This window comes from Salvelinus fontinalis, chromosome 9 (genome assembly GCF_029448725.1).
Source record: "Salvelinus fontinalis isolate EN_2023a chromosome 9, ASM2944872v1, whole genome shotgun sequence".
Classification (NCBI taxonomy): Eukaryota; Metazoa; Chordata; class Actinopteri; order Salmoniformes; family Salmonidae; genus Salvelinus; species Salvelinus fontinalis.
The window spans coordinates 58,038,026-58,159,921 of NC_074673.1; the positions used below are offsets into that span (position 1 = coordinate 58,038,026).

At 43.1% G+C, this 121,896-nt stretch overlaps 1 protein-coding gene across 1 annotated transcript; it reads left to right on the forward strand.

Moving 5' to 3' along the window:
* Window positions 1-25,864: 25,864 nt before the first annotated feature.
* On the forward strand, window positions 25,865-116,910 carry si:ch211-236l14.4 (SITS-binding protein). Its single transcript, XM_055934951.1, has 10 exons — window positions 25,865-26,912; window positions 39,063-39,234; window positions 86,133-86,340; window positions 86,692-86,842; window positions 96,543-96,749; window positions 97,227-97,471; window positions 97,556-97,692; window positions 98,949-99,070; window positions 108,192-108,371; window positions 109,310-116,910. The coding sequence occupies exons 1-10, from the start codon at window positions 26,442-26,444 to the stop codon at window positions 109,484-109,486; spliced, it is 2,070 nt and encodes a 689-aa protein (XP_055790926.1). The 5' UTR covers window positions 25,865-26,441; the 3' UTR covers window positions 109,487-116,910.
* Window positions 116,911-121,896: the final 4,986 nt, after the last annotated feature.

Here is a 121,896-nt window from a genome sequence, read left to right on the forward strand (position 1 = left end):
TTGAGATGTTGCTTCAATATCTCCATATAATTTTACTTCTAATGATGCCATCTATTTTGTGAAGTGCACCGGTCCCTCATGCAGCAAAGCACCCCCAAAACATGATGCTGCCACCCCCGTGCTTCACGGTTGGGATGGTGTTCTTCGGCTTTCAAGCATCCCCCTTTTTCCTCCAAACATAACGATGGTCATTATGGCCAAACAGTTCTATTTTTGTTTCATCAGACCAGAGAATATTTCTCCCAAAAGTACGATCTTTATCCCCGAATGCAGTTGAAAATTGTAGTCTGGCTTTTTTTATGGCAGTTTTGGAGCAGTGGCTTCTTCCTTGCTGAGAGGCGTTTCAGGTTATGTTGATATAGGACTCGTTTTACTGTGGATATAGATACTTTAGTACCTGTTTCCTCCAGCATCTTCACAAGGTCCTTTGCTGTTGTTCTTGGATTGATTTGCACCAAAGTATATTCATCTCCAAGAGACAGAACGCGTCTCCGTCCTGAGCGGTATGACGGTCGTGTGGTCCCATGGTGTTTATACTTGCGTACCATTGTTTGTACAGATGAATGTGGTACCTTCAGGCATTTGGAAATTGCTCCCAAGGATGAACCAGACTTGTGGAGGTCTACAATTGTTTTCTGAGGTCTTGGCTGATTTCGATTGATTTTCCCATGATGTCAAGCAAAGAGGCACTGAGTTTGAAGGTAGGACTTGAAATACATCCACAGGTACACCTCCAATTGACTCAAATGATGTCAATTAGCCTATCAGAAGCTTCTAAAGCCATGACATCATTTTCTGGAATTTTTCAAGCTGTTTAAAGGCACAGTCAACTTAGTATATGTAAACTTCTGACCCACTGAAATTGTGATACAGTGAGGTATAAGTAAAATAATCTGTCTGTAAACAATTGTTAGAAAAAGGACTTGTGTCATGCACAAAGTAGATGCCCTAACCGACTTGCCAAAACTATAGTTTGTTAACAAGAAATTTGTGGAGTGATTGAAAAACTAGTTTTAATGACTCCAACCAAAGTGTATGTAAACTTCCGACTTCAACTGTATCGACTCAGGTGTGTGAATACTTATGTAAATGTGATATTTCTTTATTTCAGTTTCAATAAATTAGCAAACATTTATAATAACATGTTTTCACTTATCATTATGGGGTATTGTGTGTAGATGGGTGAAAGATTTTTTTAAAAAAATGATATATTTAATCAATTTTGAATTCAGGCGGTAAACCAACAAAATGTTGGAATAAGTCAAGGGGTATGAATACTTTCTGAAAGCAGTGTACGTGCACCAAGTCATTGCTCTCTCTCTGTCTCTTTCTCTCTCTCTGCTGTGTCCACTGAGCCGTTGGGCCTGCCCTGCAACCTCATTGGATAACGCTGGGCAAGCCTCTTGCTAGCTATCAGCTCATTGGCTAGAACTCAAATTGCTAGAAGGCTAGCCCACGTGGGGGTAAATGTAGAAGAAATGGCATTGCAGCTTCAAGAAAATAGTCATTTTCAAACTAGGGATTTCGGGCTTAACTGAGATGACAGTCATTCTGATCATAGATTATGCATGTATGAACTACACATTGACACAGGGGGGAAACTTTGGTACAAGAAGTGGAAGGGAAATATATATATATATATACACTACCATTCAAAAGCTTGGGGTCACTTGGAAATGTGCTTGTTTTTGAAAGAAAGGCACATTTTTGTCCATTAAAATAACATAAAATTGATCAGAAATACAGTGTAGACATTGTTAATGTTGTAAATTACTATTGTAGCTGGAAATGGCTGATTTGTTTATGGAATATCTACATAGGCGTACAGAGGCCCATTATCAGCAACCATCACTCCTGTGTTCCAATGGCACGTTGTGTTAGCTAATCCAAGTTGATAATTTTAAAAGGCTAATTGATCATTAGAAAACCCTTTTGCAATTATGTTAGCACAGCTGAAAACTGTTGTCCTGATTAAAGAAGGAATTAAACTGTCCACCTTTGGACTAGTTGAGTATCTGGAGCATCAGCATTTGTGGGTTCGATTACAGGCTCAAAATGGTCAGAAACAAAGTACTTTCTTCTGAAACTCGTCAGTCTATTCTTGTTCTGAGAAACGAAGGCTATTCCATGCGAGAAATTGCCAAGAAACTGAAGATCTGGTACAACGCTGTGTACTACTCCCTTCACAGAACAGCGCAAACTGGCTCTAACCAGAATAGAAAGAGGAGTGGGAGGCCCCGGTGCACAACTGAGCAAGAGGACAAGTACATTAGAGTGTCTAGTTTGATAAACAGACGCCTCACAAGTCCTCAACTGGCAGCTTCATTAAATAAATTCATTAGGTAAAATTCCAATGAACTGCCCCAGAATTCCAGGGTCCAATTCCCACTTCCGCCTGTCCCACTTTCACTCCATAGGCCCTTATCGTGAATCAATATTTAGGCTTCACACCATTTGCATTTGTTAATCAGTTGATTCTATGACAAAAATTTATATTTTGCATCTTTAGATGCTGCCTTTTTCATCCACTGAAAACTCCCCAAAGTGTTTCACAACACTGTCTTAAAAACACCAATATTCAGTTTGAAGAACCACTTTGAATAACCTCTTTTGAGTGTTTCAGAGTGTCTATTCTGTTGGGAACATTACATTTACATTCAAACACCCTCCCGACACCAGATTTCAGGTTAGATGTACTACTTATCATGGTTTCATTACACAATCATAGTGTTTTGAGTCTTTCTATTTTTACGGTGTAGGATTTGGGGTAGGGACAGCCAGAGGCAGTAGGCTGTGGGGTTAGGACAAAGTCAAAGACAGTAGGACGTGGGGTTGGGAGAGTCATACACAGTAGTGGGTGGGATTAGGACAGAGAGAATTAGGGTGTGAGGTTGGGACAGAGTCAGAGACGATAGGAAGTGAGACAGAGTCAGAGACAGTAGGGTGTGGTCTTGGAGCGGCAACAATACGGTGTGTACTCCAATCCCAGAGGAAGGGCTATTTGAGCTATGAGTCACAGCCAGGGTTGAGGCTGGCGTGGGGGGACGCAGACAATGCGTGCATCGCCTTTCTAATGATTTGGTGGACGCTGCTTGGATGCTATTTTAGACGGTGTGTTGATGGTGGGTGTGGGGCAGTTTGAAAACAGTGGCTTGAGAATAAGATATTATATTAAACCAATCTCACCAGAATACATTAAATTAGATATATTAAATAAATCTGATTATATTATCTAATTGCAACTACATTTTTGATCTGGAAGTGCTCTAGCACCTTTATACTTTATATATGGGCTAGAAAATAGAGGAATCTGACCTGAACCAGCCACAGCCACCAGCTAGGCACTGCACTAAGGGTTTTACTGGGGCCAATGGTTTGTGAGTTTGTGACAATGAGCTTTAGCTTCATTGTAAGCTTATTAATACATTAGTAACACATTAATAACTATAACTGACAGGTAAATATGTGGTGTTGTCAAGTATCCTATAATAATTATTGTCTTGTGATGTTGTGCCTGACAATGTGAGCTGTGTGAGCTGTCTGACAGTGAGAGCTGTGTGAGCTGTCTGACAGTGAGAGCTGTGTGAGCTGTCTGACAGTGAGAGCTGTGTGAGCTGTCTGACAGTGAGAGCTGTGTGAGCTGTCTGACAGTGTGAGCTGTCTGACAGTGAGAGCTGTGTGAGCTGTCTGACAGTGAGAGCTGTGTGAGCTGTCTGACAGTGAAAGCTGTGTGACCTGTCTGACAGTGAGAGCTGTGTGAGCTGTCTGACAGTGTGAGCTGTTTGACAGTGAAAGCTGTGTGACCTGTCTGACAGTGAGAGCTGTGTGAGCTGTCTGACAGTGAGAGTTTGTAACTAGTACAGGCATGATGTATCAAATGTTGTTTTCTAAATTCATTGTCACGATAAATTGTTACGTCTGGCATATTCTTCTTATAGCCCCTATATAAAGTGTAAAGGTGCTAGAGCTGTGTGGCATGCCACAACACTCCGAGAGGGAGCGAGTGTATGCATGCCACACGGCAGCTTCCCGCCTATATTTAGTCTGGGACGATTTGGGGGGGGGGGTTCCGTTGATGTCATCACATTGACCTTTAACCCGGGAGCTGGGCAGCCACACGGCTGATGTGGAACCCCAGCCCGTTCTCTCGTCCATGCACAAAATATCAGCGATATGTACAGTGAACGGATGATGACTTACAAGATAAAAGATTGGTTTGTTCGTTCTTAGTTGCTCATGAACGTATATGTAGGCCATCTATGAGTTAGAGTAAGTACATTTCATACTAGCCCATGCACAGTGTGCACGAAACAACAAACCTCAGGCAGAACGAGAAGAGTCAGAGAGAATGAGTCAGAGCGGGGAGAAGGGGAGTCAATCAATCAATCAATCAATCAATCAATCAATCAATTTTATTTTATATAGCCCTTCGTACATCAGCTAATATCTCGAAGTGCTGTACAGAAACCCAGCCTAAAACCCCAAACAGCTAGTAATGCAGGTGTAGAAGCACGATGGCTAGGAAAAACTCCCTAGAAAGGCCAAAACCTAGGAAGAAACCTAGAGAGGAACCAGGCTATGAGGGGTGGCCAGTCCTCTTCTGGCTGTGCCGGGTGGAGATTATAACAGAACTATGCCAAGATGTTCAAAAATGTTCATAAGTGACAAGCATGGTCAAATAATAATCATGAATAATTTTCAGTTGGCTTTTCATAGCTGATCATTAAGAGTCAAGTACAATGAAAGTGTGAACAGTTACATAATCAATGAGATGCCATCGTTTGTAGTGGGGGTGCCTCCGAGACGCTTTGAGTACATTTTCTCTGGCGGAAGAAAGTGTTCGTGATGGTAAGGTCGTTCTCGGCACATTTGGTGAGAAGAACTCCATCGGAGTTGATGTTGCCAATGCCTTCCTTTCTTTTTTTGTAGTCTTAATGCATCTTGTCTTACCAATTTTATTGTCCACAATAATTCTTTAGTCATGTCAACCATGTGAGTATCGAAGACACCGTGAAAGACAGACTTGGGATTGATACATACACTACATATACAAAAGTTTGTGGACACCGCTTCAAATTACTGGATTCAGCTATTTCAGGCACACCCGTTGCTGACAGGTGTATAAAATCGAGCACACAGTCATGCAATCTCCATAGACAAACATAGGCAGCACGTAAACATTTCTGTTTTTTATTTTAATACATTTGCAAAAAATGTATTTAATCCATTTTGGAATAAGGCTGTAACGTAACAAAATGCACTGTAAATAACCCCTTAGTTTTCTTATTTGCATCTGGTGCTGTTGGCCCATATACATTTATCCCTATTGATTTTGTTCCTCTGAAGAAGCAGTATAATATTGAATGATCGATGTCTGCAAAGTCTGTTATTCTAAGCTCGTTTAGATGCGTACCTTCTACCGGAGACTTTGTTTCTCACCGTTCTTTTTAACTTGGCTTTGGAGTGGTGGTGGGAACTAACTCTGGCAGGGAAGGGAGCAGAGGGGAGGGGGGCATCGGGGGAAGGGTATCATTGTCATCTCTCTCTCTCTTTCGCGGGGTTGGGGAATTAGTGCTGAAGTCTGATTTGCTCATGTCCTCAAAGGACACTTCTTGCTCACTCTCACTGCGGCTGGACCTGGAGGATTAGATACCCTCGTCGACATCTTCGTCTGAGAGCTGGTCACCCTCACAATTGGATTCAGCTCCCTCTCTCATTCGCTTGGCACCTGACTTTCAGCTGCACTCGGACCTGTCGTGGTGACCACCAGCTCGGCTGTGGCACGGGGGATGGAACTCACTCCCGGAGTCAGTGGCTCTGCCACTCTCTCGCTCTCTCGCACGTTTCAGCTCTTCCTCTGGGCTAGATGGGGGACCAGCCCTCGCTTTGTAAGCATACGACTGGGGACACTTGACGAAGTCGTGGTCCTCTTTTGCACACGGGGGTCCACTTGCTTGGAGTATCACAGTACCTGGATTTGTGCCCAAGGTCTCCGCATCTCCGCATCTCACACTTCATATGTGGGCAATCCTTGACCTGACCGCGGCCCCTGGCAGATGTAACACCGAGGGATCTGTCCAGGGTAGGGACTTCCCGTTATACAGGCCCAGGGAGATTTAGTTAGGGATTGTTATTGACTGCCAAACTGGTGGTTTTGCGCAAGAGCCACCTCCATACCATATCTACCATATCCCAAACGTATCCACAGGTTTCACTGCAGGTTGTAAAATGGTTTAGTACCTGTTTAGAAACACTTAATCGCTGTGATCTGGAACTCTTTCCGTCCAGAACTTTACAAGGCCATCTTAACGTCCAGCTCAATGGAAGACTCCATTGTCCAGTCCTTCCACTTTGCAGCTGTCTCTTGGGGCTGACTGGACTTCTAAGAAGAGGCATACCGGAGGTTCTTCCTTGAAAAGAAGTATGACATCTCTCCAGTTAGGCAGTGCAATGAATGAGTCAACATCAGCTGCACTAATCCAATTGAATAAGAGTGTCTCTCCAACATAGTCACGGATTGGTGGCTCTAGATTTCCGGTGGATTTCAATCTTGCCCGGTATTGACCAAAACGTGCGGCATATGCCACCCAAGGATGTGTCCAGAGATACTACGTTATTGGACTAGTATTATGGGAAATTGTTTATCTACACTTTGGTTTGTAATGGAGAACCGCAAGGTCGGCCAAACATCATGTTTACTAGTTGAGTTCAAGGGAATGCCTTCCTTTCCTATTGTTCCGGTCCAAAGGTTGTGATCCCGGCCGACCCTGGCTTTGAAGTCCCCAAGAAAAATGATCTTATCCTAATTTGGGATGCTTGACAGTGTTGCGTCTAAGCTGTCATATAAAGTCTCCTTTACTTCCTGCTGTGAGTCCAGAGTTGGAGCATAGGCACTCAAAGCTGTTGCCATCTCATTGTTAGAAAGAACAAGATGGATGTTCATGGACTTGGACACTGATCCCAACGGGAAATTTAGAGAGGTGGCTGATGAGCTGGTTCTTGATAGCGAATCCAACGCCATGGATCCTGGACTCATCAGCGGCTTTCCCTTTCCAGAAGAAGGTGTACACACCCTTCTCCTCCTTTAGTTGCCCTCCACCTGCCAGACGGGTTTCAGAGAGGGCAGCTAGGTCAATCTGGCAACCTCTAAGTTTTCTGGCTATTATCGCAGTTCTCCTCTCGGGTAGATCACTGGTTGCACTATCCATTAGGGTGCACACATTCCAGGTTCCAAAATATATATTTCCTTTGTTTCTGACCGCATGTAGGTGATCCCTCTGAACGTGGTGACCCAGTCAGGATTTTTTGAGGCAGGCTATTTTTAGGGCACCTTTTCTAGCCCCTTCCCCTACTGGGGTGAGCAGTGGATCCTAAAGAGGGCTGCTCAGTCATGGGCGCAGCTGCCGAAGGGTTCTGCTACAGTCCAAGAGCCCAGCAGTTGAATCTAACACCCACCGCTTGATGTGCCAGCTTGTGACTAGGAGCTTCCAGATCAGTGTTAATTTCATCAACAAAAATAGTGATTAAAATATTCATTAAAAAAAGATTTTTCAGTGGCAATTGACGAGACTATAACTGACTAAATAGAAAAAAACTATAACTAAACTTTCTGTTGACTAAAATGAGACAAAATTATCTCTGACTAAAATCTGACTACTAAGTGTACTAGACAAGAGTTTATGGCGATATTGAGAGCTTTTCGGTGATAAGCACAATTAATATTAGCAGCTCAGATATGCAACGCAGTCCTGTTCAGCAGTGGGAAGGACGCACCACACCCGGCACACTCAGCCTACATCAGCTGGTGAGCAGCGGGGGAGCAAGTGAGGACTGTAGCCAGACATGCAGACCGGCTCCGCTCCGGCTCCACCTCCGATTAAACACATTGTGCAGGCAACTCTCTTGGTTCCCTGTAGCTAACCAGTCACCACCAGATTTCTAGTTAGCTACCCTTTGCCTGGTTAAGAAACACAAGCTGCTTTACAACCCAAAAAATGTGTATGAATGAACATAGCTTGAGTGTCACGCCCTGGCCTTAGTTATCTTTATTTTCTGTACTATTTTGGTTAGGTCAGGGTGTGACAGGGGGGATGTTTGTGTTTTTGTCTTGTCTTGGGTGGTTGTAGTGTCTAGGGGGTTTTGTTAGAGTGTATGGGTTAGTGCTGAGTGTAGGTTTCTAGGTATGTCTATGGTTGCCTGAATGGTTCTCAATCAGAGACAGCTGTCATTCATTTGTCTCTGATTGGGAGCCATATTTAAGGCAGCCATAGGCATTGGGCTGTTGTGGGTAATTGTCTATGTCATTGTGTAGTGTTTAGTGTCAGCACGATTTGTTTAAATAGCTTCACGATCGCCAGTTTGTTGTTTTTTGTTTCGTCGTTATAATTAAAAAGAATGTATTTTTCACACGCTGCGTTTTGGTTCTCTCTTCCACTTCAAGACGATCATGACATTGAGAGATTACCGTAAAAAAAATGGGACCCATGTTACCGGCACTACGTTTTTTTTCTTTCTATCATACATTGGCGGGCTGCATTTTACATTCATAAAGCATGTCGCGGACCGTTCTAAAACCGGGCTACTTGCGGACCGGACCATTAACCATTTGTTCAGTCATGTTAACTCATTAGTTAGCTATAGGACACAATATTTTGGAACGTTCAGATAGAAATATGCTATGTAGAACAAACATGCCTCTCTGACGTGTTGAATGAGGAATAACGTTGGCTTTATTCGTGGTATTTCTATCTGCAACATTCGAGAACGTTTTGCAACTGAACATGGCCCTGGTAACATTAGCAGTGGCCTATATGCAAATATTTGGTGGCACAGAATGAAAGGAAAAGGGATAGCAAACAATTTAATGACTAAATTCCTCTTTCTACTACACTATATCTGACTGGGTAAATCATTTTATTTTGAGTTAATGTCGACTCAGCGACTCAATCTTGAGCACTTGGACCAGGACTCAATCACTGGGACTCGAACTTCAGCCATAGGGACTCGTGACTCGATCATTGGTGACTTGGACTTGGACTCGAGCACACGGGGACTTGGGACTTAAGTTTTAGTGACTGGGCGAAACAGTCATTAACCCCCATTCTACTTTTGGACATCAATGTTGATGCGGCGTATGTTGAACGTTGATAACAATGGCAATCCTACTTTGCCAATACTTTGCAGAACCATCTGGTGATTGTGCTACTCTCTCTCTCGCTCTCCATCTGTCTCTCTCTGTCCCTCTCTCTCTGCGCTTGTGTGTGTCTGTTTGTTTTGTATGTAATGTGCAATATCTATGTAGACTGAATTAGGAATTTACATGGCCAGATAATTGTTATATATTCTTATATTATGTTTGTCATATTTCTGCTATTGGTAAGAGAATAGGATGTTATCCCCCCAAAATATGTTGGTAGGACAAGGCTATGTATGTTTGTGCACATGGAAGTTAGTGATTTATGTTTACTGTAGGTTAACGAGGCAATACAAATGTGATATGACTAAAATGTAACAAAAATTCAAGGGCATTTAGTTGACTAAAATGGCCCACTAGACTAAATCATTATTCAAATGACAAAAATTGGACTTAATGATATTATCAAAATGACTAAGACTAGACTAAATCTAAAACAAAGAGTACCAAAATGAACACTGTTGAGATCTCACAATCCTGCCCTCTTCTCCACTTGCTGAACGACATAGGACTTTGGTCCTGGATGTTTAGGGGAGATTCCCTTTCAGAGGACGCCTGTGCGTGACATTGTTTAAGGTGGAGAGACTGATGAACGGGCAGCCACCACACGGTCCTTGATAGATGGGGGTCGAGTTCAGGGCCATGGACTCCAAAACGACTGGGGACCCTTCTCTGCTGTAGCATTCCTCCGCCTTTACAGCCGTTGTCACTTGCCATAATCTTCTACCTGCTTCACCGTTGAGGTCTTGTTTGGATAGCGCTTTGTGTGGAACCTCCCCCTTGACCTTACCACCATGGGTGAACCTACCAGGAACTAGCTTAGCTCCAGACGGCATCGCTCTCGGGATCATTGGAACTGTGTAAGCTTCTCCACCAAGGCAAGGTGGCGATACTCTGAGAAGATGATATCGTTGTTCGAGCTAGGGACTGCCGTGACATAGACACCATACGGGCCATGATCAGCGCAGGCGACTACTGGACAGATCATTGTCTTATCTGCTCCATAATGTCCATCAGACTAGTGCGGTTTACAAGACGCAGACTCGGCAACACCTCCAGGCCTCGCTTGCTGAAAAACTCCTACAGGAGTATCCAGAGGATATCGGATAAGACACTGGGGTCTGTTCAAATCAAACAAACAACAGGACTGGTTTGATGAGAATGACACAGAAATAGAGCAGCTCATGACAAAAAAGGGAAAGCCTTTTGTGCCTGGCAGAACGACATCAATTGCAAGGCCAAAAGAGAGGCACACTCCAGAGCTAAGGCTGATGTCCAGCGCAGGCTGAGGGATCTCAAAAACATGTGGTGAAATGAAAAAGCCCTGGAAATCCAATGGCTGGCAGACACCGGTGATGCCAGAGGCTTCTTCAATGCCACCAAGTCAGTGTATGGTCCAAGCTACCGCGACATAAACCCCCTGCGCTCTAAGGATGGACAAACATTGCTGAAGGACAATGAGGTAATCAACACCTGATAAAGAGAGCACTTTCGAGAACTCCTCAACCACAACAGCACCGCTGATCTGAAGGTTATCAACCAAATCCCCCAGAGATGGTGACATGGGGGATCCTCCCGGTGTGACCGAGGTGCAAGATGCCATCAGGACCCTGAGAAACAACAAGGCCGCCAGACCAGACAGGGTTCCAGCAGAAATCCTAAAGGAAGGCAGACCAGAGCTCCTGCACCACATACATGCCCTGCTCCTGAAGATCTGGGACAAGAAAGAACTACCTTCAGAGCTCAGGCATGCTCTGATAGTGTCCATCTTCAAAATGGGAGACAAGGCAGAGTGTGGGAACTACAGAGGCATCTCCCTCCTGTCAACCACAGGCAAAGTATTTGCACATGTTCTTGCCAACTGAATGCTATCCCTGCCTGAGGAAGTACTCTCAGAATCGCAGTGTAGCTTCCGCCCATCCAAAGGTACTGCATATATGATTTTCACAGCATGCCAACTACTAGAGAAATGCCAGGAACAAAAGCAACCATTATACATGGCCTTCATAGACCTTACAAAAGCCTTCAACACAGTTGACCGCCACGCTCTCTGGCGGATACTCTCAAAATACGGCTTCCGTGACAAGCCTTTCAGAATACTGATGACATGTCTGCCACAGTGTTCAGCAACAGTGGCTCAGTCGGAGCCCTTCACGGTAGAGACAGAGGTCAAACAGGGCTGCATCATTATGCTGTTTGCAATCTTCATTGCTGCCATTTCCTCCACCTTGTTGGCCAATACCTGCCACTGGTAATTCAAATCTTGTACCGGAAAGATGGCAGGCTATTCAACCTCATGGAGCTTCATTATGCCGACAACAATGTCATCGCAGCAGACTCCGAAGAAGACCTTCAGTGTTTCCTGGATGCCATTGCCAAGTCATACAGGCTCCTGGGTCTAGCCTTGAATTTAAAGAATACTAAAATCTTCACCAACCACCACCCAACAAGCCCTCTACTCCACCCACAATACAGGTTGACGATAGCACCCTTGAAAATGTGGATCACTTCCCATACGTCGACAGCCTTATCTTCTCCAAAGCCGACATTGACTCGGCGATAAACCACCCCGAGTTGTGCCTATGAAGCTTATGCAAGAACAAAGAACATTTGTGTTTGAAGACCATGACCTATACAACTTGCTCTCACGTCAGAATGATGTTCATTTATGTTTCTCAAACGTCAAATTTCGAAGTTCTTCCGAACATCAAATGTCAAAGTGTTTAAGGTTAGTTTTAGTCATTAAATGAGAATTTTTAAGGTTAGGGTTAAGTTAAGGCATTACATCCAAACTGTTAAGGTAAGGGTTAAGGTTTGGGATAGGCTTAAAACAAACATTTTTAAATCAACTTTCTATTGCGGGATTTGAACACACAACCTTTGGCATCAGAGGCAGATTCTTACACCCATCTGGCATTCCTGTCCACAAAGATCTAGCAAAACCGAAACCTACTTGAAGGTAACAGTGCTCACTGTTGCCCCTAGTGGCTGGTTTCTACGACATCTCCCAACGTCCTCAGACATGGATGGACGTTGAATACTGACTTGTATCACAGGTGACCTGGCTGGACCTACAGGTCCAAACGAAACTCCTGGTCTACAGGACACTGCACTAAACAGACACAACTGAAGAAAAAACACTCAAGAGGGAATTGCACCACACAAAAAAAGATATCCACCATGCCGTGGAGGACAAGTGGCAGCTACACAAGTAGAGGCCCAACCAGGAAGGCCCAACCACCACCCCTGCCCACACTGCACCAAAATATGTGGCTCTCGGATTGGCCTCTACAGCCATCTGAAGACCCACAACTAGAAGACACAAATGGAGGACAATCATACTTGACTTAAGTGATCGCCGATGATGGTGTGTAAGTAGACTACCATGGTAATGTGAATACCGGTATGTGTGCTAATAGCTCTATGTGTGTGCTTCAACAGGACATGCGTGTGGTAATGTGCATGTCCCCAGACCACAGTATTACTGTGACAAGCGGAGTGACAGGACTTCAGCTATACGGCACTGTGATTCCAGATACAATAGCTGCAAATGTCACCGTCTGCAAGCCACATATATCCCCACATGACCCTTCAAAACGGTCATAAAGAACATTCCGGACCCCAAACGCTTCTAAGTCATACCCCAACACAATGCTTCTAAATCATACCCCAACACCTTTAATTGACTGGTCCCCTCTGTTGACACAGGGCTGGTTAAGGAAGAGCTACACTTCTCATAGTTACCAAGAAAAAGTGTTCATTATTTTAGTCTTTTAACACATATATACGCTTTTTGGCCCACTTGCCCACTTTGTGCATCAAGGGTTCATTTGACACGGAGGATAATCTAACACGTGTTTGTCACCGAAACAACGTTTATTGGGTCCTACTATTACAATGCATGAAATACAATGCCAACCATTCGCTCGAACACGGACACATTGGGTTCCAAGCCAAATTGCGTGATTATTAAAATATTGTTATTACCTTGGATATGAACTCTGAATGTGATTAGGCCTGAATGTGTTTAAAATGTCTCTTGCTTTCCGTAATCAGATGCATATATCTCTAATTGTCATTATAAAAAGAAGGGATAACTTCTTGGAAATTTTTATTTGATCAAACAATGTTTTTTCCATTGGTTATTACAAGTGGCAACGAGGTAAAAAGTCAATGAAAAGAACGTCTGGTGCATGAAAAATTCAAGTTTCACGTTCCAGGGACTTCACGAGCTGGAAGGCTAAAGCTAGCTACTAACAGAGAAAGGGTTGCCGCGGTAGGATCGTTATTTACCTTTGATCATCAGACGCAAGCGTGGGAGGAATAGTGTGAAGTGCTTGGTCATTTTTTAGAGTTGAACAAAATAGAAGATAATGGAAAGAAAATAGCGATTCTGTTGAGTTTAGTGGGAAGCCAAACCTACAATCTACGAGAAATCTGCTTGGTCTGGTAAGCCTGGAGATTTGATGAGCAAGTGGACTTGCTAAAAGCACATTTCAACCCGAAGCCAAGTGAGATTGTGGAAAGGTTTAAGTTTAGTTAAAGGAACAGAAATGCAGATAAGAGTGTTGTGGACTATGTAGCTGTGTTGCTTAAACTTGCACAAAATTGTAATTATAGGAACAATCTGAAGGAATTGCTGAGAGATAGGCTGGTCTGTGGCATAACCAATGACCAAATTCAACTGAAGTTATTGTCCAAGACTTGTCTTATGTTTGATAGAGCATTGGACCTTGTTCAAGCAATGGAGATTGCCAACCAGGATGTAAAAGAAATCCAGGGGAAATGTGTGGACAGTGCTGTGACTTGGAAGCAAGGGACAGGCCAGGGAAGTGTGCACAAGCTAAGCATACGTCAAAGAGAGGAACCGGCACAAGGTGAGCTCATGCAAACATGTCACAGATGTAAAGGTGATCACATGGCAAGTGAGTGCCGTTTTCAGGGTGAAAAGTTACATAGTTGTGGTAAACAAGGACATATCAACGAGCATGTAGGGCAAAATCACCTTCAGAGAGTTCCAACCCAAAAGGGGGAGGGAAGCAAAGCAAAAGAAAGGAAAATGAGTGAAAAAGCATGGGATACATCACATCCGCAGGGAAGATGAACAAACAAAGAGCATGAATAGGAGGATACATTTACAGTGTACACAGAACTTATTTTCCAAAAGTGGCTCATATACCATTGAAATTGAACGTCAGATGTGGAGTTCGAAGTTGATACAAGGTGCAGTGAAACCATAATGAACAGGTCAGAGTACTCAAAGTCGTGGAACAGTGCAAAAATTCCAGACTTAAAGACTTGTCCTCTGCATCTGTACATGTAAGGTGAGAGAGTAGACACAGTGGGTGCTGCTAATGTAACTGTGCAGCACAGAGATGCAGTGCCTTAGACCGCTGCGCCACTCAGGAGCACAAGTCTTTCTGTATCTGGCACAGAACAAAACCAGGTGTGCAAAGCTCTTAGAGACTTACCCAGAAATGCTCACAGCTGTAATCGCCGCCAAAGGTGCTTCTACAAAGTATTGACTCAGGGGTGTGAATACTTATGTAAATTAGATATTTCTGTATTTCATCTTCATTATGGGGTATTGTGTGTATTTGGGTCAGAAGAAAAATCAAATGAATACATTTTGAATTCAGGCTCACACACAACAAAATGTGGAATGAATCAAGGGGTATGAATACTTTCTGAAGACTCTGTAGCTGTCTGATGTAGAGAGAGAGACAAGTGCCTTAGCAGAATGCAATCTAAAGCGTGTGTGGTCTAGAGACGAGAACTCTACCATGTATGGCAAAAGCCTGAGTTCCTGAAGGGGAATCAGCCCATGCTTGGTGAATAGCACTTGGTTGATCTCTGGGAGCAGGACACAGCAACGCTGAATAGATCATGTGAGACAAAAGTGAGAGACAAGAATGAATCAAATAAATCATCACAGCAAAGGAATGTATTTAGTTTGTGGGCTAGAAAATGAACATACTGACTGTCCCAGGCAGGGTGCTCTGCAATCATCCTACTCCAACTACTGACAGAGATAATGTAGGATCTCTTATTTATCAGTATAGTGGGTCCTGCCTTGATGATTGTGTTTGCTTTACACTACTTGTTTTACATAGAAGCATGCTTCTTCTAGCTAGAAACTGATCTACTTGTTGGACCTAGCTAGATAACTAGCAAGCTTTATTACAATACCATGCTATTGTTTGAGGATAGTGCACAACAACAAAACACTTTTATCACAGCAACTGGTTTGATACATTCACCTCTGAAGGTAAATAATGTTCTTACATTCAGTAATCTTGCTCTGATTTGTCATCCTGAGGGCCCCAGAGAAAATATTTAGTGTAGTTTTGTTTGAAAAAAAAGAAATGTTTATATTCAAATGTAGGAACTGGGTTTTACAGTTTGACCCCACTGCTGTCTCTGGCACCCCCCCAGAGGGGGGGGGGGGGGGGGGGGTGGGCATTCATGGGAGTGTGTAAACTAAAAAAAAAATGATTACCATAGCATTTTTGTATGTTCTCTATAGTTATGTACTTGAAAATGTATATTCACCAATTCGGCACATTTGGGCAAATTCCTGGAAGACTTGATACAAAATGTTGTGTAGTGATGTAATTCTTCACTGGGTCAGTCTGAAACTTTGCACACACACTTCTGCCATCATTTGGACAACATCTAAATTACGCCTAAAGTTCTATCTGAATGTATGGCCTTTCTCTTGCATTTCAAAGATGATAGGGGATTTTTATTTATTTAAACGCATGTAATTTTGTTTGTATTATCTTTCACCAGATCTCATGTGTTATATTCTCCTACATTCATTTCACATTTACACAAACTTCAAAGTGTTTCCTTTCAAATGGCATCAAGAATATGCATATCCATGCTTCAGGTCCTGAGCTACAGGCAGTTAGATTTGGGTATGTCATTTTGGGCAAAAATTGAAAAAAAGGGTCATTTTACAGTTTGCATTGATGGTATCAGGTACAAATAACTAAATAGTCAAGTTAACAATACAGTAAATAAAAAAGACTACCTGATAGCAGTCTGTCACGGACAGGAAGAGGTGAAGTGAGAGGTTTCACTATCGCCAAAATCTGTCCAAAATAAGCCCAATGCATTTCTATGTGCTTATTTTGGACCTAAGCTTGTCACCTCCTTCCGGCCTTTGGGACAACGACTCCCACTGTTAGTGTGGAAACATGAGCATCCCATAATTATATACAGAACTCTGGCTGTCACCAGCTGTCTACTACCTTAGGAATGGATAAAGTGATTAGCAGACGTGATCAGCAGAGATCGCACCATGGATAGAACACACGTTTTGATTGGTTTACAGTTTAGTACTCGGCAGCGTTTGCCTGTCCAGCTAGCAAACATAAAAGTAAGAATTTGACAAAAATGTGCAAGAACTGACATTGCCAACACATGGAAATGTGTTCAGATGAAACAAATAGAGTGCCTTCGGAAAGTTTTCAGACCCCTTGACTTTCTCCACCGTTTGAGTTACGTTACAGCCTTATTCTAAAATGTATTAAATCGTTTTTTCCCTCATCAGTCTACACACAATATCCCATAATGACAAAGCAAAAACAGATTTTTAGAATCTTTGCAAATTTACAAAAAATAAAAAATATTACATTTACATACAGTTGAAGTAGGAAGTTTACATGCACTTAGGTTGGAGTCATTACAACTCGTTTTTCAATCACTCCACAATTTTGGTGACAAAGATTGTACTTTTTTGAGAAATATCCTCTGGTCTCATGAAACAAACTTAGAACTGTTTGGCCATAATGACCATCCTTATGTTTGGAGGAAAAAAGGGGAGGCTTGCAAGCCGAAGAACACCATACCAACCGTGAAGCACGGGGGTGACAGCATCATGTTGTGGGGGTGCTTTGCTGCAGGAGGGACCGGTGCACTTCACAAAATAGATGGCATCATGAGGAAAGAAAATTATGTGGATACACTGAGGCAACATCTCAAGACATCAGTCAGGAAGTTAAAGCTTGGTCGCAAATGGGTCTTCCAAATGGACAATGACCACAAGCATAAGTTGTGTCAAAATGGCTTAAGGACAACAAAGTCAAGGTATTGGAGTGGCCATCACAAAGCCTTGACCTCAATCCTATAGAAAATATGTGGGCAGAACTGAAAAAGCATGGGAGAGCAAGGAGGCCTGCAAACCTGACTCAGTTACACCAGCTCTGTCAGGAGGAATGGGCTAAAATTCACCCAACTTATTGTGGGAAGCTTGTGGAAGTCTACCCGAAATGTTTGACCAAAGTTAAACAATTTAAAGGCAATGCTACCAAATACTAATTGAGTGTATGTAAACTTCTGACCCACTGGGAATGAAATGAAAGAAATAAAAGCTGAAATAAATCATTCTCTCTACCATTATTCTGACATTTCACATTCATAAAATAAAGTCGGGATTCTAACTGACCTAAGACAGGGAATTTTTACTCGGATTAAAAGTCAGGAATTGTGAAAAACTGAGTTTAAATGTATTTGACTAAGGTGTATGTAAACTTCTGACTTAAACTGAAATTATTCAGACCCTTTACTCAGTACTTTGTTGAAACACTTTAGGCAGCGATAACAGCATCATTGGGTATGACACTACAAGCTTGGCACACCTCTATTTGGGGAGTTTCTCACATTCTTCTCTGCATATCCTCTCAAGCTCTGTCAGGTTAGATGGGGAGTGTTGCTGCCCAGCTATTTTCAGGTCTCTCCAGAGATGTTCGACCGGGTTCAAGTCCAAGCTCTGGCTAGGCCACTCAAGGACATTCTAAGACTTGTTGTCTAAGCCACTCCTGCATTGTCTTGGCTGTGTGCTTAGGGTTGTTGTCCTGTTGGAAGGGGAACCTTCGCCCCAGTCTGAGGTCTGGAGCACTCTGGAGCAGGTTTTCATCAACAATCTCTCTGTACTTTGCTCAATTCGTCCCTGCCTTGATCCTGACTAGTCTCCCAGTCCTTGCCGCTGAAAAACATTCCCACAGCATGATGCGGCCACCACCATGCTTCACCTTAGGGATGGTGCCAGGTTTCCTCCAGATGTGGTGCTTGGCATTCAGGCCAAAGAGTTCAATCTTGGTTTCATCAGACCAGAGAATCTTGTTTCTCATCGTCTGAGAGTCTTTAAGTGCCTTTTGGTAAACTCCAAGCAGGCTGTCATGTGTCTTTTACTGAGGAGTGGCTTCCGCCTGGCCATTCTACCATAAATGCCTGATTGGTGGAGTGCTGCAGAGATGGTTGTCATTCTGGAAGTTTCTCCCATCTCCACAGAAGAACTCTAGAGCTCTGTCAGAGTGACCACCGTATTATTGGTCACCTCCCTGACCAAGGCCCTTCTCCCCCGATTGCTCAGTTTGGCCGGCTGGCCAGCTCTAGAATGAGTCTTGGTGGTTCTAAACTTTTTTAATTTAAGAATTACGGCGGCCACTGTGTTTTTGGGGACATTCAATGCTAAATAAATTTTTTGGTACCCTTCCCAAGATCTGTGTGTCACGCCCTGGCCTTAGTATTCTTTGTTTTCTTTATTATTTTAGTTAGGTCAGGGTGTGACATGGGGAATGTTTGTGTTTTGTTGGTATTGGGTGATTCTATGGTAAAGGGGTTGTTGGTGTAGTATATGGGTTTGGTGTTGAGTGTATGTGTCTAGCTGTGTCTATGTTGGGTGTAGTTCTAGGAAAGTCTATGGTGGCCGGAATGGGTTCTCAATTAGAGACAGCTGATTTCGTTGTCTCTAATTGGGAGCTATATTTAAGGCTGCCATGGGCTTTAGCTGTTTGTGGGTCACTGTTTGTGTATATGTATAGTTCAACGTAAGTAGTTTGTGTGTGCACTTACGTTTGAAGTTTTCACGATCGTTTGTTGTTTTTTCGTTATTGTTGTAATAGTGTGTCGTGTTCATCTTCGTCGTTATTAAAAAGAAGATGTATCCAAATCATGTTGCGCCTTGGTCCTCTCGTTCATGTCAACACGATCGTGACAGAATGACCCACCTATATACGACCAAGCAACATGACCAGCGGCAACAGGAGCAATACAAGGATTCATGGACATGGGAGGAAATTTTAGACCGGGAGGTACCAGGAGAATATAACCGCCCCAAAGCTGAGCTGGAGGCAGCGAAAGCAGAGAGGCGGCGATATGAGGAGCTAGCTCGGAGGCAGGAAAAGGAACCTACAAAGGATCTGGGCTACACTACGTGGGAGGAGATCGACAGGTGGGCGATCAACCCAGGGAGAGTGCCGGAGCCCGCCTGGGATTCTCTGGCGCAGTGCGAGGAGGGATACCGGCGAATGGAGGCAGCACGACGAAGCGGTAGGAAGCCTGTGGGAAAACCCCAAAAATTTCTTTGGGGGGGCTTAAAGGGAGAGTGGCGAAGTCAGGTAGGAAACCTGCGCCTACTCCCTGTAATTACCGTGGAGAGCGAAAGTACGGGCAGACACCGTGTTACGCAGTAGAGCGCACGGTGTCTCCTGTACGTGTGCATAGCCCGGTGCGGGTTATTCCACCTCCCCGCACTGGCAGGGCTAGATTGAGTATTGAGCCGGATGTCATGAAGCCGGCCCTACATATCTGGCCACCAGTGCGTCTCCTCGGGCCGGTTTACATGGCACCAGCCTTACGCATGGTGTCCCCGGTTCGCCTACATAGCCCGGTGCGGGTTATTCCACCTCCCCGCACTGGTCGGGCAACGGGGAGCATTCAACCAGGTAAGGTTGGTCAGGCTCAATGCTCAAGGGAGCCAATACGCCTGCACGGTCCGGTATTTCCGGCGCCACCTCCCCGCCCCAGTTCAGTGCCACCAGTACATACACCACGTAACAGGCTTCCAGTGTGTCTCCAGAGCCCTGTTCCTCCTCCACGCACTCGTCCTATGGTGCGTGTCTCCAGCCCGGTACCACCAATTCCGGCACCACGCACTAAGCCTCTTGTGCGTTTCCAGAGTCCTGTGCATCCTGTTGCTGCTCCCCGCATTAGCCCTGAGATGCGTGTCCCCAGTCCGGTACCACCAGTTCCGTCCCCACGCACTAGGCCTAATGTGCGTCCCCAGGGTCCAGTATGCCCTGTTCCTTCTCCCCGCACTAGCCCTGAGATGCGTGTCCCCAGCCCGGTGCCACCAGTCCCGGCACCACGCACCAGGCCTACAGTGCGCCTCAGCCGGCAGGAGTCTGCCGTCTGCACAGCAATGACTGAACTGCCCGTCTGCCAAGCGCCATCTGAGCCATCCGTCTCCCCAGCGCCATCTGAGCCATCCGTCTCCCCAGCGCCATCTGAGCCATCCGTCTCCCCAGCGCCATCTGAGCCATCCGTCTCCCCAGCGCCATCTGAGCCATCCGTCTGCAATGAGCCTGCAAAGCCGCCCGTCTGCCATGAGCCTGCAAAGCCGCCCGTCTGCCATGAGCCTACTGAGCCGTCCGCCAGACAGGAGCCGCTAGAGCCGCCAGCCAGACAGGAGCCGCTAGAGCCGTCCGTCAGACAGGATCTGCCAGAGCCGCCAACCAGACAGGATCTGCCAGAGCCGCCAACCAGACAGGATCTGCCAGAGCCGCCAACCAGACAGGATCTGCCAGAGCCGCCAACCAGACAGGATCTGCCAGAGCCGCCAACCAGACAGGATCTGCCAGAGCCGCCAATCAGACAGGAGCAGCCAGATCCGTCAGCTAGCCATGAGCAGCCAGATCCGTCAGCTAGCCATGAGCAGCCAGATCCGTCAGCTAGCCATGAGCAGCCAGATCCGTCAGCTAGCCATGAGCAGCCAGATCCGTCAGCCAGCCATGAGCAGCCAGATCCGTCAGCCAGCCATGAGCAGCCAGATCCGTCAGCCAGCCATGAGCGGCCAGATCAGTCAGCCAGCCATGGGCCGTCCCTCAGTCCGGAGCTGCAGTCCCTCAGTCCGGAGCTGCAGTCCCTCAGTCCAGAGCTGCAGTCCCTCAGTCCGGTGCTGCAGTCCCTCAGCCTGGTGCTGCCCCTTACCCTGGTACTGTCCCTTACCCTGGTACTGTCCCTTACCCTGGTACTGCCCCTTACCTTGGTACTGCCCCTTAGTCCGGAACTGCCCCTTAATGCAGTGTGGTTAATGTGGAGGGGGGTCATTTGGAGGAAGTTAAGGAGGCGGTTAGGGACTGTGGTGACGTGGGGACTACGACCAGAGCCGGAGCCGCCACCATGGATGGAAGCCCACCCAGACCCTCCCCTAGACTGTGTAATGGTGCGCCCGGAGTTCGCACCTTAAGGGGGGGGTTATGTCACGCCCTGGCCTTAGTATTCTTTGTTTTCTTTATTATTTTAGTTAGGTCAGGGTGTGACATGGGGAATGTTTGTGTTTTGTTGGTATTGGGTGATTCTATGGTAAAGGGGTTGTTGGTGTAGTATATGGGTTTGGTGTTGAGTGTATGTGTCTAGCTGTGTCTATGTTGGGTGTAGTTCTAGGAAAGTCTATGGTGGCCGGAATGGGTTCTCAATTAGAGACAGCTGATTTCGTTGTCTCTAATTGGGAGCTATATTTAAGGCTGCCATGGGCTTTAGCTGTTTGTGGGTCATTGTTTGTGTATATGTATAGTTCAACGTAAGTAGTTTGTGTGTGCACTTACGTTTGAAGTTTTCACGATCGTTTGTTGTTTTTTCGTTATTGTTGTAATAGTGTGTCGTGTTCATCTTCGTCGTTATTAAAAAGAAGATGTATCCAAATCATGTTGCGCCTTGGTCCTCTCGTTCATGTCAACACGATCGTGACACTGTGCTTCGACATAATCCTGTCTTGGAGCTCTACGGACAATTCATTTGACCTCATGGCTTGGTTTTTGCTCTGACATGCACTGTCAACTGTGGGACCTTGTATAGAAAGGTGTGTGCCTTTCCAAATCATGTCCAATCAATTGAATTTACCACAGATGGACTCTAATCAAGTTGTAGAAACATCTCAAGGATGATCAATGGAAACAGGATGCATCTGAGCTAAATTTCGAGCCTCATAGCAAAGGGTCTGAATACTAATAGATTTTAATAGATTTGCAAACATTTCTAAAAACCTGTTTTCGCATTGTCAATATGGGGTATTGTGTGTAGATTGCTGAGAATTTAAAAACAAATACATTTTAGAAGGAGGCTGTAACTTAACAAAATGTGGAAAAAGTTAAGGGGTCTGAATACTTTCCCGAAGGCACTGTAAACACAATATGTGACCAACTGGCTCGATTCGGTCTTATGTAGCAAAATTTGAAATTGTGTTTTTTACATTGAATAAATGTAGAGACTAAGTGCTATAAAATTGTATATCATACACAACAGTTGAGGAACAATGGGAAAGTAATTATGCTTTGAAAGTAAACTTGTAACCCCACTTTTAAGAAAATGTCCCTCGAATAATTTTCGTACACCTACTGGAGAACTCTTCTTTGTCTACACACATTCAGCATCAATCACACCCTCTTAAGCCTTACCCCCACCCATGTCTTTTTTAAATTTATTTTTAATTTTAAATGGTGGATCAGCTTAATATTGCGGAAAGAATGTTGCTTCCATCAATGTAATTGTCTGCATCATTTCCAATCCCCCATATCATTTTTTTGTAAATATATATATCCATATACCTACATGCATGCATACATATACACATATATACAGTACATACCCATATAGACATACATACTTTTTTTTAGAATATACCTTTATTATTCCCCGCAAACCCTACCACCCTTCCCCCAATTAGAGTAAACCAATAAACACTTAGGCTTCTACCTTCAGTTTATATATCTTTTACACATTTTACAGACACAATCTATTTTACAATAGTTATATTTTGTTTGTTTTTAGTCCTTCCTCTATTTCTGATGTCCATCCAGTTTGATTTCTATTTGTAACTGTGCTATTTCACAAAAGTTCTGAACCTATATACATACCCCCACTCATCTCTTTAAGGATTCACATGTGAGGCCATGTGCTAAACAGGGGTTACATTTGTGTACTAAACAACCAAAGGTTTCAAGACTAAAGGCTGGTTTATACTACGTCTATTGACATGTCTGTATACAGTTCAATATTATTACAGGAAAATAAACTCACAACAAGATCATTATTTACAAGTTACAGAATATTAAAGAAAATAGCTTACGGTTATGAGTGTGAAGAAATAAAAGCAGGACATTCTACTGGAATAATTTTAGAACATGGACTCTGTCTCGTTGGCCTAACGTTATGTGCTAACTTGACTTCGGTGCGGGTCATGTTCTTCACATTACTGTCTCTGGTAAACACACACTATATCAAATAAAATCAAAGTGTATTTCTCACATGCACAGGATACAGAAGGTGTAAACAGTACAGTGAAATGGTTACTTGCATAGCGGTGTCTTTTGTTTAGACATGTAGCTAGATACAATCAATGAACTATAATCTCAACTCATAACAATACTGTCCTGCATGAATCTACCGGTAGCTGAACGCTAACAAACTAGGTTCAATGTTAGCTAGCTAGCTAACATTAGGCTATAACTAGAAATGCAAATGGCTCTGAGACACTAATAATAGTACTGCATAGATCATACATGTAATGTTAGCTAGCGAGCAAGCCAGTTAACGTTAGCTAGCCAGCTAACAGTACGCTTTAACTTGCAATGAAAAACAACTCTAACAAAATTAGAAAATTAGAATATCTGAAAATGTAGCTAGCTAGACTCTTTCACCTGTAAACATGAATGAAGGCTTCTCCTTCTCTGTCATGGATGCCATGGTTGCCTTTAGTTTGAGGATGTAATCCAGAGACAGGTGTTTTATACAACAGCCTTCTGAGTTCTCTTTTCGACTCCCTCCACATTTGCATTCAAAAGCCTGAATTTTCTCCATCTCCTTAGCTATCATACTCTGCTTCCACCGGGCATTCCACTGGTTTCAAAATTTGGTCCTCCAAAAAGTGGAGAGCTATCTTTAAAAAACAAATCCAGTTAGAAAGGATTACCTACACCTACTGAGCAGCTCATTATAGACAGAAGCGTGCTAGATGACAAACCAATCCGAACTCATCTCTCGGCATGTCCGACCCATCCATTATCTCATCCAATCATGGCTAGCGGGAAGGTTCCTGGCTTTTTCCGGTGGCTAAATCAACTAGGCTCGTAATTTAGCAATTGTATTCGTATTTACAGATGGCATACAAGTTTGCTACTAAGGCACTTGAAAGTTCACATGTTCCAGAAGGTATTTCTGTAAAAAAAAAAAAAAGCATTTTGAAAACCAGTCACATATGTAAAAACCAGCTTCTCCCTCAACAGAGATCAATCATCTCCCAAACTAAAGCATATAGCTTGCCATGGCTCACCACCTAATTGTGACACACCCATGACACACGTTGTTAGTGAAGCAGCAACTTCCTGTCTGTTACGCCATGCTCCGGTTCAGTAATAAAGCACACAGTTCATAAAGAGCCACTTCTTCCAAGGCAAAAGGAGTTCCATGTGTTATTACACGTTCATGTATCATTTGTTGCCTGTTTGCAACCATGTTTTACCAAGCTAGCTAGCTAACCAGGCTCGTGATGAGCTAAGCTAGATATCTAGCTAGCGCAGTTCACGTTGGACAATTTCAGTTGAAACTGGAACGAGAAAGATCTGGGTTCACCTTTAAAATGACATTTATTGACAGCTAGACCACGTACATAAACCTTGACTAAACGAGGGGTCTAGAATTTTTTTTATACATTTCCCATTTGGCATATCTCTTTTGTTGTGGTTTGAAGCAGCGGTTACAGCTGTGTTGACATGACAAATAGGTTCCCGAACAGAATGGTATAGCGCCGACGAGCTTGTGGTCCTAAAAAACGGAAATGAGTTACCTCTGGTTCGTTCAGCCATTCATACTGTATGGGGGGAAATGAATGGGAAAAGAATGGGGTTTCATGATAAACGCCAAAAATAAGGTCTGAGGTGAACACAGACTTAGTAAATCTTACACATTTTGTTCTATGATATAATATCAGTCAGTTAACATGACCTATATGAATTATGAAGCCTTTATGTGCTTGTTTAGATTTACATCAATGCTTCAAAATTCACAAAAAGTTATGTTAGCTGAAGAAGATTGTCATAGAACAAAATGTATAAGATCTCCCCTACACCTGTTTTTATCACATACCATATTTTCAGCATTTATCCAAAAACCCTACAGAAAAACACATTCATTTCCCAATAGGCTTTGACCAACGAGCCATGGCATGGTTAGTGCCTACAAAAAGTGACCATTAGGCTAATTGCTCTATGATTGATTTATATTTCTTGTGATGCAATTCAATTCAATTGCAGGCAATTTTTGGGGGGTTGAGACACTGACCAACCCAGATGCAACTTTGTTGCAAGCAACATCAATTGCATCCAGATAGCTTCCTGTGAATATCCGCTTTTATGGTAAATTTTAATCGCAACTCAATGTAGCCTACTTGTTGATGTTTCGCCCACTATAGGCCTAGGCCTACTCCATAGAAAATCAAGTCAATTGCAACCTAAAAACACTCAGTTACAAAATTTGCAATCAAACGCGAAGCTACACAATTTTACCACTCTCCAAATTAATATTTATTCGGGTGATATTCATTTAAGCGCAGTGTTGTCCAAACGTGCAACGGCGAGCCTGCCAGTTGGAGCGCATGCAAGGGGAGCGAGCACCGGTCACTCCCCACCGCCAATGGCCTGCTCGCCCCAACCGGCTGCTCTGGGACTGCCTGTCAAGCCAAGCTCCTCGCGTCTACCGGCTCCCTTATCACTCACTATATCTTCTCTACTCTACCTTTCTGCAGAAACAGCCTGGCGTTACGTCAGACCCGGGCAAAAACCGCAGGGCAAGCAAGTCGGCGTCTAAGGAGCTAGGCATTGCTGCCAAACCCGGGTTAAGGCTGCTCACTCACAGCTCAGCGTTCAATGTCATTAAAAAGGAACACTTTTAAACCGCGGCAGCATGTGGTAAGTCAATTTTTCTCTGATACATTTTTCCAGCCGTTGGGATTTTGACCGTTTTCACTCACATGACACTTTGACCGGTTGTCTCTGGCTGGCATAATTGCGCAAAAAACTGCGGTAACACCGTGTGTTGGAGATTGTTCAGACGTAGACTAACAAACGTTCAGCCACTTTGAAACCAACATGACATGATGATGAGGCACCCAAGCTTTTCAACAACCACTTGCAGAGATTTTTTCTTCATTTTTTCAATTTGACTCTTGATCATTTCAAATACAAACATGCCTCATGCTCGAAATAGGAACCCTAGCCCCATCCCTGAGGTAACATGGGATACGGGATTGAAGGAGATGAACGAAACTTGGAAGGGAGCTATTGCCTGTCTCGGGGTGGCAGTCTTTTTCGTCATGACCATTGGGATCATATACTGGCAAGTGGTGGATCAGCCCAACAAGAACTGGATCCTAAAGGGGAGTTATAGCGGGCTAATCTGGGAGAGACGGACTCACTCTCTGGTCATACAGACACTGACAGAAGACAAGACCTACGTGGAGATTGACGTGGGCAACGTGGGGAACCCCGATGTTGAAGTGCCGTTTGTCAGGAACCTGTGCTGGCTCAATAAGACGGAGTTCTGCTATACATGGGATTCGGTGGCGGATGTTAAAATCTCTTTGGAGGTGAATGAGGCGACGGAGACGGAGTGTTATAGCATGACATGGGCGCCGGTGCACTGTCATGTGGAGCTGAAGGTACGGGAACGGTTTCTCTCTCTCTCTCTGTGTGTGTGTGTGTGTGTGTGTGTGTGGCATACACACAGCCGATTCAGCCTGTCAGACAGATATCAGACTATTCATAGACGTTTTATTCACATAAACCCATCAGGATATATTTTCCAAAATTGTCGTTTCCAAATCAATTTACATACATAAGTGGCTTTTCTTATTGGGAGACCAGTGATGGTTGTCACACTTTTTTAAAATTCTTGTGTGTATTTGTCAGCACCAGTATATCTTACAAGAGTCTTTTCAATATTATGAGAAAGACCAAGGTCTTTGGTTGAAACGGGGTCCCGTTTTACCCTGCATATCTTATTCTAACATGGAGTTAGTTATAAGCCACCAAACCCTCTGTCCACTTGTGACAACCAGCGCCATTGTGAGGTTGGTTGTCACACAGTATGGGGGTTGGTTGTCACAAGGTTTGCTAGTAGCTTATTCCTGTTGTAACAGGAAATTAAGCAATATAGCATGTGGTTTACAGCATATGATTGAACAATATTCCTAACAACATTCAGCATTTTATCCCTTGATAATAACATGACATATTGAGTAAATTTGTGCGTGTGAATGTAAATTTAAGAGTGCTGTCCTATTTTTGTTCTAAACAGTGTGTGTGTGAGAGGGAGGCAAGGAAGTGAGCTCTCTATAGTACAAGCAAAAAAGAGTTTAGGATTTATTGTAGTGTCCCTGGGCAATATAACCAGCAAACCAAAATTGGTTCTGTGAAAGTTCGCAGAACATTCGTTCGGTTGTGGCAGATATTCTCATAACACAAAAACTGTCCAGTTGGACTGATGATTACACAATGTTTGTGTAAAACATTTTCCTGATGTTGCAAGAATGTTCCCAGCAGTATGTCGATAATACTAATCCGGTCCAAAAAACGTCACTGGTACATTGTGCTATTACATTACCTAGAAACCTAATGAGAACGTTTGGGTTCGGGGAATGTTCTTTTGTGGTTGTTACAGAGGTTGTGCACAACATTTTAGTGAATGTTAGGACAACATTCCAAGGATATTTCATTTTAATATTACTTAATTTTTTAATCCAAAAACATTATTTGAATGTTATCATCCTAATGATTTCTGGTCAAACAACATATGAAAGAGGGGTCTTAGAAAACAGTAGAGTATAGTTCAGTACAATACAGTAGAGTTTAGTACAGTACAGCACATTTGAGCATACTAGCGTAGAGTACAGTATAATTTACTGTATTGTACTGTATTGTACTGTACTCTACTGTACTGTACTCTTTTGTACTGTACTATACTGTGCTGTACTGTTCTCTACTGTGCTGTTCTGTGATGTCCAAACCTGTGAAACATAGATGTCTATGATTGATACAGATTTGGTCCGGTCCTATTTAATTGCTGCTGTTTAATAATTTGCTACTTTGTTTTTCTATTTTCTATGTTTTACTTAACACTTATTTAAATGTTTTTCTTAACTTAAAGCATGGTTGGTTAAGGGCTTGTAAGTAAGCATTTCACTGTAAGTTCTACACCTGTTGTATTCGGCGCATGTGACAAATACAATTGGATTTGATTTGATACCCCCATTTTCTTTTACTTTCACCTACGCTACCGTTCAAAAGTTTGGGTCAAATTTTGTTGTTTTTATCCTTTAAAATATAATCAAATTGATCAGAAATACAATGTAGACATTGATAATGTTGTAAATGACCATTGTAGCTGGAAACGGCTGATTTTTAATGGAATATCTACATAGGCGTACAGAGGCCCATTATCAGCAACCATCACTCCTGTGTTCCAGTAGCACGTTGTGTTAGCTAATCCAAGTTTATCATTTTAAAAGGCTAATTGATCATTAGAAAACCCTTTTGCAATTATGTTAGCAGAGCTGAAAACTGTTGTGCTAGTTAAAGAAGCAATACAACTGGCCTTCTTTAGACTAGTTGAGTATCTGGAGCATCAGCATTTGTGGGTTCGATTACAGGCTCAAAATGGCCCGAAACAAAGGACTTTCTTCTGAAACTCGTCAGCCTATTCTTGTTCTGAGAAATTAAGGCTATTCCATGCGAGAAATTGCCAAGCAACTGAAGATCTCGTACAACACTCTGTACTACTCCCTTCACAGAACAGCTCAAACGGTCTCTAACCAGAATAGAAAGATGAGTGTGACGCCCGGTGCACAACTGAGCAAGAGGACGAGTACATTAGAGTGTCTAGTTTGAGAAAAAGACGCCTCACAAGTCCTCAACTGGCAGCTTCATTAATAAATAGTACCAGCAAAACACCAGTCTCAACCTCAACAGTGAAGAGGTGACTCCGGGATGCTGGACTTCTATGCAGAGTTGCACAGATAAAGCCATATCTCAGACTAGCCAATAAATATAAATGATTAAGACGGGAAAAATAACACAGTCACTGGACCAAGGAAGATTGGAAAAAAGTGTTATGGACAGACAAATCTAAGTTTGAGGTGTTCGGATCACAAGAAGTGTCACGGTCGTTGAAATGAGTGGACCAAGGCGCAACGTGCGTAGAGTTCCACATTACATTTAATAGTGAAACTTACAACCAAAACAACAAAGAAATTACAAACGTGCAGTATTGCACTGCTCAAGGCAACTATACAAAAACTATCCCACAAACAACAGGTGGGAAAAGACTGCCTAAATATGATCCCCAATCAGAGACAACGATAGACAGCTGCCTCTGATTGGGAACCATACCAGGCCAACATAGAAAACGAAAAACTAGAATGCCCACCCTAATCACACCCTGACCTGACCAAATAGAGAAATAAAAGGATCTCTAAGGTCAGGGCGTGACAAGAAGAAAGAACAACATTCGTGAGATGCAGAAAAAATGAAAAAATGCTGGAGGGGTGCTTGACGCAATCTGTCAAGCATGGTGGAGGCAATGTGATTGTCTGGGGGTACTTTGGTGGTGGTAAAGTTGGAGATTTGTACAGGGTAAAAGGGATCTTGAAGAAGGAAGGCGATCACTCCATTTTGCAACGCCATGCCATACCCTGTGGATGGTGCTTAATTAGAGCCAATTTCCTCCTACAACAGAACAATTACCCAAAGCACAGCTCCAAACTATGCAAGAACTATTTAGGGAAGAAGCAGTCAGCTGGTATTCTGTCTATAATGGAGTGGCCAGCACAGTCACTGGATCTCAACCCTATTGAGGTGTTGTAGGAGCAGCTTGACCGTATGGTACGTAAGAAGTGCCCATCAAGCCAATCCAACTTGTGGGAGGTTCTTCAGGAAGCATGGGGTGAAATCTCTTCAGATTCCCTCAACAAATTGACAACTAGAATGCCAAAGATCTGCAAGGCTGTAATTGCTGCAAATGGAAGAATCTTTGACGAAAGCAAAGGACACAATTATTATTTCAATTAAAAATCATTATTTATAACCGTGTCAACGTCTTGACTGTATTTCCTATTCATTTTGCAACTAATTTCATGACTGTTTTCATGGAAAACAAGGACATTTCTAAGTGACCCCAAACTTTTGAACGGTAGTGTATGAAAAACACTTATATCATGCTGACATAAATTGACCAGGTGGATGAGTTCTTTCAAAGAGTTCACATATTCCAACATGAAAAAATAACACACAGTGCCATTTTGATTGGGAGTAATTAGCACTGTGACAACCAACTCCTGAGACAAACAACCCCAGTCTCCTCTATACTTTAATATTGTGCCTTTTTTCCCAGAAATAACAGGGAAGCTTTTTGGATTGTGCCACTAGGCCTACTGTTTGTAGCCTATTGTTTGTAGAATTGTTGGGGGACTGACAAATTAGTTAATTGATTGTTAAAATATACCCTGGAAACAGTTTTATTTGTGACTCGTTTCAGCAAACTAGGCGTATGTCGCGGGTCACTACTTCACAGGAGAGCCATTTGAACGTAAACAATTTTTTTGCTGTTGCCAGAAATGCCTTCTGGAACATGTGAACTTTTATGTACCTTAATAACAAACTTGTATGCAATTTGTAAATACGAATAAATTGTTAAATTACGAGCCTAGTTGGTTAAGCCACAGAAAAAGTAGTAACCTTCCCACTAGCCATGATTGGCTGAGATAATGAGTGGGCTGGACATGCCGAGAGAGGAGTTCAGATTGGTCTGCCATGTAGAGGCTTCTGTCTGTTTGAGCTGGTCAGTCTGTGTTGGTAATTCTGTCGAACGCAGATTTTTTTATGTATCGTGTAGTGGAGCTGCATAAGGATTGATCTCCACTTTCTGGAGGATCGAGTTTTGAAATCAGTGGAATTAGAGTATGATAGCTAAAGAAATGGAGAAAATACTTGTCTCCGGGTGACATCTTCAAACTAAGGGCAACCCTGGCATGGCATCCGTGACAGTCCATCATGCATGATGATGTATACAGGTAAGATAGTCTCGCTAGCTACATTTTCAGATATTACACATTTCTAATTTTGACAGAAAGTGGTTTAATTTCAAGCTAAAGTGTACTGTTAGCTAGCTAGCTGACGTTAGCTGGCTGGCTCGCTAGCTAACGTTACGTGTATGATGTTATTATTCGTGTCTCAGAGCTGTTTGCTTTGCTAGTTAGAGACTAATGTTAGCTAGCTAACATTGAACCTGGTTGATTAGCTACCACTACCAGCAGATTCATGCAAGGCGTAGTAACGTCATGAGTTGACACTATGTTCATTGTTATTTAACTAACTAACTAACGTTAGCTGGCTGGCTCGCTAGCTAACGTTATGTGACGTGTATGAGCTCACATGTTGTTTACCTAGCTAGGTTAATTGTGTTTACCAAGCTAGCTACATGTCTTAAGCTAAATTGTACTGTTAGCTAGCTAGCTAACGTTAGCTGGCTGGCTCCCTAGCTAACGTTACGTGTATGATATTATTATTCGTATACCAGAGCCGTTTGCTTGGCTATTTAGAGCCTAATGTTAGCTAGCTGCCTGGCTGGCTCGCTAGCTAACATTACGTATATGATGTTATTATTTGTATCTCAGAGCCATTTGCTTTACTTGTTAGAGCCTAATGTTAGCTCGCTAACATTGAATCTGGTTGGTTAGCTCCCATCCGATTCATGCAGGGTAGTAACGACATTATTTGGCTCTATGTTCATTGTTGTTTAACTAGCTAACGTTAGCTGGCTGGCTCGCTAGCTAACGTTACGTGATGTGTATGATCTTACACGTTGTTTACCTAGCTAGGTTCATTGTTTACCTAGCTAGCTAGCTACATGTCTTAACAAAAGACTCCACTATGCAAGTAACCATTTCAGGTACGTTTGTAAATTCAGTCTGAGTATGCCAGAGCGCAGAATAACTGATGCATTTATGAATGCATAACACCCGTTGAATATGGCCAGTGTCAGTAAACGTCGGCAAAAAAAAGCGTAATGAAATTGTTGCCAGCAGAGCTGGTTAGGCTGTTTTCATGTTATCCAGAGGTAAACAAATCATCGGCCAGATTGTCAAGTGTGTGCTCTGAGAGCAAAACGAGATGGGTGGGGCTAAAGCTTAAGCGGGTGTGAACGATGTTGAATGGGTGTAGACAAAGAAGAGCTCTTCACTAGGTACCAAAACTTTCAATGGCCATTCTCTCAAAGTGAGTTTACAAGTTTATCAACTTTCAAAGCAGAGTTACTTTCCCATTGTTCCTCAAAAATGCACTGTATGATATACCATTTTGTAGCTCTGAGTCTGTTTTTTTATCCAATGTAAAAAACACAATTAAAAATGTTGCTACATAAGACCAATTTGAGCCAGTTGGTCACACTTATCCTAGACATTTGTATTATTTGGTTGAACTTGAATACATTTGAATCAGATGTCCAGTGCGCGCCCGATGCACAGACATGGCTGTGGAAGGGAAGCAGGATCTTGAACGTCCAGTCTGCTTCGTCATGGCACTGGGTTCTGAGACCACGGAATTACTGTCCTTCAGTCCCTCCTGTTGCCTAATGATTAAACGCTTAACAATTCGGATGTTTTGAAAGTGGAATCCTTGTATTGGTACATTCCCTGGCATAAGTCTGTTGTCCCGTGTCATTAGGGGATTCCAGTGGCTTTATATCCTGAAAGATTGTCATTTCATAAGTCCCAAATCCTATCACGTGTGTGAGAGAAATTACAAGATTATGTTATAATGCTGTAATTGCATCAAATGGTTGTTTTATGCAACAGAATAAGGGGTTGTTAGAGCACTCATCTAGAGCACTCAATCGATTCACTTTATATGTGTGTGTTGTCTTGATCTGCTCCCGTATTAATAAGTGAATGAAGATTTAGTTTAAGTATAACTCTGCCTTGTGTGATAAGTTTGTCTCTCCTCATTTGATAGTAAAGAAATTAACTATCACACGTGTCTCAGGTGACCGCCTGGCACTTGTATAAATTCCTGGCACGGAGCGGAAAATACTTGGAGGAAAAGCAGAATGAACATCATAGAGGCTAGGGTTAAAGACTACAAATGTGGCGTGATGGGGTTTACGTGGACATATTTTCTTCTTTAGGCTACAGTAAAGCAGTGAAGTGGAGATGAATTCAAATGTGGCACTTGAATCCATGTGGAATCATATTACCGGCCACCAGACCATGTTCTCTGCACATTTGAAGAAAATGTAATGTAATATTGTAGGCCTGTCATTTTTCATTTGACTCAATGTCACATGCCATTATTATTCCACATAATTCACCAGCTTTACTATAAGTGGAATATTGATCAGGGAAATATATTTTTTTTTTATGTAACCTAATTTTGATGCCCAAAAATTACAAAACACAGTCGCTTACAGTACTACAGTACTTATCACAATTTGATTAGAGTATATAAGGAGTATGTGGAGTGCAATATTTTGCCAGTTACGCTGTAAAGAGGATGCCATGAATTTCACAGTAACTTACAGGAAGAAAAGTGGCAAGTAAGTTACTGTATTTTATATTGCAGTAAATCTACTGTAATCTAAATACATTATCAAAGCAAGTACTGTGTAATTACACACAGTACAGTACCATACAATTGCATGTATTATACTGTAAAAAAGTAAATGCTACTGTAATCATAATGAATGAATGGATAAATGGATAAATTAATGAATGAAATTCATTGAGGGGAGGGGTTTGTATTTCACAGTATTTTACTGTAATTACATAGGATTGGTGTAAGCAGGTTGGCTGCTAGGTAATGTGTTTATGAATATTTGGTGTTTTATATCACTTGCACTATTAGAGGCCTTCAGGCTTCCAAACTGGCAGTGACTACAGGGCAAAACAGACCTAAAAGAAATGGCAAAATGTTCAACCATTTAAGGCTTAAAGGCCCAATGCAGCCATTTTTATATACATTTTAAGTCATTTCTGGGTAACAATTAAGTAGATTACTGTAATAGTTTTCCATTCAAAAGGTACAAAAATAATCATAAATAGCTTTTTAGCAACAACTTTTTCTCTCTTTGTTATTGGTTTATTAACTAATTTACCGCCTGGTGATGTCACCTGGCAAGCCGAAACCCCACCCATTCAAAACATGCTGATTATATACACTGAGTGTACTAAACATTAGGAACACCTGCTCTTTCCATGACATAGACTGACCAGGTGATTGCAGGCGAAAGCTATGATCCCTTATTGATGTCACCTGTTAAATCCACTTCAATCAGTGTAGATGAAGGGGAGGAGACACGTTAAAGAAGAACTTTTAAGCCTCGAGACAATTGAGACATGGATTGTGTATGTGTGCCATTCAGAGGGTGAATTGACAAGAGACCATATTTAAATGCCTTTGAACGGGGTATGGTAGTAGGTCTATCATCCAAAGGACATAACACTGATCACATTTGTTCACACTTTTACAGTGTTAGTTTCATCAGCTGTTGTACAAGATGATACGAAACACATGAAAAACGGAATTGTTGACTGCACTAGGCCTTTAAGATGTGTTACCGCTCCAACCTATCCCCTATACATTTTAAATTGATGGGGCAATACAACCACATAGGGGTTAAATTGGTAGACCAGTCTCACTAACGGGTGTAACAAATATAGCTTTTTACAAAGTATGCCTCAAAATAGGTTAATGAGCCAGAAACAACAATACAATGCACCCACTTGTGGTCAAAAGTATTTTTGTGCTCCAAAAATACGGTACGATGCTGTATTCTGTGGGGTATGATTGCAGTACCCTTGAAATACAGCAAATCTTTCCCCACCCTGTCACGATCGTGTGGGAGTGAGACAGACCAAAACGCAGCATGTGGAAAATAAGCCATCTTCTTTTATTTATGAAGAAGTCAAAACGAAACAAAAACACTTACAAACTAACAAAACAACAAACGACCGTGAAGCTATAAACGTAGTGCACACACACAGGCTACAAACGTTCACCATAGACAATTCCCCACAACAAACTAAAGCCTGTGGCTACCTTAAATATGGCTCCCAATCAGAGACAACAGAAACCAGCTGTCTCTAATTGGGAACCCATTCAGGCAACCATAGACTTTCCTAGACAACTACACACAACATAGACACAGCTAGACAACTATACTAAACATAAAACCAACTACTCTAAATAAACCCCCTAAACCTTACAATCACCCTGGACACTACAAAACCCACATAAATTACCCATGTCACACCCTGACCTAACTAAAATAATAAAGAAAACAAAGAATACTAAGGCCAGGGCGTGACATAGCCCCCCCCCCTTAAGGTGCGAACTCCAGGCGCACCAGCACAAAGTCTAGGGGAGGGTCTGAGTGGGCATCTGACCACGGTGGTGGCTCAGGCTCAGGGCGAGGTCCCCACCCCACCATAGTCAATCCCAGCTTATATCTCCCCCTACAAATGCCCACCCTCATATTACCCCCACTTAATCTTTTGGGTAACATCGACACAAGGGGCAGCACCGGGATAGAGGAATAGCTCAGGACAGAGGGATAGCTCAGGACAGAGGGATAGCTCAGGATAGAGAGGTAGCTCAGGATAGAGAGGTAGCTCAGGATAGAGGGGCAACTCCGGACTGAAAGGCAGCTCCGGACAGAGAGACAGCTCTGGACTGAGGGGCAGTTCTGGATAAATAGCCGCTCTGGGCTGAGGGACAGCTCATGACTGGCTGACGGCTCTGGACGCTCATGGCTGGCTGACGGCTCTGGACGCTCATGGCTGGCTGACGGCTCTGGACGCTCATGGCTGGCTGACGGCTCTGGACGCTCATGGCTCACTGACGGCTCTGGCAGATCCTGTCTGGTTGGCGGCTCTGGCAGATCCTGTCTGGTTGGCGGCTCTAGCAGATCCTGTCTGGTTGGCGGCTCTGGCAGATCCTGACTGACGAATGGCTCTAGCGGCTCCTGACTGACTAACGGCTCTGACGGCTCTGTACAGACGGGCGGCTCTACTGGCTCGGGACAGACGGATGGCTCAGACGGCGCTGGGGAGACGGATGGCTCAGACGGCGCTGGGGAGACGGATGGCTCAGATGGCGCTGAGGAGACGGATGGCTCAGACTGATCCTGTCTGGCGGAAGGCTTTAGCGGCTCCTGTCTGGCGGAAGGCTCTAGCGGCTCCTGTCTGGCGGAAGGCTCTGTAGGCTCATGGCAGACGGGCGGCTTTGCAGGCTCATGGCAGACGGGCGGCTTTGAAGGCTCAATACAGACGGGCAGTTCAGTCACCGTTGGGCAGACGGCAGACTCTGGCCGGCTGAGACGCACTGTAGGCCTGGTGCGTGGTGCCGGAACTGGAGGTACCGGGCTAAGGACACGCACCTTCAGGCTAGTGCGGGGAACAACAACAGGGCACACTGAGTTCTCAAGGCGCACTATAGGACTGGTGCATGGTACCAGAACTGGTGGTACCGGGCTGAGGGCACGCGCCTCAGGACGAGTGCGGGGAGAAATAACAGTGTGGACAGGACTCAGGAGACGCACAGGTGGCTTAGTGCGTGGTGCCGGAACTGGAGGCACTGGGCTGGAGACACGCACCATAGGGAGAGTGCGTGGAGGAGGTACAGGGCTCTGAAAACGCACTGGAAGCCTGGTGCGTGGTGTAGGCACTGGTGGTACTAGACTGGGGCGGGGAGGTGGCGCCGGAAATACCGGACCGTGCAGGCGTACTGGCTCCCTTGAGCACCGAGCCTGCCCAACCTTACCTGGTTGAATGCTCCCCGTCGCCCGACCAGTGCGGGGAGGTGGAATAACCCGCACCGGGCTATGTAGGCGAACCGGGGACACCATGCGTAAGGCTGGTGCCATGTAAGCCGGCCCAAGGAGACGTACTGGTGGCCAGATATGTAGGGCCGGCTTCATGACATTTGGCTCAATGCCCAATCTAGCCCTACCAGTGCGGGGAGGTGGAATAACCCGCACTGGGCTATGCACCCGTACAGGAGACACCATGCGCTCTACTGCGTAACACGGTGTCTGCCCGTACTCCCACCTCTCCACGGTTAGCCTGGGAAGTGGGCGGAGGTCTCCTACCTGCCATTGGCCCACTACCTCTTAGCCCCCCCCCAAGAAATGTTTGGGTAGTACTCACGGGCTTTTCAGGCTTCCAGCCACGTCTCCTTGCTGCCTCCTCATATCTCCGCCTCTCTGCCTTCGCTGCCTCCAGCTCAGCTTTGGGGCGGTTATATTCTCCTGGTACTTCACGGTCCAGAATTTCCTCCCAATTCCAATAGTCCTGTGTAGGTGGGTCCTGTTGTTGTTGCACACGCTGCTTGATCCGATGTTGGTGGGGAATTCTGTCACGATCGTGTGGGAGTGAGACAGACCAAAACGCAGCATGTGGAAAATAAGCCATCTTCTTTTATTTATGAAGAAGGCAAAACGAAACAAAAACACTTACAAACTAACAAAACAACAAACGACCGTGAAGCTATAAACGTAGTGCACACACACAGGCTACAAACGTTCACCATAGACAATTCCCCACAACAAACTAAAGCCTATGGCTACCTTAAATATGGCTCCCAATCAGAGACAACAGAAACCAGCTGTCTCTAACTGGGAACCCATTCAGGCAACCATAGACTTTCCTAGACAACTACACACAACATAGACACAGCTAGACAACTATACTAAACATAAAACCAACTACTCTAAATAAACCCGCTAAACCTTACAATCACCCTGGACACTACAAAACCCACATAAATTACCCATGTCACACCCTGACCTAACTAAAATAATAAAGAAAACAAAGAATACTAAGGCCAGGGCGTGACACACCCACAATGCAACATAGTTTACAGTATGCTGCAGTAAAATGTTTCACAGTATTTTACTGTTGATGATACCCCAAATGACTCTATAAATGACAGTTTTACGTCACTGCGTACAGTTAAGTCAAGTGGATATAGTGATCACTATAATTAAGATTTCATTGGATACATTTGTTGTAAAATTGTTCTGACAGGCTACACCTAAGTGTTTTCCAGATATGGCAGATTTGTCTGGATAATTTGTTGAGAATTTATGCAGCATCTACGCCTCTCTTGGCCGTATGAAATCAAAAAGAGCTACTTCTGATTTATTAATATATTGATTTAAATCACAGCTCTTGGTAGAAAAGTCTGTTGCCCTCAGTCACAACTAGCTCATTATTTCTGTAGACAGCACTTTTTAAGTTAGATCTTCAACGCTCGTCCGCTCTTCCATTGCTCCTCCTTTTTCTTCTTCCTTATCCTCCTCTTCCCCCTTCTCCTTCTCCCCCCCTCCTTTATTTTTTTATGAAGATATGTATTAGTGTTTGAGATTGATTCTAGATGACACTAAAGACCTCAGATCAACCCCTTTAGATTTTCCTACTCTGGCTCAATCTCTGTTTTCTCCCACTGTGTATTCGTCATCGTTCAACTACCTTTCATCTATCTCTCATCATTGTCCTCCCTCCTTCTTTACCTTGTTCAATGTACCTTTCTCTCCCCGTTCTGTTTCTTTAGAGGAATATTCTCTCTTCCTACCCTTTCCATCGTCACAAGCCCAGTCTCTTTTTTCTCTCTGTCCATCTCTCACTCCCTCTTCCTGTCATCTCCTCTCTCCTCTGTCTTCTCCAACCATCTACTTCTCTGTCTCCTCCTCCTATTTCACTCACTCTTTAACCGCGTCTTCTCTAACTGTGTGTGTGTGTGTGTATCTCCCCCCTCCCCAGGACTGCTTCTCCATGGCTAACATGTCGTGGTACGGTGGCGCCAGCGTCCAGAACCAGAGTTGGCCAATCAACGAGCAGAATGTCACCATGCAGCCGTTCACTGTCAGCAACCTCAGGGACAACCCCTCTGGCTTTGGCTCAGTTCTCGAACGCTACTTCCTGGGCTCGTCAGGTAAGGGGTCGTCGCCTTGACACACGAGCGCGACATCTGGTCCGTCAGCTTAATAAAGGGTGCAGAATGAGAATGTTGAGCCAGATTGAGTTCGCTAAAAGGTGCCCCTATTCACTGTTACAGGGTTCGATACATATTCCATCCTCGAATGGTTATGGTTGGGACAGGGGCAGGGGTATCTGATTCCTACATCTGTGGTTATCGGTGACTTGATGAGTCACAGGGACAGGGGAAAGCCCTGTCGTTGTTCTTCTGTCGACTTACTGTATCACTTACAGGCCTACGGGACACATGCTCTGTAAATAGAGTGTAACACAATACAGGTTGTCCCTGGGTTTATTCATTGAGAGATTATACTACAAAGGGCAGCAAACCACCAATTGTACGTGAGCTCCTAGGGATGCAGCACTAATTGCCTTTTGTTTCTATTATTAGAAGCAACAGATTACTTTATTGGAAAGGTTATTTTGGGGGGGGGGGGGGGTCGGTTTGATCGGGATAGGAGTGTGGGGAATGCCATGCTAGTGGTCCCAGCCGGATGTAAATGTGTGTGTGTGTGATGAGGGGTATTGCAATGACCCCTGGGGACTATAGACCACCACGCCTGCTATGTGTGGCATGTGTGACAGGGCTTCTGAGCTCAAACCCAGTCTCTGCTTAAAGTGAGCCATATGTACACGCCAAACACACACACACACACACACACACACACAATGAGAAAAGGGTACAAATTACAAAGACATCTCAATGCAATGTGTGTGAGTCAAGGTTTGTATGTGTGTGTACGTGCGCACGCGTGTGACTGTGTGTGTACACATGTGTGAGTGAGAGAGTGTACCATGACTGTGTGTGTTTGTTGGAGCTAAAACATGCTAATCTTTGTCCCAGACAGCTTTGCCAGTCCAGATCAGAGCATGGGGCAATACATCAACTAAAAGCCATAATTATCATCATGTGATACAAACAAAGGTCCTTTGTGATTCATCAGACCATTGTTTCCCCACTCACTCACACACACACACACACACTCACACTCACACTCACAGAGTCTTATATAACACAGTAGCAGGGGCTTAACTGTCACATGACTTCAATCTCTTTTCCACCTTCTGAGAGGGCAGCAGTAATGTCCAGGACCTTTTAACCCACTATCTATCACTGTGCTTTGAAGACAAATAACAAAAGTTCTCTGGGCTGAAGCTACTGCCACTATCTCTGGGCATAGCAAAGCTGATCCACAACCATGCCAGACATGCTAATGTGATACTAATGCTAACATTTTGCAGGTAATATTTCCTCATTCAAAATTAACACTCGGAACACTCGGAATTAACACTCGTGGTCCCGTGTGGCTCAGTTGGTAGAGCATGGCGCTTGCAACGCCAGGGTTGTGGGTTCAATTCCCACGGGGGGACCAGGGTTCAATTCCCACGGGGGGACCAGGATGAATATCTATGAACTTTCCAATTTGTAAGTCGCTCTGGATAAGAGCGTCTGCTAAATGACTTAAATGTAAATGTAAAATGTAGTGCCGGTTTCCCAGACACAGATTAAGCCTAGTCCTGGATTAAAAAGCTTCTCCACTGAAAGCACTTTTCAAATCAAATTGTATTGGTCACATACACATATTTAGCAGATGTGATTGTGGGTGTAGCGAAATGTTTGTGTTCCTAGTGTAACGTTCGTTCTCCTCTTCGTCTGAGGAGGAGCAAGGATCGGACCAATATGCAGTGAGGTATGAAGACATAGTGATTTATTTGAAGAAAGACGAACACGAAGCACACTTGATAAATGACAAAACAACAAAACGACGTTAAAAGACCTGAACTTGAGAACATAACAATGAACACACGAACAGGAAAGAACGAACGAAACGAAACAGTACCGTGTGGTGCAACAAACACAGACACAGCAACAATCACCCACAAACAAACAGTGTGAACAGCCTACCTTAATATGGTTCTCAATCAGAGGAAACGTAAAACACCTGCCGCTGATTGAGAACCATATCAGGCTAATTAACAATGAACCTAAACATAGAAACACATAACATAGAATGCCCACCCCAACTCACGCCCTGACCATACTAAACAAATACAAAAACAAGGGAAAACAGGTCAGGAACATGACACCTAGCTCCAACAGGGCAGTAGTATATAATAATTCACAACAATACACACAAATCTAGAAGTAAATAATGGAATTAAGAAATATATAAATATTAGGACGAGCAATGTCGGAGTGGCATTGACCAAAATACAGTCGAATAGAATACAGTCACGCCTGCTCCCCCTCTCCCTCCCTGGCGCTCGAGGGTGCCAGGCTGCCCTGCATTACGCACTCCTGACACCATCATTACGCACACCGGCTTCCCTCGTCACGCGCATCAGCGACCATTTGGACTCACCTGGACTCAATCACCTGTATTATTTCCTTCCCTATATGTGTCTGTCCCCCAGCTCTGCTGCCCGCTTCCGCATTGATTGCCGTATGTCTCTGTTTTACCCGGTTCTGATGCTGTTCCTGTCCTGTTCCATGTCTGTGTAAATTAAATGTTCAATCTCCGTACCTGCTTCTCATCTCCAGCGTTGGTTCTTACAGAATACAGTATATACATATGAAATGAGTAAAGCAGTATGTAAACATTATTAAAGTGACTAGTGTTCCATTATTCAAGTCACCAGTGATTCCATGACTATGTATATAGGGCAGCAGCCTCTACGGTGCAGGGTTGAGTCACCGGGTGGTAGCTGGCTAGTGATGGCTGTTTAACAGTCTGATGGCCTTGAAATAGAAGTCTCTCGGTCCCAGCTTTGATGCACCTATACTGACCTCGCCTTCTGGATGATAGCGGGGTGTACAGGCCGTGGCTCGGGTGGTTGTTGTCCTTGATTATCTTTTTGGGCTGCTTCTGACATCGGGTGCTGTAGGTGTCCTGGAGGGCAGGCAGTGTGCCCCCGGTGATGCGTTAGGTAGACCGCACCACCCTCTGGAGAGCCCTGCGGTTGCAGGCAGTGCAGCTGCTGTACCAGGCGAGGATACAGCCCGACAGGATGCTCTCAATTGTGCATCTGTAAAAGTTTGTGAGGGTCTTAGGGGCCAAGCCAAATTTCTTCAGCCTCCTGAGGTTGAAGAGACGCTATTGTGCCTTCACCACACTGTCTGTGTGAGTGGACCATTTCAGATTGTCAGTGATGTGTACGCCGAGGAACTTGAAGCTTTCCACCTTCTCCACTGCAGTAGCGTCAATTTGGATGGGGCGTGCTCCTTCGGCTTTTTCCTGAAGTCCACGATCAGGTCCTTCGTTTTGTTGACGTTGAGGGAGAGTTTATCTTCCTGGCACCACTCCGCCAGGGCTCTCACCTCCTCCCTGTAGGCTGTCTCATCATTGTTGGTAATCAAGCCCACCTCTGTTGTGTCATCTGCAAACTTGATGATTGAGTTGGAGGCGTGTGTGGTCACGCAGTCATGGGTGAACAGGGAGTACAGGAGTGGGCTGAGCATGCACCCTTGTGGTGCCCTTGTGTTGAGGATCAATGAAGTGGAGGTGTTGTTTCCCACCTTCACCACCTGGGGGTGGCCCGTCAAAAAGTCCAGGCCCCAGTTGCACAGGGCGGAGTTCAGACCCAGGCACCCGAGCTTGATGATAAGCTTGGAGGGTACTATGGTGTTGAAGGCTGAGCTATAGTCAATGAACAACATCCTTACATAGGTTTTCCTCTTGTCCAGATGGGATTTGGCAGTGTGCAGTGCAATGGTGATTGCATCGTAAGCAAACTGGGGCGGTAAGCAAATTGAAGTGGGTCTAGGGTGTCAGTTAAGGTAGAAGTGATATGATCCTTAACTAGCCTCTCAAAGTTCTCCATGATGACAGATGTGAGTGCTACGGGGTGAAAGTCATTTAGTTCAGTTACCTTTGCTTTCTTGGCTACAGGAAAAATGGTGGACATCTTGAAGCAAGTGGGGACAGCAGACTGGGATGGGGAGAGATTGAATATGTCCGTAAACACTCCAGCCAGCTGGTCTGAGGACGCGGCTAAGGATGTCTTCTGGGCCGGCAGCATTGCGAGGGTTAACATGCTTAAATATCTTTTTCGCGTCGACCAAGGAGAAGGAGAGCCCACAGTCCTTGGGAGCAGTCCGCGTTGATGGCACTGTGTTATCCTCAAAGCGGGCGAAGAAGGTGTTTAGCTTGTCTGGGAGCAAGACGTTGGTGTCCGCAACGTGGTTAGTTTTCTCTTTGTAATCCGTGATTGTCTGTAGACCCTGCTACATGTCTTGTGTCTGAGCTGTTGAATTGCTACTCCACTTTGTCTCTGTACTGATGTTTTGCCTGTTTGATTGACTTATGGAGGGAATAACTACACTGTTTGTATTCAACCATATTCCCAGTCACCTTGCCATTGTTAAATGCAGTGCTTCGCGCTTTCAGTTTAGCGCGAATACTGCCATCTATCTACGGTTTCTGGTTTTGGTCGGTTTTAATAGTCACAGTGGGAACAATATCCCCTATACACTTCCTGACGAACTCAGTCACTGTGTCATTGTGTACATCAATGATATTATCTGAGGCTACGTGGAACATATCCCAGTCCACTTGATCAAAACAATCTTGAAGCATGGATTCCGATTGGTCAGACTAGCATTGAATAGACATTTGCATGGGTACTTCCTGTTTTAGTTTCTGCCTATAGGAAGGGAGGAGCAAAATGATTTGCTGAAGGGAGGGCGGGGGAGGACCTTGTAGGCATCCCAGAAGAGAGAATAGCAGTAATTGAGTGCGAGTTCTACAGTCAGTGTGTTTATAGAACTTCGGTAGCATTTTCCTCAAATTTGCTTTGTTAAAATCCCAAGCAACAATAAATGTGGCTTCAGGATATGTGGTTTCCAGTTTGCATAAAGTTCAGTGTAGGTCCTTGAGGGCCGTCGTGGTATTGGCTTGAGGGGGAATATACACGGCTGTGACTATAACTGAAGAGAATTCTCTAGGGAGGTAATACGGTCGGCATTTGATTGTGAGGTATTCTAGGTCGGGTGAACAAAAGGACTTGAGTTTCTGTACGTTATCACAATTACACCATGAGTAGTTAATCATGAAACATACACCACCGCCCTTCTTCTTCCCGGAGAGTTTTTTATTCCTGTCTGCGCGATGTACTGAGAACCCAGCTGGCTGTATGGACAGGGACAGTATATCCGGAGAGAGCCATGATTCCGTGAAACAGAGTACGTTACAGTCCCTGATATCTCTCTGGAAGGAAATCCTTGCCTTGAGCTCGTCTACTTTATTATCCAGAGACTGAACATTGGCGAGTAATATACTTGGAAGTGGTGGATGGTGTGCACGCCTCCTCAGTCGGACTAGAAGTCCACTCCGAATACCTCTTCTTCGCCGGCTGCGTTTTGGAGCAGCCTCTGGGATAAGTTCAATTGCCCTGGGGGGTGCGAACAAATTATACAATTCGGGAAAGTCGTATTCCTGGTCGTAGTGCTGGTGAGTTACCGCCGCTCTGATATCCAAAAGTTATTTCCGGCAGTATCTAATAAGACAAAAAAACGTTCTGGGCTAATAGTGTAAGAAATAACACAACAAAAAACAAAATACTGCAAAGTTGCTTAGGAGCTCGAAGCAGAGCTGCCATGTCTGTCGGCGCCATCTTTCTTTTTAGTCCAGGGCTAGGAAAGCGTACCATAATGTATAGAGCCCACGTGGTTCTCTATTCTATTTGTTTTACATTAAACGCATTGTATCCATTTCTTTGGCTCCTTTGTCTCTGCCCTCCATTGAAAATGAGTGATTTTGTAGAGTGAATCCACGGTAACAATGAGCAGGTTTCATTGTTCTACTGTATCTACTGAACGTGATAATAGCAGCAGCTGATCTAGCTGAAACGCAGTCTGTCTTGGGGAAATCAGTGATCTGTCACTGTGATATTGGTGAAAGCAAAAGGGTGGAAACCATGGTTTTACCTATCCACTCACTTACAGATCAGTGGTCTATCATCTCTATGGGAATAGAAGTACCCAGCTGGCAAAACTGGTAGCAATGACACCATTGTCAGATTACATACTGGTTGTATGAAGATGACATCATGGTCAGATTACATACTGGTTGTATAAAGATGACATCATGGTCAGATTACATACTGGCTGTATGAAGATGACATCATGGTCAGATTACATACTGGTTGTATAAAGATGTCATCATGGTCAGATTACATACTGGTTGTATAAAGATGACATCATGGTCAGATTACATACTGGTTGTATGAAGATGACATCATGGTCAGATTACATACTGGTTGTATAAAGATGACATCATGGTCAGATTACAAACTGGTTGTATGAAGATGACATCATGGTCAGATTACATACTGGTTGTATAAAGATGTCATCATGGTCAGATTACATACTGGTTGTATAAAGATGACATCATGGTCAGATTACAAACTGGTTGTATAAAGATGACACCATTGTCAGATTACATACTGGTTGTATGAAGATGACATCATTGTCAGATTACATACTGGTTGTATAAAGATGTCATCATGGTCAGATTACAAACTGGTTGTATAAAGATGACATCATGGTCAGATTACATACTGGTTGTATGAAGATGACATCATGGTCAGATTACATACTGGTTGTATAAAGATGACACCATTGTCAGATTACATACTGGTTGTATGAATAATACACAATACCATTGGTTACATTGTTAAGACCAGAGGGTTGTAATATGGTGTAAGACGTTTACAACCAGACAATGACCTCATTAAGATGTCACACTAAAACCTGATAAGGTAAATTGATCAAATGGTTTTGAGGAAACCGATTGCCTTGAGCCATTTGAGTTGGCAGATGAATCATTTGATTATACTGTGCTGTCAATGTTTGAGTAAGCAATGCACTACAAGTGTTCCTGTTAACTGTACTTGAATAAACAACGTAAATGTAATATAACACTATTGATTGAAGCTCATTTAAATGATGTTGTTGACTTTACTTGAATAATTGAGTGAAGTGCTTAAATTATGTTGTTGACGTTACTTAAATATACTATGTTATTGTCATGTAACCCTTGTGAGTGAAGTTGACGTAAACACAATTGAGTTAAGATCTGGAGTTGGGAAACACTGACATAGGCTTACTAATATAACCTGGTACATCAACAGTATATCATTGGTAAAAATTGACAAAATATCCACCAGAGAAACATTTGTATATTTCGCCCAAAATCACTTGTGATAAGTGCTGGGCTTGGTTTAATTTGCCTGGTGCAATGGAAAAAATTGAATATTTAGAAAAAGGCAAACTCTTTGCTACCTTTCAAATACTATTATTATACTTTCAAGGTGTAACAAGTAGTTGACCTTTGAACCAGATCTGATTCCAGCATTCTATGCCGTGCCCTAAAGATCTGAGTCCTCCGTCTTACCTGTAGCCTAGATCATGACACCTCAGAATGTCAACCAAAGCGTCAGCGATCCTTCCATTCTTTGATGCCCTCTGTCAGTACAAGGTCATCAAACAAGGGGTGTGACGGTCGAGCGCAGCATCGAAGGTGTTCGGCGTGTCCTGTGGCTCAGTTGGTAGAGCATGGCGCTTGCAACGCCAGGGTTGTGGGTTCATTTCCCACGGGGGGCCAGTACAAAAAAAAGTATGAATGTATGTACTTGTAAGTCGCTCTGGATAAGAGCGTCTGCTAAATGACTTAAATGTAAATGTAATGTAAATGTTATTTGCAGAAACTGCATACCCCTACATTTGGAAATGACAGACGGCAAAGGACAGTTTTTAGCAATATTATCACAAGTTTGGCACAGCAAAACAATTGTTATATTTGTGTAAAAAAAACAACTGTGCAATTTTACCTTCGACTCCATGCGCAGAGCAGGCCAAAGATCGAGGAACTCCTTTACGGGTGGGCTGTAGGTGACGCCACAGAGCAAATGTGATCTGCATCAAGGCTATACTTGAGATGATAAGGATAGTCCATCGTGTACTGGATTCTGTTTGTCAATGTCTTCTTGAAGTTCTGAGTGTCATGGGGAGATTCTCAATTGCATTTCCTCTCGCTTTGTTTCCATCTCAAAACCCATTGGGCGAGAAGGTCAGAAGGGAGGGAACTCTTTCCTTCTCGTCCAATGGGATTTGAGAAGGAGGCGAGGAGAGAGGATCTGATGACGTCATGTTAGCTATTACGACGTAACGTTAGCCCTAGCGTGCCAGTTAGCAGCCTGAATACTAGCTTGACAGATTATGCTTTAAAATGTTACAAATTAACACACATGATACAAATGAACAATTAATAACTTTATACCATTGAGAAAGTATCCACTGTTGCCGGCAATAGTTGATAACAGCTTGCTATGGAGATAATACCAATTTAAGGAATCGTGGCGATTTTGCTGCGATGTTGGGAAAGAAAATTTGGAACTTGACAAATGTGCCTTTGGAACGTCAACGTGCATGACGTCAGACGTAATCAAGGTCACACTTGAAAGAGCTTGCATCTAACTCATTTGTTCTATCAAATACACTCAATCTTATTGAGGGCAATCTATAATAACTAATAATTGAGAAATAACTACTGAGTGAAAGTGAGTAAATTTAACTTTTAGTAACCTTTGAGTAAATTGTATTTAATTCTTTTAGCAAGATATACTGTTAGGTTTTACAGTGCGTGTGCCATGGGGTTTGCCAGCTGGGAAGTCAGAATGCATGTTAAAGGTATTCAAACAGGCCCTGAGACTCAAGCATTGGCTGTGAGAGACTCTGTATGTGTGCGTGTGTGTGTGTGTGTGTGTGTGTGTGTGTGTGTGTGTGTGTGTGTGTGTGTGTGTGTGTGTGTGTGTGTGTGTGTGTGTGTGTGTGTGTGTGTGTGTGTGTGTGTGTGTGTGTGTGTCTATACTCATAAAGATTATTTTAAATTACTAGAGGGGCTATGTCATAAATCCTCAAAGTTCCAGAATGGAAATCCAAAACCAGTCTAATTGGAATGAATGGCAATAGAGGCATAGGTGATGCATTTCCTGCTTTTACTTATGCAAGACAATAAAAGTAAGGCACGTGATGTATCAGAAATGGTGTAATGGAATTATAGTCAACTTAAAATATTGTAATATAATTATTAATGCAGTTTATACAGGTTTTATACACATTTTCTGTATAAAAAGCCTTTAAAATATATGTAAACAGACCTTAAATGTCTCAGGAAAGCTGTGAGTGCTATTATATGATACAACCTCAGTACTTGTTGCATTTGCAACTTGTCTACGTCCTATCATCAACTGATTTGAGCCAGTGTATTTGAGCCAGTGTATTGCTGTGGATTGACTGCATAGAAGGCTTGCAGTTGACGTATGATGCCTCCTGGCGGCCATCTTGGAAGACCACCGCATTAATTATTCCGGCAACAACAGTTAAGTGGCTACCCCAAACAGCATGATAACAGTGCCTTAAACTATTTGATTTATTACCACGGTCATTTTCTGTGCAGTATGTGGATGCTCTAACAAGGCAGGAAAGAAAAAATGAAAAACACATGTTTACAGATTCCCCGCAATCATGAAACACCATTGGTGACATCAAGAAGATAAGTCTCAAGAACTGTCAGAAATGTGAGAAAAAAAAACATTTTGCCCGTCAAGACCTGAACCCAGACAGCTGTCAGTACAAGGTCACGAAAATTTCATCACTGGTATGTCAAGTCTGATCGATTTTGAGTGTAGTTTAGCTGTTATGCTAAGCAGGTGTTAAAACCTCTACTGCCTCAGAAACCCGGATCCGGGAGCACCCCCCACCCCCCACACACTGTTTAGCATAGCTAGCATAGCTTCACAAGTAGATAGTAGCATCTAAATATCATTAAATCACAAGTCCAAGACACCAGATGAAAGATACAGATCTTGTGAATAAAGCCACCATTTCAGATTTTTAAAATGTTTTACAGGGAAGACACAATATGTAAAGATGTAAATCTATTAGCTAAAAACACATTAGCATAATCCACCATCTTTTATTTGTCCACCAACACCAGTAGCTATCACCAATTCGGCTAAACTAAGATATTTATAGCCCCTAACCAAGAAAAAAACTCATCAGATGACAGTCTGATAACATATTTATGGTATGGGATAGGTTTTGTTAGAAAAATGTGCATATTTCAAGTAGCTGACATAGTTTACAATTGCACCCACCGTCACAAATGGACTAGAATAATTACAATGAGCAACGTGTTTACCTAACTACTAATCATCAAACATTTCGTAAAAATACACAGCATACACTAATCGAAAGACACAGATCCTGTGAATACAGACAATATTTCAGATTTTCTAAGTGTCTTACAGCGAAAACACAATAAATCGTTATATTAGCATAGCACATAGCACATAGCAGCCCAGCATTGATTCTAGCCAAAGTGAGCGATAAAAGTCAACATCGCCAAAATATATTAATTTTTTCACTAACCTTCTCAGAATTCTTCCGATGACACTCCTGTAACATCATTTTACAATATACATATACAGTTTGTTCGAAAAGGTGCATATTTAGCCATACAAAACCGTGGTTACACAATAAAAATACTAGGAAATCAAGCCTCAATATGTCTGACGTCATCTATCAGAGTGATCTAGTTTAATTGAAAGCTAATCATATACTTGACTAAAAAATACAGGGTTTACAGGAATCGAAAGACAAATTAGTTCTTAATGCAACCGCTTATTTACATTTTTAAAATTATCCTTACTTTTCAATACAGGGTTCGCCAAGTGAAGCTATACCAAACAAAATGGCGAAATATGCGTTTAAAATATTTCGACAGAAACACGATTTATCATATTAAATATTGCTTACTTTGAGCTGTTCTTCCATCAGATTCTTGGGCAATGTATCCTTTCTATGTTATAAACGTCTTTTGGTCGATAGATGTCCTCTGTCCTTCGAAATGTCCACCACCAACGACCGACACCCCAAAACGTGTCCAAAGTTTCAGAGTGCACAACAAATAAATTCCTCAAAATCGCACTAAACGGATATAAATTGCTATAAAACGGTTCAAATTAACTACATTATGATGTTTTTAACACCTATAACGAGTAAAAACATGACCGGAGAAATATTGCTGGTTAGAAAACGATTTGGAACGAGGCAGGTCCGATGTCCTTCACGCTTCAGGCGCACGACGAGAAAGGGCGGTCTCTATACATTTTGGTCTTTTATAATGGCTGTGAATATCCCATCGATTCCATTGAAAACGTGATGACGTACAGACACCCAGAGGAAGACGTAGGCAGTGTCGGTTTCTTCATAGCATTCACTGTCGCCTTAAAAACAGACCCCAGATCAGAGGTAAAAATTTCTGAAATCTGAACCCTGTCATGAAAAGTGCTGTAGAAATTGTTCTGTACCACTCAGAGACAAAATTTCAACTTCTATAGAAACTAGAAGGTGTTTTCTATCCAATAATAACAATAATATGCATATTGTACGATCAAGAATTTAGCACGAGGCAGTTTAATTTGGAGACACAAATATGCTAATGCGGAACAGCACCCCCTATAGTTCCAAGAAGTTAACAACAACAGTAAGTTAGCTAAAATTAGCTAGCTAGATAGCTGGTAGTCTAGCTATTAGTATGAGTCCCATGAGTCTCAAGTTTTGGGGAAGCAATTTTTTCACCATAAAAATGCACCTTTATAACAAAGGATCACATGCGTCTATCATCACATTTGCAGACTAATGTAAGCTTACTATTCCTAATGTGATGAGTAGATTGGATAGTCATCATTTAGGCTATTAACGAGCGCTTAGTGGCAAAGACCTAAAGGCTATATCAGAGACTTTTCTTTCCTTTGTACAGGAAAAATATGGCCTTTGATAAAAATGTCATACACTTTTACTACACTTTATATGACTGAAGACATTAGCAGAATAATTTTTTATTTGATAATTTTTTATTTTATGCTGACTGACAACAGATCAATAAAAACGACTTTGTCTTGAATGTAACCATGTAATATAGGCCTATGAAAAAGGGTCATGGCTAGAATGGATCTAGCTTTTGTCAAATGGATGTCAAAAGTACATTTTTGTCATTTTAGCTAACCCTATCCCTCATCCTTATCTTAACCTAATTATCCTAACCTGCTACGTTAATTATCCTAGCCTGCAGCGTAAATGACGTTAATTTGACAAAAGATGGATCCCTTCTAGCCATGACCATGAAAAGGGGATACACAAATTGTACAATACTTCGTCCTTTTCCAGATATGAAAGGAGACATCCCTCAATTATACGAGATGGTTGTTATATGCTGTGCTTTGGTTAATCTGAATGATTCCGTTGTGCCATATGAGTAGAGCACCTTCACCTTGTCTTCATGACAAAATAAACCGTATAAATATATAAAATGTCATTTGGAACAACATGTAAAAGACTTGCAAATGATATTATCACAGTGGCACCTCCAAGTGCCACTCAGACCTTCTGTGAGAAAAGTATCTGGAATTGAACTTGGTAGTAGTAGTGTGTATGTTTTAAACCTCTACAGGATCGGTGGCTCCCCCACGGGACGGTTGAGCTAACGTAGGCTAATGCGATTAGCATGAGGTTGTAAGTATCAAGAAACTTTCCCAGGACATAAACATATCTGATATTGGCAGAAAGCTTAAATTCTTTTGAATCTAACTGCACTGTCCAATTTACAGTAGCTATTACAGTGAAATAATACCATGCTATTGTTTCAGAAGAGTGTGCAGTTATGAACTTGAAAATGTATTAATAAACCAATTTTGCACATTTGGCCAGTCTTAATACAACATTTTGAACAGACATGCAATGGTTAATTGGATCAGTCTAAAAAGTTGCACATACACGGCTTCCATCTAGTGGCCAAAATCTAAATTGTGCCTGGGATGGAATAATACAGTATGGCCTTTCTCTTGCAGTTCAAAGATGATGGTACAAAAAAATACATGTTTTTTCCTTTGTATTATCTTTTACCAGATCTAATGTGTTATATTCTTCTACATTAGTTTCAAATTTCCACAAACTTCAAAGTGTTTCCTTTCAAATGGTATCAAGAATATGCATATCCTTGCTACAGGGCCTGGGCTACAGGCAGTTGGATTTGGGTATGTCATTTTAGGTGAAAATTGTAAAAAAGGGGCTAATCCTTAGAGATTTTTAAGCTACGGATCCCATCACTTCCTGCTTCCAGACATTTCACCAGCTAGATTACAAGGGTTGGATTTACACTCAACAATTTCCTGTCAGCACAAGGCAACATCTAGTTCTAGTATAATGATTAGTACACTATATATACAAAAGAATGTGGACACCCCTTCAAATTAGTGGATTCGGCTATTTCAGCAACACCCTTTGCTGACAGGTGTATAAAATCGAGCACACTGCCATGCAATCCCCATACACAAACATTGGCAGGAGAATGGCCTTACTGAAGGACTCAGTGACTTTCAACATGGCATCCTATAATAGGATGCCACCTTTCCAACAAGTCAGTTCGTCAAATTTCTGCCCTACTAAAGCTTCCCCGGTCAACTGTAAGTACTGTTATTGTGAAGTGGAAACGTCTAGGCGCAACAGCGGCTCAGCCCCGAAGTGGTAGGCCACACAAGCTCACAGAATGGGACCGCCTAGTGCTGAACCGCTTAGTGCGTAAAAATCATCTGTCGTTGGTTGCAACACTCACTATTGAGTTCCAAACTGCCTCTGGAAGCAACGTCAGCACAAGAACTGTTCGTCAAGAGCTTCATGAGCTTCAATGGTTTTCCATGGCCAAGCAGGCACACACAAGCCTAAGATCACCATACTTAATGCCAAGCTTTGGTTGGAGTGGTGTAAAGCTCGCCGCGATTGGACTCTGGAGCAGTGGAAACGCATTCTCTGGAGTGATGAATCACGCTTCACCATCTGGCAGTCTGACAGACAAATCTGGGTTTGGCAGATGTCAGGAGAACGCTACCTGCAGACACAGACACAAAAGTGAGCAGTTCAGTCATCTGCACCCAATACAGGTAGCCTTCAACATATTCTCATAGCATACAGTACATATTCTTACCTCTTTGTTGATTGATATCCATTGAATTGTGTCCATTTTCTGTTTTAGAAAGATTTGCACAAATATGGAAAAATAGATGGTATCGTCATAAAACAAAATCACTTTAGATCATACAAGGGATAGACCTTACCTTAAATTGAGGAGAACTTTACATTTTTCAGTTAAGTACCTGCACCTGCTGTCCTTTCAAATCCAAATCCAAATGTTTCAGTTGGGCAGTTAGGTTCCTACAAGAACCCCCACCAACTAAGGAGGTTCCTCGATGAACCCCACCTACTATGGGGTTCTTGAAAGAACCTTTTGGGGGCAATTTTCAGTACCAAGAACCCTAAGGTTTTTCGAAGAACTTTGAGGATCTTAGAAGAACCCTTGTTGAAACCCTAATTTTTTGAGTGTATGTTAGGCCCTGATCTGGCAATGCCATATGGCTGTGGGTTACACTAGTTCATTTAGCAGACAAGATTTGCTTAGAATTCTGTGGCATTATTTTATAGTATGAAGAATACAATTGAACATAACTGTATAAAATAGAAAGGACATTTTCTCCAAACGATTTGAGGGTGTGCACATGCGGCTGTTCTGTGCTGAGCCGGTTAACAAAGGAACAGGTACTCTTCTATGCTTTATTTAGAGTTATTTATGTAACTTTAGTTGTGATAAAAATGTTGAGCTATATGTTTTGATTTTTAATACGTTGTAAGGCTACATGATGCAACTCTAATGATGATTTGAAAAAAGTCACATGAAAAGGCATGAGTTCTGCTTTGTTTTTTTTGCGCAGGCTGTACACACTTCATCAGTCTCTCATTTACAATTTGACAAGCACTTGATAAGGTCTCCTGGCTGCATCCTCTTTGTGTGGCTATAATCCCCCTAAAATAATCCATGCCTTTTGCGGCCAGTGGCCGTTGTTCCCTTTGGCTGAACATAATAATTATAATTCCCTTCTCCCCGCTGGGTGCCGAAGCACGTCTCACTCACATGGCTCTCAGTCACATGATCAGTTCTTTCTCACAGGCTACAAGTGAAGAAAGACACATCGGAGATGCAACTGCGCGCGTCCTTATCCAATTCCGAGGCGCACATTGAAGATATTGGAAGAACTGTCCACATTTACTTTTCGCCAGCCAACAAGATGAGTAGGCCTAACGAACAGCAAAAGCACTAGCCTATGTCAATCTACTATCCCTCATAGTACAAAATTTGACTTATTCTATTCTGTGGGAGAAATAAATATTCCAAACATAGTCCGGGACAGTTGTGGGATGCGATACATCCCAAATTCATACAACTGCTAGCATCAAAAAACCTGTTTTAAGCAATGAGCCTGACGCAGCAGATGAGAACTTTTAGCTTAAAATTGATAAACTATTATGCTATTTTTTCACATCATAAGCACAGCAATGTGCACACGGCAGTAGGCTACAAGCACGAATGTTCCATTAGGAGGAAAACACCACTCAAAAGTGACCACAAATGAAATAATGCTTTTAATATAAAGGGGCATTTCTATGGTGAAAATGATCTTCCCCAAAATTGAAACTCACGTGCTGCATACAGTGCCTTCGAAAAGTATTCAGACCCCTTGACTTTTTCCACATTTTGTTAAGTTACAGCCTTATTCAAAAGAAAATCCTCATCAATCTGCATACAATACCCCACAATGACAAAGCAAAAACACATCTACATAAGTATTCAGGCCCTTTACTCAGTACTTTGTTGAAGCACCTTTGGCAGCGATTACAGCCTCTGGTCTTCTTGGGTATGACACTACAAGCTTGGCACACCTTTATTACTTCCTCTCTGCAGATCCTCTCAAGCTCTGTCAGGTTGGATGGGGAGCGTTGCTGCACAGCTATTTTCAGGTCTCTCCAGAGTCCGGGCTCTGGCTGGGTCGCTCAAGGATATTCAGAGACTTGTCCTGAAGCCACTCCTGCATTGTCTTGGCTGTGTGCTTACGGTCGTTGTCCTGTTGGAATGTGAACCTTCGCCCCAGTCTTAGGTCCTGAGCGCTCTGGAGCCAGTTTTCATCTCTGTACTTTGCTCCGTTCATCTTTGCCTCGATCTTGACTAGTCTCCCAGTCCCTGCCGCTGAAAAACATCTCTACAGCATGATGCTGCCACCACCATGCTTCACCATATGGATGGTGCCAGGTTTCCTCCAGAAGCGATGCTTGGCTTTCAGGCCAAAGAGTTCAATCTTGGTTACATCAGACCAGAGAATCAATTTTCTTATGGTCTGAGAGTCTTTAGGTGCCTTTTGGCAAACTCCAAGTGGACTCAAGGAAAAGTCTTGGTGGTTCCAAACTTCTTCCATTTAAGAATGATGGAGGCCACTGTGTTCTTGGGAACCTTCAATGCTTTGGTACCCTTCCTCAGATCTCTGCTTCGACGCAATCCTGTCTCCGAGCTCTACGTATAATTCCTTCGACCTCATGGCTTGGTTTTTGCACTGATATGCACTCCCAACTGTGGGACCTTATATAGACAGGCGTGTGCCTTTCCAAATCATGTCCAGTCAATTCGAATTTGCTACAGGTGGACTCCAATCAAGTTGTAGAAACATCTCAGTTTCGAGTCGCATAGGGTCTGAATACTTATGTAAATAAGGTTTTTCAGTTTTTTTCTATTTAGTACATTTCAGGAAAAAAAATAAAAAGCTGTTTTCACTTTGTCATTATGGGGTATTGTGTGTAGATTGCTGAGGATAAAAAAAAATGTTATCCATTTTAGAATAAGGCTGTAACGTAATAAAATGTGGAAAAAGTCAAAGGGTCTGAATACTTTCTGAAGGCACTGTATTTATGCCAGTTAGGCTCTACACCCATTGTAAAGCGGATTAATGTGCTTAATTTTAAGAAGTTATTTGGCCACTTTAGTTGTGATACAAACCTTATCAAAACATATATGCCTACATGAGGTGTGCGACTATGATTTGAAAAAGTCAACAACAAAAAACCCTGCTCCATTTGCCTTAAGCTGGTGATAATGTCATTCATAAGTGATAGGCTAATAGTCACCCATCACACTATTCTTGATTTAATCATGTCTTTACATATACTAAATAGTATATGTGTGAAACTAGTTTGGATTTAGAATGGACCATTATCATGCACCTGTCTCGAAACACGGGCAGCGTAAAAAATACATGTATTCTATGCACTTAAATACCGAATGGAGGACGTTTTTCCTGTGGTTCATTTTCATGCCAGCCAGGTAAGCTATACTCCTGTTTAGGAAGGAGGAAGGTTGAGAAATAAATATAGTAGGCCTAGGCTATACAAAGCTGATGGGATCCTCCTTTTTTTAATAGAGGCCATCACTGTTTTCTCACGCAATTGCATAGCCTATTAAAATGTTGCGCAACATTAGCTCATGGGCTCTCATGAAGTGTTAGATTATATTTTCCATTACATTTGCATTGATGTCAGAGTTATTAGAGGGACAATAGAGTTTGAAATACCAGGCAGTTAGCAAGTTTGGTAGGATACTAATGACCATCAGCAGCAACAGAACTTGGAGAAGCCTAATTACGTGACTAAATGGTCACATGGAATTTGACTGCCATCATGACTCGTGACCGCCGGTGTGGCAGTAATACGGTCACCGTAACAGCCCAAGGTACACATATAATCCATGGTTTACAAGGATTTACCCTTATTCTCTTGGGACATTTATTGGGACCTCTTAATCTGCAGATAGGGTTTCATGGCTCTCTTTATCTGAGGACAGAAAACGTCACAAAGAAACAGGCGGCATTATACTCAAATTAGACAGCTCTGAATATTATGTTGCTATATCGCTCTGTCCTCATAGTTTTTCTCGCTAGGGACTGGAACTGGATCATCTTTTCATAATGTCCTCCCATAAAGGTAACTGCTCTATCTAGAATAGCCTACTCGCCCTTCTATGACAGCTGGAACTGCTAGCTAATCCTTTCACATGGCTATTAGCTAGCTACGAATGCATTTCGAGTTACAACAATAAATACATCAAGATAGGTAGCTAACTAGCTGATATGAAGTTAGCTAGCTGGTGATATGTAATTCACTTGGCTAGCTATACAGTATGTAAAGTTAGCTAGCTAGCGAACATCACGTTAGCAGCCCTTTTGAATTAGCTTGCATACAAAGTTCCTGTCGCTATCATTTTCAAAATATATTTACTTACTTGAATAGGTTCTCTAAGTGGCTCCACTTTCTGGGTCCTTAGAAAAAATAAATAATGGGCAATCCACCTGTTTCCGGTGATAGCAAAACGCACCCACCCATGTGGACGGTTGGTATTCCGACATGGCACCTGGCGCGGTTGCTAGGTGATTTGTGATGCAACTTCAAGCTCTCTATTGTTTGAATGGAATGTTGTCATTTTGGCAGTTCATTTGAACAAATGTATGCAATCATTCCTCTAAAACTGTCTGGCCATCTAGATACTACACATACAGTGCATATCCATTCTAAACATTCATTGTTTCACACAATATCTTAACTTATCACAGCACTGGCAAACCATGGTTGACCAAGATGGCTGACCTTTGGACCATCATAAGAAGGTTCATGTCCATTCTAGTATTTTCATTTCTAATTCTATGTCTGTACTTCTGTCTGTCTGTTCGTCCGTCTGTCCTGCAGCAGCTTAATACCATGTCTTTGTCTTGGCTGGTAAAATGAGCTTCCCTCGACCCAGTGGTAACCTTTGTAACTCTTGCAGCGGTACCCCATGCATATTAAGACATTGGGACAGTCGAGGGGTGTGTTTTTTTTGTTTTGTTGTTGCAGTGGGCTATTGTTGTTTCTGAGTTGTCTAACCTTGGACCTGTCAACTGTGGCCTAGTATCCTCTTTGGTCCGAACCAGGCTTGGCTTTGGCCTTGAGACACTTTGGTGGGTAATGCTTCCTTCTGAGTTCTGAGAGAGAGAGAGCAACAGAGAGAGAAGAGAGAAAATAGGGAGAGAGATAGAGATAGTCCTAAAGAGAGTGCAGGAGAGAAAGAGCATACGGGGAAGAGACAGAGACAGCGCACAGAGGAGAATACATACATAAATAGAGTGCAGGGGAGATAGAAGAAAAAAAAGAGAGGGTAATAGAGAGTACAGGAGGAAGAGAGTGCAGGAAAGAGAGAGAGCAGGAAAGTGACATTTGAGCTAGTTGCCAACTGGGGGAGCTTGTCCTATGCCCACCTGTCTTAAACTGTACAGAACAACTGGAAGTACTGGAGTGCAGATTAGATATCGCTGAGATGCAAGATACCTTTTTTTATTTTTTTGGGAGCTATCACGCGAGCCTTCTGAAGCCCAAAGGCTTATTCCTATATTTACACGTCATTAAGTAATGTAGATACACGTTACAGGGGGTTACCACAACCAAGACTTAAGCATTATTGGTGTAAAGTATACTATAGGATAGGCGATATACTACCGGTTTATAACAGTTGATGATACGTAAACAGTGTCACCTACTCATATTAGTGATTCACTAGTGATTCATTTGCAGCATTACCTGTGAATGTGTTCTCTGTGAACATCAGGGAACATTGCCTTTAAACGGTGCATTGTCGGCTGTATAGCGCACTGCTCTACAACACCCCTCAGGTTGTTAGTTAAGTTCAAATCCATCTCTGATTGGTAAGGTCAACTTTCACAGATGGGCTAGAGCTGGGAAAACAAAATATTATTGAAAAGACTATTATTGAATGGAAGAATGAATGTTTTGCCAAGTAAAGTTTTTTTGTCTGTGAGAGCAATCAGATATTTGGTTAATCTTGCAATATTTCATATTTGATGTGTTTGAAACTCTGAAGTGTGACACCGATTGTGCAGATCACGCTGTTAATGATTGTTAATGATTGTCAGATGATAAGTAAAGTAATGTGTGTGCGTGCGTGCGTGTGTGTGTACGCATGCATGTCCATGCACACGTGTGTGTTTGTGTGCGTGCGTTTGCATTTGTTTTATTAGCTTTGACTTGAACATCGTACATTTAGGAGACATAATATCATAGCATACTATTTTCCACTCAAATATAATTAGTCTATTTTCCATTCTCTTTTTTTTCTGGAGGTCCATAATTCACAGACAAAGGGTTTCTCTTCAAATCCCCTTATGCTGACATACCTAAATAAGACAGATCGCTTGGCTCTCCTCAAAGTTTCCACAACCCATCATTACAAATTAGGCCCAGAAAAGATCCTGTCCTTTGTTGTTTTCTTAGCAGGCTCTTCGAAATTATGGCCTGATAGCTCCTCCAAAAGAGATCACCTGTCTTAGAATCAGTCTGGAACCAATAAAAGTAATTCATTCGGCTCTCTTCTGATATCTGTTATTTTTTTCCCGCCATTCCCTCCTTCTCCCTCTTTAAAGAAGTTGCTATCAGGGATTAGCGTTTGAAATTAATTCTAGACAATGTACAAGACCTCAGATCAACTCTGTGAGACTTTTCCACTTCTCCCTGCTCTCCTCTTTCGCTCTTTCTATTCCCCGCTCTCTGTCCCTCTCTTTCTCTGTACCTCTCTCTCCATCTCTCTCTCTCTCTCTCTCTCTCTCCCTCTCTCTCCCATCTCTTTTTCTTTCTCTCCATCTCTTTTTCTCTCACTCTCTCTGTCTCTCAAACTATATCTTTCCATCTGTTGATCCTAGAGAAAGAGATACTCTCCTCCTTCTTTAGTTGTTTTTCTAGAAGACCTTGCCAAGCACTGCTCAGAGAGAGTAAGGATAGAGTGGTCATACATAGAAGTGGTCTCAAATCTCTTTCTCAGGTCTGCTGTCTTCAATGCCTTTCAGAAGCAGGTTTACCTCTAGGGCAGTGTTTCCCAACTCCAGTCCTCGAGTACCCCCAACAGCACACGTGTGTTATAGCCCCGGACAAACTGTTGCGGGTACTCGAGGACTTGAGTTGGGAAACACTGCTCTAGGGTACCCCAATCTAAACCACTGGAAACCAGGGTTGTGTTCAATAGCCACCAAACTGAAACTTTCACAAATGAGTCGTTCATGCACAATGAACGTTTTCTGTGAAATACCATGACAAAATTTTGTTTAATCACGAATATATCAGACAATGATAGGCTCACCATTTAGTGTAAACAGGTTTTTAGAAGTGTTTGCTAATTTATTAAAAATTTAAAACAGAAATACCTTATTTACATAAGCATTCAGAACCTTTGCTTTGAGACTCGAAATTGAGCTCAGGTGCATCCTGTTTCCATAGATCATCCTTGAGATGTTTCTACAACTTGATTGGAGTCCACCTGTGGTAAATTCAATTGATTGGACATGATTTGGAAAGGCACACACCTGTCTATATAAGGTCCCATAGTTGATAGTGCATGTCAGAGCAAAAACCAAGCCATGAGGTTGAAGAAATTGTCCGTAGAGCTCAGAGACAGGATTGTGTCGAGGCACAGCTCTGGGGAAGGGTACTAAAGCTTTTCTGCAGCATTGAAGGTCCCCAAGAACACAGCTGCCTTCATCATTCTTAAATGGAAGAAGTTTGGAACCACCAAGACCCTTCCTAGAGCTGGCTGCCCAGCCAAACTGAGCAATCGGGGCAGAAGGGCCTTGGTCAGGGAGGTGACCAAGAACCTGATGGTCACTCTGAAAGAGCTCCAGAGTTCCTCTGTGGAGATGGGAGAACCTTCCAGAAGGACAACCATCTCTGCAGCACTCCACCAATCAGGCATTTATGGTAGAATGGCCAGATGGAAGCCACTCCTCAGTAAAAGGCACATCACAGCCCGCTTGGAGTTTACCAAAAGGCACCTAAAACTCTCAGACCATGACAAACAAGACTCTCTGGACTGATGAAACATAGATTTAACTCTTTTACTTGAATGTCAAGCGTCATGTCTGGAGGAAACCTGGCACCATCCCTCCGGTGAAGCATGATGGTGGCATCATCATGCTGTGGGGATGTTTTTCAGCGGCAGGAACTGGGAAACTCGTCAGGATCGAGGAAAATATGAACGGAGCAAAGTAAAAAGACATCCTTGATGGAAACCTGCTCCAGAGCGCTCAGCACCTCAGACTGGGGCAAAGGTTCACCTTCCAACAGTACAACGACCCTAAGCACACAGCCAAGACAATGCAGCAGTGGCTTCGGGACAAGTCTCTGAATACCCTTGGTGGCCCAGCCAGAGCCCGGACTTTAACCTGATTTAACATCTCTGGAAAGACTTGAAAATAGCTGTGCCACAACGCTCCCCATCCAACATGACAGAACTTGAGAGGATCTGCTGAGAAGGTGTGCCAAGCTTGTAGCGTCATATCAAAGAAGACTCGAGGCTGTAATCACTGCCAAAAGTGCTTCAGCAAAGTACTGAGTAAAGGGTTTGAATACTTATGTAAATGTGCAGTGGCGACCCGTCATTCAGGGCAGTTGGGGCAGAGCACCACTTGTTTTGAGCCCCACATTTAAATGTAAAGAAAATGTTACATTTTAAAGTTTGGCATGTTATTTTGGCATTAATACGTGTCACATATCATGCAAACAATGTAAAAACTATATATGTATCATTTGGTTAATAAAGCCGCATACAATCATGATCTCTTTTTTTTTATTGAGTAAGGCAGCTCCAAAATGTAGGTGTTTCAGCCAAGCTCAGTGCTTTCTGTGGTGGTGGGACAAGCCAGCTGAAAATATGGAGCGTTGCGCCATGATTGGCTCAGTGATTCTGTCACTCAAGGGGACATTACCTCACCGCGAAGTCTAAGGGGAGACTTCAAAAATTCTAGCCCTTTGGGTGCTGACATAGAGTTACATTAGAAGTGCCCATCCAAGAAGGCTCAAGGTCATTGGCCACAGATAAAATGACGTCAAATCACGTTATATGTACAGTAGCTTTAATTGGAATGATTATGTCAACATCATACTTTCAAAATCTTAGCTATCAGTCATCATCATGAATCAAGTAGACGATCTACTGGCAAATCCTTTTCAATCCTTGTCATATGAAGATAAATAATGAAGAGAAATTATAGATAAAACGTATCAGTGCTCATCGGCCATTGGACATAAACATTACACAGCGAGTTGGAATTCGCAAATTCAACAATGAGTGGTTTGGAAGAAAGTGAGCACAGCACAACAAGATGAGTCTAAAAATGTATTGTATGCTGCTGCATAAATGATGTAATATGCCAGGGAGATATGTGTACTGTAGCTAAGAAAGTAATACTAGGTGTATGTTGTGTAGTAAGCTGTTAGTAGCCCATGTGCCTCATGCTAATAATTTGGTCAATTTTCCCCTCTTAATTTTGCCTTCTCTTCTGACTTTGCGGTGCACGTGCACATATAGCCTATAGCCTGTTTTAGAGAAATGTAATCATCGAATATTGTAAGAGCTTTCATTGTCTGCTTATATGCCCCTGTTATTTATCCTACGGTTCTGACTTGGTGTACAGGGAGACTACTGTAAGAATGACCCACGTTCTGAATTCTGTCTCTGTACATTTCATAAGTGCTGAACAAAGTTATATTGACAACGTCCGTCCTAGCTCGCTCATTAATGTCTAAATCAAAATTACGGGTCGCCTTATATCCGCTCATCGTTCCCTTATGCCATAGTTTGTACATCTCCATTGTCAGTAGAAACCACATTTATTTAAACAAATCAGCCATATCAGCCTTATTTTTTAAAAAGGCAGTAAAGGAGGCTGAACTGTTTCGCTGCCAGACAAGGCTCCGCTGATAGCCAGGTGTAGCAGTGGTAAGGTGCTGGGACTGCTGTTGGCCTAACAGTTTGCGGGCACCGTTTGTCACTGTTATAGTTTTGTGTAGTGGCTTTGCTGGCATGCATGAAATCAATAGTTTATTTTTTTTGCTCCACCAAGATTTACATGCTAAAATCACCACTGTAATTGTGATATTTCAGTATTTTTATTTCTTTTTTGGCAAAAACTGTTTTTGCTTTGTCATTGTGAGATATTGAGGGTAGATTGATGAGGAGAAAAAAAACAATTTAATCACTTTTAGAATAAAGCTGTAGAGTATCAAAATGTGGAAAAAGTCAAGGGGTCTGAATACTTTCCGAATGCACTGTAAATCTGAGAGGGCATGCAGACACACACACAAACACACATTTTAACGGGATGCCAAAGCCATCCAAGAAAAACAAGAAAGGCTCATTAAAAAGTAAACGTTCTTCACTCCTCACTTCCTGTCCCTCTGTAGTGAAAGGTCAAAGTTAAAAGGTGACATTTGAAGTGACCCTGTGCACCTTGGGAAGGGTTAGGTGGGTTTTACAGTGGTGGCTAGCCACCGATGAATGGGGGAATTGGGGGCAAATGCTCCAGCCTGACTCCCTGCTGCTGCTGTGGACCAGATGGGCTGCAGTCTTTCACCTGTGAACAAGGGTTATAAAAAGCTGTATTCAAACACTGGGAGAGCATTAAAGTGTGTGTGTTTGTGCGCATGTGTGTGTACATGTGTGCAATGAGTGAATCGTTGTGAGAGACAGAGAGATGGTGTTTGATTTATGTTCTAGCTCCACAGCTGTAAAACCGATACACGTGTGAGTGCCATATCATTCACGTCTGCTCAATAAAATTCATTCACTTTATTTTTTATTTTTACTTCTATGCGTCTGCCGGCTTTGAAGGTTAAAGGATACGGTCAGTCTGACATTAAATTTTTCTTTTAAGAGCTAGTGGAAAATATTTCATGGAATCTGGTAGTATTTAGGGAATTGTTCTAAAAATAAGACACCCCTGAGCGCCCTCCAATATACCATTAAACTCCTGAGGAAGCCACCTTGGACGTGACTCAAACCCTAAAGCTCTTACATTTCAACAAATGACAGTTATTGATTCTCTTATTGGTTGGATTCCTGTCTGTTACACGCATCATAGGCCACTGTTCAATCCAAAACGCAGACAAGATTTTCCAGCAAGCGGTATGAAAACACTTTGGGGTGAGGTAAAAAAAAAAATATATCTGTTTTTATTTCACCCTGAAAATGTTATTTGCTGTGTGGACAGAAAAACCAGATTAACTTCATATTCCTTCAAACAGCTCTGTTGTGCATGTCTTTAGTCTGTATTTAGTGCAAGTCTGTATTTAGACCTGACCTGAAAACCTGGTCACCTGTTTAGATGTAGTACTGCCCTATAGAGTACATATTCAGTACTTAGTATTTAGAATGAAAGATGCCTGGGAGAACCTTTTGTTTTGCTCCATCGGCAGAGCCTTTCCAGTTCAAAAAGGTAATATATTGTAGAGATGGCAGCCTCGGAGGCGTTGCTTATTGGAGGTGTGGCTCTGAGATAGTTATTTTGGGCCACCCTTTAGTGTAAATGCAATTCCTGTTCATCATGTTAAGTTTAGACATTACAAAAAAATATGTATTCATATTACATATTCTAATATAATACGAAGAATATTAACATTGCTAATCACATATAGTTATTAAGTGGTAACTTTTCCAACTTTGGGATTTGCATAGGCTCTTGAGAAACTCACACGCCTCTGTTAGCCTCATCGAGGCTACAGAACTGTCAGTGTTCAACCCTAACGCGATGGCAATACAACAGAACAGAACAGATGAACAGGAAGGACATTTATTCAAAAAGATATCTTAAAGTCACGCCCCTACTAAGCCACGCCTTCACTCCAGGGTTCCTCCAGGAACCCGTTGCTACATTGAACCATTAAAAGGATCCTCCAAGAACCCCTCAACTAACTGAAGGTGCAAATATGAACCATTGACTAGCAAATGGTTCCTTGAGGAACTCCACCACATAAGAGTGTACTTATATCCCCCCTTCTAAAAAACACTTGTAAATATTTTTTCTATAAATTGTGCAAATTGATGTATTATACTTATGCTAAAAAAATGATATTCTACTGAGCCATTTACTTTGTTCGTATTCTTATACTTTCTTAATTATTATTGTTGTTGCATTGACGAGGAGTTTGCAAGTAAGCATTTTGTTGGATGGTGTATACCATGTGTATCCTGTACATATGACCAATACAACTTGAAACTATTTACTTACATCAACATAATCGGTGACATTTTAACATAAGAGATGGCAGCTCAGCCCAGACGTATAAAGGACCAGGATAAAAGTGATATGCATTGATAGCAAATTTGTCCACGCTATTTGAATGTACGCAAAACGTTCGACTCTGCATTCTATGAACCAGTGGAGACAGCAATCCACTAGCTAAAATTAGCATTTGCTAATTATAAACAAAGTCAATTTCCCCCTTTTAGTATGCTTTATATGTAATGCCCCCCCAAAAAACTATAAATTACATTACATGACCAAAAGTAATGTATGTGGACACCTGCTTGTAGAACATCTTATTCCAAAATCATGGGCATTCATTTGGAGTTGGTCCCCCCTTTGCTGCTATAACAGCCTCCAGTCTTCTTGGAATGCTTTCCACTAGATGTTGGAACATTGCTGCGGGGACTTGCTTCCATTCAGCCACAAGATCATTAGTGAGGTCGAGCACTGATGTTGTGCGATTAGGCCTGTTTTGCAGTCGCCGTTCCAATTCATCCCAAAGGTGTTCGATAGGGTTTAGGTCAGGATTTTGTGCAGGCCAGTCAAGTTCTTCCACACCGATCTCGACAAACCATTTCTGTATGGACCTTGCTTTGTGCACAGGGGCATTGTCATGCTGAAACAGGAAAGGGCCTTCCCCAAATTATTGCCACAAAGTTGGAAGCACAGAATCGTTTAGAATGTGCTTTAGAGTTCAGATTTCCCTTCACTGGAACTAAGGGGCCTAGCCCGAACCATGAAAACATCCCCAGAACATTATTCCTCCTCCACCAAACTTTACAGTTGGTCCTATGCATTGGGGCAGGTAGCATTCTCCTGGCATCCGTCAAACCCAGATTTGTCCGTTGGACTACCAGATAGTGAAGTGTGAACATGTTTCCACTGCTCCAGAGTCAAATTGTGGTGAGCTTCACACCACTCATGCCGGCGCTTGGCATTGTGCATTGTGATCTTAGTTTTATATTAGGTTTGTATGTGCTCGGCCATGGAAACCCGTTTTTTGAAGCTCCCGACGAACAGTTATTGTGCTGGCGTTGCTTCCAGATTCAGTTTGGAACTCGGTAGTGAGTGTTGCAACCGAGGACAGAAGTTTTATACGCGCCAAGCGAATCAGCACTCGGCGGTCCCATTCTGTGAACTGTGTGGCCTACCACTTCGCAAGTGAGCTGTTGTTGCTCCTAAATGTTTACACGTCACAATAACAGCACTTATAGTTGACCGGGGCAGCTCTAGCAGGGCACACATTTGACGAAATTACTTGTTGGACAGGTGGCATCCTATGACGGTGCCACGTTGAAGGTCACTGAGCTCTTCAGGAAGGCCATTCTACTGCCAATGTTTGTCTATGGAGAGTGCATGGCTGTGTGCACAATGTTATACACCTGCCAGGAATAGGTGTGTCTGAAATAGCCGTATCCAGAAATTTGAAGGGGTGTCCACATACTTGTGTATATACAGTTGACATCGGAAGATTACATACACTTAGGTTGGAATCATTAATACTCATTTTTCAACCACTCCACAAACTTCTTGTCAACAAACTATAGTTTTGGCAAGTCAGTTAGGACATCAACTTTGTGCATGACACAAGTTATTTTTCCAACAATTGTTTACAGACAGGTAATTTCACTTATAATTCACTGTATCACAATTCCAGTGGGTCAGAAGTTTACATACACTAAGTTGACTGTGCATTTAAACAGCTTGGAAAATTCCAGAAAATTATGTCATGGCTTTAGAAGTTTCTGATAGGCTAATTGACACAATTTGAGTCAATTGGAGGTGTACCAGTGGATGTATTTCAAGGCCTAACTTCAAACTCAGTGCCTCTTTGCTTGTCATCATGGGAAAAGGAAAAGAAATCAGCCAAGACCTCAGAAAAAACTGTATACCTCCACAACTCTGGTTCATCCTTGGGAGCAATTTCCAAATGCCTGTAGGTACCACGTTCATCTATACAAACAATGGTACGCAAGTATAAACACCATGGGACCACGCAGCTGTCATACCGCTCAGGAAGGAGACGAGTTCTGTCTCCTAAAGATGAATGACTTTGGTGCGAAACGTGCAACTCAATTCCAGAACAACAGCAAAGGACCTTGTGAAGATGCTGGAGGAAACAGGTACAAAAGTATCTATATCCACATTAAAACGAGTCCTATATCGACATAACCTGAAAGGCCGCTCAGCAAGGAAGAAGCCACTGCTCCAAAACCACCATAAAAAAGCCAGACTACAGTTTGCAACTGCACATGATGACAAAGATCATACTTTTTGGAGAAATGTCCTCTGGTCTAATGAAACAAAAATATAACTGTTTGGCCATAATGACCATCGTTATGTTTGGAGGAAAAAGGGGGAGACTTGCAAGCCGAAGAACACCATCCCAACAGTGAAGCACGGGGGTGGCAGCATCATGTTGTGGGGGTGCTTTGCGGCAGGAGGGACTGGTGTACTTCACAAAATAGATGGCATCATGAGGTAGGACAATTATGTGGATATATTGAAGCATCATCTCAAGCCATCAGTCAGGAAGTTAAAGCTTGGTCCCAAATGGGTCTTCCAAATGGACAATGACCCCAAGCATACTTCCAAAGTTGCGGAAAATGGCTTAAGGACAACAAAGTCAAGGTATTGGAGTGGCCATCACAAGGCTCTGACCTCAATCCTGTAGAGAATTTCTGGGCAGAACTGAAAAAGTGTGTGCGAGCAAGGAGGCCCACAAACCTGACTCACTTACACCAGCTCTGTCAGGAGGAATGGGCCAAAATTCACCCAACTTATTTTGAGATGCTTGTGGAAGGCTACCTGAAGTGTTTGACCCAAGTTAAACAATTGAAGGCAATGCTACCAAATACTAATTGAGTGTATGTAAACTTCTGACCCACTGAGAATGTGATGAAAGAAATAAAAGCTGAAATAAATTGTTTTCTCTACTATTATTCTGACATTTCACATTCCTAAAATAAAGTGGTGATCCTAACTGACCTAAGACAGGAAATGTTTACTTTGATTAAATGTCAGGATTTGTGAAAACTCAGTTTAAATGTATTTGGCTAAAGTGTATGTAAACTTCCGACTTAAACTGTATAGTGTATCTAAGACTGTGTTAAATTTGCATTAACAAGAACGGGTATAGCTACAGCTGGAATAATTAGCGGGATAAAGCCATTAAAAAAACCTGTATAATCAATAATGTTGAAATAGTTTGCCGTCAAGTATTGCACCTAAACATCTACTTGACGTATGGACCAAATATGAGCATGATGACAGTATAAAGAAACTACACCATTCACATAAGGAGAACAGGGTTTGTTTCCATATTTTAATACAGTCGAGCATTTCAGTTGATTCTGTTTGGCAATGTAAAAACTATGAGTAAAAAGCTTTTGGTTGACTTCAAGGGGAAGTTCAGGATTTTACAACTTCATGTTAGATGGATCCACACGCTGCAAGTAGTCTCTGGGAAAAGGAAAAATTATAATTAGCCAACACAAACTTTTGCTAAATTTACCCAAACCTAGCTAACAATCAATTGAAGTGATTGCTAGGGGCATGTGTGCATGTTATTTTAATGTTAAAATCACCTTTAAGTCGTATCAAAACAAATATGGGGTTGAATTGGTCATGATTTTGCCTTGAAATTCTGTGATCCATGTTTTGATTTTCTTTTAACGCCACTACAAACTTCAGCTAACTTTAGGGGCATGTCTGCATGTTTTTTGTTGTGGCCATATAACCTTTAAGGAACATCAAAACAAATATGGAGTTGATTTCAGTTGACTTCAACCCTCCTAAACCTAACCTAGCCAGTGCCATTGCTCTTCACCACCTGTCCTATACTCAATACAACAAAGTTATTTAAAATTGTATTTTCCCCCTCCCCCATTGTTTTGCTGACTGACTTCTTGAAAATATGTTGTCCTAGACTCTACAGAACACACAACAACAAGGTTGTCTTTACTTTTTATACATTTTGTATCACACTCCACCCCATTACGTCCCATGCTGACAGGACACCCCCCACATACACATGATCAAATACATGTGATTAGCAGATGTTATTGCGGGTGTAGCGAAATGCTTGTGCTTCTAGCTCCGATAGTGCAGTAATATCTAACAAATTGCACAACATATACCCAAGACACACAAATCTAAGTAGGAATGAATTAAGACTATATACATATGGACAAGCGATGTCAGAGCTGAACGGACTAAGATACAGTAGAATAGTATAAGAAACAGTATATACATATGAGATGAGTAATGCCAGATATGTAAACATTAAATGACTAAGATACCGTAGAATAGTATAGAATACAGTATTATAAGGGCATAGGGTGAGACTAGGATGCAGACACGGGAGGCAGATGGTTTGAGTCTCTGATATTTATTAGTATCCAAGGGGGCAGGCAAAAGATCATAACAAGGTCCGAGTCTAGGAGGTACAGAGTGGCAGGCAGGCTCGAGGTCAGGGCAGGCAGTATGGTCAGGCAGGCGGGTTCAGGGATAAATACACCGGGGAAAATAAGTGACACCTGGAGGGGGTGGAGACAATCACAAGGACAGGTGAAACAGATCAAGGTGTGACAAGTATCAGGGCAGATGAGTAATGAGTAATGCCAGATACAGTACCTTGAAAAAGTATTCATCCCCCTTGGTGTTTTTCCTATTTTGTTGCATTACAACCTGTAATTTAAATCGATTTTTATTTTGGATTTCATGTAATGGACAGACACAAACTAATTCAAATTGGTGAAATGAAGTGAAAACAATTACTTGTTTCAAAAAACAAAAATTAAAACGGAAAAGTGATGCGTGCATATGTATTCACCTTCTTTGCTATGAAGCCCCTAAATATAATCTGGTGCAACCAATTACCTTCAGAGGTCACATAATTAGTTAAATAAAGTCCTTCTGTGTGCAATCTAAGTGTCACACGATCTGCCACATGATCTCAGTATATATACACCTGTTCTGAAAGGCCCTGTTCTGAAAGGCTACAACACCACTAAGCAAGGCGCACCACCAAGCAAGCGGCACCATGAAGACCAAGGAGCTCTCCAAACAGGTCAAGGACAAAGTTGTGGAGAAGAACAGATCAGGGTTGGGTTATAAAAAAATATCAGAAACTTTGAACATCCCACGGAGCACCATTTAAATCCATCATTAAAAAATGAAAAAATATGGCACCACAACAAACCTGCCAAGAGAGAGCCGCCAACCAAAACTCACAGACCAGGCAAGGAGGGCATTAATCAGAGAGGCAACAAAGAGACAAAATACACTGCTCAAAAAAATAAAGGGAACACTTAAACAACACAATGTAACTCCAAGTCAATCACACTTCTGTGAAATCAAACTGTCCACTTAGGAAGCAACACTGATTGACAATACATTTCACATGCTGTTGTGCAAATGGAATAGACATCCAATTGAGAATCTGTGGTATGACTTAAAGTTTGCTGTACACCAGCAAAACCCATCCAACTTGAAGGAGATGGAGCAGTTTTGCCTTGAAGAATGGGCAAAAATCCAAGTGGCTAGATGTGCCAAGCTTATAGAGACATATTTGTCTTATTTCTTGTTTGTTTCACAAGAAAAAATATTTTGCATCTTCAAAGTGGTAGGCATGTTGTATAAATCAACCTCCAAAACAAATCAATTTTAATTCCAGGTTGTAAGGCAACAAAATAGGAAAAATGCCAAGGGGGGTGAGCCACTGTATGTAAACATTATTAAAGTGACTAGTGTTCCATTCCTTAAAGTGGCCAGTGATTTCTAGTCTATGCCTATAGGCATCAGCCTCTAATGTGCTGGTGATGGCTCTTTAACAGTCTGATGGCCTTGAGGTAGAAGCTGTTTTTCAGTCTCTCGGTCCCAGCTTTGATGTACCTGTACTGACCTCGCCTTCTGGATGATAGCGGGGTGAACAGGCAGTGGTTGATGTCCTTGATGATCTTTTTGGCCTTCCTGTGAAATCGGGTGCTGTAGGTGTCCTGAAGGGTGGGTAGTTTGACCCTGGTAATGCATTGGGCAGACCAGCACCACCCTCTGGAGAGCCTTGCGGTTGTGGGTGGTGCAGTTGCCGTACCAGGCGTTGATACAGCCCATCAGGATTCTTTCAATTGTGCATCTGTAAAAGTTTGTGAGGGTTTTAGGTGATTGTCTGTAGTCCCTGCCACATACTTCTCGTGTCTGAGCCGTTGAATTGCGACTCCACTTTATCTCTATACTGACGTTTAGCTTGTTTGATTGCCTTTGCGGAGTGAATAACTACACTGTTTATATTCTGCCATATTACCAGTCGCCTTGTCATGTTTAAATTTTAAATTTATTTATTTATTTTATCGTTATTGTAAAATCCAGTGTGCAAAGCTCTTAGAGACTCAGAAAGACTCAGTTGTAATCGCTTACAAATGTGATTCTAACATTTATTTACTCAATGGTGTGAATACTTATGTAAATGAGATTTCTGTATTTCATTGTTTTCACTTTGTCATTGTGGGGTATTGTCACGTTCCTGACTTTATTTCCTTTGTTCTGTATTGTTTAGTTTTTCAGGACGTGAGCTGGGTGGGCATTCTATGTTATGTGTTTCTATGTTGGGTTCATTGTTTGGCCTAATATGGTTCTCAATCAGGGGCAGGTGTTTGTCATTGTCTCTGATTGGGAACCATATTAAGGTTGACTGTTTTTACTGTTTGTTTGTGGTGATTGTTGCCGTGTCTGTGTTTGTTCGCCACACGGTACTGTTTTCGTTTGTTTGTTCCTGTTCGTGCATTCATGTTTTATATGTTCTCAAGTTCAGGTCTGTTCACGTCGTTTTGTTGTTTTTGTATTTTGTCAGTGTTCTGTTTTGTTGGATATTTATTAAAATTCAACATAATTTACCACGCTGCGCCTTGGTCCTTCTCTCTTCCACCTAACGACGAGCGTTACAGGTATTGTGTGTAGAAAGGTGATATATATATTTTTTAAATCCATTTTGAATTCAGGCTGTGACACAAAATGTGGAATAAGTCAAAGGGTATAAATACTTTCTGAAGGCACTGTATGTGGATGCCACTCTAGATGACATCACACGCACACACACACACACACATAGTTGTGTGACATATTTTTACACTTCATCTTCTCCTTTCCTCTTCCTTTCTATCTTAATGCTCTCGGTTTAATTTTTATGTTGAATTTTTATGCAAGGCTTTGGAAGTGGCAAAGTTTACGGATTGCCAGTGTTTGTTGTCGGTGACTCAAGTTCATACTTTTCAGTGGGTCATAGCTAAACGGTACAGAGTATTGCCACCTCTTTTCTACTGAGTACTGATACTTAAATAATACCTGTTTTTAAAGGTAGCAATGCATGAAGTAAACAGTAATATCATCCGATTTCTGCAACAACGACGAATATAAATAATACCTGTTTTAAAGGTAGAGTCAGCGATGCATGAAGTAAATAGTAATATCATCTGATTTCTGCAACAATGAAGAATATGAATCACAACGCTAAACTTTCTCTGCTGTTTTGGTCCCACAGCTATCACTTTTTGCAGCAGTGTGAAGCGCACCCATGCACATGTGCAGATATGTTTTGCAAGTGTAACATCGCTCATCAGCATTTCATCCTGCAGCGTCATATCGTTAAGTATCAGTTTAAAATATGAACCCAATTACAGTTGTAACGCTCGTCGGAAGAAGTGGACCGAGGTGCAGCGTGGTACGTGTTCATGATTCTTTATTTAATCAGAACACCAAACAAAAACAACAAAAGAATAACGAACGTCACATTCTGCAGGCTTCACAGAGCTAACAATAAACAACATCCCACAAAACTAAGGTGGCAAAACAGGCTGCCTAAGTATGATTCCCAATCAGATACAGCTGTCCCTGATTGAGAACCATACCCGGCCAAAACATAGAAATAAAGAACACAGAGTTTCCCATCCGAGTCACACCCTGACCAACCAAACATAGAGAATAAAAAGATCTCTACGGTCAGGACGTGACAACATTATAGTTAACGTGAGTACCATTAGTGCTTAAAGTGGACTGAAATAGTTACCCATAATCAATTTGGGTGCCTGTACACGTTATATTTAGATGCTGATCCACAATTAAAACTTAAAAAATGCAATGTATTTGGTCATTAAGAGTGGGGTGGTGACTTAATACCTTGGGAAAGGCGGCTGACGTGTTACCACTATCCCTTTGACATTCTCCATTGCACACACATGCTCGCACCATCACTGTTATTTTATTGAAAATGTGTTGACTAATTTTTGTACCGTGCTTTCGGACCACATTTTGAAAATGTTTGTGATCCGAGGCGTTTCACTTCTCATGAGGTGCTGGACAGAATAATTCATGTATTTATTGGCAATTTGATATTAGAATTTGTGAATGAAGTAAAAAATATATGTCAAGGTACTGTGTTATTGGAGTACGCATAAAGACAGAGAAAAATCCATCAGCATAGTCATGTTATGAGTTAGAGAGAATAGTCCTTGTTACACAGGAACAATCAGAGGCACTGCTATTTTTTTCTGATCACCTGGCATATAATAGACTTTATATAGTACAGCCTGTTCAGCAGACTAATCATCTGATCTTGTTGTGATCAATTGCCGGTGTGATCACAGTAACGCCATTGAAACAAGAGAGACCCACAAGGAGCTCGGTTCTCAGGGTTCTCGGACACGGCCCAAATTGACCTCAGTTAGGCACAGATTTAGGATTAGCCTTCCCTCCCATGATTGTAACCTAAACCATAATGGTGGGGAAATAGATCAGTGTTTATAGGGGTAACTGTATAGGATTCTGTCCTGGTGTATGGGGCAGGGCATGGGACAGTTTCATAAGAGAGACCTGGTAGAGACATGGATGGTGGAAAGGAGGTTGGTGGGGGTGAGGTGAGGAGGGAGGTAACCTGAGAGGCAGGAAGCATTCCTGGTAGGGCAGCTACATCTGTGGACACAATTATCTGGTTCACATAATCTCATTTCACATGGAGGCTGTGAACAGCATAAATACAAACAGGAGTGAGGGAGAGAGAGAGGATATGAGAGTAGAGAAAGATATGCTGTAGGTAAACTGTCCCAAGAAAACAATTGCGAAGTTAAGTAGATTTGATTTTGCTGTGTAGAAAAAGGGTCTGTTAACGTGTACTTTGTTGTGGATTTCTTAAAAACTGAACGTTTCTATTTTTTATTTGCCTAGGTGGCAGCAAACCAATTTTTGCTAACCAAGTTCGTTAGCTGGTTATTTAGTAACGTCCAGAATCTCCTGGTTAGCATTTTATGAAGAATATTGCAATGCTAGTGGAAACAGATTGTATCAGTTATCGGTGCATTCAAAATTAATGTGGAAAGCAAGCAAGGATACAGTCCATTTGCACTTGCAAAAATTCTAGCCAGGAGATTATGGGGCTCGTTTCACAAAAATTGCTATGGGCAAGAAGAAATGGCTAAACCTGTGCCGCGAACTTGTGCCACTCGTGCTCGTTCATGGAAATTACGAAGGTAATCGGCCACTCTGCAAACATTTTTGTGAATTGCCTTCGTGAAACGAGTTAAAATAACCTGCTTTCCAACGCCAAAATGGTTTAGAAATAACACTAATTCAGAAATAAGATTTAACTTCAACTAAAGTTAACTATCCCTTAAAACCAATAAGAGTTTAAGCCCTGTCTAAGTTGGGAAGTTCTACTAAGCTATATGGAGTGCCATACCAAGGATAATTTAGCTATTTGATTTTTAATTTAGAATTATAAAAACAAATAATACAAATATATATATATATATTTTTAATGGGGCCTTCCTGCTATTAGCCCATACTAACACATTGAATAACAGATTCACTACATGGAAGCGTTTAGTGGGGGGGGGGGTTCTACTAAGCTATACCAAGGATAATTTTGCATGGAACAACAGATAGACAGCCCAAAAATCACAAGGAAGTTTGTTCTGGCGTGTCTGTCCTATATCTGAAAGATAAAGAAATATCAGGAAACATATATGTGACCGACCAGCTCCATTCTGTCTTTGTAGCAAAATTTGCAAAAAAGTTTTTTTTTTATTGAATAAAAGTTAAGACCAAGAGCAAGAAAATTGTGTATCATACACTACAGTTGTGTAAAAATGGGAAAGTAATTCTGCTTTGACAGTTGATAAACGTGTAACCCCAGTTTTGAGAAAATGGCCCTTGAATGTTTTGGTACACCTACTGGCGAGCTCTTCTTTGTGAGGCCATACTAAACAGCCAAAGATTTCAAGACTAAAGGCTGGTTTATACTACGTCTATCGACATGTCTGTATACAGTTCATTATTACAGGAAAATAAACCCACAACAAGATCATTATTTACAAGTTACAGAATATTAAAGAAAATATCTTACAGTGGTGAGTGTGAAGAAATCATAGCAGGGGATTCTAACAGAGAATTTTAGAACATGGACACTGTGTCGTTGGCCTAACGTTATGTCCTAATTTGAATTTGGTGCAGGTCATGTTCTTCACATTACTGTCTCTGGTAAACACACACTATATCAAATAAAATCAAAGTTTACTTCTCACATGGACAGGATACAGAAGATGTAAACGTTACAGAGAAATGGTCACTTGCATAGTGGAGTCTTTTGTATAGACATGTAGCTAGCTAGCTAAACAATGAACCATAATCCAAACTCCTACCCTGCAAGAATCTACCGGTAGCTAAATGCTAACAAACTAGGTTCAATGTTGGTTAGCTAGCTAACATTAGGCTATAACTAGCGATACAAATGGCTCTGAGACACAAATAATATTACTACACAGATCAAACTTGTAACATTAGCTAGCGAGCCAGCCAGTTAAAGTTAGCTAACAGTACGCATTAATTGGTTTCCAAGATGGCGTAGCAGTGTAGACGCCTTTGTCCTGTCGTGTCCCGTGTCCCTTGTATATATCTTTTTACATCTTTTTCTTCTCATATCTTTTAAAAATACTTTCTTAAACCTCAACTTCTAAATACTCTCCTGCAACCCGCCTCACCCAATGTGGCGTGGATCTGCTTTTTTTTTTTTTTAAGTATTTCTATTTACTTCTGATCTGGAATCCATCTACTGAAGATAGCCAGCTAACTGCCTACCAGCTATCAGTTAGCAAACCATTGCTAGCGGTCATCAGCTAACCTTTAGCTCGGAAAGCTCTCGCTAGTTCGAACAACGTGACTAAAACCAGAGCATAACGGACCTATTTCTCTCCATATCCCCGGATTCCTACCGCAAACTCTGAACATTTTCATCTGGATCTTCGCAACTAGCTAACCACAATCCCGGGTGACCACTCCTGGCTAGCGTTTACATCCCGGAGCAAGCACCAATTAGCCTGAAGCTAGCCCGGCTAGGGCTCCTGTGCTACCACTGAAGCCCACTCCTGGGCTACAATATCCGGACCCCTTTACTGCCGGTACGGAGCACGGAACCCCGCCGATCCTCTACGACTGGAATACCGACATAATCTGCCCGAGGACTCCAACAGGCCCCTCAGGCGTGACGCCCGCTGAAGGCCCATTCTGCTAACCTACTAGGCCTGTTAGCTACCTAGAGCTACCTGGAACCCTGCTAATTCCACGACTGGTCTATCGACGTCACCGCACGAAGAGGCAAAAACAGACTCCCCCCCCATCGCGACGTCCCCCAAAGGCTAACTTGCCTGCCCCGGTCTGCTAACTGCTAGCTTATCTTGCAGCTAGCGCAGCCAGGAAGCTAGCACCAGTTAGCAAACACAATTCTACAATTCACAACCTCTCTTTCGCCATCGCTATCCGGCTTGGATTCTCTGTCGACACGACCACGTCTGGTCTGCAGACGTGCCCTCAACCGGTGCCCTCAACCGGCCTCCGTCTGAGCAGACCCCCTCCGTCTGAGCAGACCACCCGCCGGGCTACTAACTTTAAACGCGTGCTAGCTTAGTGGAGGCCTCACTGCTCCATCTACGGCTGCCCCCTGGACACTATGATCACTTGGCTACATAGCTGATGCCTGCTTGACTGTCCATTAATTCATGGTACTCCATTCTGTTTATTTGTGTTTTATCTGTCGGCTCTGTGCCTTAACTCAGGATCTGTGTGTAGTTAATCCGACCCTCTCTGCCCAGTCGTCGCCATTTTTACCTTCTGTTGCTGTGTTAGCTGACTAGCTGCTGTTATCTCACCTGTTGTTTTAGCTAGCTCTCCCAATCATGACCTGCAATCACTTTATGCCTTATTGTATGTCTCTCTCAAATATCAATATGCCTTGCATACTGTTGTTCAGGCTAGTTATCATTGTTTTGGTTTGCAATGGACCCCGTAGTTCCACTCTCCGTACCTCTGATACCTCCTTTGTCCCATCCCCCACACATGCGGTGACCTCACCCATTGAGACCAGCATGTCCAGAGATACAACCTCTCTTATCATCACCCAGTGCCTGGGCTTGCCTCCGCTGTACCCGTGCCCCACCATACCCTGGTCTGCACATTATGCCCAGAATCTATTCTACCACGCCCATAAATCTGCTCCTTTTATTCCTTGTCCCCAACGCTCTAGGCGACCAGTTTTGATAGCCTTTAGCCGCACCCTCATCCTACTACTCCTCTGTTCCTCGGGTGATGTGGAGGTAAACCCAGGCCCTGCATGTCCCCAGTCACCCTCATATGTTGACTTCTGTGATCGAAAAAGCCTTGGCCTCATGCATGTCAACATCAGAAGCCTCCTCCCTAAGTTTGCCTTACTCACCGCTTTAGGACACTCTGCCAACCCTGATGTCCTTGCCGTGTCTGAATCCTGGCTTAGGAAGGCCACCAAAAACTCTGAGATTTCCATACCCAACTATAACACTTTCCGTCAAGATAGAACTGCCAAAGGGGGAGGAGTTGCAATCTACTGCAGAGATAGCCTGCAAAGTTCTGTCATACTTTCCAAGTCTATGCCCAAACAGTTCTAACTTCTAATTTTAAAAATTAATCTCTCCAGAAATAAGTCTCTCACTGTTGCCGCCTGCTACCGACCCCCCTCAGCTCCCAGCTGTGCCCTGGACACCATCTGTGAATTGATCGCTCCACATCTAGCTTCAGAGTTTGTTCTGTTAGGTGACCTAAACTGGGATATGCTTAACACCCCGGCAGTCCTACAATCTAAGCTTGATGCCCTCAATCTCACACAAATCATCAAGGAACCCACCAGGTACAACCCTAAATCCGTAAACATGGGCACCCTAATAGACATTATCCTGACCAACTTGCCCTCCAAATACACCTCTGCTGTCTTCAATCAAGATCTCAGCGATCACTGCCTCATTGCCTGTATCCGCCACGGGTCCACGGTCAAACGACCACCCCTCATCACTGTCAAACGCTCCCTAAAACACTTCTGCGAGCAGGCCTTTCTAATCGACCTGGCCCGGGTACCCTGGAAGGATATTGACCTCATCCCGTCAGTTGAGGATGCCTGGTCATTCTTTAAAAGTTACTTACTCACCATATTACACAAGCATGCTCCGTTCAAAAAATGCAGAACCAAGAACAGATATAGCCCTTGGTTCACTCCAGACCTGACTGCCCTCGACCAGCACAAAAACATCCTGTGGCGAACTGCAATAGCATCGAAGAGCCCCCGCGATATGCAACTGTTCAGGGAAGTCAGGAACCAATACACGCAGTCAGTCAGGAAAGCAAAGGCCAGCTTTTTCAAGCAGAAATTTGCATCCTGTAGCTCTAACTCCAAAATGTTCTGGGATACTGTAAAGTCCATGGAAAACAAGAGCACCTCCTCCCAGCTGCCCACTGCACTGAGGCTAGATAACACGGTCACCACTGATAAGTCCGTGATAATCGAAAACTTCAACAAACATTTCTCAATGGCTGGCCATGCCTTCCACCTGGCGACTCCAACCTCCAACCGCCCCCCCCCCCCCCCCCCCCCCGCTGCTACTCGCCCAAGCCTCCACAGCTTCTCCTTTACCCATATCCAGATAGCAGATGTTCTGAAAGAGCTGGAAAACCTGGACCCATACAAATCAGCTGGGCTTGACAATCTGGACCCCCTATTTCTGAAACTGTCCGCCGCCATTGTCGCACCCCCTATTACCAGCCTGTTCAACCTCTCCTTCGTATCATCTGAGATCCCCAAGGATTGGAAAGCTGCCGATGTCATCCCCCTCTTCAAAGGGGGAGACACCCTGGACCCAAACTGTTACAGACCTATATCCATCCTGCCCTGCCTAGCTAAGGTCTTCGAAAGCCAAGTCAACAAACAGATCACTGACCATCTCGAATCCCACCGTACCTTCTCCGCTGTGCAATCCGGTTTCCGAGCCGGTCACGGGTGCAACTCAGCCACGCTCAAGGTACTAAATGATATCATAACCGCCATCGATAAAAGACATTACTGTGCAGCCGTCTTCATCGACCTGGCCAAGGCTTTCGACTCTGTCAATCACCATATTCTTATCGGCAGACTCAATAGCCTCGGTTTTTCTAATGACTGCCTTGCCTGGTTCACCAACTACTTTGCAGACAGAGTTCAGTGTGTCAAACCGGAGGGCATGTTGTCCGGTCCTCTGGCAGTCTCTATGGGGGTACCACAGGGTTCAATTCTCGGGCCGACTCTTTTCTCTGTATACATCAATGATGTTGCTCTTGCTGCGGGCGATTCCCTGATCCACCTCTACGCAGACGACACCATTCTGTATACTTCCGGCCCTTCCCTGGACACTGTGCTATCTAACCTCCAAACGAGCTTCAATGCCATACAACACTCCTTCCGTGGCCTCCAACTGCTCTTAAACGCTAGTAAAACCAAATGCATGCTTTTCAACCGTTCGCTGCCTGCACCCGCACGCCCGACTAGCATCACCACCCTGGACGGTTTCGACCTAGAATATGTGGACATCTATAAGTACCTAGGTGTCTGGCTAGACTGCAAACTCTCCTTCCAGACTCATATCAAACATCTCCAATCCAAAATCAAATCTAGAGTCGGCTTTCTATTCCGGAACAAAGCCTCCTTCACTCACGCCGCCAAACTTACCCTAGTAAAACTGACTATCCTACCGATCCTCGACTTCGGCGATGTCATCTACAAAATAGCTTCCAATACTCTACTCAGCAAACTGGATGCAGTTTATCACAGTGCCATCCGTTTTGTTACTAAAGCACCTTATACGACCCACCACTGCGACCTGTATGCCCTAGTCGGCTGGCCCTCGCTACATGTTCGTCGTCAGACCCACTGGCTCCAGGTCATCTACAAGGCTATGCTAGGTAAAGTGCCGCCTTATCTCAGTTCACTGGTCACGATGGCTACACCCACCCGTAGCACGCGCTCCAGCAGGTGTATCTCACTGATCATCCCTAAAGCCAAAACCTCATTTGGACGCCTTTCCTTCCAGTTCTCTGCTGCCTGCGACTGGAACGAATTGCAAAAATCTCTGACGTTGGAGACTTTTATCTCCCTCAACAACTTTAAAAATCTGCTATCCGAGCAGCTAACCGATCGCTGCAGCTGTACATAGTCCATCTGTAAACGACCCACCCAATTTACCTACCTCACCCCCATACTGCTTTTATTTATTTACTTTTCTGCTCTTTTGCACACCAGTATCTCTTCTTGCACATGATCATCTGATGATTTATCACTCCAGTGTTAATCTGCTAAATTGTAATTATTCGATTTATTGCCTACCTCATGCCTTTTGCACACATTGTATATAGATTCTCTTTTTTCTACCATGTTATTGACTTGTTTATTGTTTACTCCATGTGTAACTCTGTGTTGTTGCATTCCACTGATTTTAAAACTCGGTCATCCAGAAATGGATAGATATCTTTAAAAAAAATCCCAGTTTGAAAGGATTACCTACAACAACTGAGCAGCTCATTACAGACAGAAGCCATTATCTCGTCCAATCATGGCTAGCGGGAAGATTCCTTTCTTTTTCTGTGGCTAAACCAAGTAGGCGCGTAATTTACCAATTGTATTCGTATTTACAGATGCATACAAGTTTGTTAATAAAGGTACATAAAAGTTCACATGTTCCAGAAGGTATTTCTGCCAAAAAACAAATTTTTACACGTGACATATGCCTGAAACCAGTCAAGTATATATATGGATATTTCCTTTTTTACACATGTATTTAACCCTTATTTGTGGAACTAAACAGTCTCCATATATACTTCCATTCCATTCAAGACTCAGATGAGTCTTGTGAGGCCTGTGGACATCTTAGAGCAAAACAACTGACATGTACAGTGAGACGGTTGTTTTATGCTACAGATAGAAGTTGGCAGATCGGCTATACCGACTTCAGACGAGTCCCAAGGCGCTTGCGGGGGTCACAGAGCAAAACACAGAACACCATGGTGTTTGTGAGAGTCTCTTCTCTCCATAGAGGAAACGGTTTTGTGAGAAGACCGATTGAGACTCATCCAAGACCGATTGAGACTCATCCAAGACCGATTGAGTCTCATCCAATGCAACAACAAAAAAACAGATCTCTAGCTTAAACTGACAGATTGCGCTTACGCTAATTAGATCTCCGTGATGGCGTGGCATCGAATTTAGGGGGTTTAAGATTGTGGTTGCTTGGTTAGTTGAGCAGAATTGAGCACTATGAAAGGATGTATGATGGGGCACCTACTGTAGGGGAGTGTAACTGGTAGTAGTTGTATGTTCTTACACAGTACCCAAGACCAGTATTTGAGTATAGTTGACCAAGCGTGAATACCTCAATGGGGATTTGATTGATATTGAGCCCCTAGATATCATCCTAAAGATGCTTTTCCCACTACCGCGAACTGAGATCAGCTGACTCTACCACCCGCTCCCCCACCCTTGCCACAACACCTTTCCCCCTTCCTCTCTCACACATTATGTCACCCCTCTCGCTCTCTCACACTATGTCATTTCACTGGCATCTGAGCCTGTGCCTCTCAAATGTTCCTGCATCGTGATTTGTGACTCACAGTTCTCTGGTGACCCGTCAGGTAAACAAAACAAATGTGAATAGGCAGTCGCAAAAAAAGGTCCAACCCAATAGGAAACTAAGCACAATGCACCATTGGAGAAGCATTGTCAGCGGCAGACCTGCATCTAACACATTTATGTGAAATACTTTCAAATACTTTAGCTGTGGCTGATTTAGACTGCGTGTATAAGTGCTCTATATGTTGTGGGTCTCTTAACCCCATTACTCGTTCCCTCCCTCATTCCTCACGCCCTTTGACGATCGCTCTCATCCTCCTTCTCTCTTTCTCTATCATCAGAGGAGATTCTAATGGAGATTCCGGTGAGCAGGAGATGCAGAGTGAAGGGTAGACACAAGGGTTAAACCCCGGTCTCAGGCTTGTTGTACATGTGCATAGAACCAGGAATGTATTTCCTTCTCTCTCTCTCTTTCTCAGTTTTTATTTATTTATTATTTAACCTTTATTTAACTAGGCAAATCAGTTAAGAACACATTTTTATTTACAATGACGGCCTACCAAAAGTCAAAAGGCCTCCTGTGGGGACAGGTCCTGGGATTAAAATAAATAAATGAATACAATATAAATATAGGACAAAACTCACAACAAGAAAGACAACACAACACTACATAAAGACAGACCTAAGACAACAACATAGCAAGGCAGCAACACATGACAACATAGCATGGTAGCAACACAACATAACAACATGGTAGCAACACAACATGGCAGCAGCACAGGGTACAAACATTATTGGGCACAGACAACAGCACAAAGGGCAAGACGGTAGAGGCAACAATACATCACATAGAGCAGCCACAACTGTCAGTAAGAGTATCCATGATTGGGTCTTTGAATGAAGAGATTGAGATAAAACTGTCCAGTTTGAGTGTTTGTTGCAGCTCGTTCCAGTCGCTAGCTGCAGCGAACTGAAAAGAGGAGCAACCCAGGGATGTGTGTGCTTTGGGGACCTTTAACAGAATGTGACTGGCAGAACGGGTGTTGTAGGTGGAGGATGAGGGCTGCAGTAGATATCTCAGATAGCGGGGAGTGAGGCCTAAGAGGGTTTTATAAATAAGCATCAACCAGTGGGTATTGCGACGGGTATACAGAGATGACCAGTTTACAGAGGAGTATAGAGTGCAGTGATGTGTCCTATAACGAGCATTGGTGGCAAATCTGATGGTCGAATGGTAAAGAACATCTAGCCGCTCGAGAGCACCTTTTTCTGCCTACCCATAAATTATGTCTCCGTAATCTAGCATGGGTAGGATGGTGATCTGAATGAGGGTTATTTTGGCAGCTGGGATGAAAGAGGAGCGATTATGATAGAGGAAACCAAGTCTAGATTTAACTTTAGCCTGCAGCTTTGATATGTGCTGAGAGAAGGACAGTGCACCGTCTACCATGTTGAGTGTTGAGAATGACACAAATATTCATTTCCACAAAGTTTGCTGCCTCAGTGTCTTTAGATATTTTTGTCAGATGTTACTATGGAATACTGATGTATATTTACAAGCATTTCATAAGTGTCAAATGTAATTTTGTAATTTTGACAATTACATGAAGTTGATGCAAAGAGTCAATATTTGCAGTGTTGACCCTTCTTTTTCAAGACCTCTGCAATCTGCCCTGGCATGCTGTCAATTAACTTCTGGGCCACATGCTGACTGATGGCAGACCATTCTTGCATAATCAATGCTTGGAGTTTGTCAGAATTTGTGGGGTTTTGTTTGTCCACCCGCCTCTTGAGGATTGACCACAAGTTCTCAATGGGATTAAGGTCTGGCGAGTTTCCTGGCCAAGGACCCAAAATATCGATGTTTTGTTCCCTGAGACACTTAGTTTTAGTCCCCGAGACAATCACTTTTGCCTTATGGTAAGGTGCTCCATCATGCTGGAAAAGGCATTGTTCATCACCAAACTGTTCCTGGACGGTTGGGAGAAGTTGCTCTCGGAGGATGTGTGAAGTTGCTCTCGGAGGATGTGTTGGTACCATTCTTTATTCATGGCTGTGTTCTTAGGCAAAATTGTGAGTGAGCCCACTCCCTTGGCTGAGAAGCAACCCCACACATGAATGGTCTTAGGATGCTTTACTGTTGGCATGACACAGGACTGATGGTAGCGCTCACCTTGTCTTCTCCTGACAAGCTTTTTTCCGGATGCCCCAAACAATCAGAAAGTTGATTCATCAGAGAAAATGACTTTACCCCAGTCCTCAGCAGTCCAATCCCTGTACCTTTTGCAGAATATCAGTCTGTCCCTGAAGTGGCTTATTTGCTGTCCTTCTTGACACCAGGCCATCCTCCAAAAGTCTTCGCTTCACTGTGCGTGCAGATGCACCTGCCTGCTGCCATTACTGAGCAAGCTCTGTACTGGTGGTGCCCGCATCTGAATTAACTTTAGGAGATGGTCCTGGTGCTTGCTGGACTTTCTTGGGTGCCCTGAAGCCTTCTTCACAACAATTTAACCACTCTCCTTGAAGTTCTAAATGGTTGATTTAGGTGCAATCTTACTGGCAGCAATATCCTTGCCTGTGAAGCCCTTTTTGTGCAAAGCAATGATGACAGCACTTGTTTCCTTGCAGTTAACCATGATTGACAGAGGAAGAACAATGATTCCAAGAACAACCCTCCTTTTGAAGCTTCCAGTCTGTTATTCTAACTCAATCAGCATGACAGAGTGATCTCCAGCCTTGTCCTCGTCAACACTCACACCTGTGTTAACGAGAGAATCACTGGCATGATGACAGCTGGTCCTTTTGTGGCAGGGCTGAATTGCAGTGGAAATGTTTTTTGGGGATTCAGTTCATTTGCATGGCAAAGAGGGACTTTGCAATTAATTGCAATTCATCTGATCACTCTTCATAACATTCTGGAGTATATGCAAATTGCCATCATACAAACTGAGGCAGCAGACTTTGTTAAAATTAATATTTGTGTCATTCTCAACTTTTGGCCACGACTGTACTTGTATAAGGTGACTACCTCAAGCGCTACCCCGTCAGAGGTAGGAATAACACTTGTGGGAAGAGGGGTATTCTTCTTACCAAACCACATTACATTAGATTTGGAGGTATTTAGGACAAGGTTAAGGGTAGAGAAAGCTTGTTGGACACTAAGAGAGCTTTGTTGTAGAGCATTTAACACAAAATCCGGGGAGGGGCCAGCTGAGTATAAGACTGTATCATCTGCATATAAATGGATGAGAGAGCTTCCTACTGCCTGAGCTATGTTGTTGGTGTAAATTGTGAAGAGCACAGGGCCTAGGATAGAGCCTTGGGGTACTCCCTTGGTGACAGGCAGTGGCTGAGAAAGCAGAATTTCTAACATTATACAATGCACTCTTTGAGAGAGGTAGTTAGCAAACCAGCCCAAAGACCCCTCAGAGACACCAATACTCCTTAGCCGGCCCACAAGAATGGAATGGTCTACCGTATCAAAAGCTTTGGCCAAGTCAATAAAAATATCAGGACAACGTTACTTAGAGTCAAGGGCAATGGTGACATCTCATTGAGGACCTTTAAGGTTGCAGTGACACATCCATAACCTGAGCGGAAACCAGATTGCATATCAGAGAGAAGACTAGAGACATCAAGAAAGCCAGTCAGTTGATTATTGACAAGTTTTTCCTACACTTTTGATAAACAGGGCAAAATAGAAATAGGCCTATGACAGTTAGGATCAGCTTTATCTCCCCCTTTAAATAAAGGACAAACCGTGGCTGCCTTCCAAGCAATTGGGAACCTCCCCAGAAAGAAGAGACGGGTTAATTTACTATATTTACTATAGATCTTAACCTGAGTCTCTCTCTCTCCTCCAGGTGTAGCAGTGCTGGTGTCCCCAGATGTTCCTCTTCAGGTGGGAATGGAGAGCCGACAGCATTTTTGCCTGCAGTCTCCCTCCAGCCTGGAGCGCACCCCGCTTCAGTACACTGTGTGCGTGGGCCGCAACATCAGGGCTGTACACCAGGAGGTGCTGCAGCAGCTCTCATCGCCCAGCAGGGAGCTGCCCAACATGGACGTCTTATGGTACAACTCCCTCATCTTCGTCTTCCTGAATTGTATTACATTTAATTTAGATGACAGTGGACATTTAACATAAAATCTAGCTATCTGTGATAATTTATGGATGTTCCAACACTGCCAAGACACCAGCTATGTGGGTGTCAGCTTGCGCGGATTGATTGAAACCCATCGAGATCACACAAATGTCCATTTCAGTTGGAATCCTAACTTGAGATGCCTGCGCGTTTAACTCAGCAGTCGCATAATTGATGCGTAACGCATTGATGTCAAAAACGTATGCATGTGGACCTCAAGTTAGAATTTTGGTCTCATTGACCAAATATCTATCTGTCTGTCCATCCGTCCCCCATCCAGGTTGCCTTTCTGGAAGCTTCTGGCCAGTGTGGACTCAGGGCCAAAGGTAGAGAGGGAGTTGAGGACCTTCTCCAACCGTCTGAGGAGACACCAGCTGGGAGAGGGGGCCATCAGCCTCAACGAACATTCCACTGCCCTCCTCGCCGACATGGTATGTCCCTTCTCTCCTCTCCTTACGTCAAAGAATTCAACCCAAATGGTTACCATTATAACAAGCAGTTTCTAATTAACTACCTGGTAAGCAGCGGCCTGAAAAATAAAGTGTTACCCTCGCCTCCTCTCTCGTCTTCATTTTGACCCTCCAAGGTGTTTGATTGACAGTTGCTGGACCCAGGTTTGAGTCCTGCTCGAGGCTACTCCCAAAAAGGTTTTTCAAAATAAGGGGTAGTATAGCAAACTGTATTAGCCCAACAGCACCTCACAAACAAGTCGAGAGGTTCGGATGTGTGTTTGTGGTGCCAGGACAACAACCCCTCCCTCAGCGTGAGCAAGACAAAGGAGATGATCATGGACTACAGAAAAAGGAGGGCCGAACACGCCCCCATTCACATCGAAGGGGCTGTAGTGGAGCGGGTCGAGAGATTCAAGTTCCTTGGTGTCCACATCACCAACAAACTATCATGGTCCAAACACACCAAAAACGTTGTGAAGAGCGCACAACAATGCCTTTCCCCCTCAGGAGACTGAAAATATTTGGCATGGGTCCCAAGATCCTCAAAAAGTTCTACAGCTGCAACATCGAGAGCATCCTGACCGGTTGCATCACCGCCTGGTATAGCAACTGCTCGCCATCCGACCGTGAGGCACAACAGAGGGTAGTGTGTACAGCCCAGTACATCACTGGGTCACACTTCCTGCCATCCAGGACCTATATACTAGGCGGTGCCAGAGGAAGGCCTAAAGAATTGTCGAAGACTCCATTCCCCCAAATCATAGACTGTTCTCTCTGCTACCACACGGTAAGTGGTAGAGGAGCGCTAAGTCTAAGTCCAAAAGGCTCCTTAACAGCTTCTACCCACAAGCCATAAGACTACTGAACATTTAATCGTGAAGGATGCTCTCGATGGTGCAGCTGTAAAACCTTTTGAGAATTTGAGAACCCATGCCAAATCTTTTCAGTCTCCTGAGGGGGAATAGGTTTAGTTGTGTCTGCTTCACGACTGTCTTGGTGTGCTTAGACCATGTTAGTTTGTTGGTGATGTAGATACCAAGGAACTTGGAGCTCTCAACCTGCTCCACTACATCCCCGTCAATGAGAATGGGGGCGTGCTCGGTCCTCCTTTTCCTGTTGTCCACAATCATCACCTTTGTCTTGATCACGTTGAGGAAGACGTTGTTGTCATTGCAGCCATGAGTGAACAGGGAGTACAAGAGGGGACTGATCACGCACCCCTGAGAGGCCCCCGTGTTGAGGATCAGCGTAGCGGATGTGTTGTTACCTACCCTTACCACCTGGGGGCGGCCCGTCAGGAAGTCCAGGATCCAGTTGCAGAGGGTGGTGTTTAGTCCCAGGGACCTTAGCTTAGTGATGAGCTTTGAGGGCACTATGGTGTTGAACGCTGAGCTGTAGTCAATGAATAGCATTCTCACATAGGTGTTCCTTTTGTCCAGGTGTGAAAGGGCAGTGTGGAGTCCAATAGAGATTGCATAATTTGTGGATCTGTTGGTGCGGTATGCTAATTGGAGTGGGTCTAGGGCAGGGGTGTCAAAGTCAAATGGACGGAGGGCCAAATAAAAAAATTTGCTACAAGCCGAGGGCCGGACTGTTCGAATGTTCATTGAAAATTTTTTAAATGACGCATATAGTCTAGTGAACCTAATTGAACCTACTGAAAACCTAAGAAATATATTCCAATATGATCAGATAAATAAAGCAATATTTTCTTATGGCTCTGTCAGTAATCTTTAATTTTCAACAGACACAAAAGACAAATTTCCTTTATATAAAAATCCCCATAACATGAACATTAAATGAAAGAAACCGGTATTCAAGGCACCATCAGTAGCCTATATTTTCTATTTTAGCAAAAGTGGGCTAAATTTACTTCAAAGAAAAAAACAATAATAGCAATTTTCTATCATCCACTCAACTGAAATATTTTTAAAATATAATTGGATTGAAATACAATAAAATAAAGTGCAAAAATCTATTAATCAAAAACAACACTTTGTTTAAGGAGAAGTAACATGCAGTGAAAACAAATATTAAACTTTAACTTTTAAACTTGAACTGAGTAAAAACTCTAAATATGTGATTGCACAGTAATGTTCACTTGTTTGAGGTTGAGGGTGATACTTGGTGGTGTCCCATCTTTTCCACAAGTTCATCAATGTTCGGGGTAAGGCTCTGAGCTGAGGAAATCCTCAGAATTGAGTGGAGGTGTTCAGCAGTAAGTCGACTTCTGTGTGATGTTTTGTTCAGGTTCATCAAAGAAAACAGTTGTTCACACAGGTATGTGCTGCCAAACATAGACAACGTTTGAGCAGCCTGGATGCGCAGCTGGGGCATTGTGTCGGGGAGGAAACGGGCGAACTCCGCAGCACCCACTGCCGCATATTTTGCCCTCAGTGCATCATTGCATTGGAGGTCAATCAACTCCATTTGGAGGTTTGGTGGTGAGCTTTCCACGTCAACAGCAAATGGGTTACCGAGCAGTTCCAACCTGCTTTTTTGTGCTTCAAAGTCAGCAAATCGGCGTCGAAAGTCAGCGGCAAGCATACCTATTTTATCAGCCAACTGTGCGCTCGGGAACGCACTGGTAGAGAGCTTCTCTTTCATGGTCTGGCAGCTGGGAAAGTGGCTCAAATTTTCTTTCCGCATCTGCGTCTCCCACAGAGTCAGTTTGGTTTTAAATGCCTTCACTGTACTGTACATATCAGAGATGACATGATCCCGACCCTGCAGCTGCAAGTTCATTGCATTCAGATGACTCGTAATGTCACACAGAAAAGCCATTTCACACAGAAACATTTCGTCTCGGAGTTGTGTTGTGTCTTTCCCTTTGCTGTCCAAGAACAGACAAATCTCCTCACGAAGCTCGAAACATCTTTGAAGCACCTTTCCCTGGCTTAGCCATCGCACCTCTGTGTGATAAGGCAAATCACCATGCTCCGTTTCTAACTCCGTCAGAAATGCCTTGAACTGGCGGTGATTCAAACCTTTGGCTCTGATAAAGTTAACTGTGCGCGTGATGATGCTCATTACATGCTCCATTTTCAAGGCTTTACCGCACAACGCTTCCTGGTGTATGATACAATGATAAGCTGTCAGCTCACCTGTCGCGTTTTCCTCTTGCATCTTTTCCCGTATCTTCGCCACCAGTCCGCTCCTGTGTCCACACATCGCAGGTGCTCCGTCGGTTGTCAAACCCACGAGTTTTTCCCAAGGCAGCTCCATCTCATTTACACATCTTGACACCTCTTCATACAAATCATGCCCCGTAGTTGTGCCATGCATAGGACGTAAAGCCAAAAACTCCTCTGTCACGCTTAGGCTGGAGTCCACTCCGCGGATGAAAATTGACAACTGGGCAATGTCAGAAATGTCGGTGCTCTCATCCACAGCCAAGGAATATGCAATGAAATCTTTTCCCTTTTTCACAAGCTGCTCTTTTAGATTGATGGACAACTGGTCTACTCTCTCGGCAATGGTGTTTCTGCTCAGACTCACATTTAAAAAGAGTTGCCTTTTTTCTGGGCAAACTTCGTCACAAACTTTAATCATGCAGTTTTTGATGAAATCCCCCTCCGTAAATGGCCGGGCTGATTTAGCGATCTCTTCTGCCAAAATAAAACTGGCCTTGACAGCAGCCTGGCCTTGTGATTTGGCTTTTTTGAACAGAGCCTGTCGAGATTTGAGGCCTCGTTTTAATTCCTCTGCCTTTTGTAGCCTTTGTTCCATGTCCATATTCTTGTTTTTGTCCGCGTGTTTCGTTTCATAATGTCGTCTCAGATTATACTCTTTCAGTACCGCCACACTTTCTCCACACAGAAGACACACAGGTTTTCCAGCTACCTCCGTGAACATATACTCCGACTCCCACCTTGTTTGAAACCCCCGGTTCTCAGTGTCCACCTTCCGTTTTGCCATTTTTGATGGGTATCTGAAAGTTAATTTTACTGTGATGCTGACGACTGCTGTGCCAATAAATATTGAAATGAAGCAGCCTACTGCTCGGTGCGTCACCGTTGCATTGTGGGAAATGTAGTATTGGTGCGTGTAAAAGATCTGCGGGCTGCCGGCTTGCTGCGGTCTGCGGGCCGGTTCTAATAATAAATCAAGATCATCCCAGGGGCCGTAAAAAACCTTCTCGCGGGCCGGATGTGGCCCGCGGGCCTTGACTCTGACATATGTGGTCTAGGGTTTCTGGGACAGTGGTGTTGATGTGAGCCATGACCAGCCTTTCAGAGCATTTCATGGCTACAGACGTGAGTGATACGGGTCGGTAGTCATTTAGGCAGGTTACCTTAGTGTTCTTGGGCACAGGGATTATGCTGGTCTGCTTGAAACATGTTGGTATTACAGACTCAGACAGGGAGAAGTTGAAAATGTCAGTAAAGACACTTGCTAGTTGGTCAGCACATGCTCGGAGTACACGTCCTGGTAATCCGTCTGGCCCTGCTGCCTTGTGAATGATAACCTGTTTAACTTCTTATGGGCAGGTGGGATGGTAGCGACGGTAGCGTTCAAACTACAGAATTATAAATATTTTACTTTCATAAAATCACAAGTGTAGTACATCAAAATTAAGCTGAACTTCTTGTTAATCCAGCCGCTGTGTCAGATTTCAAAAAGGCTTTACGGCGAAAGCACATCATGCGATTATCTGAGGACAGCGCCCCGTGTACAAACACATGAAAAACATATTTCAACCAGGCAGGTGCGCCACGAAAGTCAGAAATAGCGCTATAATAAATGCCTTACCTTTGATGAGCTTCTTCTGTTGGCACTCCAAAAGGTCCCAGATACATCAGAAATGGTCCTTTTGTTTGATAATGTCCTTCTTTATATCTATAAAACCTCAGTTTAGCTGGCACGCTTCAGTCAATAATCCACCCAGTTTCCCTCCATCAAAATGCATACAAAATGAATCCAAAACGTTACTAATAAACTTTTCCAAACAAGTCAAACAACGTTTATAATCAAACCCTAAGGTACCCTAATACGTAAATAAATGAAAACATTTAAGACAGAGAATCGTTATTGTCTTTACCTGAGAAAAATACCAAAGAACGCGATCTCTTCCACGCGCTTGGAAACACTTCAGCCAAAATGGGAGCCACCTAGAAGAACTACAATTTCTGGCTAATTTTTCCAAAAACCAGCATGAAACTCTTTCTAAAGACTGTTGACATCTAGTGGAAGCCCTAGGAACTGCAATCTGGGACGTTTTCACCTTCTAATAAAAGTGACAGCCATTGAAAACAGTGGTAGGCTGAATTTGTTTGGGGGGGGGGGGGGGGGGGGGGTTTGTCCTTGGGGTTCCGCCTGCCATAGCAGTTCTGTTATACTCACAGATACAAAAAAATATGTTTTAGAGACTTTAGGGTGTTTTCTATCCAAATCGACCAATTATATGCATATCCTAGCTTCTGGGCCTGAGTAACAGGCAGTTTACTTTGGGCACGCTTTTCATCCGGACGAGAAAATACTGCCCCCTACCCAAGAGAAGTTCAAGGTCTTTCTCACATCACCTGCGGAGAGCGTGCTCATACAGTCGTCCGGAACAGCTAATGCTCTCATGCATGTTTCAGTGTTACTTGCCTCGAAGCAAGCATAGAAGTTATTTAGCTCATCTGGTAGGCTCGTGTTACTGGGCAGCTCTTGGCTGTGCTTGCCTTTGTAGTCTGTAATAGTTTGCAGACACATCCGACGAGCGTCGGAGCCGGTGTAGTACGATTCGATCTTATTCCTGTATTGACGTTTGATGGATTGTTGGAGGCCATAGCGGGATGTCTTATAAGCTTCCAGATTAGAGTCCCGCTTCTTGAAAGCAGCAGCCCTAGCCTTTAGCTCCATGCCGATGTTGCCTGTAATCCATGGCTTCTGGTTGTAAGTACGGTCACTGTGGGGACACCTTCATCGATGCACTTATTGATGAAGCCAATGACTGATGTGGTGTACTCCTCAATGTAATCGGAGGAATCCCGGAACATATTTCAGTCTGTGCTAGCAAAACAGACCTATAGCTTTATATCTGCTTCATCTGACCACTTTTTTATTGATCTAGTCACTGGTGCTTCCTGCTTTAATTTTTGCTTGTAAGCAGGAATCAGGAGGATAGAATTGTGGTCAAATCTGCCAAATGGAGGGCGAGGGAGAGCTTTGTACGTGTCTCTGTGTGTGGAGTATTTTTTTTTACCTCTGGTTGCACATTTAAATTAGGTAAAACTGATTTAAGTTTCCGTGCATTAAAGTCCCCGGCCAGTAGGAGTGTCTCCTCTGGATGAGCGTTTTCCTGTTTGCTTATGGCGGTATACAGCTCATTGAGTGTGGTGTTAGTGCCAGCATCAGTCTCTGGGGGTATGTAGACAGCTACGAGAAATACAGATGAAAACTCTCTAGGTAGATAGTGTGGTCTACAGCTTATGAGACACTCTACCTCCGGCGAGCAAAACCTCGAGACGTCCTTAGATATCGTGCACCAGCTGTTGTTTACATAAAAGCATATGCCCCCGCCCCGTGTCTTATCGGGAGCTGCTCGTCTGTCCTGCCGAAAGAGTGTTTAACCCGCCAGCTGTATGTTCTTAATGTCGTCGTTCAGCCACGACTCGGTGAAACATAAGATATTACAGTTTTCAATGTCCCGTTGGTAGGATAAACGTGTTTTCAGTTCGTCCCATTTATTTTCCAGCAACTGAACGTTAGCTAGCAGGACTGGAGGCATGGGCAGATTAGCCACTCATTGCCTGATCCTCACAAGGCACCCTGATCTCCTTCCACGAAATCTGCGTTTCCTTCTCCAGTGAATAACCGAGATCTGGGCCTGGTCAGGTGTCTGTATTATATCCCTCCCGTCCGACTCATTGAAGAAGAACTCTTTGTCCAGTTTTAGGTGAGCAATCGCAGTTCTGATGTCCAGAAGCTCTTTTTGGGTCATAAGAGATGTCCAACAGTCCTACTCATATTATCTATACATAGTCACTTTACCCCTACCTCTACTAGCCTTGTCACGTTCCTGACCTCTTTTCTGTTGTTTTTGTATGTGTTTAGTTGGTCAGGGCGTGAGTTGGGGTGGGCATTCTATGTTGGGTTAAATGTGTTGCCTGATATGGTTCTCAATTAGAGGCAGGTGTTTGACGTTTCCTCTGATTGAGAACCATATTAAGGTAGGCTGTTCTCACTGTTTGTTTGTGGGTGAATGTTCCTGTGTCTGTGTCCGTTGCACTACACGGGACTGTTTCGTTTGTTCATTCGTAAGGTTAGTCTGTTCCTGTTCGTGCGTTCTTCGTGTTATTGTATGTTCTCATGTTCAGGTCTGTCTACGTCGTTTTGTAGTTATTCAAGTGTAGTTCGTGTCAGTGTTCGTCTTGTTTAATAAATTCATCCATGTCTTCATACCTCGCTGCGTGTTGGTCCGATCCATGCTCCTCATCCGAGGAGGAGCAATTAGACGAACGTTACAAGCCTGTACCCCCGCACATTGATTCTGTATCAGTACCCCCTGTATATAGCTTCATTATTGTTATTTTATTGTGTTACTTTATTTATTATTATTTTTACTTTAGTTTATTTAGTAAATATTTTCTAACTCGATTTTCTTAAAACTGCAGTGTTGGTTAAGGGCTTTTAAGTACGCATTTCATGTGACAAAAATGTATTTGATATCTTGGTGTAACGGCTTAGTTGTTGAGTTGTGCTGGTCAGGTACTACCCCCCCCGGTGTCTGCAATACTTTGACATCTCATTAAAACAAATACATCTGTAGGAAGAAAAATAGTCCTATGCCCCCGGCTGATAGTCGGACAGCCGAGATGTTTGACTGAGGCTGGGCTAGGAGGGGCAGGGAGCCAAGAGAAACTAGTTTAGGTGAACCTGACACCTAGCTAGTGCAGTGATCTGCCTCAGCTACATGGGAGAGGAGTCGCCAGTTCATCTCCTGTTATTCTAAATTCACTGTCTATCATAACACACCAGGTTCGCATTCCATCTCCAGTCACTTTCCCACAGATGGAAGGGAGATGGAGAGAGAGAGAGAATTAGGGAGAGAGAGAGGGAGCGGATAGAGGGACAGAGAGGGTGTGAGATGGGAGAAACAGAGAGAAAGAGGGAGAGAGGGAGACAGAGGTGGAGAAAGTAAGGGACGGAGAGATAGACCAAGAAGTGAAATGAAATAATTATAATGGAGAAAGAAACATTGCGAGAGAAAGAGAAGGATAATATTTTTTAGATTCAGAACAAGAGTGTCTCTTAAGCGGATTTAAAGTTTTTTCAACTTGATCAAAGGGTGTTCTACAGTTGCCGAGGGCCACCCAGTTCACTTTGCTAATAACGTCAAATAATCCAAGGGTACAGTCAGCGTATGGAAACTTTGGCACGATTGGCAAAGTAGAGTTGGTGTGAATGTGAAAGGCAACAATGAATTGCTGCAAGGACTGTGCTTCTCTCTCGTTATATTTTTACAAGTATTCATGAGTTATCAGTCAAGCCACACGTTTTATTTTCTAGTTTCCATATTAGCTTTTATACAACGGACTCTTGAGTTGGAACAACAACTTGGCGTAGAGCGAATTGGGATATTAAATAGGACTGCCAGGTTTCTGCCTTTTATTGCTGAAAAAACTCTGTGCAATGTAAGGTTGGCCAAACAAAATACAATCGGATCATACATTTTTGTTAGATAAGCATTATTCAATGGTACATTTACATTTTAGTCATTTAGCACAGGCTCTTATCCCAGAGCGACTTACAGCTAGCTAGTATGATAAATACTATAAGGGACTATTGGTCTCCCTTTAAATGAAAAACAACTTGTAAAGACTTTATAGAGTATTCATAAAGTCTTTATAAGCACTACATATCGGTAGATGTTTCTCAAATAATTTACAAGCTACATTAAAGGGGATATACTCAGTCCTTACATCTGTTGCTCTGTCAAATGCGGTACAACCCTTTTTCCACCCTTCGTGATATTTGCTTATGAAGTGTCTAAATAGGCAAACGTGTCATAATTACTGTGTAATGGTTGACCTCATGGTGTCAAGCTCAAACGGTCAATTATTTTTTTTTTTTTAAGGCTTTCTTAGTTATGCCATTACATAAGCAGAAATCCCCTTCGCCCTTTTTTTCTCACGTCTAATCACCAGATGATTAAATGAGATGTTAAACAGTCGTGGCAGAGGTCATATTGCCATAGTTACATCTTTACTTAGTAGTTATAGCAGCCACGGAGTCCAAAGGCAGCATGAGTCAGCTACTTTACTCAATAGTAGAATTTAGAATAGTGGAATTTCTGTTCTTTTTTCTGTCCTTCAGTGACCCTTTCTTGGTTATGTTTCAACCGTATTATTATTATTATTTGATACTGTTCTTGTACATGGTTTACTTTTGAAATGTATTCATTGAAGCGATGAAGATTAGGTCTACCTTAAACAAGTAACTTCAATAAAAAAAAACGGAAACTTTTGTCAGCAAGCAAAGCGGCAACCTCTTGTTTTCAATCAGGTTCTAATTTTCAAAGAATAAAGAAAAAGGAAGAGAAAAAAAGTCAGCTCCCAAACGCAATTTTTTTTATGAAGCTTCGGTGATATGATCACAATGTTTTGACCAACATGGTCTTCTTCAGTACATATCCTGCATTGTCTCTTTTCCAGTCTTCTGCTCCAATGTCTCTCTCTCTCTCTCCTTACAGGACCATGATTACCGCACCAGCAGGAAAAGGGGGACATCCAAGAGACAGACCAGGGACTTCAGGGACCTCTCACTGATCAAGCTTCTAAACATTTCCATCACCCTGTCCCCGTTCCTGAGCGTGGACACCACCCAGTTCCACAAGTCCCTGCTGGACGGCACTGAGGCCTATTGGCTCAGCCTCCCCGTAGCCCCACAGGGGCGACTGGTAAGCAGCCTAGGCCAGCCAACCCTCACCTGCCCTGGGGAGTGGTGGACCGCTACACTCAGAAAAAAAGGATTACAAAAGGGTTCTTTGCGAAGGGGTAGTTTTTTTTAATCATGTTTTCATACAAATAACCTTTTTTGGAAGACAAGGGTTTTTTGTAAAGGGTTCCCCTATCGGGAGAAGCCGAAGAACGCTATATGGTTCTACTTAGCACCGTTTTTTCACGATGAGTGTAAATGGGAGATCCATTGGACCTGAGGGAGGTGTCCGTTGTGATGGGGTGGCGGCAGGTTGTTATCTTGATGATAAAAATAAAAAATAAATAAATAAATGGCATCTTTGCATTTGATATTTATTGTGGTGTTTATTTCCTGCTTGTCCTCTTCAGGGAATGTCCAAGTCTGGCATGTTCTAATGTTTTAAGTATGTAAAGGCCATACAATGACATATTGCCCAATCCACTCTCTCTCTTTCCAGGTGCCTGTGCTGACCCAGTGGCGAGGGCAGTTCTGCGTGAAACTGAACATCAGCAACCCAGAGGCGGTCAGCTGGTTCCTGGACCGGGTGGGCTTGCTGCAGGCCCGTCTGGGCATGGAGTACATCCATCTGGAGGGGGCGGAGGGGAACCCGCTTGACCTGGGCGGGGGAGACCAGTATATTGGCCAACTGGCAGATGTGGCAGCCAGAATAGAAGAGTCGGCTATCATGAACGCAGGGACGAGGTGGGGGCTGAGGGAGGGCACACGCACACACACTCGCAATACACTGACAAGATGCATAACGATCATCTATCTCTCTGCCCCCAGGTCGAGTCACAAGCCTGTGTTTGTGCGGATGCCTCCTTTGCAGTCTGACTGGAGCTCCTCTGGACTGAAGGGCCTCATTCCCTCCTTGCTGCACCACACTCTGCTGGGCTACAACTTACTCATTCCCGACGCAGTAGGTAATACCACAGCTACTCACCATCACTATACCTTCGGTTCAGATTGTTGTACCAAAGACACTCACCCTCTTGCTCGTGATCAAGCAAGCAAGCAAGTGAATGTTGACTCACTCACTCATTAATTCGCTCGCTCTATTCATCAATCGATTTATCAATCCATACCTTTAAGCAGAACTATCAGTCAGTTATACCCTGAGATAGTCAGTCTATAGAATACAGTAAGTCTGATTCAGTAACTCACTGCTTTTATATTGTTTGGATAGTCCTGTGTAAAGGGAAAGTTCAGCAAAAGTAAATGTTATCATATTTGTTTCCTTGCCCTGAAAGCAGTCTATGGACAGGGAGGGACTGCAATCCACACTTTAGTTTAGTTACAGTATTGTACCATCGCTGCAACTCTCGTACAGACTCGGGAGAGGCGAAGGTCGAGAGCCACGCGTCCTCCGTAACACGACCCTGCCAAGCCACACTGCTTCTTGACACACTGCTCGCTTAACCCGGAAGCTGGCCGCACAAATGTGTCGGAGGAAACACTGTACAGCTGGTGACCGAAGTCAGCTTGCAGGTGCCCGGCCTGCCACAAGTAGTTGCTAGAGCGCGATGGGACAAGGACATCCTGGACGGCCAAACCCTCCCCTAACCCAGACGACGCTGGGCCGGCTGTGACACACTGTGACACACTGGGATCGAACCCGGGTCTGTAGTGATGCCTGCGCCACTCAGGAGGCCGCCCAAATCATCTCTTGAATGAATTGTGTTGATCAATGACTTGATTTGAAGTTATTTTGAGATGGTTTGGTCATGGGTTCACTGCTATTTCTGCCATAAAGTCTGCAGTCAGATCTGATTCTATTTTAAATGAACATCCATCGGACCACCTTTGATATTCTGGACGACTGCATATTCCCAAAGGTGAAACATCCTTGGGCTTTGGCAACAAAAAAAACATATTCCCAAAATACTCTGAATTCCGGTTAGAGAACATATCAGACAAGTATTTACTTTGATGTGGAGAAAACAGAAATCTGTCAGAGAGAGGAAGGATAGATGGGCTGGAAATCACGCTAGCTCCTATCACCCTCTCAGACTAAAAGGCTATATTAATAACTGTTGGATTTCACGCCTCCAGTGAAATATCCGTCTACCTCTACAGTATATGGGCATAGCAAGCTGGTTTGCTAAATTCTAACACTCTCTCTCCCCCCACACCCTTCCCCTACATACCCCCCCCCCACCCGTCTCTTTCTTTCTTCCAGGTGGTTCTCTATCTGGGGAGCTGGTGACTGACGAGGAACTGTTCATCAGGTGGCTGCAGATTGTAGCCTTCCTCCCCGTCATCAGCTTTGAGACGCCTCCCTGGGTCTGTGGGGAGGACCGGGTGAGTGAACACCACCCTCACAAGACACCACAAAGACTCCAAATAGGGTTTCAACATTTCAAAAACATTCCCAGGGTTTTCAAAACTCCTAGTTGGAAAATGCAACCCTGAACCGCCATACACACAAACACCCCAAATGGTCAGACCTCCTGTAAGACTACAATATTTGGGACTTTAGACCAAAGACCTTTTTACATACTCACCACCGCACATTCCTATCACAGTGGAGAGGTGGGGAGTGAATTTGGCCAATTCGATGTGCTGGAGAGATGTTCTTCCATTCTTATAGGATAGTTTAGCTAGTGTGTTTAGGGTTACGGTGTGTGTGCTCTGTCAGTGGAGGCCTGATTCTCTGATAGTGTGTTTATTGATCCAGCAACCTCTCCCTTTGCCTCTGGGTCACGCAGCGCTTTTCCCACCGCGTTCATCCATCAGTCCGTCTGTCTGTCTTTTTGTCAGTCACTTTTGTGTGTTTGTGGAAGTGTTTAGAGTACATTGAGCACATTGTCTCTGGGTCTATCCAAACATAGGCCTTTCTCTCTCCCTCCCTCTCTCCCCTCTCGCGTTCCCTGCATGATACTGAAGCACTCCCCATCCTCACCTCTCTGATGGACATCAGAAATATACACTTCACCTAATGGGCAAGGAAAACAAGGGATTAGGGCTCCAAGGGTAGTCTCAGGGTGTCTGGTCACCAGGGGCGGACTGAAACAATAATTCAGGCCGGGAATTTGACTCCATCCCAGGCCACCCTGTTCATGCAAACCACCAGACCGCTAATTTTGTAGGCTAACCCTATTTGTTGATGTAACGGGTTCCAAACTAGTTATAAATTTGGCCACTATGTTCATCTGGGAAGAAAGTTATCCACATTACAAAATACAAACATTTGGGACTGACCAACAAGTAGCCTATCTGAACACTGAGTTTTCAAGGTATGCTATGGCTATGGGTGCACCCTCAAAAACTCACTAGGAATACACCAATCATAGCACATACAAATGTACAAGGCTAGACACACAAAACAATTAGCCTACACTTTTTAGAAAGAGAATGAGATATACAGAGTTGTCTCAAATGTTCAAATGATTATCTTTATATTCAAGCATCAAGCATATCAAAAGTATCAAAAAACTCCACAGGCACACAGTAACGGAACTTGAACATAAGCTACAACAATGTATAAGTAAGTATAATACAAAAGTCAAAAAAGCACTCCTCTACAAAAAAAATGTAGATTACAATGTTCCCTCACTGGTGCCCATAAAGCCAACAGCACACAATAAACACAACTATACTCTGAGTCAATGAAATTGAACATTGGCTACATAACTGCAAGTATAATATGAAAGTCCAAAAAACAAGCCTCTGTACAAAAGCTTTAACTCACAGCAAATGTTATTTCACCCTTGTCAGCCTGTTAAGGAAGAGTCATAGCATAGCTACTTCAGAGTAACCAGGAAGTAATTACCACTAGTAACAATATCAGCTCAAAAAAACTAGCCATGACTGTCGGCCATGTTTTCCAAGTTATATGCGGCTTCGTGTCTGTGTCCTCTGTTGCTAAGCCCACATTTACCACTAACTTTAAAACTACATCAATCACACGTTCCGTGACCTGCCTCCTCTTTCTGACCTGGTCTCGTTGAACTGACATTTCCTTATCACTCAGAAGGGTACGGATGTCTGCTTTGCTGGCTCTGAGGGGAAAAGGCTTCTGCACATTCTCTATGATTCTTGCTTGTCTCATGTTCCTGTACTTTCTGATGGGCATGTTTCCAGGCCTGCATGCCTCCTTTGACAAATGCACTATCACTGGCTCAAGGTTTTGCGAATGCAAGACATACTGAGCCGAACAAGGAGTGAGTTACTTCGTTGTAGGTCAGCCATTTTCTGTTTGTGCCATCTTTGGAGTGGAATACATTGAATGACTCTTTGAGGGGGTTGTTTTGGGTGGTACTGAAAAAATAAGTCAAAATCCTTGGACTGTCACGTTCCTGACCTGTTTTCTGTTGTTTTTTTATGTGTGTGATGGTCAGGGCGTGAGTTTTGGGTGGACAGTCTATGTTTTCCGTTTCTATGTTGGTTTTGGGTTGCCTGGTATGGCTCTTGATTAGAGGCAGGTGTTTTGCGTTTTCCTCTAATTGAGAGTCATATTAAGGTAGGGTGTTCTCACTGTTTGTTTGTGGGTGATTGTCTCCTGTGTCAGTGTCTGTATGTTACGCCACACGGGACTGTTCCGGTTTTTGTTAGTTTGTTCGTTTTATGTAGTCTGTTTTCCTGGTTCATGCGTTCTTCACGTTGTATGTAAGTTCCTGTCCAGGTCTGTCTACATTCGTTTATTTGTTTTGTAATTATTCAAGTGTTTGTCGTGTTTTTCCGTTTTGTCTATTAAATCATTATGTATTCACAACCCGCTGCATTTTGGTCATCCCTGCTACTCCTCTTCGGATGAGGAGAAGGAGGAAGCCCGTTACATGGACTGAGGACAGGCAAAATAATCAAATGGATTTTCAGTGCTTTCGCTGTCCCTTTCTATTTTCTCTGTACTGGGCTCTGAACCTCCCTCTCTGCACATCTGGTTGCTCCGCAGAATGAGATTAACATTGTAAATAACCTACATTTAAACTTGTATTACTTGTACAGTCATCGATTGTATGCCGCCGCCCCCCCCCCCGACTACAGTCCTACTGATAATCTCATTAATAAAGTACATATTAATCTAAAATCATAGCCTACATGTTTAGGTTGGTGCTCTGAGTCTGACTCTGAACTGACCACCATCTTCCTGTTCTGCAGGAGCACCTGAAGCTCTAGTGCTGCTGCTGCTTCCTTCTCCACCTTTACAAAGAAAATACTCTATTATCATACTCACTATCATTAGTGTATCAGTAGGCTACATTAATACAGCCCTGGAAAAATTAAGAGTGGTCTCTTAATTTGGAGTGGTCTCTTAATTTGGAGTGGTCTCTTAATTTGGAGTGGTCTCTTAATTTGGAGTGGTCTCTTAATTTGGAGTGGTCTGTTAATTTGGAGTGGTCTGTTAATTTGGAGTGGTCTGTTAATTTGGAGTGGTCTGTTAATTTGTTAGCGGTCTCTTAATTTGTTAGCGGTCTCTTAATTTGGAGTGGCCTGTTATTTTTTCCCAGAGCTGTATATTATTGTAGTAACTTGTCATGCTGGTACTAATGGTGCTAACACCCTGGGTCTCCCGGGTGGCGCAGTGGTCTAGGGCACTGCATCGCAGTGCTAGCTGCGCCACCAGAGTCTCTGGGTTCACGCCCAGGCTCTGTCGCAGCCGGCCGCAACCGGGAGGTCCGTGGGGCGACGCACAATTGGCATAGCGTCGTCCGGGTTAGGAAGGGTATGGCCGGTAGGGATATCCTTGTCTCAGTATGTAAAATGTAATAAAATGTATGCACTCTACTGTAAGTCGCTCTGGATAAGAGCGTCTGCTAAATGACTGAAATGTAAATGTAAATGTAATTATCTTTGTCATTGCCTGTGCTGTGTCACACAGGCTACTGTGTTACATTCATGGATGTATTATGATTACGTTACTGTAGCCTGTTTCGCTGTACAGTGTACGTGCACTTTCCCCAGCTTATATGGCATGAGTCATGACCGAATGCTGGCAAGTCCATAGTCTAGGTTTACTATTTTTCACTCGTTGAAACATATTGCCTTCAATGTTATATTATGATCGCTATGTTGCACTCATTGCTATAATATCATTCCTCCACGAAGACGTAAGACGTGCAAACTGTTTAGCCTACCAACCGTTGTGTCACTATTATTAGCTAGGCTACTTAACTAGCCATGTTGGGTGTCGTGTGTGTGGTTTAGCTAGTGCTTTTGACTGACCTGGTCCCTTGCTGGCGAACATGTCGCTTATTTTGCAGCGTCTGTGGTGAGGGCCTTTCTCTTTTTTATTCTCTTCCTCTCTGCTCCACCTTTCCTCTTCTGACTGTCCATTTCGCTGTGCGACTTGTCTAAAATGTTATCCGTAGAGAGGCAGGTAGACGGTTGCTATGTGCGTCGCGGAGAGACCTGGTGTCATTTTTGGCGCAGGGACACTGCAGCAGTGAGTGAGAGTCGCGCCTGACGCGTGGATTCTCCGTCAACTCATTCCTCCTTGCTATGTTATTGCTGGTCAAGTTGACAATTCACCGCAGGTCAAAACGACCCCCGACGGCCAGTCCGCCATTGCTGGTCACTGATATCAATGGGCCTATTGCAACGAAGATTGGCCACTAGATTATCAAATTGGTATAGCGTCAATGTGCGGGCGCACAGGTTAGTGGAGGCAATTGAGGTAATATGTACATGTAGGTAGAGTTAAAGTGATATTAAACAGAGTGTAGCAGCAGCAGCGTAAAATAGGGGTCTGCCCTTTGATTAGCTGTTCAGGAGTCTTATGGCTTGGGGGTAGAAGCTGTTAAGAAGCTTTTTATACCTAAACTTGGCGCACCGGTACTGCTTGCCGTGCAGTAGCAGTAGCAGAGAGAACAGCCTATGACTAGGGTGGCTGGAGTCTTAGACAATTCTAGGGCCTTCCTCTGACACCGCCTGGTATAGAGGTCCCGGATGGCAGGAGGCTTGGCCCCAGTGATGTACTGGGCCGTACGCACTACCCTCTGTTGTTTCTTGCGGTCGGAGGCTGAGCAGTTGCCATACCAGGCAGTGATCCTTTTGAGGATCTGGGGACCCATGCCATATCTTTTCAGTCTCCTGAGAAGGAATAGGCTTTGTCGTGCCCTCTTCACAACTGTCTTAGTGTATTTGAACCATGGTAGTTTGTTGGTGATGTGGACGCCAAGGAACTTGAAGCTCTCAACCTGCTCCACTATAGCCCCGTTGATGAGAATGGGGGCGTGCTCGGTCCTCCTTTTCCTGTAGTCCATAGCCATCTCCTTTGTCTTGATCACATTGAGGGAGAGGTTGTTGTCCTGGCTCCACACGGTCAGGTCTCTGATCTCCTCCCTATAGGCTGTCTCATTGTTGTCGGTAATCAGACCTACCACTGTTGTGTCATCGGCAAACTTGATGATGTTGTTGGAGTCGTGCCTGGCCATGCAGTCATGAGTGAACAGGGAAAACAGGAGGGGACTGAGCACACACCCCTGAGGGGCCCCCTGTGTTGAGGAATATTTTCTCCATCTCCTTAGCTATCTCTGCTTCCAACGGGCGTTCCCCTGATTTTAAAACTCGGTCCTCCAGAAATGGATAGATATCTTTAAAAAAAAAATCCCAGTTTGAAAGGATTACCTACAACAACTGAGCAGCTCATTATAGACAGAAGCCATTATCTCGTCCAATCATGGCTAGCGGGAAGATTCCTTCCTTTTCCTGTGGCTAAACCAACTAGGCTCGTAATTTAAAATGTTTATTTGTATTAACAGATGACATACAAGTTTGTTATTAAGGCACTTGTGGGGGTCGTAGAGCAAAATAGGCCAAACCTTTCGTTTTCATGTCTCATGGTCTGACAAACAAGTTTGTAGCTCAGCCACCTTCCACAACAGATGCGGAAGACCAATATAGGCGGATGCAGTGGATTGAGACGCAGCCCAAGCTCTAGCTTAAACTGATGTCATTATGTTACTTAGATTGATGCACAGGTGCGTCAATAGACACTTAAGGGTTTAAAGTTGCACATGAAGTTGCACAAATTGTACTTTATTGAAGAAACAATGAATTGGAAAGAAATGTGGTATGGGAGAGTAATTTCGTGTTATTTGGAAGTCGTTATCTTAACTTAGCATTTCCCAAACTTGGTTCTGGGGACCCCATGGGTGCATGTTTTAGTTTTTTTGCCCTAGCACTACACAGATGATTCAAATAATGAACAAGATCAAGCTTTGCAAAGTGCTTTGTTTTATAATGATATTTAAATTGTCTATCACACGTTGCGGCATTCCATATCACTTTCAGTTACAATGTGGAAATGAAATACAAGTTAGTCTTCAATAACTTTATCTTTGCAGAAGAGTAGCTTTGATGTAGGCATAATTTGTCTTAATTGCAACAACAAAAAATTGGTGTGCAATTGAAAATCTATTCACTAAATCATCGTAATTGACAAGTTACATTTCTGGTTGAATAATTTTCATTACACAAGTGCACATCATTACACAAGTGCACCTTGTGCTGGGAACAATAAAAGGCCACTCTAGAATGTGCAGTTTTGTCACACAATGCCATCGATGTCTCAAGTTTTGAGGGAGCGTACAATTGGCATGCTTGCCCCAGGAATGTCCACCAGAGCTGTTGCCAGAGAATGTAAGGTTAATTGCTCTACCATAAGCCGCCTACAACGTTGTTTTAGAGAATTTGGCAGTACGTCCAACCGGCCACACAACCGCAAACCACATGCCAGCCGAGGACCTCCACATTCGGCTTCTTCACCTGTTGGATCGTCTGAGACCAGCCACCCAGACAGCTGATGAAACTGAAGAGAATTTTGGTCTGTAATAAAGCCCTTTTGTGGGGAAAAACTCATTCTGATTGGCTAGGCCTGGCTCCCAAGTTGGTGGGCCTATGCCCTCCCAGGTCCACCTATAGCTGTGTCTCTGCCCAGTCATGTGAAATCCATAGGGTCTAATGAATTCATTTCAATTGACCGATTTCCTTATATGAACTGTAACTAAGTAAAATTGTTGCATGTTGCGTTTATTTTTGTTCATTATATTTCAGAATACTGTTTAGTAAAAACGGAACAAATACACAAAGTATACAAAACAATAAGAACCTGCTCTTTCCAGGATATAGACTGACCAGATGAATTCAGGTGAAAGCTATGATCCCTTATTGATGTCACTTGTTAAATCCACTTCAATCAGTGTAGATGAAGGGGAGGAGACTGGTTAAAGAAGGAATTTTAAGCCTTGAGACGATTGATAGATGGATTGTGTATGTGTGCCATTGAGGGGGAATGGGCAAGACAAAATACTTAAATTCCTTTGAATAGGGTATGGTCAACACACTATTGCTTATACATACTAAGAATTTTTCATATGATGCACAACTGGGTTGTTCCCTGCAATTAATTCATTCTGGAACGTCCCCTTATTTGATTATCAGCTGTTGTCAAACACACATTGATCTGAAAAGAAGATTATCTTCCTCAATAGTGTGCAGCGAATTCATACTAGATGAAAGCCAAAATGAGTATGACATCCTGGCATTTAAAACATACTCCATAAAAAATAAGACATCTCATAAAACGCTCTGTCTTCTCTGAGCCTACTATTTAGAATGCAAGTAAGGGGTTTCAGCTAGGCCCAGTGGCTTTTCGGAGATGATGGTGGGTGGGGTGATAGTGTTGGGGTTTGGGGGTTGTGGTAGTGGAAGCGAGGGGGTGGAATTGTCTGGATTGGGTGGGTAGGTTTTGCCTTAAGCAAAGCACAGTGTCTTTTTAGAGAGGATAGAGGGTGAGGTGATGATGGTGGGGAAAGAGGGGTTTTCCCCCTTCTGTCAATGGGAGCAATCGGTTGGCCCCCTCCCTCCCTCCGGCCCAGTATCACCTGTGGTTAGCAGTCCATCTGGTCTACATTAGGGCCTTCCTCTAGATTTATGACTCTCTCACTCTCGGGCCATGATGCGAGCCACTTCGGCAGGAATGATAATGAATTTGAGGACAAGTCTTGGAAAAATACTTTATTACAGTCATTAAGGTTCCCATGTGTAATTGACTAGTGTGACAGGGCTGAGGGAGATCAACTCCTTTTTCCACTTTTGGGAAGCGAAGAGAGAGAGAGAGAAAATATCCAGAGAGAAACATCATTTGCATGACAATTATGGAGAAATGGGAAATGGGAAAGTATTGGTCAGTTAGTGATTGAGGGACTGCAGTTTTTCCATGTCGGTCCTTGGCTGTGTCTCAAATGACACCCTATTCCTCCATATGTGGTTCTGGTCAAAAGTAGTGCATTGTATGGGAAGTAGGGTGTCATTTGTGTCTCAGAGAGCTTGAATTAAGTGCTGTTCTGCTGGATATATAACACATGACGAATTACAGTAGACTGCTATTATTGTGTTGTCGTGAGAAATACCTTGGACTACCTTCATTTTCCATAGTGTGCGTGTGTGTTTGGGTGTATTGGCATTGGCCATCATTGTGTGTGTGTGTGTGTGTGTGTGTGTGTGTGTGTGTGTGTGTGTGTGTGTGTGTGTGTGTGTGTGTGTGTGTGTGTGTGTGTGTGTGTGTGTGTGTGTGTGTGTGTGTGTGTGTGTGCTCGTGCATGCGCAACACCCTTCAGAGACTGTTACATCAATCCCCGTTTTGAGTCCAAATAGGAATACAACCATGGTTTAAACCACATGCCTGTTTTCTCAATTAGAGCCCCAGTCATAGCCAGGCTATGATTCTTCCACATTCATTTCGACAAATGTTTCCCCCCCCCTTGTCAAAATACATAGTTTTATGGTTGTGGTTGGGTTTTGTTTCCGTCACGGGTGTGTGACCCTTCCTGGAATGTCCGAGAGGTTTGGCCCGAGCCGGAGAGAGGAGACGGACACTGTTGGACCACAATGTTAACAATGCTCTGTTCTTTATTCCTGCATGTCTGAGAAGGACAGCTGAACTTGGCCCACCTCTCTCTCAACTCAAATGCGTTTACAGGTCTTTTAATGGACAATGAGGACCAGTTTCTGCACCCAGATTAAGCTCACCCCTGGACTAAAATACATGCTCAATGGAAAATCTCCACTGAAAGTGCGGGGCACAGACGTGTTCAACTTCTATTTTTGATTTACATTTGATTTAGTTGCCAACTAACCTGAATTCATGTCAGATCAACAAAACATGTCACCATGTCATTGGATTTAGGTTAAAAGTTGGGTGAAAAAAATATTTAAGTCCCTTACGTTAATTACTTTTTTCAAATTCAATCAGTTTTCCACGTTGATTCAATGTCATTACATTATATTTATTTTGTTGAAATTACTTGGAAACAACGTTGATTCAAATCAGTTTTTGCCCAGTGGGAAAGGCTTAATCTGGTTTAAGACTGGCCCTCAGTGTACAGTAAGTACACTGCTTACAGCTTTGGCAGTTCCAATGATTGTTCAAAAGTATGTTGTTTCTGTGTATTTCTATGTGATTGTCCCTCCACCCTAGGTGCTGAACTTGACGCGGGCTCTCATCGCGTGGCACCAGGACTTTGTGGTTCCACTGGTGACGAGGTATGCAGAGGACTGGATGACCTCGGGGAGCCCAATTTACCGGCCCCTGTGGTGGCTCAGCCCTGATGACCCCGTGACCTTCACCATTGATGACCAGTTCCTCATCGGAGACGAGGTGACCGAATGACACTCAGACGTGGCATTGTTTTGTACTTGTTCTGATTCTGCTGGTTAAGATTGAAGTGGATGGTTCAAATTGAAGGACGCACACCGATAATAAACATTATTATTGCATAAATTCTGGTACAACCTCCTCCGTTTATAAAGCCCTCTTGCACGAACTTCAGCCGTACCTTACTTCATTGTTAACCTACAGACGTACGAGCTACCAGACCCGGTCTCAGAGATGGCCAACTCTGGAGATCCTTTTGGGAGTTAGGTCGATCTGCATTTAGTTTTTTTAAACCTTAGTTTTTCAGTGATTTCCAGAACTCTCTCAAATTGGATGTTTTGGTACCGCTAGGGCACCTTTAAACTGAGAAAAGTTGTAATTTTTTTTATGGTCGTTTCATGAAACTACTTCTCTTAAATTGTTTGTAAATGTGTATGATTGATTGCAGGGTTCTCTTGTAAAAGAAGAATGGGTTTCAATGAGATTTTCCTGTTTAAACAAAAGGTTCAATAAAAATATCTATTTTGAAATATCCCGTTTGGGGCCTACTGAATGAGACCCCCCGGTTTCCAAGTGTAAGAAAGAGACCTAGGGCCTCAGTATTCATCCCAGACAGTCTCCTCCGTGGATTCCACTTCTAACACCAACATCAACTAGTGGCCAATGCCTTCCTAGAAGACTGAGGCCCTAGGTCTCTTTATTACAGTTGATGTCAGAAGTGGGATAGACAAGTGTTGCATGCTCCTATCACTCCCAAAGATTTGTAGCTAGCGGTGGCTAAAGTTAGCAAATGTTTCTAGTGGCTGTTTAATGGAAACCAAACCATGGAGTACAGTTTCTCCAGGCCGATAAACTACTTTCAGGGTGGGGAACCATCTAACATTAAGTTTTAAAATCCTGAACTTTTCCTATAATGTGTTGTTATTATTATGTATTTCCAGGTCCTTGTTGCCCCGGTAATAGAGAGGGGGTCAGTACGGAGAAATATTTACCTGCCCGACGGGGGCTTTCAGTGGCAGGACAGCCGCAACGCCCAGGTGTTCGACGGGGGAACTCTCTTGGAGGACTACCCTGTCGCCCTCGAGGAGGTCGCCATTTTCTTACGGAGGAGATCTTGAGGCTCAAGTCACGTGATTTATACGTGACCTATCCGGATACTAGTTTTGAATCCTTTATTTTCTGTTTGACTCGTGCTGTTCTCAAGTTGCACTTTTCCACAAAGACAATTGACAGAGGCTCGAGACTTCTTCTTGAGATTAGATGTGAATATTTTTATACTTGCACTTTACAATTCAGAACGATTTGTATTTTATCGACGTCGTTTTCTTCTCTCTCCTTCCTTTTTTAAACTTTAATCTGTTGTACCTCTCGGCTGATTGTTTCAGGACTTCTTTTAATCATTGCTGTTCTTGCTTTTTTTGTATCTAAGAAAGAAACCTGTGTGTTTACATATGATTCATTTCTAACGTTTCTAACTGCTGCCGGTTCTCATGGAGACATGGAGTACCAATGCAAGCCCCTCTTTCGCTTCAAAACAAAACATATGAATTTCTAAAGAAGACCAAACGAAGGAAAAGGAACAGAAGGATATGGTTTCTGCTAACGGAGAGCCTGGAAGAAATGAATGAGATGAATGAGATGTTAGCTTAATATGAAAGAGGCTGAAGCAGCTTGGTATGTCTCTCTCATTCTTTGGAAAAGCTTTTACTTGAACTTACCTAGGCTCAGAGCTGATGTATGATGAATGTACCTCAACTTTAGTTTTTCATTGCTTTACTACGCTAACAAGTCTGTCAATCAACACACACTTCAAGACTTCGAGACACCACTCTCCTTTAAAGCACTTATTTTTTAACTCATGCTCAAACAATATGCAGAATATAATGCTAATATTCTTTATTGTACTTTACAACCTTAACATACACTACTTGACCAAAAGTATGTGGACACCTGCTCGTCAAACATCTCATTCCAAAATCATGGGCATTAATATGGAGTTGGTCCCCCCTTTGCTGCTATAACAGCCTCCACTCTTCTGGGAAGGCTTTCCACTAGATGTTGGAAGATTGCTGTGGGGACTTGCCCCCATTCAGCAACAAGAGCATTAGTGAGGTCGGGCACTGATGTTGGGCGATTAGGCCTGGCTTGCAGTCAGCGTTCCAATTCATCCCAAAGGTGTTCGATGGGGTTGAGGTTAGGTAACTGTACAGGCCAGTCAAGTTCTTCCACACCAATCGCAACGAACCATTTCTGTATGGACCTCGCTTTGTGCACGGGGGCATTGTCATGCTGAAACAGGAAAGGGCCTTCCCCAACCGATTGTTGGAAGCTCAGAGTTGTCAAGAATGGCATTGTATGCTGTATCATTATCATTTCCCTTCAAAAACAGCCCCAGACCATTATTCCTCCTCCACCAAACTTTACAGTTGGCACTATGTATTGAGGCAGGTAGCGTTCTCCTGGCATCCGCCAAACCCAGATTTGTCTGTCGGACTGCCAGATGGTGATGCGTAATTCATCACTCCAGAGAACCCGTTTCCACTGCTCCAGAGTCCATTGGCGGCGAGCCTTACACCACTCCAACTGATGCTTGGCATTGCACATGGGGATCTTAGGCTTGTGTGCTGCTGCTCGGCCATGGAAACCCATTTCGTGAAGCTCCCGACAAACACTTCTTGTGCTGACGTTGCTTCCAGAGGCAGTTTGGAACTCAATAGTGAGTGTTGCAACTGAGGACAGACGTTTTTGTACGCTCTTCAGCACTCAGTGGTTCCGTTTTGTGGCTGTCTGCTCTATTTTTTACACCTGTCAGCAACGGGTGTGGCTGAAATTGCTAAATCTACTCATTTGAATGGGTGTCCACATACTTTCGTATATATAGTGTAGCTTTTCAAGCTCTATTCTGGTATAAGCAACCCATTTGAGTGCCTTTTTTATACATGAACTTGAACCTACACCACTGTCCCAGTAATAGCATGCACCGTATGCAACAGATATTGCTTATAGCAGCTTAGCCCACTCAAAACTCCTACTCTAATATGCTGTCTGTCTTAAAATATTTTAATAGGATGTTCATTTTTTACTGGCATTGCTGCTGTGTTGGTGTGCTCTTTCATGGTAGCCAGAGGAAGCTCTTAAGGTGGCCGCCAGTTGTAACGGAGATTAAAATAAGACAGGGATGTTCTGGGTCTATTACCCCCCCCCCCCCCCCCCAAATGGTTGGAAACACCTGTGTGCTGTTTGGCGCAGTTTGGATGCAGATTAGAATGACTGTTGTCAAAGAATGCAAGCCCCTCCCCCAATTGTATACAGGGTGGATCACCATTGAGACCAGAGTCTCATTTGCAAGGGAGCCCGGTGAACAGGAACATACAATAAATAGTATCAATACAATACATACAATAAGAGTCATCAAAACAAACAACTCACATATCACCTCCCTTAAACTCCATCTAAACTGTCCATTTCAGACAAGTGAGTCAAATTTCAAGGTGGCCTGAAGGTTATTCCATGACCCGGGGGCATAAAGACATACAAACTAAAGGCATTTTTACCCAGGTCAGTGGAGACCCGCGGGACCTCTTTGAACCAGCCAGTCCAGAGAGTGGGTCTGAAAATGGCTGGATCTCCAGTTAATACGTGAGCTGAGTTAGAAGAACCGCTTTATATACAAAAAGTAGCCAGTGCTGGGCCCTTCTGGTAGTCAGAGACTCCCAGTCAACAGAGCTATAGAAAATGCAGTGATGTGTAAAAAAAATTGTCCCCAGTGATAAAGCTCAGTGCTGAATGATAGACTGAATCGAAAGGGTTTAAAGCAGAGGCTGCCGCATGCAAGTACTGTAGATTGTATCACCATTGTCAATTACTGTAGATTGTATCACCATTGTCAAGTACTGTAGATTGTATCACCATTGTCAAGTACTGTAGATTATATCAGCATTGTCAAGTACTGTAGATTATATCAGCATTGTCAAGTACTGTAGATTATATCAGCATTGTCAAGTACTGGGAGAAGAGTTGCTTGAACAATCTTCCTTCTACTTTCCAAAGTGAGGAAGGATTTATTTCTATAGAAGAAACCAATCTAAATTGTCAACTTTTTGGTCAGTTTTTCAATGTGTGTTTTAAAAGAGAGCTTATCGTCAATCCAAATAACCCAAGTATTTTTAAATGGGTAACTTTGCGCTCCATTCAATTAGCAAATATGAAAGTCCTCGGGGTCAATATTACGAGACCTAGAGAACAACATACATTTGGTTTTATTAGCATTTAGCACTCATTTAAGATCACTAAGTGATTTTTTAAATTGAGTCAAAACCATGATGAAGGTCATGAATGGCCTGCTGTAATGAAGGGGCACAGAAGTAAATAACTGTAATCCGCATAGAGATGAATGTTACAGGTCTTAATAGATAGACCAATATTATTTACATAAATAGTCGACAACAGGGCCCAAAATCGACCCCTGCGGCACATCTTTCGTAATATTAAGGAAACTAGATTTGATAGCGTCAGTAAGCTCACATTGTGTCCTGTCCGTTAGATAGTTTGTGAACTAATTGCAAGACGCCTGATCACGGTCTATTTCAGACAAACTTTGAACAAGTAAAAAATGGTTGACCGTATTAAATCCCTTCGACAGGTCAATAAATAAGTCGGTACACATATTTTTATGGCCTAAACAATATAGCACATCATCTAAGACAAGTGTAGCCACTAAAACAGTGCTATGTTCACGTCTAAAACCAGATTGATGTTCATTAAGAAAAGAATGAGAAGTCAAAACAGTTTTAAGCTGAGAGTTGGCCAGGGACTCTAAAACTTCGGCAAGGCAAGATAGCTTGGAAATTGGATGGTAGTTATCCAAGTCAGAAGGATCTCCACCTTTGTGTAGGAGGAGGACTTATGCCATTTTCCAGATAACTCCAGAAACAATTGCCAAGTTAAAAAATATGGGGAAAGGATTCTGCAATGAGTGGGGCAGAAATCTGCAGCAAAAAGAGATCAAGTGAGTCAGATCCAGCGGATTTTTTTTAAAACATCGATCTTCAATAAGGCACCTAGGACATACTGTAGACATCCAGTGGTTGAAATGAAAATGAGGAATGTGTATCTGGGAATGTATTGTTCTCTGCAACCTGGCTCGAGGTGAGTAAAAGGCTCCCTCTGTTGGAATCAGAGTTTTCAGAAGCTATTTTATCAAATAGGTGACCCCACTGAGGCAAAGTGGTTATTAAAAATCTCCCTCTCAAATGTCCATCTTATCTGTTATGGGAACAGAGGCTGTGGTAACACGCTGGAGTAATGAGGGGAGGGAGTTTTGTTTAGGATATTTGACTACCTTCCCAGAAGGCAGCTGGATTCTCACCAGTTCAAGAAGTATGTCGATTTTGCCTTTTTAACCAGGCATAGACATATTTCTGAAGCGTCTGAAGGACTGCCAGTCAGACTTAAATTCAGTCATCCTAGCCTTAGCCCAAGCTACATATCTCTCCAGAAGTATTTCTGATAGTTCATGCGTGAACCAGGGATTAGCTTTTATCCCTTACCCTTCGTTTCTTGAATGGAGCATGCTTATCTGCAATAGAGCAAAGAAGTTAAACAGTTTAGGGCCTGATGCGAAATGCCTATAATTTGTCTTGAAATAATGCGAGGGCGGGATGTAGGTAGCTCTGCATCTCTTATGCAGACAACGGGACAATGATCACTGAACTCATTAGCAAAAATAAAATTGGCTTTATACTTATGAGGGGCATTTCTCTCAATAATATGTAAAAGCGTAGATTTTTCAGGGTGTTCAAAGTTGGGGTGAGTTTGCTCAGTTATCAACTGAGTTAGATTTAGCTCAATGCAGATATCTTTCCGCCTATCAGAGCTACAATAGACTCATAGCCAGTCGTACAGTGCTAGCAACCTACTGAATCTTTCGCTGCCATGACTCCATGATGGCACTGGGCCTGAAATAATCAGTTCTTTGAAATTCCGTTTCAGCAGTTCTGAGCTTGCCTTCCTAATGTCATTAGAACCCACATGGACCACTACAGCGACAACCCCCGTTTTTATGGCATAAAACAGTAGGATGCACCCTAGTAAAGTCCTGAACCCGAGCCCCAGGACAGCACAAGGTCTTTGCCCCGGGAACCGAGATGTTTCACACCATAAGCTGGCGATGATAAAGGCTTGTGAGATGGCAGAGGCGGTCCGGAGTGTTTTTGTGCCTCACGCCGGCCACAAAACCCATTATGGCTGACGGAGGAGCCAGTGCGTCAAGACACCCTTGAGGTCCGGTGAGAGGAGAAGCGCAGCGGTTCGGAATCTGGGACAGAGTCCCCTCGGGAACTTAGAGGATCCGAGGCAGGATCCCCCTTGGGAAGGAGTTTCTTTGGTGCTGGGAAGCCCGACCCGAATTCAGTTTTCAAACAGCTTTTACCATCTTGGCTTCCCGAGACTCCAGCGCCATCGCCCCCCCAACCCGGTCCCAGCACCAAAGAAACCACACTTGCCACAGGCCACTTCCCTCCATTTGGCCTATGGTGGGTGACGTGCTTCCATGGTTGGGCAGCAGAATTGGTGAAGCTCCGTTCTTGCTCCATTTCCCAGGGGAGTGGGAGGCTTCTTTGGGGAGGGGTGCCTGAAAGTTTTTAATCGGTTTGCTAAGAGTAGTCACTTCTTTCCTATAGTCTTCTGCAAGTAAACAATTGTTGCATCGAAACTCCGGTCAGTCCACATTGTTCCGGGAAGAGTGCATAGTAAATAATGCTCGCTTTTTTCCCTGAACGGGAAAGCATCCATGGAAAGAGACATAGGAACTAAAGAGATAGCGATTTCAGGCAGAGTAATAAAATAGACAATAACTGATTTTCCGGACCTATACAGGCCGTCGGTAAATAGACCCAATATATGAATACACCAAATACAAAAAAATATATTAAACAAAATAGACTCCAGCCTGTTAAACTAACTTTCTTCTACAAACAATTCAGTCTCAAACAAATGTGTGCGCGCTCTCTCTTTCCAGTGACCCTAACTCTCATGGGATAGTTCAGGGAAATGACATATTTAGATATGTTTCCTTGAAAGCAGTCTCGGTACAGTGACTGCAATCCACAGGGCAATCCAAATCATCTCTTAAATGGATTGTGTTGCTCAATGGTTCAGATGATTTTGGCAGAACATTTCAAATGGGGATACTATTTGGTCCCAAAATGCTAATATTACCCGTAGCTAGTTTAACAAAACCAAATTGTGGATTGCGGTCATTTAAGGTAAGAATTTCTAAATATGTAATTTCACTGAACTATCCCTTTAAAGAGATAGTTCACACAGCTACATCGTGGTTGCTCATAGTAGAAATTCAGTGTTTCTGTACTATTATTTCGTAATATGATAGCATATTTGTCTAACATAAAGGGCCGGCGGGAACCATTCATTGGATCCATGAATTGGCATCAGTGCCCTTATCAAGATAATATTGATATTAATATTCTCAAATGTATTTTGAAGGCTACACAACAATTGAAAGAAGGATTTACTGTAAAGATTTTGTATTAACATTTGACTGAATTGTGACCTGAGTGACCTGCTATACAGTTAGATAGACAGCCAATCTGGTTTAGAAAGCATGTGATTTGTGTAGAGACTGTCCAAACATAGAGCAATGTCTCCACACATTACGGACCTGCTAAATGAGTTGGTTAGTGAATTCATTATTTGATTTACTGTAACTATACCCTCGGTTCACAAACAGATTTTTAACCTCATTCTTTTTATCCACCAGTGTATGTGAAAACGGTACATTTCTAAGTTTTGTAGTCAGAAAGATAGAAAAGGTTTTCAGCAATTACTTCCGGCGATGTAATTTTCAAAAAAAAAAAGTTTCCTTTGTAACAAATCAAAAAACAGTTGTTGCTTAACAAATCAAACCTCGGTACGGATTCTCTCTGGTTTGTTTGCCATTCTGGGACCTGAACTCCGTTCATTTAACTACACCTTTAATTTTGACAACTTAATTGATTTACTTTAATTTGACTTGTTTACTGTATACAGAAAGAACACTCAGGTCTACTGTCAGTAGCTAATCAAATCACACAAGGTCTACTGTCAGTAGCTAATCAAATCACACAATGTCTTAGAGCCACAGCACATTGTGAGCATGAGTCTTAAACGTCTTAAACCCTATTAGAGATGAATGTACTTAACCGTTATGGCCCCAATGCAGTAAAACTAACTGTTTATGTAAAGAGCTTATATTTTTTTCTGCTTATGTTTTTCAGTGTATGCTGTGAAATGGTACTGTAGATGTAAGTTGCTAAGAAAAGCTTGGAGACACTTTTCCCACCACACGCTGAGCAAGCGTGATCATATGTACCTTGTTGTCAGCCCTCTCTTATACAGTAGGAGGACAGACCGGGTATTACTATAACCACATCAGCAATGTACATATTTCAATGACTGTACAATCACATGTTTTATTTTTCTCTTCTGTAAATTGGAGAAATAGAAATCGACAAAACTGCAATAAAGTTTACATTTTCTTACCGAAGCTGTTTTTGACTTTTGTTAAACGATGACAAGACAGATCATGATATCTCAAGATTGTGTTACTATGTACATGGTCAATGTGTGTCTCTTTGTCAGAGCGCTTGTCTGTAGTTCATTGCATGATTATAGTATTTTCTTGTGTGCCTTTGGACGGAAAATAATGTGTGATTACTTGTTTCTGTATGCTTGGCTGTGTGTGATTGTGTGTTGTGTTTTGTGCTCATGTGCATGTTTGTTTTCTTATTGGTCAGTGTATGTGTGTGCCGATGCAGTCATCCTTAAATGTGTGTGTGCGTGTGCGTGTGTGTGTGGTTTTACTATCCTTGTGGGGACCAGAAGTTCAGAGTGAAAATTCAGACAAGTGGGGACATTTTGTCGATTACCACAAGGACAAAGGCTGTTTTAGGCTTAGGGGTTAGGGTTAAAATGAGGGTTAGAATTAAGGTTAGGGTTAGGAGTTAGGGTTAGGAGTCAAGGTTAAAATAGAACTTTCAATGGGAATCAATCGTTTGGTGCCCACAAGGATAGCAAAACAAACGGGTGTGTGTGTTTGTCCTGCTTGCTTGTGTATTTCTGTGTGCTCATATTCATGATTGTGTGCTTCCTTTTTCAAGTGTGTGCTATCTTGGTTTTGTGAGTGTGCGCTTGGCTCGTTTTGTGAATGTGTTTTTGCTTGGTTGTACGTGTGCTCACTTGCTTGAGAGTATGCTCATGGTCATGTGCTTGGCTTTGTGAGTGTGTATTCACTTACTTGTGCATTGGTGTGTGTGTGCAGTCTACATATGGACGTCACTCACTCTACCCCCCCCCCTCCGTGTCAGCCAGTCTGTCACTGTATATCTGCGTCCATGCTGACTACTAACATCTCCACTAATTCCTCTTAAAGCTAATAAAAGTTATTTATAGTGGCGTTGAGCATGCGGTGGTGGCTGAGATTCTCTGGGGAATCACATTCCCCCATGCAGCCCCCCCCCCCACCCCCCCGAGCTACCTTTCAGCTCCCTGCCTGGCCGGGATCCACCCAGGGGCCCCTTTCTCGCTTCTCTCTTTTTCCCTCTCTACTCCTTTACTTCAGACAGACGGGTGCAGCAGGCCACCGACATCTTACCTTCACCAAATCGCCCTACTCAGCCCTATTTAGGATTTATGTAATCCCTTTTATACTAGGTATTTCTTAAAGCAGGATCAATGAGTTAGCTTGCCAGATTTCAACTGGTAAGGTTAAGGTTAATTCTGCCATGTGAAATACCAGCCGGGTCTCCGGAGGTATTTTTGGAGAGTGACCTGGGTCATGTTCATTAGGCACCAAATGGTCGAAAACAGAGTGAAACAAGGAAAGACGCTCATTTTCGTTTCGGCTAGAATCATGAACTGACTGTGCAGAGATTACAATCTGGCAAAATGGAAGTGGCAGGACTGAGTATTTGTAGAGTTCTTGATTATGGAACGAGTTGCAGCTGGTAGGGGTCTGCTCTGACTCCAGCACACCTGTCTCCAACCACACAGAGAGGGAGAGAGAGAGTGTACAGGGGGAGTAACTGCAGGTCAAGAAGACACCGGATGAACACCAGAGGGCGTAGCAGGAGCAGATGTGACATACAGTTTAGATAGTCTCATATCTTAGTCATTCTGAATGCAAGTTGCAGGTGAATAAAATGTCAGAATGTTGGCTGTCCCCACTCTGTTTGGACTCCGATAGGAATTACACGTCACTTTGCAAGTCTGCATAATGTGACTTACAGGCCTGATGAGTGGTAGGGTAAACTAGGCCCTGAAAATGACACCTTATGAAATATGCATTGTATTGTGTTAAATAATTGTATTTGAACTATAATATGTTTGCCTAGAATCTCACTTGAAGGCCACAAGACTGAAAATTGGTGTACGCAACAACCATGTCTCTGTCACTAACAGATACAGTCATGGGTGGTAAAAGTCAAAATTTTACTTGAATGGCAAGGTATTCTGGGAAATATGTAAATAAAACTTTTCACTAAGCAGTGTGTTAATTTAACACTGAAAAGTGTGGACCTGTATAGACACTGGACCAGTGTTACATTTAACACTCTGTGTTGATTTAACACTGGAGAATTTGCTGTCTACTCAATTAGCTTTGAGCTTAACACAACGTTGCCAGCCAGGCATGAAAAACAAATTGTACAGCCAAACTCGAATCAAGAATGCCACGAATGAACAACTTTGATATCCAATCTACATAACTGACATGAACCGACAATGTCGTTCGCTCTTTCTTTGCCCATTTCATACCGGCAAAGACTATGAATGAATGGTCACTTTGGTTGAGAATGTGGACCCCCCCCTGGCCTGTATTATTGGATCAAAGCACATGATGATTGGCTAGCCAGCACACACAGCAGACAATATGGTCTATTTTTTTTACGGTGTTGTGTACTGGGGAGACAGGCAGATGAATTAAACTGGTGACAAGCAGAGGCCTGAGACCTCTCGCTCAGTCTACTTTTAGAAAGTGCAAGTCAAGTTTTAGGTTTCAGTGTCTGCCCCAGAGTGAATGGGTTTTCCAGCTTGCCAATTAGACATGCAATTCTAAAGCCTCTTGTCCACGGGCCAGTTGGTTGGGAGCCTCTTGTGCAGTGCAAGGCCAGTGTCAGTCTGTGTGTATGTGTGTTTGCATTTTTGTGCGCATGTGTGTGTATATTTGTGTATCTGCATGTGTGTTGTGGTTCGGTGTGGAGTATGAGCCTGTGTCTCGTCTGTCTTGTAGGCTGTCATTCATTCTCAGCACATAGAATAAGGTATATTGTGTAACACAGCAGATGTAATGCATGCAACAGACTCAACCTCTTAGAGATATGTATTCAAAGAAAGTGTTTTGAAATTTTGATTTACAAAGGTCCTGCCTTTGAAAGTGATCCTTTTCCCCCAAGCAGCCAAGCTGCAGGTTCCCAGAGTTGACGAGGGGCAAGTAGACCTCAGGAATGCTGCCTTGAAACATTAGCCCACCAGCGGAAGCCCAGGGCTGGGTGACATAGGGGCGGGCGTACCATTCCGGAGGTGTGGGATTTAAAGTGGGGGGGTGTCCTATCTAATCACTTCCTGTTCATGCCCTGCTGGGAAATCTGTCACCTCGTGATAGAGGTCTGTATAGGACTGATTTATTCATCCATTCTAGGCAATGTAGTAAACCAGGGGTGGACTTTACCCAAAACGCCAAATGGGCTGGTTCATTTTTAGCCCAGTGGGCCTGTCTAACTTGTTTTTTTTTCTGCAAAATTATTATTATCTGGCTAATAATGGGGGCCACAAGGAAAGAAATGGGCTGGTGTGGGGGCCTTGAGGAAAAATATGGGCCAGTGTAGGGGCCTCAAGGGTAAAAAATTGTCCAGTGTGGGGGCCTCAAGGAAATGCCAGGGCTGAATTTTGGTCCCAGGCGGTCCTTGTAGTAAACTATAGCCTAATTCATATTTAGGAAGTACATTTCCTTGGGAAGATATCTGCCCCATTGTTCTCCACCCATGCATAGGCTATAGCCAAGCCTATTGAAGTGAGACCACAGTCCTCCTGATCTAGCACATATGGCTGCTAAACTTGAAGCAGCGAATGATGAGCAGACACTTGCACTTTCTCTTGAGCTATGTTTTGCATATAGAATATAGGCTAACTTTCAGGAGGACGATTTGCAGGCAAAGACAAATAAATGGGGTAATGATATTTATTGAAAATGAAAAGGTGCAATGCTCGCTCACCATGGTAGCCTACCCTGTGCACGTGTTGCGCTTTTTTTCTTTTTCAATGATGGTCACAATTTTGGATTGCACCTCCACTTCTTTACATGGTCAATATTTATTGACAGACACTGTAGTAAACTGTAGTCTAATCATATTTAATGTGATTTCCTTGGAGAGGTAGCTGACACGTGATTCTCCGCCAATGCATAGGCAGCCTACCCTTTTTCCATTGTAGACTACACATACAGGTCGTAGGCACGCTCAACTAGGACAGAAGAAGAGGTAGGCTACTTACTAACGTGAAGCAGCGAATTCTGAGTGTGTGAATAATGCGACAAAGATGTGTTTTTAATACAGTAGGTAGGCTAACGCATACAAAGCAGAAAGATTACCTATCCAAACTATCTGCGGGACAACAACAAATATTTTCATCCCAAAGTTGTCTGCTCCCAACCGCAGCATGATAAACGCAGACCGCACCGCAATGACCTCTGTCAGGGCTGCATGTCCCTCGGGCATCCCGCGGTAACGCCTCGGTCTACCTCGTGACGCCTTTAAAAGCTGTCCTTTTAATTTGGGCTCCCGAGGAATAACACTCAAACGCTGGTCTTTGACAGTTTTATTAATACCAAGGGCAGGTGGATCTGCCTCCTCTGTGCGGTCCATTTGAGCCCGACCACCTGGCTGTGTGGTGGGCTGCTGCAAAAGGAAGGCTCCCTCAAGGTAAATCTACATTGCCTTGTAGCAGGAAGGATTCCATTTTCCTACAGTCTTCATTTCAAGTGGTTTTCAATTTTCTCAAAGAAGAAATGAAGGATGTAGGGCCTAGTTACGCATGCTAGCTGGTAGCTCCATTCTTTGGTGGTTATGTCTGTATAATATTGTATATATTAATACTGACTTAACTAAATGGTGTCTAGGTGTTGTTGTGTCAACTATGTTTTGCTTGGGTCTGGATGAACGTTTAGGATATCTACTGTGTGCATGACACAAGTAAATGTACCATCAATTGTTTACAGACATATTATTTAACTTATAATTCACTGTATCACAATTCCAGTGGGTCAGAAGTTTACATACACTAAGTTGACTGTGCCTTTAAACAGCTTGGAAAATTCAAGAAAATCATGTCACGGCTTTAGAAGCTTCTGATAGGCTAATTGACATCATTTGAGTCAGTTGGGGGTGTACCTGTGGATGTATTTCAAGGCCTACCTTCAAACTCTGTACCTCTTTGCTTGACATCATGGGAAAATCAAAAGAAAGCCAAGACCTCAGAA

What these genes read in the sequence shown, in the direction of transcription:
- si:ch211-236l14.4 (XM_055934951.1), top strand. Translation starts at nt 26,442, where the DNA reads ATGCCTCATGCTCGAAATAGGAACCCTAGCCCCATCCCTGAGGTAACA. An exon ending in CTGCCCTCCTCGCCGACATG is followed by an intron (nt 86,843 to 96,542) that starts GTATGTCCCTTC and finishes CTCTCCTTACAG; the next exon opens with GACCATGATTACCGCACCAG. An exon ending in ACTCATTCCCGACGCAGTAG is followed by an intron (nt 97,693 to 98,948) that starts GTAATACCACAG and finishes TCTTTCTTCCAG; the next exon opens with GTGGTTCTCTATCTGGGGAG.